Here is a 144,179-nt window from a genome sequence, read left to right as displayed (position 1 = left end):
ATATTATTTCACTCAGACTTGTAGTGACTCACCAAATCATTTATGACCACAAATCAATAGCCTTTTCATGATCTTGTGAGCATTATGTCCTTGGCATGTGAACATTCTTTCGTCTGTGTTCATTGATGTTAATAATAAAAATCATGTTTATATGTATAACATAACATGTGGCTGTGGCTCTTATAGCTGCCTGTTCAGACTCAATGGGATACAAAAATGTATATGCTTTCTTTGGGATCTAACCTTAATTAGGCACATATAACATCTCCAGGAAAAAATGCAGATTTTTCTCTCCCCTGCTGTGTTCCCCATGTGTTTTCCCTTCACTTGGCCAAGGTTCCCATAGACTAGAAGACGACTTAAGAGACAAGCTATGACCTTTGCTAGATCTCTGATTTGTCAGCATTGGCTTTTGCATTTTCTTATGTTCACCACCAAGGGGCGTTGTTTACACAGTTGTTCCAAAATTCTACCAGGGTGGGGATGGGCATTTATAAGCTTCCTGCCCAGCTTACATCACCAGCTAGTTCGGACTGGAGTGAAAGGTGTTGGGTGTTGGCTAGGTAAGCTGTTAGTGAGCTGGCTTGATTTATACAGGAACCCAGCCCTGTTAGGGGCCTGGGCAATGACAATTTATTTTATACTTTTAGAGAATAAACGTGCTGCTTCAGTCCATTGGTGAAAACAATGGGCAGTTGATTCTTTGCATTTGTTTGTATCAACCACGACTTTTTTTGTAATTGGAGCTCTATTTGTATGCTATTTTTAAGTCCAATGAACAAAATGTAATTACAGACTATGAGGGTGGAATACAATTGTAAGGGTTTAGGTATCTTTCCATATAGGAAATCTTGAGACTGGGAGTCTGGACACTTGGGTTCTAGGACTTGCTTTGCCATTCACTAATTATAAGTCCTAAAAGTCCTCATCTATAAAATGAGGGAGTAGAACTGTTATCCAGATTCTGTTCACTTCTAATGTTCTGTGCTTTTACCACAGTATTTTATTTGCAAGTGTAACTGTACCTGTGAAGAAGTAAAACTCCTATAGCATCAAATGTACTCAGTTCTAGTACTTTGGGGGACCTACATTTCAGACACCCCCCCCTTTCAAAGAAATGTAGAAAGTCTCTTCTTTATATTTTGAACATTTCCAAATATTGTGTCATTACTAAATCAGGAGAGGGATTAAATGAGCTCCTTCTCCTTTATCTTGTTTCATTTTTACTGGTTAAGGTTGGGGAAGGCACTGAATGGAAACAAACTAAGCTGATCTGAAGGCTGAGCAGGGCTCGCCTAGCCTGGGAGGACTGGTCTAAATTGGAAGATAATCACCTTTGGCACCTTCTGAGTTAGTCCTGATAAGTTAGTCCTGATAACCCAGGTACTGGCAGCCCACTCAAAGGGGTGGTCACTGGCTTCTCACCAAGGGTCTAGGTACAAAAGCAAACTAGGAGGTTTTTGCCCTATTCCATCATCCCCTTAAAAATTATCCCTTTGTCCTTGCCCCAGAAAGACACTCAGCTTCTGACTATTAGTGTGCAGAGCTGCTTACATGTTAAAATATTTCACAAATTGTATTAAGCTCCTGGGCTCAAGCATCTTAGTATATTTTAATTTTAAAGAGGAGCTTTTACTCCAGGAGGATTTCTATCAACCAACCACCAGTCTAAAGTCTTAAGTGACAACTTGGTTTATCTGGCATGAGTGTGTATGTGCACTTGTATGTTTGAGGGTGGGGAAAGAGTGTGGTGGAGGGAGATCCGGAAAAGATAAGTGCATGGCTTAGCCCAGCTCTCGGGTGGGGGGTTTGTATTTCCCGGAAGGAACCGGAAAATAGATTTTTTTCCAAAAAATATGTCTTTATTGATTTCAGAGAGAGGAAGGGAGAGGGAGAGAGAAATAGAAACATCAGTGAGAGAGAAACATCAACTGGCTGCCTCCTGCACGCCCCCTACTGAGGATCGAGCCTGCAACCCAGACAAGTGCCCTGACCTGGAATTGAACTGTGACCTCCTGGTTCGTGGGAATGAAGCTCAACCAACTGAGCCACACCGGCAGGCGGAAAATAGATTCCGATGGGACATCCTGGGATGTGGAGCCCCTGCAAGGCCCACCCTATGGAAAGCCTAGGTCCAGACACTAGCCAGGGAGATAATGGACAATCCCCAAATCCAGAGGGCTAAGGAGAATGGAAGCCAAGGTAGCAGAGCCAACAGTGTGGAGCTGGGAAGGGTTCATATGTTTTGATGCTTATATTTTATATTTTATTTTATTTTTTTGTTAATCCTCACCGAGGATATTTTTTCCACTGATTTTCCTAAGAGAGAGTGGAAAAGAGGGAGGGGGGGAAGGGAGAGAGAGAGAAACATCAATGTGAGAGAGACACATTGACTGGTTGCGTCCCACATGGGCCCTGACTGGACCAGGGATCGAGCCTGCAGCCGAGGCACGTGCCCTTGACCAAGAATCAAACCCGAGACCCTTCAGTCTGAGGGCTGATGCTCTAATCACTGAGCCAAACTGGCCAGGGCTTGATGCTTTTATTTTTAAAAGCAGTGCTGAAATAAGCTGGGAGAAAGCTGGCCAGTTCCTTGTCCTGGGCAGATGGGAACAGCAGTGGGTTGAAGTGGCTTAAAGAACCAGAATCAAAGCAGATAGTAATACTCTGTCCCACTGTCTCCATAATCACACTCACTTATTGAATTAGGTGGCTCCCAATTTTGATCAGAATATATTGTCATTGTCCTTTTTAGTATATCGAATTGGAGATGTGGAGGTATTTTTACTTTTAACAAGAATGGCACATCAGGTACTCATCCCTTTAATCTGTTAGGTAAAATACTTGAAATTAGCAATGCAATTGCAAACCATTCCCCACCAAATACCAGTTCCTTCCTTACTAGGGAACATGGGCTGTCACATGGCTCTAGGAATATCTGCTCTACCTTGGGTTTACAATCCAGTTCTAGAAACATTAGCTGATAACCATAGTTATTACCACAGTTAATAACTTCTAAGACACACTTAAAAAGTATTTTAACATCCCTGAATTTGGGGTACATCTTGAAATGGTTGGCATGTTATAGTATAATTGTCAGTGGGTCCCCTCCCCCTTTCTTAATGTTTCATAAAATAATGATGTATTTTAAAATCAGTGGAGTTTTAGATTTGATGAAATGTGGTATGTGCTAGGCTGGGGATGTGAGGATAAAAGGATTTATGAATAAGACAGGTCTCTGACCTCAATGACCTTACTTATGTGACTAACTGAAAGAACATGGTAAATGCTATACTAGCAGTGCTAATACAAAGTGCTGTGGGAGCACATAGGAGGATCAGTTAATTCTGCCTGTGGGGTTGGGAAGGACCTCATAAAGGAGGTGACATTTGAGCTGAACCTTGAAGGATAAGAAGAATTTTTCCAGGCCACGATGGGGGCAGGGGTGGGGGCATTTCTGGAATGTGAATGTGGAAGGTCTATTTGGCTTCAAAGAGGCCTCGAACAGCAATGTATTAGAACACTGGGATGCTACATTTTGCTGACTTTTAAAGCCCCATTTGAGGTTCTACTCTGAAAATTACTGTGATTCCAACTTTTTGCTCATTTGCATGTAGACTAGAGAATGAAGTTCTCATGACATAAAGACCAAGTTCCAGATAACGAACTGCAGGAAAAAAAATTTTTGGGTGCCACTGTACCTTTGGCTGCCATCATTTTTGTTTTGGAAACAAAAGGCCTAAGAGATTTTGGTCATAATATCCAGTTAAGTCCATGATGAGCGCTCAAGTTTCAAAGAGATGTATAAAAGATAAATACCACAGTTGCTCCTCTCTCCAGGAAAACACAGTATAACAGAGATTAAGTGCACAAACTTCGATTATCCACTTCCTAGCCATGTGATTTTGAGCAAGTTGCATAAATTCCCAGTAGCTTGGTTCCCTCATTTTGTAGGATGGAATTAATAAATACTGTTGTTGAGAGAATAAGATGAGATCACATATAGTCAGTAAATGTCACCATTGTTGTCAGCATCACCACCATTATTATTATTATTATTACATAGCTGACAAGGGGAAATAGATCAAGTCCATCTGTCTCCTCCCAGCTATTACTCTCAGCAAACTCCACACAGACAGGGTGGGGCAAAAGTAGGTTTACAGTTATTGGTTTGGAAAATAGTACAATAATTAATAAATAACAATACAAGAATAATGTTTCACATACTTACAACTGTAAACCTACATTTGTCCTACCTTGTATTGTCCCTCAAATTGTGTTCTCTGGAGAGGATATGCTAAACTCACACTGAATGGTTTCAGTGATGTGTGCTATGTTCGGAAAGGTAAAACAAGTTGCAGGGAGATTATTTTATTAGTATATGAAGCCTTAGGCCAAAGTAATGAATTTGTCATGATGGGCTTTCTGGCCTCAAGGCAGATCCTGTAAAGGGCATTTTCTTGGGTCAGAGCCTACCCAGCCCCCCTCCAATCGGGTCTGTGTAAGGCTGGCCCCTGGCCCTGGCAGGCCGAATACCAGAAGGGGATAGAAAGCCCTGCTCTAGTGCTCCAGTGGGAAAAAGCTCATCTAGGAAGAGGGAATGGAGACAAGAGAGGCCAGTAAGCTACTGAGGCCACTAGAGGGCAGTAGCTAAGGGTGAGCGTGACCTAGATGGATTCTGAAGGAAGAAGATGCTATCAGTTGCAGCCCAAGACCAGCTTCAGAGGTAAGGGCTGTAGTTAATCCCACTAACAACACTCTTCTAAGTTTCTTCTCTGGAAGAGAGGGCCGAAGGAATCCAGAAGGAGAGGTACAGGGGATGGACAGTGGTAGACACAAAGATGCACCACCCAGGTCTCCCTCAAGGAAGGATTTGCTGCCCAACAGAAGAAAGTGAGGTCAGTAGAGAGTCTCCAGCTGTCAGTTCTTGCAGAGTCTGCCTTATCTGCGGACAGCCACTCTGTCCCAGATTGTACCCTTCCAGAGTCACTGATAGACAGTACTCCAGAGCTCCCTGCCCGATTGATGAGGCTTTATCAGGTTTCCATGGCAATTTGACTTCTCTCTCTGCTCAATCCTACTTCCTCTCCTTTTCTTTCAGAGGTGTTGATCTGTAATAAACTTCTGGTACCCCAAACTCCATCTCAGTGTCTTCTACCAGTAAACCCAGCTGGGCAAACTCCACATCTCACTTTTTCTAGTACACCATCCTGCCCTGGTACAAACACAGGAACTGGAGCACTTTGCCCTCAACAATTTCTTTATAGACATAGCTTGATATATACCCAAAAGAAAAGATTTCAAATAATTAATGTTTTATGGGGTAAAAGTCTTTATGCTACATGCAAATGTATTTTTGTACTCATTAAAACCACATAAAAATATATTATGCATTTTAAAAGTTTGATTACCTCAAAACCAGAAATGCCTTCCAGGCTATTTGTTGATATAAGACACATATATGAACGTGAAAAGCAGCTCTCCAGATTTTCTTCAATCTTATTATATGAAGGGGAGTTGTTATTTTGTAAAATCTTGACTAAATTTGTAAATTTAAAAAAACATTTTGTCTTGTTGAAGATATTTTCTTTCATACAGAGATCGTGAAATAGTGTTTTTCAAGAATCATTTCAGTTATGGATAAAGTTACAATATTATTCCTTTATTGTAACTTTGAGAGACTTACCAGGGTGTCAAGGAAAGAACAAGAGTGAAATATACAGGGTGGGCCAAAAGTGGATTTACAGTTGTGAGTATGGGAACAGAAATTATTCTTGTATTATTATTTATTAATTATTATATTATTTTCCATATGAACAACTGTAAATCTTCTTTTGCCTCATATATATATGTATATGTATATGTATATATGTATATATATGTATATATGTATATATATATGTATATATAATAAAGCATATTTAGCACTTTCTAAACATCAAGGGGGCTCACAGCATGTTTTTCCCTTAAAAGGAGTGAGCTTTCAATGAAAACACCTTAGGTGACAAAGATTCCAAGGGGAACTATTGTTTTAAATGTGATAAATACTTTTGAATTATTAAAAAAAAATAAAAAATAAACAGACCCCCAAAGCCACAATGAGTGTTAATCAAAGAATCCTGGGTATTGATTAACTTGATTCCATCAGTGCTGGAACTTGCTTTAGAGAGCTGTCAACTGGGCTTCATATTTCAATTGTTTTTGTTTAGGTTACTATCACAGTCAAGTTTATTGTTACAGGGAGAGGATGCCCTGTCCTTCAAGGAGACCTAATAACCCACCATCAGAAGACATGAACACTTTATGGTCTCTCCAATAATGAGCTGCATCTTCACTGCTCATCTCAGCCATTTAAGAGATGGCTAACTCCAGTAGAGTCCAGATTGCAGTAATAAACCAGTTTGTCTTTGAGAAATTTAAATAACCTTCCTTCATGGTGATTGAACATTTGGCTCATTAATTTTAGCACTAAAGGTGGTCTGATATAATGGAACAAGCATCATATGTGGAGTTGGACAGTCTTGGTTTGAATCCCAGATTCACCATTCACTAGCTGTGTGATACTGAATAAGTCATTTAATATTTCTGAGCCTCAGTTTCCTCATCTGATGAGGAAATACTTGTATTTTTGTGCAGATTACATCAGATGTCATATGTGGAAGTGTGTGACACATAGTAAAGTTTTGTAGCTAGGCTTTAACCAATAGTCCGAATTCAGTCTAGGATACTAGTGATATAAGGTATGTCTCCTATCATGGTCTGGAATATAGTACATGACAACACCTACTGTGGACTCAACAGGCATGGGCTGAAAGGCAAAAGAAATGCTTCAAGTATACCCCAGAAAACATTCTCAGAGAACCAGGTATGAATACATTCTCCTGCGAAATGGCAATCTGAGCCCACTGAAATGTAGCAAACATCAGAAAGCTGGGTGTGATCAATGGTGAGAGAGGTGGAGTGGGACAGACTGTGAAAAGTAGTTCTGGGTACTGAGCACGGGAGACAACACCTTGATACTCAGTATGAAAGGAGGGCACACCTACAATACAAGGTGAGCTACAGCTTCAGTGTCTTATAAGTACAAAAACAAGACAATTGACTCATTTTTGTCTTATCTGAGCAGCTGTAGTAGTGGGTCCCCCGCTGCATGACACCCTCTGCCAGGGGGAAATAGAAAATGTTATAATAGCCTCTCTTGTCTCCATTCCTTTTTCCTAGATAGACTTTTTCCCACTGGAGCACTAGAGCAGGGATTTCTATCCCCTTCTGGTATTCGGCCTGCCAGGGCCAGGGGCCAGCCTTACACCGACCTCATTGGAGAGGGGCTGGGTAGGCTCTGACCCAAGAAAATGCCCTTTACAGGATCTGCCTTGAGGCCAGAAAGCCCATCATGACAAATTCATTACTTTGGCCTAAGGCTTCATATACTAATAAAATAAAAATGTCCCTGCAACTTGTTTCACCTTTCCAAACATAGCACACATCACTGAAACACATTAAGTGTGAGTTTAGCATATCCTCTCCAGAGAACACAATTTGAGGGACAATACAGGGTGGGGCAAAAGTAGAGAACAAAGACAAACTAGAAACCAGAAGCGTGTACTGGAACCCAGGAAGATGAACTGGATTCTGTATCCGTCTCTCATCTCCAGCTTTGATGATGTAGCTCTCCTGCAGGAGAAGCTGGTGTTCTCTGCCCATAGTACACACACCTGGCCCTGGTCTAGGAATTTGAGAAGCCGAAGGAGTGTTGAGGGGAGGGTGTAGCAGCAGCCGCAGACCCAGTTGTTGCCTCACACAGGTGAGGTAAGCCAGTGGATAAGTGACAATATATGTGAGCTGGAGATACACCTAGTGCCCCTGCACTGAATCTCCAACGTAGACACTGTATGTTGAACTCCTATTTCATTAAGGCCTGCCCAATCTGCAAAATAGCTCACAGGTAAAGGAATTCCCGGAAATGTAGTTCAGTCTAAGCACATTTTCCATTACAAACCTACTGCAGTTCCCCAGTAAGTCACTGGAAGTGATGGTAATTGAAATCCCTCTTGCTTTTACCTTTTGATTCCCAGATTATGTATTCTTTCGACTGAGAACACAGTGTTGTATACAATTCTTTGATTTGGTGCATACACTTCACCCTGGAAGATGGCACTCCTTTCTCAGAGTATTGCCTATTTGCCTAAATTTTTGAATGATATTTTTGCTGGTTAAAGAATTTGTGCTTGATCCCCACCCCCCCTTTAAGCATTTTAAAGATGTGGCTTCACTGTTTTCTCATGCGCAATGTTCCTTTACACATAATGTTTTTCCTAGCTGCTGTTATTGGTTTTAAATAAGTTGATTATGACATGCCTTGATGTTGTTTTCTTCATGTTTCTTGTATTTGGGATCCATTGAGCTTCTTGGATCTGTGGGTCTTATAGACCTGTTTCTTGGTTATAGCTATATCTTTAAATATTTCTCTCTCCCTAATATCTCTCACTGAAGCTATGCTTTCAGCTGCCTATCACAATGTTCCATCAGACCAGCAATTTCTAGATGGTGTGGTATGGAGTATGACCAGTGGGTCTCTCTCTTAAAGTCCTCCAGAAGTTTTTTTTATATATTTGGGTGCTCCTATTTTGAGTGCATATATTTAGCAGGGTTACATCCTCTTGTTCTATTGATCCTTTTAGTATTATGTAGTGACCTTTCTTGTCTCTTGTTATGGCCTTCATTTTGAACTCTTTTTTGTCAGATATGAGTATTGCTACCCCAGTTTTGTTTGTTTTTTGTTTTTTTCATTTCCATTTGCATGGAAAATTTGTTTCCATCCCTTCGCTTTCATCCTCTGTGTGTCCTTTTTTCTGAGGTGGGTCTCTTGTAGACAGCATATATATGGGTCACGTTTTCTTATCCACTCAGCTACCCTATGTCTTTTGATTGGAGTATTTAAGCCATTTACATTTAAGATTATTATTGATAGGTACTTATTTGTTTCCATTTTTATTCTTTATGCCTGTGTTCCTCTCTCTCTCTCTCTCTCTCTCTACAACAGTCCCTTTAGCATTTCTTACAGGGTTGATTTGCTGATAATAAACTCCTTTAGACATCTTTGTCTGCAAAGCTCCCAATTTCACCTTCAATTTTGAATGATAGCCTTGCTTATAGAGTAGTCTTGGATTCAGTCCCTTGCATTTCATTACTTTGTGTACTTCATGACACTCCCTTCTGGCCTTCTGTTGAGAATTCAGCTGACAATCTAATGGGAGCTCCCTTGTAGGTAACTTTCTGTTTCTCTCTTGCTGCTTTTAAGATTCTTTCTTATCTTTAATGTTTGCCATTTTAATTATGATGTGTCTTGGTGTGGGTCTTTGAGATTCATCTTGATTGCGACCCTCTGTGTTTCCTGGACTTGTATGACTTTCTCCTTCACCAGGTTAGGGAAGTTTTCTGTAATTATTTCTTCAAACAGGTTCTCTATTCCTTGCTCAGATTCTTTACCTTCTGGTACCTGTATGATGTGGATGTTGTTATGTTTTATGTTGTCCCAAAGGTCTCTTAAACTCTCCTCCTGCTTTTTAATTTTTTTTCCAATTGCTGCTCTGAGTGGGAGTTTTTCTACCTTGTCTTCTAATTTGCTGATTTGGTCCTCAGCTGCTTCTAACCTACTGTTGATTCCTTCCAGGGTTTTTTTGTTTTGTTTTGTTTTTTTAATTTATCTTTATTGTTGAAAGTATTACAGGTGTCCCATTTTCCCCCCAATTGACCCCCTCCACCTCACTCCCACCCCCTCCCCAGGCCTTCACCCCACTATTGACTGTGTCCATGGGTTATGCATATCTGAATATAACTTCTTTGGTTAATCTCTTCCCACCCTCCACCCCCTTCCCTCTTTTCTCTGAAGTATGATCGTCTGTTGCCTGTGTCAATGTCTCTGGATCTATTTAGTTCATCAGGTTCTTTTGTTCATTAGCTTCTTCTTAAAGAAGACCCTTCAACATTTCCTGTAGTGCTGGTTTGGTGGTGATGAACTCCTTTAGCTTTTCCTTGTCTGAGAAGCTCTTTATCTGACCTTCAGTTCTAGATGACAGCTTTGCTATGTAGAGCCATCTTGGTTGTAGTTCCATGTTTTTCATCACTTTGAATATTTCTTGTCACTCCCTTCTGGCCTGCAAAGTTTCTGTTGAGAAATCAGCTGACAGTTGTATGGGTGCTCCCTTGTAGGTAGCTAATTGCATTTCTCTTGCTGCTTTTAAGATTCTCTCTTTGTGTTTAACCTTTGTCATTTTAATTATGCTGTGTCTTGCTGTGGGCCTCTTTGAGTTCCTCTACTTTGGAACCCTCTGTGCTTCCTGGACTTGTAAGTCTATTTCTTTCCCCAGGTAAGGGAAGTTTTCTGTGATTATTTTTTCAAATAGGTTTTCAATTCCTTGGTCTCTTTCTTCCCCTTCTGGCACCCCAATAATAAGAATGTTGGGCCTCATGAAGTTGTCCCAGAGGCTCCTTATACTATTTTCATATTTCTGGATTCTTTTTTCTTTTTGCTCTTCTGGTTGGGTTTTTTTTGTGGTTTTTCATGTTCCAAATTGCTGATTTGATTCTCAGCGTCCTCTACTCTGCTGTTGATTCCCTGTAAGTTATTCTTCATTTCAGTTCCTGTAGCTTTCATTTCAAATTGGTACTTTATTATGTTATCGATTTTCTCAGTTATTTCCTTAACAGTCTGCTTAAACATCCTTATAACCAAAATTCTGAACTCTGTATCTGTTAGCTTGCTTGGATTTATTTCATTTAGTTCCTCTTCTAGAGATTTCTTCTGTTCTTTCCTTTGTGACATCTTCCTTTGCCTCCCCATTTTGGCTGCTTTCAGGTGTTTGTTTTTATGTAGTAGGTAGAGCTGCTATGTCTCCTAGAATTGGTAGAGTGGCTTTGTGTAGTAGGTGTTCTGTAGGGTCCAGTGGCTCAGCCTCCCCAGTCAACTGAGCTGGGCCTTCTAGGTGCTCCCCTGTGTGGGCTGTGTGCACTGTCCTGTTGTAGTTGAGCCTTGGTTGCTATTGGCGTTACTGGGAGGAATTGACCCCCAGGCCAATCGGCTGTGAGGACCAGCTGCAACTACAGCCAGAGAGCTGCTGTGCTGGAGACACCCTTATGGATCAGGATTTACTTCAGGGGAGCTTTGCTGTTCACCAAGTATGCCCCTTGAGTGTGGCTCTCGTGGATGTGGTAGGGTTGTAATCCAGTGTGGTAGAGTCTGATCACCAGGTGCACTGTCACTGGGGCCTCCAGGGAATTGCAAAGTCAGCCTGTGCCAGTACCTTGCCCAGGGTCATCCAGCATGAGCTACACAGCAAACCGTAGCTGGCTGCTACTTGTGCTGGGCTTGGCGGTGCCCAGGAGAGGCCAAGCTATGAGCCAATGCAGGCTGCCTCTAGTGCCAGGCCCGGGGCCACTTATCATGCTGTATGGGGCCTGCTGCTGTTTGTTTGAGAGATTTTAGGAAAGTCCTAAGCATGAGTCTGGAGAGGCCACTTGCACAGAAAAGCCCCTGGAAATGGCCTGGATGAGCTGCAGGTGGTGAGGGGTGAGGCCTCCGGAATCAGGGGGCGGGGCCAAAGGTGAGTCAGGTGCTGGGGATTCAAACATGGCGCCTGCCTGCCGGCTGTGTGTGGGGAGGACTCGCCAAAGGAGCCACAGCCTCCGCCAGCCCTTCTGCCTGGGAGGAAGCCGCCCTCCGCCTCTCGCCCGGATCCCAGGCAGGTTAGTTCCCCCCGAGTGTCCCGGGTCCTTTCCGGCTGCTCCCGGCGCTGGGCTCAGAGGGAGCGTCCGGGTGAGTCTGTGCCGGGCCCTTTAGAGGAGCTGCTGGGGCTCCCGCGGCCTCCGCGACCCTCAGGGACAGTCCCCGCTGGTTTCACAGCCCGGGGTTGTGGGGACGTCTCTTCCCGGCCCTGGGCCTGCTGTGGGGCTGGGACCCCTCCCTCCTCCAGGAAACCCCTGCCGCCGAGATTCCCTCCCGGATTTCAACCACGGCACCGGGTGTGGGCCAGCAGCACGGCTTTGTGATTCAGCCCCGATCCGCCTGCGTGTGCGCCCCTCCTCCCGCTCTCGGTGCTTCTTCAGGTCCCTGGTTGTGGGGCTTCTTTTTAGCCAGATTTCAGGAGGCTCTGAGTGATGGTGGTTCTGTATTTTAGTTGTAATTTTGATGTGGTTGCGGATGGCGGCGGGCGCAGCTGTTACCTACACCGCCATCTTGTTGTTCCCCACCCCAGGGTAGTCTTTATATCAGCTCTGTCATTCTTCATTTCCAGTTGATTCTTATTTATATTTTCTATCCCTTTTTTCATGCTACTGTAGTTCTCATTAAATTTTATATATTGTCATTAAGTTGCTTGTAGTTCTTACTGAATTGTTTGAGCACCCTTATAATCATTACTTTGAATTCTTTATCTGATAAATTGCTTGACTCCATTTTATTTAGTTCCTTTTCTGGTGATTCCTCCTTTTGTTTCATTCGGGAGTTGTCCCTCTGTATTTGTTTCTGTGTATTAGATAAAACTGCCATGCCTCCCAGTCTTCGTGTGGTGGCTTTATGTAGTAAGTGTTCTGTGGGACCCAGTGGTGTGTCTCTTAGATCTCCTGATCTGGGTGCTTGAGGAATGTCCCTAGTTTGACTTATTTTGGTTCTGTTGTAGTTGGGTCTTGAATGTTGTTTTCTCATTTGTGGATGGAATCTCTTCTCAGGCTGGCTGGCTGTGAGGCTCACCCACAACCAGGCTCTTGTGCGGGTGGTGACAAAACACAACAGAACACAACACAACAAAACAAAAACATACACAGGACCCCTACAACAACAACAAAAGCTACTGCAAAAGAAGAATTAGGAAAGAGAAAAGAGAACAAGAATGATAGAAGAAAAGAAAGAAAAAATATGACAAGGAAAAAATGGGGGAGAAAGGAATAGAAAAGGGCATAGATGAAATAAAGAAAATAAGAAAATAAGGATAGAGGAAGGAAAATGGTATAAAGGAAAAGAAGAAAAAAATTGAATATGAAAATAGAGGAGAAAGCAGATAGACAAAAAATAAGGAAAAAATATGAGAAAGAAGAAAAATAGAGTAAGAAAAGAGAAAATTTAGGTATATGAAAGAAAAAATATAGACTAAAACAATGAATCAATAAAGAAGAAAGATAAAGAAGGTATAGAAAAAAGGAGGTGAGGGAAAGGGAACTAAAAGTGAAATGGCATTCATCTCAGCAGGGTTTAGTGTCTCCTGGGAGCTCCCTTTGGCTCCTACTCCTCTGATAACCAGGCTGACTGTTTTGTCTGCCAATTCTGCTCTTCCTGGGAAGTACTTAGGTGGTGACTAGTGTCAGAAACTGTCCTCCTTTGACTCTTAGCAACCTGTTTGAAGCTTCAAACTATCCACAATTTGTGTCTGTCTCTACAGGAACTGACTGCACAGGGGAGGGGCCAAGCTGCAGTCTAGGGCCTGTTTTTTAGCAGCATGGTGCCCAGGGCTGGGTCAGCAAAGTGCCCCAGGTTCACTGGGCTCTGCCTCTGCCTGCCTTCACCTGCCATCACGCTGTCAATATGAATCACTCAGAATTCTGGTTCTGAAATGGCCTTAGTTATAATCAGGAGTACAGACCTCTGGGTCTCCCGTGAGGGGGAGGTGCTGTTCAGATTTCAGAAAAAGTGGTGGGTGTGTTTCCTCATCCCAGGGCAACTCTTCTGACTGTCCCAGGATATTTCCCTGCCCTTGGCTGGGGGGAGATCCTCACATGCTCTCCAGTGGGATCAGCTGGAAACCTGGAGTTTCTATCACGTCTCATATGAGGGGGAAGCACCAGTCAGGTTCCCTGGATAGTGGGGCAGGCAGCCCCATCCCCTGTCCAGTCACTGACGCTCCCTGAGACTGTTCAAACCCCTAGGCTTGGCTTCTGCTGTCTCTCCTCTGCAAAGGTCCACATGCAGGGTGTGGCAGGCCAGGACTTCTGAGAGTGGATTGGACTGTATCATCTAGGGCGGGCCTTTTTCCTTTTCCTGAGCTGAGGCTTCTGGGAGGGGCGAGTGTCTCGCAGAAAAAATGTCCATTTGGGTTTGGAGAGGTACAAACGAAAAAGAAGCCGGGGCCCCTGCTTTTCCATGTCTGCACCCAATGCTTCCCACCCCAGCCCCTCCTTAGGCTCCTGGAGTCCGCACCGCCCGCCCTCCACCGACGCCTCGGGTAAGTAGCTACAAAGGAATATCCTGTGCTCTGTGTTCAACAAAACCCCTGAGACTTCATCTCTGACTGGCTCTGGCCTTCCTGGTGGCCAGCAGCCCTGCCGCCTTTCATGAACGAGTGTTCCCTGGGCCTTTGGTCTCGGCTCTGGTGCTCAGGGCTGTGGGGCGCAGCCTGGGTTCCAGACCTCGAGCTTCTCAGAGAAAAAACCCTCCTATAGGTGAGAGATCCCCCTTCACTCTCTGCCTGCTGCCCCTCTGGTGACCTCACCCTTCCTACCAGTCCCTAGGTGTTTTCTGTCCTTCCTTGGTATACGTCACCTCCTCAGCTGGACCTCCGTTGGTAATTACGGGTGAATGTTCCCCAGTTTAGTTTTATTTCCAGTCTGGCCCTGGGAGGAGGTGCGAGAAAGACGTGCTGGGGTTCCTTGCTCAATATAGTGTTTTAAACAGGAATATAAAGGAACTGGCTGAATTAGCCAACTGGCCTCTTTCATTCTCTTCCTACCTTCACCCCAACTTGGGAACTAACCCTCATGCATACCCCAATTCTAAACTCTCATGTTCTCCCACAGTGATAACACTCGTGGCACATGGGGTTAGGTAGATGGGTCAGGGTTTGGAACTCACGGAAGACCAGGATTTACACTAACTATGGACCAAATGTCCCCGTGGATGTTTTGGACAGAACCAAATTCTTGACTCTTGGATAAAATGAGAATTTTTCTGTTAAGTTTTCTATACTACCTAAATGCAAGTGATTATAATAATACCATGGTCCTTAGGGTTCATAGTAGGAGCATTATAATTTGGATCTTTGGGTCGTTTAGTAATTATAACCCAGCTGATAAAAGAAGACTTTTACCAAATCTCACACAATGTTAAAAAAGCAGTTTCATAAACATAGCAAATTATTGCTCCCCTTTTTATTTATTTCATTTTAAAGCTATAGGATTGAAGAATGTTTTAAAATTCTAGTAAAACAAAGTGAAATGCTTTCTGCTAAGCAGCTTCCTCCTAGACACATCTGTGTGTCTGAGGCAGCAGTGACTATAGTTTACAATGAACCAGTCATGACAAGTCACCATGATCTGTATCAGGCCAGGCCCTCTTCCCTTGACTCACATGGAATCTGAAAGTTAAAAACTTGTATTGTACATATTACAAAATACTAGAAAAACAAGACCTTCACCCTATAGTTAATTTTTTAGGCTTTTCTATTTTTCTGATTATAAAAGTAATACATATTCATTGTGGAAAATCTACAAAATGGAACATGCCCTTTTACCCACCAATTCCATTTCTAGGAATCTATTTTTGCACATGGGCTCAATAATTTGTGATTTCCATGGATGCTTACTATAGCATTGTTTGTAACAGTAAAACACTGGAAACGACAGAAATGTCCATCAAAAGGGACATAGTTTAATTACAGTATCTCCATGCTGTGAAACCTATGCAGTAGCTTTAAAAATGACATTAATCTATATGAACTGACATGGAATGGTTCCTGGTGCATATATTTGTTTAAAACTAATTGGATCTTTATCAAAATTGGACATTGTTTATCCTGTTGAAGAGGTTGAGTTTTGATTGCTTTAGCCAAAACACATTATCTTAACCCAGAACCAAAGAGTTTGGAGTAAGAGAAAGCAAAGAGTAAACAAAGTCCCTCTTTGTGAATGGTAGGTATTTTCTCTTTATCAGTATAGCTTCCATTTTCTGCTTTCTTTTTTTATGGATGGAAGGTGTTCTATTTTTTTTTTTTTTTTTTTTTATCAAAGTAACACAAGCATAAGGTTAAATATCTGAAAGAGTACAAGCTTTTTTTCTTCTTCTTTTTTTAGAGTTTTTTTATCTTTATTGTTGAGAATATTACAGATGTCCCCTTTTTATCCCCCCTGATCCCGTCCACCCCACATCCATCCCACCCCCAGGCTTTCCCTACATCAATGTCTGTGTCCATGGGTTATGCTTATAAACATGTAAGTTCTTTGATTAATCTCTCCCCACCCACTCCCCCCTCCTGACCCACACCCCCCTCCCCACCATCCTCTGAGATCCCTCAGTCTGTTCCATGCTTCTATCTCTCTGGATCCACTTTGTTCATCAGTTTATTTTTATTATATTCCACATATAAGTGAGGTCATGTGGTACTTGTCTTTCTCTGACTGGCTTATTTCACTTAGCATAATACTCTCCAATTCTATCCATGCTGTCCCAAAGGGTAAAAGATCCTTCCTCTTTACAGCTACATAGTATTCCATGGTGTAAATGTGCCACAGCATTTTATCCGGAGTACAAGCTTTCAAAGATTTGCAATAGTCCTCTGCCCCACTCTTCTCAATTTTCAGACATACTTCCTAGAAGTAACCATTTTAAACCATTTCTCTTTTTTTTTTAAATTTTTTTTTTAAATATATCTTTATTGATTTCAGAGAGAGGAAGGGAGAGGGAGAGAGAGAGATAGAAACATCAATGATGAGAGAGTCATTGATCGAGCCCGCAACCCGGGCATGTTCCCTGACCGGGAATCGAACCCCAGGCGCCTGGATCCTAGGTCGACGCTCAACTGCTGAGCCACGCCCGGCCGGGCACCATTATTCTTTTTAATTCTTCTGGTGGTTACCCACTTAATTCTAAACAGCACACACATGGTTTAAAAACCGAAAACCTACCAAAAACGCTTTTAATGCAAAACATCAGTCTTCTGATACATCCCCTCTATTTATACTCCTTCAGAGTAATCAATTTCTTGCCCTTTTTCCTATTTTATTTAATAATTTAATAAGGTAATAAATGGTTCAAAAATCAGACATACACAAAAGATATATATTAACAAGTTTCACTCCCTCTCCCCTTCCACCCCATTTCTATGTTTTTCAGTGTTTATGAAATATATTTTCTCTCCTCCTTTGTTACATGAAAGTATCATATTCTAAACACTGTCCTTCACATTGATTCTTAATATTTAACAACATATCTTTTCATATCACTACATAGAAAACTTCCTTGTTTTTTCACCCCTGCATAATATTCCATTGGGTAGATGCACCATAATTTATTTAACCATGCCCTTACTGATGGACGTTTGATTGTTTTCAGATTTAATTGATGTAGAATGTTTTGCCACTTACTGAAAAAAAATTGCTTTTGGGAAGATATAAAGGGAGGAAGGAATTCCTAGGCAGAAGTTAACCAGAAGTCTTTTATACCTGAGCACAATCTAAGATTTCTCCCATTAACCTTTTCAAGAGTATTTTGAGATCCATGGGGAAGGTAGGCCCTTGCATTTGTAAGTAAACACATTTCAAAAGACTGATAATATATATTTGAAAAGTGGCATACCTTTAGAAAATAGGAGAAATAGAAACCAGGCAAAATATACTTTTAGCAAAAGACTCAAAAATATTTTTGACTGGCTTATTTCACTTAGCATAATACTCTCCAGGTCCACCCATGCTGTCCCAAAGGGTAAGCGATCCTTCTTTTTTATAGCTGCGTAGTATTCCATGGTGTGAATGTCCCACAGCTTTTTTATCTGCTCATCTACTGATGGGCACTTGGACTGTTTCTAGATCTTAGCTATTGTAAATTGTGCTGCTATGAACATAAGGGTGTATATATTCTTTTTGATTAGTGTTTCAGGATTCTTAGGATATTTTCCTAGAAGTGGGATCACTGGGTCAAATGGCAGTTCCATATTTAATATTTTGAGGAACCTCCATACCGCTTTCCATAGTGGCTGCACCAGTCTGCATTCCCACCAGCAGTGTACTAGGTGTCCTTTTCTTCCACACCCTCCCCAGCACATGCCGTTTGTTGATTTGTTGATGTAGCCATTCTGACAGATGTGAGGTGATACCTCATTGGGGTTTTAATTTGCATCTCTCTGATGATTAGTGACTTTGAACATTTTTTCATATGTCTCTTGGCCATCTGTACGTCCACTTTGGAGAAGTGCCCAGTTTTTAATTGGATCGTTTGTCTTCCTTGTGTTAAGTTGTATGAGTTCCTTATATGTTTTGGATAATAACACCTTATCAGATGTTTCATTGGAAAATATGTTCTCCCAGTCAGAGAAAGAGAGCATCACATGATCTCACTCGTATGTGGAATCTAATGAACAAAATAAACTGATGAACAAAATAGATCCAGAGACATAGAAGCATTCAACAGACTGACAAATCTTAGAGGGAAGGGGGGTGGGAGAGTGAGTGGGGAGAGATTAATCAAAGAACTTATATGCATATATGCGTAACCCATGGACACAGACAATAGCGTGGGGAAGGCCTGAGGGGGTAGATGTGGGGTGGAGGGCAATAGTGTGGGATCACTAGGGGGGAAAAAGGGGATATCTGGAATACTTTCAATAATAAAGATAAATTAGATATTTATATATTGTATATATTCATATATATTTATGCATGTATTTATATATTTATAGCAAGAGCAGTCAGAAGAACCAAGGGGAGTATATTAGTGACTTTGTACAAAGGTTTAAAATCTTCATTCAAGATCAAGATTATTTTGTTTGTTGGGTTTTTAAAATTAAGTATTGGATTATGGAGGATGCCTTCTTTTTCAAAAGAGAACCACTTTCAAAATATTTAAATTAATCTTAATTGTATTTACTGTGATATTTCCAAATAATATTACATGTGTATTATTATTTTCTGATTTAACCATTTAAGATATTATCCATTCACCTTTCTTATTCTTGGTAAAAGTATATACTAAAAGTTTATGGCATTTGTTGTGCTAGAGCTTAAATGTAACATAAAAAAATGCTTTATCAAGGTTTTGAAGTTTCAAGGTCATTATAGTTTAGGAGCTGAGTCAAGAACACAAAAGTAATTATATTAAAAATATAATTAATTATATTTTAATGTAAGACATATATGTGTTCTTTAGCACTATTCTCTAAATGCCTCTTGCATTATACTGACTTTTCTAAATTGACTTTTTATTTTAGATCAGCTTTATGTTCACAGCAATATTGACCAGTAGGTACAGAAGTTTCCCATACACCTCCTACCCCCCCACATGCATATCCTCTCCCATTATTCACCTTTCCCACAACAGTGGTGTATTTCTTTTCTTTTATCCTCACCCGAGGATATTTTTTTCCATTGCTTTTCGGGGAGAGAGAGAGGAGCATCGATGTGAGAGACACATCGATTGGTTGCCTCGCGCTCACACGCCAACCGGGGCCAGGGACTGAGCCTGTAACTGAGGTACAGGCCCTTGGCTGGAACTGCACCTGACACCCTTCCGTCCTCGGGCAGACACTGTAACCACTGAGCAAAACCGGCTAGGGCTTTTTTTCTTTTTATAATTTATAAACCTACATTGATGCATCATAATTACCCAAAGATCATAGTTTATATTACAGCTCACTCTTGATATTGTATATTCTATGGGTTTGGATAAATGTATAATGACAAGTAGTTGCATTGCCCTAAAAATCTTCTGTGTTCTGCCTATTCATCACTTTCCCGTTAACCCTTGGCAACCATTGATCTTTTTACTGTCTCCATAGTTTTGCTTTTTCCAGAATACTATATTGTGGGTAACCTTTTTGGGTTGGCTTCTTTCTTATTACTTAGTAATACGCATTAAAGCTTCCTCCACATCTTTTCATGGCTTGATAGCTCATTTCTTTTTAGCAGTGCGTAATAGTCCATTTCCCCGATGACATATATGGAGCATCTTTTTATATGCTTATTTGCCATTTTTAGATCCTCTTTGTTAAGGTGTCTGTTAAGGTCCTTGGCCCATTTGTTAATTTCGTTGTTTTATTTTTCTTAATGTTGATATTTAGGAGTTCTTTGTATATTTTGGATAATGACCCTTAATCAGAATGTATCTCTTTTTCAGTAGTTTCTTTTTTTTTAATCCTCACCCGAGGCTATTTTTCCCATTGCTTTTCAGAGAGAGTGGAAGGGAGAGAGAGAGGGCGGGGGGGGGGGAGAGAAACATCGATGTGAGAGAAATTGATTGGTTGTCTCTCACACGCACCCCGACCAGGCCCGGGGATCAAGCCTGCAACCGAGGTACGTACCCGTGGCTTGAACCTGAGACCCTTTAGTCCTTGGCCGACACTCTAACCACTGGGCCAAGCAATCCAGTGTCTATTGATAAATGAAGGAACAAAATGTGGTATATCCATTTATAAAAGGAATGAAGTACTGATACATGCCACAACATAGATGAACCTTGAAAACATGATGTTAAGTCAAAGAAGCCAGACACAAAGGCCACACACATATTGGTAATTCCATTCATTTGAATGCCCAGGACAGGCAAATCCATAGAGACAGAAAGTAAATTAGAGCTCATGGTTGCATGACCTTGTGACTATACTAAAATGCACTAAATTTTACACTTTAAAATGGCATGTGAATTGTATGTTGAAAAGGAAAAGGGGAAGAAAGGGAAAAGGAGGATTAAACTACCACTACTAAGCAAATGAAATTGCTGATGTTGTCACAGATTCTCCTAAGATGCCAATTATTTTCTCTATTAAGGGAAGGAATGGGCTCCTGTTAAAGCCAACATCTAATTGGAAATGGCTGTGCTCCAGGACCCTGCGGGACAAATTTTAATAACACTCCTCTAATAATTACTCGACTAATTTCTCCAGAAATGTGTACAGTATGTTTTGCTTTCCCCAACAATTTCTGTTAAAAGCACAGTGGTGTTTTCTGTTTCATGTTTTATCCAAAAGTTAGATGTATGGGTTGTTCTGGAAAGTTTTCCTCTTCAGCTGGGCTATAGTCATGCCACTGAGCTGATCATGTCTTTGATCCAAAGCTAAATCCCACCCAGGTTGCTGGCGTATGAAAGAGGATTAATGCTGTGTCATGAAGTGACATGCTCTGATTTGGAATTTAAATCCCATAGGTTTGTGATTATGGCATTTGTTTTTACACTCAAATGGGAGAATATAAATACTTAAGTTTGTGTGTAATGATTTTGCCAACCAGTTGCCTAGCGAAAAGTTCTTCCTTCACTTGTTTATTTTTAATGCTGCAGGGCTTCTGGCCAATTCAGTAACAATTATCCCACATTGTCATCTTGTCCTCTGAGAGAATTCTGCAATAGTAGATTCTGAACAAATGTGTACTGGATAAGTAAATGAATGATGTGCTTTTCTTGTTATTTTTTTCTTGGAGGGCATAGAATCATAAACAAATGCTTCATATTGTGATACAGCCACTAAAAAATTAGGTTCACCATCAATTAAATGAGAAGTCAGATGCCAGGAAGCAGATAGACAGTTGTAGGATGGGATCTTTTATGAATATGCATTATCTTTGTTCTCAACCAAGAGCATGGTACCTAGGAGTTCAGAAAAAAGACAAGCCATCCTGTCCGGTGTGGCTCAGTTGGTTGAGCACTGTCCCATGCACCAGGAGGTCACCGGTTCGATTCCCGGTCAGAGCACATGCCCGGGTTGTGGCCTTGGTCTCTGGTAGGGGGCATGTAGAAGGCAACCGATCGCTGTTTCTCTCTCATCAATGTTTCTCTATCTCTTCCTCTCCCTTCCTCTCTCTGAAATCAATAAAAACATGTTTTTAAAAAAAGGACAGGCAAGAGTGAGGGCTAGGCCATAAGAGAAGGGGTCTTCCTATGCTCATTCTCTTTAGTTCCTTCTCCAAACAATTGACCTCCCTTAACTTCAATTGCTGAATGAAGCCTTCATACTGGCTTGGAGTGTGGTTTCTTAACCCTCAAAGATTGGGTTTGTTGAGGCTAAGCTAAAATTTACTGCATTCTGTTGCCCCTTGTGGATGCACAGGGGAAATACAGCACACATCTCCTGATAAACTGATAGAAGGAACATCTTCATTATGGGAGATGAAATAATCAGAGGTCGAAGAGCCTTAGCAACTGTAGTAGTCACTAAGTAAGGCCAGGATCTATGTTAAGATTTTGGAAGTTGCTTTGATTGCTTGCTTGCAGATGATAGTGTTCAACCCACTGGGGCCTTTGCCCTGGCTATTTTGTCTTACTCTGTTTCCTAGGCAATTTGTCAGCCCTATTTTTCTTCCTTTCTTTGGAAGTGTACCGAAAGGCCTGTAAACTCTAACCTGAACACCATCCTCACTTGGACAACAGTGCCTGCCCCTGGTAATTACTCAGGGAATTACTGGGCTAACCAAGCAGTCTTTGTACAAGTTCAAATTTCTTTCTTGCTGCAGTCTTCCTGGTGTCTAAATTTCTCACCTGAATTTGGAACCGTGCATGGATTTTTATCTTTTACTGCACAGTATAATTTGGTCCCAGACCCCCACCACTAAAAGCTCAGATGTAAGTGATCCTTATCTTTCAGGTCTAGCCTACATCTAGGCCTACTTCCCATCAAGCTTTTTTGTGTGTGTCTTGTTTCTGCCAAAAGTGGGTTCTAAGCATTGGGGTCACATCGTTTCCATGCTGGCTGGCATACAACTATCAATATAGGAATTATTCAAAAAAGGAATGGATTAGGGGATGGTAGACACAGTCCCAACACCTTTCCTCCCTCTGTCTCTATAGAACAGTTATCCCCATACTTCCAACTGGTGAAGCCACTATACCTAACAGTAATGATAAAAATAATAATAGTTAGCATTTATTGAATGGGCATTAGGGGCTAGGCATCTGACATACAGCCCCATGAGTCTGACTTTAATGTTGAAAGATGTGAAGCTCAAGAGAATACAGTAATTGTGCAGGATCACACAGCTAGCTTGTGGCAGAGTGGAGATTCAAAACTGGTTCTGTCTGTCTTCAAGGCCTGTGTTCCTTTAACCAAAGCACACTGCCTCATTCTTGTTAGAAAATCATGGGCTTTTGGTGCTATAGTCAGAAAGAGGTGAACTGGATAGGTGAAAAATGATGTAATTTGACCCTTAGAATAAACATTTTATTTACTTTTACTATCCTTCCTGTGACTATGATCAACTGTCAACTCCAACTATAAAGACCGAGGAAACATGTCCCACCTAAAACTATATCTGTGTAGTATTTATAGGGAAGTATATTTTTATACTAATCCAAATCACAGAAAATAATAAAACATGGCTTCCCTTCTCTCCCTATTCTGTCTTTGATTTTATCTTTATTAGAATTTCAAAGGCAATTTTTCCCACAAATTCTCTTTTGAAGTAAAACCTACGTACTATATAAAGTCCACAAATCTTACATGTGCAGCTCAGTGAGTTTTCACAAAGTGAACATACCCATTTAATCAGCCCTCCAATCAAAATAAAGAACATGACCAATATCCCAGAAGCCTGCCTCATGCCCACTCCATTCACTAACTGACTTTCAATAATTATGATTCTGACTTCAATTATTATTAATTTGCCTGTTTATATAAATGGAACCAGTGAGTATACTCCTTTGTGTTGGGCCTTCTTTGTTTCAACATCATATCTGTGAAACAAATTCACGTTGTTTGCAGCATAACTTAAAAAACACACACATATATATGTAAATATATATGTGTATGTATATGTGTGTATATATATAATTATTGTGTATAAATATACTATAATATATTTATGTATTTAACAGTTGATGGACATTTGGGTGATTTCCAGTTTGGAGCTGTTCTGAATAATGCTGCTATGAACATTCTTTGGTGTCTTTTGGTAGATATATGTCCTTACTTCTCTTAGATATATATTTAGGACTGGTGTTGCTAGGTCATAGGACACACATGTCTTCAGCTTGGTAGATAATGCTAAATACTTTTCAAAAGTGGTTGTACCAATTTTTATGACAATAAGCAGAGTATAAGAGTTATTCCATATACTTGCCAACACTTGCTTTTAAATTTTAGATTTTCTGATAGATATGTTATATTGCCGCATTGTGGTTTTAATTAGAGAAAGAATATGTTAAGCGCCTTGCTGGCACTGGAGGGACTGCCCCTCTCAGGGTTAGCTAATCCCTAGAAATAGTATACAACTCACCTGGGAGTTGGCTGACTGGATATACTGAGTTTCTGGTCAAGTGGAGCTTTTACAGGGACAAAAAAGTTATCTAAATTTTGATTTGCTGACGTGGCACCCCTGACAGGAGTGGCTCCACCTTGAGCCTAGAAAGTTATTTCAACAACAGGCAAAAGGAAAAAAATCACCATAGCAACTGATTCAGAAAAGGCATTTGACAAAATTCTAAACCCATTCATTGTCTTAGCTCAGGCTGCTGTAACAAAATACCATTAAACTTAAACAACAGAAATTTATTTCTCACAGTTTAGGAGGCTAGGAAGTGTAAGACCAAGGTGCCAGCTAAACAGATTCCTGGTGAGGAACTTTTTCCTGGCTTGCAGGTGGCTATCTTTTCTCTGTATCCTTACTTGGTGGAGAGAGAGATCTCATGTCTCTTCCTCTTCTGTAAGGGCATTAATTCCATCATGATGGGCCCACTCCTATCACTTAATCTAACTCTAATTACCTCCCAAAAATCACTTGCAAATACCATGAAATTGAAGATTAGGGCCTCAACATATAAATTTTGGAGGGACACAAACATTCAGTCCATAACACTCATGATAAACACTCTCACCCAACTCAGAATAGAGGGGAACCTCCTCAACTTGATAAAGATCATCTACACAAAAAACCTACAGCTAACATCATACTTAATGGTGAAAACTGTATGTTTTTCCCCAAGAACAAGAATAAGGCAGGGATGTACTCTCACTATTCTTATTCATCAAAGTACTGCAAGTCCTAGACAATACAAAAAGGCAAGAAAAAGAAATAAAAGACATACAGATTAGCAAGGAGGAAATAAAACTGTTCCTACTTGCAGATGTCATATTGTCTAATCATAAAACCCCATGGAATCTACCAGAAAGCACTGAGAAGTAATAAGGGAATCCAGCAAGGTCAAAGGTCACCAGCACACGACAAATACACAAATATTCATTGTATTTTTATATGCTAGCAATGAGCAAATGGAAACAAAAATTAAAAACAATACCATTTACAACCATCAAAGAAAATGAAATAATTAGGTATAATTCTAACAAAACATATGTAAGATCTGTGTATAAAAACTACAAGTAAGGATAGGAAAGGATGTTCAACATTATTAGTGATTAGATAAATTCAAATTGGAACCACAATGAGATGTTATTACACATCTATCAGAATGACTAAAATGAAAAATACTAATGATCAAAAATGCTGGTGAGGATGTGGAGAAACTGGATCTCTCATACGTTGCTGTGTGAATCTAAAATGGTACATTCTGGAAAATAATTTGTCAGTTTCTTATCAAATTAAACATACACTTACCATACAACTCCGCAATTGTACTCCTAGCATTTATCCCAGAGAAATGAGAATTTATGTTCACACAAAAACCTGAATGGGAATGTGCATAGGGGCTTTATTCACAATCTCTAAAAACTGGAAATAACCCAGAAGACCCTCAATGGGTGAGGGGTTAAACAATTTGGTGTATTCACACCATGGAATACTACTCAGCAATATAAAGGTAGGAGGTTTGCATATACGCAGCTTGGATGAATCTCAAGGATATTATGTTGAGTGAAAAAAATCCAATCTCAAAAAGGTTATATACTGTATGATTCAATGTATTTAACAATTTCAAAATGACAAAATTGTAAAGATGGAGAACAGATTAGTGCAGTGTTTCTGGACCTTTTTTTCATTATTACCCCTCAAGAAGGCTTTTTATATTTTTTTTTTCTAATCCCCCCCCCAATTAAATACTAAGGAATAAGGTTTTATCAGGTAGGGTTGAGCTTTGGAAGGCCACAGTCATTGCACTGTCTAAGATTCTTTTTCAGGGACCAGGGAACATGTTGGAAGGGATAGGAGAGGAAGTCACACTTCTCTGAAGATACATTTCTGTAGACTTTTTACTTCTGAAATCCTGCCAATGTTCTACATTTTCAAAGATAAAATTGAATCAACAGGATGGGGGAAGAAACCTAAAACTGAAAGCAAATAGAAACAGATGAACACAACTGCATGTCAAGTGAGTAACACAACCACGCCGAAAATAACTCTTGAACACAGCACTTGCTCTATAGATCCTCAGATTAGGGATAAAAAGAACTGCATACAAATCTTCAATCCTTTTAAATAGGTTTGTTTTATATAGTAGTATGAGTGCAGCAATTCTGAAATACTGTTTTATGTATACTGAAGTAAATGAATTAATGTTGTTGGAAACCAGGCTTCTCGCTGGAAGTAGGGAGATAAAATTATAAAATGGGTGAAAGCAAGAAGGAACTTTTCTGTTTTCATGTTACACATTGATACACATTCTGGGAAGTCCTAACTAAAATATCAAATATTTTAAAATTATAATACTTGCTATAACTTTCTGTTGAAGAGAAATTCAACATGAGATTTATTTATTTATTTATTTATTTAGTATTTTGGAGTTTTATTCAGAGTGGTTTTTTCACTAATGGAGCAATAGATTGTCACTACTAGGCTGAATGTCTCCTTCAGGAGATAAAGGATAACAGCTCTGGGGCAATAAATGGCCCAGAGTCAGCCATGCTGTGTTTGAGTCCTGGAACTAACTGCCTTTTCTTGTTGTAATACCTTGGGCAAATCACTGAAATACTTTAAATATCACTTTCCTCATCTGTAAGATCTGGATAATATTGTCTATTCATAGGATTGTTATGAAGATCAACTGAGAAGGGGTGTTAACACTCTTTTGTAAATAGTGAGGTGTTATACAAGTATATCAGAGGGTATTACATATTTTGTGGCACAGACCTCAAAGAAAACAGGTGAAAATGGTTCTACTATACTTTGACTTGATTTTATAAGCTATGATTTTGTTAATTACTGCATGCCAATAGAATTCTCAGTAGATATTCAAAAATAGATTATGAGGTATCAATTTAGTTCATGAACTGTAAAGTGCTTTTGCCACCTACTATGGTATGTGTCCTTTGTTTAACCTTTCCCTGAGCAGCCTGTTGAAAATGAATGATCTTTTGGTAAGAAAATAATTACTGCGAGAAAAAAACATCCCTCAAGCTAAATCTACAAAGATTTTTGTTGGCCAGTCGGAAAGCAAATTACTTACAAATGAAAATGAGTTTAGCCATATCAGCATAAAATTTTTTTCTGGCTCCAGAACATCCATTAGCATCTATATATAAGAAATATATATGTCTCATTATAAATCACATACAGTATATTTTGCCACAATAATAATTTAAAAAAAAACCAAGAAGCCCTACTTCCCTACTTGTCAAGGAGCCCTTGTCAAAAGACTTGCTGAAGTCTGGAGGCCCTTTGTCTACATTTTATATTGAACCAGTTTGGTAATCTAATCCAACCTGCCTAAATTATAGTATCAGAAAGAAGTGAAGTTAGTTTGATGTTTATATAGATATATACATATATACATAAACATACATTCCAGTTGGTCCTTCCAAATATTCAAAAAAATGTCCCTTAATAATCCTTGCTAGAATTAATCATTGTATTAATATCAAGTTATTTTTAAGAGATCTACCTTCTTCTCTCTTGAGGGAAAACTCTATAGTATATGAAGCACCACACACATAACACTTATCCAAATCCTTACCTTGAACATTAGCTATATATTTATTTTACACATGGGAAAAACTGAGGCTCTGAGAATTATTTATGTGACCTAACCAAGGCCTCAGTGTAAATGTCAGAGCCAGAATTCATCACAATGTTGTCTAGTTCTAATGTCCACCTTTATTCCTCTGAGCTCTTTTGCCTACTTCCACTCCTGGAGAACATCTTTTTCCCCCCAACAGTTCCTTAATTGGAGAAGAAAGCAGCTCCATAACAAATGAAGAGTTATTCCTTTAGTATGTCATTCCTCCAAGTGCATCATCAGCCCTAAGCACCAGGTGTCTAACTTTCTTATTCTTTCTCCTCCTCTGAATATAAATTCCAAAGAGTATTTTTTGTTTCCATTTAGAGCTTCTTGCCACTCTTCATAATTAGCTATGACACCTCTTATGTGTTTTTCCTTGCACATGTGTCCTGTTTTCATTCATTCATTCAATCAGGAAACATGAACTGAGTACCAGATGGGCTAAGCACTGAGAGGATGGTGGCAAACATGATGGGCACAGTTCTTGTCCTTGTGGAGCTTATAGTCTAGGGAGAAAGACAGTTGAGAGGGCATTTGCACTGTGAAAAGTGCTATAATAAAGGTAAAGCCCTGAGTTCTGTGAAAGCTCGGAGGAGAGAAACCGGACCTTAACCCAAGGAAGGATGCCCAGCGTGGCAAGCAGAAGGAGGGAAGGCAGGGAAAATCCTGCCGTGCAACGTATCTGAGATTTTGCTGCCTGCGTTTTCTTCTAGGATTTTTATGCTTTCACAACTTACATTTAAGTATTTTATCCATTTGAATTTTTTCTTGTGTATTGTGTAAGTTGGTGGTCTAGTTTTATTTATTTATTTTTTTGCATGTACCTGTCCTGTTAGCCCAACACAGTTTATTGAAGAGACTGTCTTTACTACGGGGGGGGAGGAGGGGGGAACTGAGTGAAAGGTGAAGGGATTAGCCAGAGAGCATAAATGCACACCCCACAGACAGACAACGGAGTGGTGATGGCCAGAGGGAAGGGGGTGCTGGCTGGGTGGAGGTGGGCAAAGGGTGTGGGGGTGGGGATATCTGTAATAGTATCAACAATAAAAATAAAGTTTAAAAAAAAGTGAAATCTTGTAATTTGCCACAGCATGGATGAACCTAGTGGGTATTATGTTAAGTGAATAAGTCAGTCAGCCCGGCCGGGTGTGGCTCAGCCGTGAAGCGTTGACCTAGGATCCAGGCGATCGGGGTTCAATTCCCGGTCAGGGCACAGGCCCGGGTTGCGGGCTCCATCCCCAGTCAGGGGTGCGCAGGAGGCAGCCGATCAATGACTCATCATTGATGTTTCTATCTCTCTCTCTCCCTCTCCTTTCCTCTCTCTGAAGTCAATAAAGATATATTAAAAAATAAATAAATAAAATAAAATATCAGAGTAACTTTCTTTAAAAAAAAAAGTGAGTCAGAGAAAGGGAAATACCATATGATTTCACTTATATGTGGAATCTAAAAAACAATGTAACCAAACAAATAAAACAGAAACACACTCATTGATACAGAGAACAGACTGATGGTTGCCAGAAGGGAGGGGAATTGGGGGACTGTGTGAAAAAGATGAAGAGATTGACAAGTACAGATTGGCAGTTACAAAATAGTCATGGGGATGTAAAGTACAGCATAGGAAATATAGCCCATAATATTGTAATAATTATGTATGGTGCCAGGTGGGTAATGGGAATATCAGGGGGAACACTTTGTAAAGTATATGATTGTCTAACCACTATACTGTGCACCTCAAACTAATACAAAATAATACTGAATGTAAACTATAGTTGAAAAAATTAAAATAATTTTAAAAAAGAAACACACAAAAACATTCATTCATGATTAGAAAACATACTTGTAGCAAATTACAAATAAAAAGGAACTCTCTTAACCTTATAAAGTGTATTTACAAAAAACACACCTCACATCAGCCCTGGCTGATGTGGCTTAGTTGGTTGAGAATCGTCCCATGCACCAAGAGGTCGCTGGTTCAATTCCAGTCAGGGCACATGCCCGCATTGTGGGCTAGATCCCCAGTGGGGGGCATGCAGGAGGCAGCCGATCGATGTTTCTCTCTCTCCCTCTCCCTTTCTCTCTCTCTCTAAAAATTCAGTTTAAAAAAACTGACAGCAAACATCATGCTTAAAGATGAATTATTGAAAAATTTCCACCCCCTGCTATGGCTGGGTAGCTCAGTTGGTTGGAGTGTCATCCCCATATGCCAAGGTTGTGGGTTTGATCCCTGGTCAGGGCACATGCATGAATCAACCAATGATGCATAAATGGGTGGAACAACAAATCAATGTTTCTCTCTCTCCCTCTCCCTCTCTCCTTTTCTCCACCCATCTCTAAAATCAATCAACATATTTTTTGTTAAAATGTCTCCCCTGTATCATCAAGAATGAGACAAATCTGTTATCACCACTTCTAGTCAACATCAAACATGGAGTTCAATATAATAGCACAGAAAAAAATAATAAAGAGTATATGGTAGGAAAGGAAGAAATAAAACTGTCATTATTTATAACTTCATGACTTTGCACACAAAAAATTCCAAAAGAATCTACAGAAAATGTATTAGAATTAATCAGCAATTTTGTAAAGCTACCAGAAAGTTTATATTAAAAAAATCAAATACACATCTATAAACCAGTATCAAATAAATATGAAATGAAAAATTTAAAGATACCATTTACAATAGTTTTAAATAACATCAAATAATTTGGAATAAATCTATCAAAAGATGCCCAAGAGTTTTATACTGAAAACTAGAAAATATTGAGAAAAAAATTAAAGAGACATAAAAATGGGATATACTATATTTGTGGGTTACTATACTTAATATGGTAACGATGTCTATTCTCCCCAAATTGATCCATAAACTCAATGCAGTAGCAATAAAAATCCCAATAAGTTGTTTTAGTACATTAAGAATTTGACACATTCCCCGGCTGGTATGGCTCAGTTGGTTGAGCACCGTCCCATGCACAAAGAGGTCACCGATTTGATTCCCAGTCAGGGTACATGCCCGGGTTGTGGGCTCGACCACCCAGTAGGGGGCATGCAGGAGGCAGGCAATTGCTGTTACAATATTTATATGGATATGCAAAGAATAAATAATGACCGAGATGTTTTGTGGATCTAATGAGGTTGGTCAACAAAACTTCCACAAGGAAGCAAATGATTAAGTATCTTTGTGACCTTGGCAAAAGCAGTGATTTCTTTAAAAAGACCAAAAGGCTCTAACCATGAAAAAAACAAGTTGACAACTGACTACATTACATTTAAGAAATTCTGTTTATTAAGAGACACTATTAAGAAAGTAAAAAACAAGGCCCAGTGGGAAATTATATTTGTATATTATATAACTGATGAAGGGCTTGCTTTTATCCAAGATATATACAGAATTCCTACAAATAATTAAGAAAAAGGCACACAACTCTATAGAAAAGTGGGCAAAAGACTTAAGCAGGCTTTTTCCTGTTTTACCATTGCTTTAACTACATCTCACAGATTTTGATATATTTTTATTTTAACATATTAAAAATATTTTCTAATTTACCTTTAGGTTTCTGTTTTGGCCCATGGAAATCTGTTGCTGAATTTGTAAGAGCTTTGACTGTTTTCTTATTGTTGTTATCTTTCTGGAAATGATTTCTGTTTCAATTATGTTATGGCCTGAGAAAATTTCATTTCTATCAAATTTCTTAAGTTTTGTTTTATGACCGAGGATATGGTCTAAGCAGGCCAACCTTATAAGAAATACTAAAGAGAGTTCTTCAGGATAAAAGCAAGTTACTCCAGGTGGTAATTCAAATCTACATGAAAAAACAAAGAACACCAGTAATTTTGTAACTACAAGAGACAGTAAAAACCCATATTTCATTTCCTTCTCCTCTTAATTAATTTAAAAAGCAATTGTATTTAAAAAAATGTGTAAAATTTTATTGTTGTGCCTATAACATATAAAAATGTAATATGTTTGACAGTAAGAACACAGAGGAAGTGGGTGAGATCAAGCTTTATTGGAGTAAGAAAATGATACCATATGGTTACTCAAATCCACAGGAACAAATGAAAACTAGACACTGTAACTAAGAAGGTAAATTTAACAAAGTCTATAAATATAAACTTGGTCTCTTTTTTCCCAGCATCTTTACTAGAAATACAAATATTTACAGTAATATTTATATCATTGTATGTTTGGATTTAATATTATTAAGATTGCAATACTCCCCAAATTGATCTGCAGATTGAACACCATCTTTTATCAAAATCCCAGCTGGCTTTGTTGCCAAATCTGACAAGCTGATCTTAAAATTTATATGTAAATTCAAAGGACCCAGAATAGCAAAAATAACCTTACAAAAGAAGAACAAAGTTTGAGTATTCACATTTGCTAATTTCAAAACTTACTACAAAGCTATAATAATCAAGACAGTGTGGTATTGGCATCATTACAAACATACTGATCAAGAGCATTGAGAGTCCAGAAATAAAATCCCACATTTACTGTCAATTGATTTTCAACAAGGGTACCAAGAATGGGGAAAGAATGGTATTTTCAACAAATGGTGCTGGGACAAATAGATGTCCACATGCAAAATAATGAAGTTTGAACCCCACCTCCCACCACATACAAAAATTAGCCAAAACTTGATCAAAACTTAAATCTAAGATCTAAAATATCCTCTCAACAAAAGTGTTGGACATAGAATACCTAGATTTTACTAAATAAAAACATCAGTTTTTCAGAGTTATAGGAATTAATTTCCAGCACTCCAAAAATGTACATTCACTTTGTATCGGCAAGCTACTTTTGGTAGACCAGCTGCTTACTGATCAGGTCCTTTGTGTCTATAAATTCATCATGTAGACTTATCCAAGTCTAAAATGTCTATTTGCCCTGGACATTGTGGCTCAGTTGTGAGGAATGTCAGCCCCTACACCAAAAGACTGTGGATTCCTACAGGGAAGCAACTGATCGGTGTTTCTCTTTCACATTGATGTTTCCCTCTCTCTCCCTTCCCCCTCTCTAAAAAATCAATGACCATGTCCTTGGGTGAGGATTGTAAAAATAATAAATAGATAAGATACAATGTCCATAATTTTTAAACATCATGAAGTATATTGGATGCCATCACGTTAACCCCCTTTTTCTCAGGGAAAATGGTTCAAGTGCAGAGATAACTTGAAATTGTGAAATCAAAATTGGATTCCAAATAAGTTAGAGTCTTCATAAGAATTTGAGAAAGTCTTACTTAATTTGACCGCCTTTTCGTGGTGACATTTTATTTTGGGTTCTAAAGCTGTCTGATTTCCAAAATTTGCATTAGCACTGTGTGCTGAATATGCAGATAGCAAAGTTAGACTAAATATCAGCAATCTTTTATATTTTTTACAGTTTCATTATGATCTTCGTAGAAATCAAGAAGATGGTTTGAAACTCTCCTTTTCTAATCAAAGTACCTAAAAGTTAGGAGGAACATTTTTCAGTTGCTGTGATTCAACATATCACTTGATGTACTATAGAAAGCATGATCCTTGGTAAGACCTGATAGAATCAGCTCTTCACTGTTAAAGACACATCCCCTTCTGTGCCAGGCCTAGTCCCAAATTCTTTTCAGTTTATTGTCCAGTATGTTCTGTTTTAGTTGTTTACTTCCTTAATCCAGTTATATGTGTCCTTCCATCTGTCATCGAAATAACAAGGTCATTTAGCTTTCTTTTTTTGGTGATTTCTGGGTCAGGCTGTGCTTGGTATTGTAATTATTCTCATTTTCTGTATCTGAACACTTAGAACACATAATCACAATATTCATAATGTTAAAAATTAATGTAGCACTATCTCCATACAAATCACAACAATTAATCCACAGGCAACGTTAGGGGTAGAATGTTACAAATCATGACTGCAATGCACTTAAATTGCAAACTTAAAGTCGTCCCCCACCGACTGGTGCAACAACAGATGATCTATTATAGTGAACTGCAAATCATGGTGGCCCACATCAGTGGTCAGGATTAAAGGCAGCAGCAATGACTATGGATAGATAATGTCATATCCATTGGACGCTAACAACAGCATTGTGTTCAGTCTCTATTTCTGAATCCACATTATGGGTTCGGTACCTTTTTCCCTGAGCATGAACAACTATTGCTGAAAACTGATTTCCCCCCCAATCCTGCGAAGGAGATTCCTGAGATGCAGGACTTCCAGTGCTAAAATTGGGACAGCACCAAGGAAATAAGGATAATTGGTCACCCTATTATGCCTGTGAGAGCTTTCCAGAACGCTGAAAGTGTTGTTGTTTTTAAAAGTATATCTTTATTGATTTCAGGGAGAGGAGAGAGAGGGAGAGAGAGAGATAGAAACATCAATGACGAGAGAGTCATTGATCGGCCGCCTCCTGCGCGCCCCCGACTGGGGATCGAGCCCGCAACCCGGGCCTGTGCCCTGATCGGGAATCGAACCCCGATCTCCTGGATCCTAGGTCCATGCTCAACCGCTGAGCCACACCCAGCTGGGCTGAAAGGGTTGTTTTTGACAGTTTTGTTCAGCTTTACAGTTGCTCTTGGGGGAGAATATTTGTTAACCTCCTTAATTCATCATGCTGGAAGTAAATCTCCCATACTATGTATTTTACATATTATTTTTAGTGTGTTTCTCTTACTAAATTGTAAACTCCACCAAATAGGGATTTTCATTTGTTTTGGTCACTGCTGTATCCCCTATGCTTGGCACATCATAGGGACTCAATAACTATTTTTTTAAATTTATTTTTGTTTAAAATATTACAGATGTGCCTTTTTCTCCCCAATGACCCCTTCCACCCCATCCCATCCCCCTCCCCAGTCCCTCTTCCCACCATTGTCTATGTCCTTGGGTTGTGCATATATGCATATAAATTCTTTAGTTAATCTCTCCCCCTCCCCCCACCCGCACTCCTCCATCCCTCTGACATTCGTCAGTCTCATCCATGCTTCCATGTCATTGAATCTAGTCTGTTCATTAGTTTATTAAGTTCTTTAGATTCTACATATGAGTGAGATCATGTGATGTTTGCCTTTCTCTGCCTGGCTTATTTCACTCAGCATAATGCTCTCCAGGTCCTTCCATACTGTCCCAAAGGCTACGAGATCCTTCTTTACAGCTGCGTAGTATTCCATGGTGTAAATGCCCCACAGCTTTTTATCCACTCATCTACTGATGGGCACTTGGGCTGTTTCCAGATCTTAGCTATTGTAGACTGTGCTGCTCTGAACATAGGGGTGCATATATTCTTTCTGATTGGTGATTCAGGATTCTTAGGATATATTCCTAGAAGTGGCATCACTGGGTCAAAAGGCAGCTCCATTTCTAATTTTTTGAGGAACCTCCATACTGCTTTCCACAGTGGCTGCCCCAGTCTGCATTCCCACCAGCAGTGTACTAGGGTCGCCTTTTTCCACACCCTCGCCAGCACATGTTGTTTGTTGATTTGTTGATGGAGCCATTCTGACAGGTGTGAGTTGACACCTCATTGTGGTTTTAATTTGCATCTCTCAGATGATTAGCAACATTGAGCATTTTCTCATGTGTCTCTTGGCCATTCATATGTCCTCTTTGGAGAAGTGTCTATTCAGGTCCTTTGCCCATATCTTAATTGGGCTGTTTGTCTTCCTCTTGCTGAGTGCTATGAGTTCTTTGTACACTTTGGAAATTAGCCCCTTATCAGATGCATCCTTGGCAAATATGTTTTCCCAGACTGTGGGTTTCCTTTGTATGTTGAGGCTGTTTTCTTTTGCTGTGCAGGAGCTTTTTAGCTTGATGTAGTCCCATATGTTTATTTTTTCTTTTGTTTCTCTTGCCCTAGGAGATGTATCAGTGAAAAGTCCACTACGTGGGATGTCTGTGACTTTACTGCCTATGTTTTCTTCCAGGATTTTTATAGTTTCACAACTTACATCTTAATAACTATTTTTGATGAATAGATGAATTAATCACACTTGCAGCAGTGTGGAGACTAGATTGGAGGTGGAAAAAAATGAATCACAGAGGCAAGCTAGTAGAGGGTCCAGATTAGAGATAGTAGAGATGGTGGAGATATTGAAAAGTGGGCTGATTTTAGAAATAATGAGGAAAATGGCCATGATTAATAATAGACTGAAGATGATCGGGGGGAGTGAAATAGAGGGTGGTGTCAATGATAACTTTTTGAACTTTAGCTTGCAGAACTGGGTGGATAGGGGAACCATTCAATGAGTTAGCAAACAATGGGCCAGTGACAGGTTATAGGGAGAAGACCCTGAGCTCTGTTAAGAGATAGCGACTTTGAGCCTGGCCTGTGTGACTCAGTGATTGAGTGTCGACTCATGAACAAGGCGGTCCTGGCTTGATTCCCTGTCAGGGCACATGCTCCGGTTTTGGGCCTGATCCAGCAGGGGGCTTGCAGGAGGTAGCTGATAGATGTTGATGTCGATGTTTCTCTCTCTCTCCTCCCAACCTCTCTCTCTAAAATAAAAAAATATATATATATTTTAAAAGAAAGGACAGTGAGTTTGAGATTCTTTTGAGATGACTAAGCAATTTCAAATAGGCAGTTGGATATAGGGTCCTAGAATTCAGAGGAGATATGTTGGCTAGAGACAAAAATGAGTGTTATCTCTCCCAGTGGGTGGTAAATGAAGTGATAGTGTGGATTATTACCAAGAAAGAGAGAGAGCAGGGCCTAAGATCAAGCTACAATTGTACCCTGCATACCTTCAAGTTTTTTTAATTTTTATTTTATTTTATTTTTTAAACATATCTTTATTGATTTCAGAGAGAGGAAAGGAGGGGGAGAGAGAGAGCTAGAAACATCAATGATGGGAGAGTCATTGATCGGCTGCCTAGCCCGCAACCCGGGCCTGTGCCCTGACCGGGAATCGAACCCCGATCTCCTGGATCCTAGGTCGATGCTCAACCGCTGAGCCACACCCGGCTGGGCTCAAGTTTTTATTTGTGTTAATTAAAGTACTCGATTGTCAACTGGAGCCTAAATTAGGGTTTCAAAACATAACTGTTTTAGAGATTTTGAAATGAATTTAAAAAGATTTTCAGGTTTTCTCCTACTTTTCTTTCATGTCCCATTTTTAGAGATGAGGCATGTTTCATGGTAGAGTTTGGTGTCCACTGGTTGTGCTTTTTAAAAAAATTGGTGGTAAAAAACTGGTTTACAGTGACTATGGAGGATCATGGTTCTGGTTTTTTAAGTATATATCAAGTCCTCCTGAGTCCTCAGCACTGTGCTAGGTGCTGTGGAGAACATAAGAGATATTTGCTGTGCTTACTCTTGAGAAAATTTCAAACTATTGGGAGGAAGAATTGCATGTTAAAATTGGAAGAGACCTTAAAGATCATCTAGTCTGATTTATCATGTTTTTCAGATAATAAAAGCATGGCCCAGAAAGATAAAATGACTTTTCAAGTTCAAAATGAAGAGATTGAGATCTCATTTTAGAAGCCAGAGTGTCTGATTTCTAGCCTAACCAAGCACATTACTCTTTCTCACTAAGCCATTCATTCATTCCACAAATTTCAACTGAGTGCCTACTATGTGAAGGTACTGTTCTAGGCACTCATGGTAAAGCATGCTACTTTTTCATCTGCATTTGCCTCTAGAGAGTAATAGTAAGAGTCACAATCCTCTCAGCATTCAATGAGCAGAGTTGACTGACAACTGGGTGTGGCTTCCAGCTGGACCATCCACTTTCAATTTATAATAATTTCTTCTCTTAGTGCCTGAGGGAAGAGAAAATAAGTGGTAGATTAACATATGAAGCAATTAGAGAATACTATATGGTATTCAGTATATAATTAAGTGCTAAGTTGCATTGTGTGACTAAGTGCAACAGAAAGGTACTGGAGCCAAGGCCCAGAGTACAAGACAGCAATCTTAGAGAGGAAAAAGTCTTCCAATGGTAGAAACCACTGGCTCCCTGAGCTGTTCCTTTGAGTAAGTTCAGCAAATATTTATTGGTCAGGCACTATGCTAGGTGTGCCTGGGGTATAAAAAAACACACAAAAACAAGACATGGTCTTTTCTCTGCCAGAGATCACTGTCCGTTAGGAGAGATAGAAGTACATATAATTTCAATAGACTGTAATGGTGGTAAATGATGAGAGAGGTCTGGCCAGGGTATATGAAAGGGTAAGTAAGCCCTGGCCAGGTGGCTCAGTTGGTTGGAGCGTTGTCATGTGCACAGAAAGATTGCGGGTTCAATTCTGGCCGGGGCACATACCTGGGTTGTGAGTTTGATTCCCACAGTGTACGAGAGGCAACTGATCCACGTTTCTCTCAAACATCAATGTTTCTCCCTCTCTGTCTCTGTCTCTCTCGCAACATATTTTCGGATGAGGATTGAAAGAAAGAAAGAAAGAGAGAGAGAGAGAGAGAGAGAGAGAGGGGGAGAGAGAAAGAAAGAAAGAAAGAAAGAAAGAAAGAAAGAAAGAAAGAAAGAAAGAAAGAAAGAAAGAAAGAAAGAAAGAAAGAAAGAAAGAAAGAAAGAAAGAGAAAAAAAAGGGAGGGGGGAGGGAGAGAGGGAGGGAAGGAAGGGAGGGAGGGAGGGAGGGAGGGAAGAAGAAAGAAAGAGAAAGAAAGAGAGGAAGAAAGAAAGAGGGAGGGGGAGGGGGAGGGAGGGAAGGAAGGAAGGAAGGAAGGAAGGAAGGAAGGAAGGAAGGAAGGAAGGAAGGAAGGAAGGGAGGAAGGGAGGGAGGGGGAGGGAAGGAGGGAGGAAGGGAGGGGAGGGAGGGAGGAAGGGGGAGGGAGGGAAGAAGAAAGGAAGAGAGAGAGAGAGAGAAAGAAAGAAAGAGAAAGAAAGAAAGAAAAGGAAGGAAGGAAGGAAGGAAGGAAGGAAGGAAGGAAGGAAGGAAGGAAGGAAGGAAGGAAGGGAGGGAGGGAGGGAGGGAGAAAGAGAGAGAGAAAGAGAGAGAGGAAGGAAGGAAGGAAGGAAGGAAGGAAGGGAGGGAGGGAGGGAGGGAGGGAGGGAGGGAGGGAGGGAGGGAGGGAGGGAGGGAGGGAGGGAGGGAAAGGGTAAGGAAAGCTTCTGGGAATCTAAGAGCTGACACCTGAACGGAATCTTGAAGGCCTCTAGGACCTAGCTAGTCCAAAAAGAGTTGTAAACGGAGTTTTAGGAAACAAGAGCAGCATGAATAAGGAAACAAAGGCTCTATCCCACTTATCAGAAAAACTGGAAACAATTAATAGCTACTGTTAAGTGGAATAAATGTCAAATCATGTGTTGTACACCTGAAACTAGTACCATATTATATGTTAACTATACTAAAATAATAAAGAGAAGAAAAAATATAATTTCTGCCCTTAAGGAACTTAGAATTTGGGACAAGAAGAAAAAAAAAACAAAACACAATAACAACAACAAACCCTTAAAAAGGTTACTTCTATCATCCTCAGTTTCAGATGAGGAAACAACGGCACTGAGGTCAATCTGAAACCAGGATTTGTGTCTGGGCCATTTCGTTTTTGCCTTCCAGTATAGATTGTATCTCATTGTAAGTATGAGCTCCCAACAAATCTTATCTCTGTGTAATTCCTCTAGTTTTTAGACATTATGATAACATTTGAGATTAGTGTAGATCTGTCTGATCGTGTTATTTAACCAACAGCCCAAAGGAACAAAGATGCTCAAGATTACCCAGCGGCAATGCCTGTGACAAGCAAGTGTCTTCACTGAAATACGCGTCTAAGAATGATATTGATCAAAATAAAGTCTCTCAAGCACTCAGATGTTACTGATAAAATGCCCAAGTGATAAGAGTTTTTCGTTTTTTCTTGTTTTCAGCTTCACGGCTGCAGGTTAGTAGTTCTCAAACTTTGCTGTATATCACAGTCTTACCTGGGGAGCTTATTAAAAAATATAGTTGGGACATTTGTAATACTTTCAACAATAAAATAAAATTAAAAAAAAAAAAATATATATATATATATATATATACACACACATATATATAGTTGCTGGGCCCCATTCACATGTATGCCAGAATGACTGTGGTAGGGCTCAGATTGCTGTTTTATTAACAACTTCATGAAATGATTTCCTTCTATTCCAGTGCCCCTTCTCCCATTCTTCCTTACATTCCCTTCCCCATTTCCAGGGCCTTTAAATGTATATTGAGTAGCTACTACAGGCCAGGCACAGAGCTCTGTGGGCTGGGTTTACAGCTGTGAACAGGACAAAACAAAGCCCCTGCCCTGAGGAGAGAGACAATAAACACATAAACAAGTGAATAAGAGACATAGAGATAAAGAGCTTGACTTAATGGGGTCAAAACAAATGTAGACTTGACACAAGGTTCTTCCCCTTCCTAGCTGTGTGACCTTGGGCAAGTTACTTAATTGCTCAATAGTCTTTCTTCCTCTGTAAAAACCAGACTAATGATACTCCCTACCTCTTGGGGCTGTTGTAAAGATTGAATAAGATACTTAGCAGGGTGCCTGGTGCATTGTCCAAAGTCGGTTACCTCTTATTATTTGGCAAGCATCAGCACGATAAAGTTTAATTACTTCGCCAATATTGCCATCGATATTGAGTTCAGTTTCTGTTTTTATTCAACATTCAACAAACAACATTTTAGAGATGTCCATGCATTTCCCCAGCCTCACTTATATGTTTCCTGGGCAGATCCTGTACCATACCCACCTTCAAATTGCTGAACAAGGGAGAGACACCACCAGCAAAGTCCACCAAGGCAGTTAGGTATCCGAGTAGCTCCAGACGCTGGACAGAATTAAGAATTTTATGAAACCTAACCAATACCGTAAGTGGAAATTAAAAAATAAACAACAACCACAGAAACTAAGTAGAAGAGCATAGGGGCCAAATGCTGGGAGCCAACATTAGCAGGTAGATCTGTCAAATGATATGTCAGTTAACGGATACACAAAAAAAATCTGTCCTTCATAGTTACTGGGGCAAGAACATTCATTTGTACTCCAAAACAAATTTGGGAAGGATATTAATCTCATTTGACTGATATGTAAACTAAGGCTCAGAGAATTCAAATGAATAGCCCAAGGTCACTCCGCTAGTTAGTGGAAGGTCAGTGAGTCAAATCCAGGTCTTCTGACTCTTGTACAGTATATCACACAAATCAATAGAATTTTAAAGTAAAGAATAAGAAATATAAAATGTATCCAATATACAAAATTTGCAAATGGAGTTCTGTTTAAGTGCCATTTGGAGCACTTGCTTTGCACTAGTCACAGTTGTAATTTTATATTTGTTTATGTGATTACTTGATTAAGGTCTGCCCCCACTGCTACACCAAGACCACCATGACCATTTTCACCTAACACATAATAAGTGATCAAAATGTACTTGATGAGTGAATAAATGACCCGCTGGTGTTGATTACAGCCAGAAGGGAGGTCATAGGCATGTGGGTGGATTTAGCCTTTGCTTTAAGCAGGAGCAGGAATGTCAGCGGCATTTTACTCAGGAACACTGAAGATGGGAAAAGCAATTACTCTTAAGTTGCTGAAGAGGATGAATTTGCTTGTGCAGAACTTAGTCATTTAAGCTCAAGGACAGGCTGATCTAAGCAGAGCAGATGCAGTTGCTAAGCACTTGTCTACAGGTTACAATGAAGTCAAGAGATTGTATCAATTCTACAGAAAAGGATGGAGGGCAGCTTCTTAATGTGTGGTCCTCAACAGTCTGCATCAGAATAGCTGGGCAGTTGAAGAAGGCAGATTTCTGGGCCCAGACCTTCAGAATGGGAGCGGGGTGGCATACAAAAATATGTCTGTTTAACAAGCTCCTCAAGTAATTCTCACTTCCACAGTTTAAGAACTCCTGGGGTGGAATAACAATAGACCATCACAGGGTCTAAGACTCCTCTAGGTCAAAGCCAGCATTATAACATGAGAAGGGAAACCTACAAAAGCCACTGAAATAGCAACCAGAGAGCCAGAGTTAGAGTCCTTGTTATGAACTGAGGTAGGTTGAAGTTTAAGAGTAAGTACACAGTCAAAAAGTGTTCAACGTAACAGAGATGTCAAGAATGAGGGTGGAGACAAGTTGTGAAGATGGAATCCAGATTTTGTGGGGCCTGGACCTGTCCTGCAAGACCCAACTCAAAACATGTCCTCTCTAGGGATGTATTTCCTCCTCCTCTGGACAGAGTTCATCAATCTTTGTGGCACATAATTGTATTATAGCATCTTACCTATTGTCCTGAAATTCTGTTTTCTTCCTCATTAGAAATCCCTGATTTTCTTCCTCACACTGAGAATTCATTGAAGGCAGGAACTGTGTCTTATTGCTTTTCAAAACCCCGATGTCTGGCATACAGAAAATATCTGCCAAAGCCTGCCGAATGAGTGATTGGAGAGCGATTGGAAGCAAAGAACACAGTCTGGCAGTGAAGGTAGAGGAATCCTATGTGTTTAAAGGCCAGGCAATTGATGCTGCTGGAGCAGCAAACAATTAGGAAATCAGTTCTTCCAGAGCACAGAAAAGATGTGATTAAAACCACAGTTTTAGCTTTAAAAAGTAGAAGGACAGTTCTTTCTCTGAGTCTTGAAGGAAGCAAAAAAAAGGATGGGTGTACAAAATATAGCTTAGCTCAGATGGCCCTACTCTAAATAAGTCAGGAAGTTAAGGCCTTTGCTGAGAATGAGGTACAAAAAGTGGGATCTAGAGCTGCAAGAAAAAGACTGGAAGAATGTTGGTAGGAGTGTACTGGTGGATCCATAAGAGATTAAGAGATCATTTGCTATATCCTCAGGCATTGTTAAGGGCCTGTTATCACAATCTGACTCCTTTCTGTAGCCCTTGAAATAACAGGCTACATCTATCAGTCGTGCTAATTGGAACTGGGTACCAGACTTGGGGCCTGGAACTAAAAGGAGTCACTCTTCTCTTCCTCTTCTGAACTCCCAGCACAGAGCCCCGGCACTTCCTTTCCAACTTTTAAGGCACTTGCTGCAGTCCATCTCCTATAATTGCTACTGTATTTGTCCTTTCCCTGTTCTACTGTAAAGAGGTGAGGGCAAAGGCTGTGTCTTATTCACTGTTGTGTTCTACCTTAGCATAGTGCTTTGTACATAATAAGCAGAGGATGTCTACACCAGGCACACCTCTAAGATAGCATTTATCACATCACACTATATTTGTTTTTCAGTCTCCTTTTATAGATCATGAGCTCAGGGTCAGGAATTGAGTCAATCTATGTGTCTTTTGTGTTTGGAAATTAGAAGTTTTGCAGATGTTTACTGAATCAAATTTTGTTGAAATGAATGCATGGATGATAGAATGAATAAAAGACAGCAAAATGTGGGGATGTGGGGAGAAATCTAAAAAAATGACAGTGCATAGGCACTACATTTTGTCACTAACACAATCATCAGTCTCATTTTGACATCATCAAGTGTGTAAAGCTGGTGGAAAATGATACTGAGGGACCTGTTTTCAAATATACTGTAAATGTTTGGAATATACATTCTGGGTCTTCGTAATGTAAATCTCGAGCCACTCCCTTTCATGGTACAGAGCCTGGGTGAAAGGACTAACAGTCCCATGCAGCTAAATGAGTTATTTATCTGCTTGTATGGGATACAACGTTACACCAACATGGTTACTGTTTTCTTGAGGATTACAATTTAAGGTTAACATTGCAGAGGAAAACATCAAGAATGGAACAGCACTGGATCAAAACAATGGAAATCTACCCCCTCCCCCACCCCCCTTTCAGGAAAGGTAGCTACTTCAAGGACATCTTTAAATTTTCATCTGTTAGGGCTTTTTTCTCTTAAACCACAGGCTTGCACTCGTGAGCCAAGTAGAAAATAATAAAAGCTGACCCTTATATAGGGCATACTATATGCCCAAGTATTATTCTATATAATTTACATATATTAACTCATCTCTCTTAACAACCCTAGGAGATCTGGACGTGTTGAAACTGAGGGAGAGAGAGGTAATGCACCATGCTCAAGGTCATAGAGCTAGAAATGGGGGAGCTGGGATTCAAACCCAAGCATTCTAGCTTCATACAGCAAAAAGGAAAGTGTTCGTTTAGGTGTCTGGTTTACCTGTATGAGTTATAAAGAAAAGCACTCATCTTTTCTGATTATGATAATCTCAGCATTTATAGAGGGCCTGTTATATGCCAGGGACGCTAATACACACTTGCATTATTTCATTTTTTCCTCACAATAAACCCGGTAGATACCATTTCATCCCCATTTTAAAGACAAAAAATTAAGGTACAGAGATGCACATGATTCGCCTAAGGACTGAAATTGAGGTAGACTGACTCCACTAAGAGCGTCTCAGTCTTTCCTGGCAGTAAAATGAGAGAACGGAAGACCTCAAAATGATGCCACGAGAGTACAATGAAATAATGGATGTGAAAAGGCCTCGGTGAACAAGTGCAAGGGATAAGGCCTACCCACATGAATCACTGTTGCAAACTGGTTCCCCAGGGCCCCCATCCAACGGCTTCTAGTCCCAACCCTGCCGCTTCCTCGCCCAACCCACAGCTACAGCTTTGATTCTCTTTCTCTATCTCGTCGAATCCTGCCCGCAAACACTTGGCTGAGCGACCGACCGGAGAATAGAAGGTACGCGCGCGAGCAGGAGGCGGGGCCTGTCGCCCAGCTCCGAACTGGGGGCGGGTCTGCTCATGCGCCGTGGCCCTGCGGCTTCAGCGGTCCCTTGGCTGCAGCCAATCAGGAGCCGCGGCGCGTTCGGGCGTCTCACGCCCTGTGAGTCGTTGCGTGCGAGGGGGGGCGACGTAAGGGCACTCCGCGAGCCCGTCTCCTCGAATGAAAGGAAACAACCTCCGGCGACAGAGCCCCGCTCTCAGGCGCTGCCGACAACCGAGACAGACTTCTTTCTCTTTCCCCTCACTGGCGCTTCTCCCCTGCCGTTCGCCTCTCGGCCCTGCCGGTGAGTCCCCACAGAACCCCGGGGCCCCCCATTCTCTGCCTGGCGGGAGAGGACAAGGAGGATGGCGGTTGCCAGGCCGCCGCCCCTGCCCGTTGTTTAGGGGGACTCTCGGTGGTCTCGCTTTATTGTCGGGGACCCTAGAAGCGCCGCTCATTGAAGGCGCTTGGCTAAGAGGCTGCTAAGAAAAGTGCGTTAGAGGAGCTGAGGGAGAGGTGAGGCTTAAGCGTAGACTTCGGGGGAGGGGGCGCAACATTTAGGGAGGACAAAATACTGGGAATATTTAGTCTTTGCCATTGCTTAGTACATATTTGGGAAGGAGGGAGGCTCCCAGTTTGGGAAGAGTAAGAGGAAGAATTGTGAGGATGGCAAGAGGGTTAGCCTTCCAGAAAGAGGAAAAAGTCCGGGGTGGGGGGAATTAGGGGTAAAACAGAGATGAAACGAAGACTTAGAGGGCGAACTCCTAGGGGAGGAGGGCTCAAGAAAGTGGTAGGATGATATTTTTCGGGATTCCAGAGGATTGGAAAAGGACAATTTGGGGACCCTGACTTGACGACCGAAAGGAACCTGCTAAAGTGCTTTAGAGGAAGATAGTTTTGCGAGTTTATCTAGCGCTATATTAGCGGGAGATCTCGGAGTCTAGTGTGTACTGAATAAATAACGGAGAGGATCCTGTACGTTATGTGTACTATCCTTTATTATATGGACGAACAGCACGGCATTCTTTTGAAATGTGTTCGTTTCGATATTGAGTGGAAGTTGAAAAATCCTTCCTTTTCATCGGCTTACGGACTTAATATCAGGTCTTATTCATACAGATCAAATTCTTGCTCTACCCTTCGGTTTGAAACAACTGGAAAATTCCTTCAGTTTCCTTTTGAATAACCGCAAAAAGCAATGCGAAGCATGTAATATCGTGCAACCAAATTCAGGTGCCCTTCCGGTTCATTTCTTATTCGTCTATTTCTCTTCACTGTAACTTTCCTGACATAAATACTGCTTCTTTGGGGATCACATTGATATATTTTGAATCTGTATATTTCAACTTGCTCGCGTGTAGAATCGTTTGATCTTCCGGAACTGCAGTTTTTGTTTTGTTTTTTGTGAAAATGGTCTTTCAGATACCAGGCATTGAATGAGCTCGAGTTAGCTCTTGAATGCTCTCCTTGATGTTTCAGCTTATTTCTACCTTGGTGCTTCACAGCATCTTGGAAAATCAGAAATGCATTGATTGCTTCAGCTTAACTAATCGGGCTTTTATATTTTTCAGACATTTAAATTGTTTTCCACCGTTGTTATCTTTGTCTGTTTATTTCTGCTTTATAACATTGCTTATAATGTTATGGAAACCGTTTCATTGTTCGGTGAATGCATCAAACTTTGATCTTTGCATGCCCTGAAAAACATTTTAGACTAAAATTAAAATGCCATGTAGCTGCGTGGGTTATTATGAACCCCTTAATATTGGTCCTTGCAATGCCCTTATTCTCCTTACCTAGATACCACAAATGTGACAGCATTTAGATAAAAATCTGTATTTTTATGATAAAGACATTTTTGCTAGAACTCATTGTTTCCATGATGTTTTCCACTTCATGTTTTAGAAGGAGGCTGTAAAAAATTAGCAAGATGTGCACAGATGCATTATTTGAATTTTAGTGGAAAAATCCATTCAGTCATTGCACATTGGGGAAAGTTTTTTTTATTGGTTTTGTGCACATTTGTGTGTTTCTGTTCACTTTACAAATTATATTTTAACTAATTACAGAAAAAATACACTAAAATATTTTTGAATGCAAAATAAAATGTATCTTTTTCTTTTGGATTTTGGGGTCTTTGATAGCTAGAAAAGCAGGTTCTCAAAATTATGATGAGAAATTTACCTGTTTATAAATTGAAAGAGGCAGAATTCAATATGGATACAATTCGGGGGGTAACATTTTCAGAATTAATTTCAAGAATAAAAAGTGATTTTCTAATTTAGGAATTTTCTTTATCTTAAGCTGATTTTATAGCCTATGCTAGCTAGCAATGAATAGAAATTACACATTAAAGATGCCTGTACAAATTAGATTCACAATGTGCCATCCTTTCAACTGGCCAAGGATGAGCGGGACAAATGCTGAATGTATTACAGTGGTTTCATAGTGCCTGCTATTGCGTAGTAGTAAAGAAAACTAATTTAGAACACAAATAGCAAATTTTGGTGCTATTTATGAATTTTGGTGTTTTGCATAGTTAATTCTAAAGATTTTGGCAGCTATATTCTTGATAAAGCAACTGAACACATATTTGCCTGAGCAAATGCAAACACACTTCCCCTTTTGTTTCTTTTGTTTCTTTGTTATGTTCTTTTTTCCCTTTAATCCTAAAAGTATTTGCTGCCTATTTTCAATCAGTTTCACGGTTTATACCCAGTGCTGTGAATACAGTTCCATCCTGTCCCATTTGGAAGACTGAGGTATTTAAAATTGTACATAGCATTCAAAGTTTGTTAAACCCATCAACAGAGACCGTCAGGGCCTTTGAAGTTTTGTTAAAAAGAAAAATCTAGATATAAATTGATAAGAACTGTTTCTTTGTGGCTTCACTTTACATTTTGATTATCTGCATTTTTATATTGCCAAGTGCTAAATGGTTTGTAGCTACTACGTTGCTGGCATCCAGTTTTTACTCTTCTTGGTGAATAGGTGCTTTCTCAGAAAGCTACAATATAGTGTTAGTGAGTCTATTTTTTTAAACATAGTATTATGAAAATGTTAAAATATATTTAAAATTGGAAAAAATAGTAAATTTTAAGACACAAACTTGAGGTTTTATTAATTGTGATTTATTTGTGACAACCTGGTTCCTGAACTGCTTAGTTCTGTTGATTTGGAAAAACTACACAAATCAAATAACTGATTTTACATTTGTTTAATATTTCTGAAGAATCTGTTGAGCTTGATGACCTAAATCTGAAACCTTATATGCTAGAGCTTTTCTTCCCTTTTTTGTTTGACTATCTTACCTATAATTACACTTTGACTGAATTTAAGACTCATTCAGAAATATTTTCCTACCTTTATACAATATTACTAATTTAAGTGGGAAAGTTACTGTATTTAGAACGCTACTGTTAGTTTGTAACTTTAATAAGCAGACTTTTGGAGTAAATCTGAGTCAGATAATACAGTTGTTCTTATAAATGATTGGTTCCTAAAATTTGTGTTTTTGAATAGACTGTTACAAGTCTAATCTTTTCTTTACTTGAAAATGGAATACAATAGCAAAATTAATTTGTTAAAGACTTGGACATGATTTTTTTAAACTTGAAAATAAGTTTAAAAATAATTATTCCAAAGTCATCATTAAGTAAATTTATTTCTCTTTCTTTGGAATTGTGCAGTTATAGAATTCTGTTGGTTTTGGGTATTGTGTAGTTTTCTTAGTATTTTTTGCTCTTTTCTTAGATATATAATTTTTTGGTTCCTTAAAGGGACACCTAGCTATACATTAAAAATATTTTGCATTATGTAACATGATGAATTTAATAACATTGTCCATTTTTTACTTATCTATGAAGAAACAGTTCTAATTATTTCACATATCCCCTAAGTTGGGAGCAGTTTGATTTTTCTCACTTACTTCATTGTTATACATAAATACATAATTTTTCATTATGGAGGCATCTTAAATTTTAATATTGATTTGTCAACACTTAAAAGCCATTTAAAAAGCATATATTAAAACTTAACTCAGATATTAAACAACTTACATGACTGTGTAAACTGATTTTAAACGAAACTAACCATTTTGTCACCCTTCTTATTCTCTGTAGCATTTCTTGAGGCTTATAAAGTGGCATTCTAAAGGCAATTTAAAAATCATGTCAAGCTCTGTTGAACAGAAAAAAGGGCCTACAAGACAACGCAAGTGTGGCTTTTGTAAGTCAAATCGAGACAAGGAATGTGGACAGTTACTAATATCTGAAAACCAGAAGGTGGCAGCACACCATAAGTGCATGGTAAGTATACCAGCAGCAACTGAGAGACCTGAAACTAGAAGAATCTTAACAATGACTAGTCCTGAATTCTAAGAAGAAAAATTCAGTTAAATTTTTAAGAAATGGTTTTTCACTAACACTATGCCATTTTTACAAGAATATTTCCTTTTAAATTTAACATCTTGTTCACTGTTTCACTGTAATTTCTTTATATATGAACCTTAATTTTTTTAAAATGTAATTTATAGCTCTTTTCATCTGCTTTGGTATCATCACACTCTGATAATGAAAGTCTTGGTGGATTTTCTATTGAAGATGTCCAAAAGGAAATTAAAAGAGGCACGAAGCTGGTAAGTTGGGATTTCTGCTTCTTGAGACTAAAACTTATTTTAAACTCATCAGGGAAGAAATTGCTTATTTTAGAGTGTATTACCTTATTAACTGAATATAATTTTAAATTGCAGCCTTTTTTTTTCCTCCCTAAACCAGCAAATTCCAAGGCTGGGTTTAATTTACTTATCATTCAACAAAAAAGGAATGAATCACTTGAAACTATATAATATTATTAACCAGTGTCACCGGAATACATTTCTTTTAAATATGTCTTTATTGATTTTAGAGAGAGGAAGGGAGAGGGAGAGATAGAAGCATCACTGATGAGAGAGTCATGGATCGGCTGCCTCCTGCACGCCTCCGACTGGGGATTGAGCCCGCAACCCGGGCATGTGCCCTGACCGGGAATCGAACCTCAATCTCCTCAACTGCTGAGCCACTCCGGCCGGGCTCACCCCAATAAATTTAATTAAAAATAGCAAATGCAAAAAAGGAGTGAATCAATATTTATATTACTCAAAATTTTTTCTTTTCAAAAATAATTAAAATCTTCTTGAAGGTGTTGTTGACTTAGAAAATAAGCAGTTTGCTTAATTTGAGTGTATCATGTGTTAAAGTCTTCATTTATTTTTGCCAAAATAAGATTTTATTTTGAAAGTCATTTGAAAGACACTGAGACTCAACAGATGTAGATTCCAAATTCATATTCTGTGCAACCCCCACCAGTGGTCTCTGTCATGCCAAAAAGTTGCTTTCTTTGATAATTTCTATTTTTAGCTTCCTGGAGAAGAGACCTTTTCCCATAAGCCATCTTCATTTTTTCTTTTTTTTGTAGAGTAGAGCTTTATTTCCAGGAAATAGTGTATTTGTTGGAGATGGGTTAAATTTAATTAAATTTTGATGTGTTTTTATCTTCCATCATAAAGTAATTGTCATTACAAATGAAGATGACAGTACCCTTTCAACAAAAAAATGTTAGCAGTTGCTGAGCAAAGTATTGTATTGTGATTCAGGTATATAACACAGCATTAATGACTTTGGGTAACATGGTGAGTTTTACAGTTTTTCTGAAGCTATGCTATAGTAATGTTCCTATAGCTGTCTTCACTACCAGTAACCAGATTGTCAAGATACTGTATTGCCCTTTTGGGAAAGTAGTGTCATCTCAGTTAATATTTATGATACATTATTGTTTACATTGAAATTGTTTCTTTTCATTTGGTTATTTTTCTCCTTTGAGCTCTTTATTGAAATTACATCTGTAAATTTACCTCCAGGAGCTTCACTATGAAGCGTTTCATTATTTTAAAGATGGATTTGACAGAACAGATATCTGTGTTCGTAGGAACTAAAAGTAATCTCATTTCACAAAGAATCTGATGGGAGGAAGGCTATCATTTTGATGATCAGAAATAATTTATTTTGAAAAGCAGTCTTCTAGTATTAGAAAAAACAGTACGAAGAAGTTCAGGGACAACATTAGAAATTTGCTTTAAGGTAAATAGTCTCAAACCCTAGAATCAGTATTGGCACAAATGGGAATTTAGAAGTCAGACTGCTTTTGTTGTAATGAGATCTTCACTGAAAATATTTATCTTCCCCACCCCCAAAACAGTAGATACCAATAGAGTGCTCCATGTTTAATGTGATTTTGATTTGTTTAAATGTGGCTTTAGATTTCATGTTACTGAGGCTTGCTGACTTGAGAACCATAACAGCATGTTTTTATTTCCTTACCCTTAAAAACAAATTCAGATGCAAAGAAAGAACACTATTTACTTGACATGGGTTGTACTATAAGCCTTATCACCCCATTATTTATTCCTTGGCACTATGAATATGCCTGGAAAGTGCTTCTATATCCTACTTGTGAGAGTTTTTGTTACTTGACATATTGCTCTAGTCAGAACAGGAGCAGTTTTGGTCCCTAATGTTACAGTGTTATTAACAAACGCAGTGCCTAGTTTTAAATGAAGCAGTATCATACATTTGGCAGTATTGCTAAATTCAGTGGAGATTTAATCTATTTGGACTTAATGTGAAGAAAGCATCAGAATTTTGTACAGGTTTCACTATTGTACGTTGGTTTGATTAATTTTTAATGGTATAGTGTAGGGAGTTGATTCCCCCCCCTCAAGTGTAATGAGTTACACATAGCAACTTGTTCCTTGATCTAGGGAGTGGAACAATATTGGAGGTGAAGACCACAAACTATATTAACAGTCTTGGATTTGTACCCCAGCTTTGTCACTTACTAGCTGGGTGACCCTGGGAAAATTATTTACTTCTCTATGTCACGATTTCTTCCCCTGCCAAAAGGAGATAATGACAGTAATTGCTTCACAGGGATATTGTGAGAATTAAAAGAGAGAGCCTGGTGCCTGTCATGTGGTTAAGACTTGATAAATGGTAGCCACCATTCTAGGTGTTATTTGTAAATAATAAGATACTGCTAATATTAGCATAGGCTAATGGAAAGCATGCTGGGCTGGGAAGTCATGGAGCCTGTTTTTTGTTGTTGTTTTGTGTGTGTGTTCTTTGAATCCTCACTGGAGGATATTTTTTCCATTGGTTTTTTAGAGAGAGAGGAAGGAAGGAAGGGAGGGGGAGAGAGGGGAAGGGAGAGAAACATTGATGTGAGAGACACATCAATTGGTTGCCTCCCGCATGTGCCCCAACAGGGGATGGGATCAAACCTGCAACTCAGGTATGTGCTCTTGACTGGGAATCAAACCCGAGACCCAACACTCTAACCACTGAGCCACGCCAGCCCACACTCTAACCACTGAGCCATGCCAGCGAGGGCATGGAGCCTGTTTTTTAAATAACTCTGCCACTGACACATTATGTAACTTTAGACAGGTCATTAACTTATTTGTCTTTTCGCCAGCAGTAAACAGATAATGCTGTGTCACTGCTTACTAAACAGTGATGTTGCATGACAAAAAGTGCTATAAAATATACAAAGAGTTACCTTAGGAAAAGCATGTTGAAGCCGTGTTGAGGCTGTGGGCATCTGGCCCACAGCCAGAATAGTGGCAGAAAGAGAACTTTTGAGCCTGGATGTATAATTTTGCTCCTTCCCATTCTCCCAAAATGTCAGAATTTAAATAACTTGCATAGCGGATAGGACTAGAGTAGCATTTATGTTTAACATTGAAATAATTTTGAAGTTTCCTTTTAGCCTTTAGTTTTGCTCCTTCCATTATATCATTTTTAGATGAAGTACATACGATCAAGTAACCAAAATAATCAAATTTTAGTTTTCGTCTTTACTTTTCCCTGTGTAGATTTGTCTAAGTAATAAAAGAGCCATAAATCAAATAGGAAGGGAGAGAAAAGTGAAGAGCTTCATGCAGGTAGATAAGCTACATATAAACTAGATAATCAGCTTTCCTAATTGAGTTTTTAAAGCATTTTGTCTTGTGAGCCTGTTTGTCCTGGCTCCTGTTTATCTAGATTTCTAGGTGAAAAGTAGGTCATTGAAAGTAATCGAAAACAGGAGTGCTGGTCCTTGGTGTTGGCTCCAGAGGTGCTCACTTGCCCCAAAGAAAAGTATAGAGAGAAGAGGCTGGGGCTTGATGTGAAAGTGTATATAGGTGGCCAGATGGGTCAGTCTCGAGAGGATGGGAGGTTGCAGTAGAGCGGGAGGTACGGGTGTGTGGTTTCTATGTTCTTACTGCCATAGGCAAATTTCCAAGGTTTTCATGTCAGCCACAAGGATCAGGGGGGAGGAAAAGCCATTCCAGAAGAACATATTCATCTCTTTTTACACCACCTTTAAGTATATAGCACCAAGGTGGACCAGGAGAAATTTGGCAGAGTACTAAGGTTTTTATAATATGAGGCTCTGTTTTTGCAGTTAAGAAAGATATATATTTTTCCAGAATGGTTTCCAGTTCCTGTTGAAGCCATATGGAGACACCACATCTGCACCACCTACTCTTATTCTCCAACCATCTAGCCAAGAAATGCAAATTTCCAAGTAAAATTATGAGTTACCACTATTTTCATTTTGTTTAAGGAGACACTTGAAAGGAGTATATTTCAAGAACTTACTCTTTCTGGATGCCATTGGTGGTGAGATCATTAAGAGTATCTACATCGGATAGGTACTGTTCTAATTGGTACCAGTGTCAGATAGGTCACAGACTCTTAAGAACAGAAGGAATCCAAAAGGCCATTTCAGCCTGGCCAGGCGGGGCTCAGCGGTTGAGTGTCGGCCTAGGATCCAGGAGATCGGTGTTCGATTCCCGGTCAGGGCACATGCCTGGGTTGTGGGCTCGATCCCCAGTCGGGGGCATGCAGGAGGCAGCCGATCAATGACTCTCTCATCATTGATGTTTCAACTCTCTCCCTCTCCCTTCCTCTCTCTGAAATCAATAAAGATTAAAAAAAAAAAAAAAAAGCCATTTCATTCATCTTCCTTACCTCTAGGCATGATTACCTACAAACCATCCAACATAATATTTTTGTCCCATTCTTAAATATATCAAGAAATTGTGATTCTACCCAAGCATTCTGAAACAGGACTAGTGTATTATATAACAGTTCAGAAATTCATCCTTCTGTATAACTCAAGTATCTTGCTTAATTTAAAGTCATTTATTCTAGGTCTGTCTTTTTCCATTCAAGGAATGGTTTTTTCATATATCTCATGACTATCCTCAGGTCACTCCTAAACTTTCCCCTTTTCAAACTAAATTTTACTCACATATATTAAGAAATCCCCTGGCCCTGGCCAGGTTTGCTTAGTGGTTAGAGTGTTGGCTCATAGATGGAAGGGTCACAGTTGCAGGCTTGGTTGGAGCATGTGCGGGAGGCAACCAGCAGATGAATCACATTGATGTTTTTCCCCCCACCCCACTCTTTCTAAAAAAAAAAAAAATCAGTGGAAAAAAATATCCTCAGGTGAAGATTAATAAAAAAGAAATCCTCTGAATATTTTTCCTGCTTTTTTCAATAGTAGAAATAGCTAACATTTATTGAACACTTAAACCGTGTTAGGGACTGGGATATGTACTTTAAGTACATGATCTTGTTTATCGTACTTTGAGGTAGGAAGGTATTTATTTTCACTTTACAGATAAGGAAGCTGAGGCTTACAGAAGTTAAGTAACCTGGCTGTGGTTATTATAGTGAGTATGTGGCAGAGATAGAATTTGAGTCCAGGGCCAGTTAACTGCAAAGTCAGAATTCTTTTTTTTTTTTTAATGTTTTTAATGATTTTTTTTTTTTTTTTTAGAGAGAGGAAGGAAGAGGGAGAGAGAAACATCAATGAGAGAGAAACACTGATTGGCCACCTCCCAAACCAGGGATTGAGCCTGAAACCCAGGCATGTGCCCTGACCCGGCAATCAAACCGGTGACCTCCTGGTGCATAGGATGATGCTCAGATTAATTCTTAATCATTAGATTATTTTAGACTGCCTTTTAAGCTACCTAACCAAAAATGACATTTAAAAATGTCATGATTACTGCTTAGTAGTTTTCTAACAGAGATGGATATGGTACTTCTTTTAGTATATAATCAGACTCCTGTTAATATATTGTTATTAGCATTATTTTGCTGTTTTTAGGGTGAAAATCCTGTATACATACTATATAAGAATATTCTGATTCTGTGTTACCCTCAAGATATTTTTTGTTGCCTCTGAAAATAAAAAGACCAATTACATAGTCTTTACTTTGTTATTTACTGAGTACCAGTGGAGTGCTTGGCACCCCAGAGAAAAAGGATTTCTGATTTTGATGGTTTATCGGGCATGCCACAAATCTACATATATGACAATTGTAGTATACACTTTTTAAATTCTTCTGTGGGTGAGGAGTCTTGCCAATCTAGGTAGTTAAGACTGCTCTCTAGAGATGGTAAGGTTTAAAAAAAGGGATGAGTCCAGGAAACAGATGAGCTATACTAGAATGGGTCATTGAGACTGGCAGTAGTGGATTGGAATTGAGTAATGTGGGATGATTGCAGGGTCTTTAAATATTAAACAGGAATTTCAGCTGGATAGGAGGGGATGGGGAAGGGCAGTGCATGATTTTTTCAGGTTATCTCCTGATATACAGTAGTCACTGTGGAGAATGAAATAGTGGCAGCATATTTGTCTGGTATACATAGCTGTTGTGTAGGCATCTTAAACTCAACCTGTCTAAACCAATATTCATTAACTCCCCACCCTGAAACGATTCTCTTTCTGAATCCTTTATCTTCAACTCTTTCTACTTCCACATCAGTCAGTTGGTTCTATTTCTGGGATGTCTCTGCCTTCTTTTCTTTTTTAATGGTCTCCTAAATCCAGCCTTACTCTTCCTATCCTTCCAACATACTGCTGGTAATTATTTGATCTCTGCTTTTAAAACCTAATATCACTCTCTAACCCAAAGTCTTGACTGATTACTTCCTGCATGCAAAATAATATCAGGAGGCCTCAGCATGCTCTTCAGAAGTCATATCTTAACTCACCTTTTCCATTCCTTATCCCATTCCCTCTCCTCTCAGTTTCCCAATCATCCTCTACTTGTCTCTACTGCTGCATATGTTCTGATGTTACTCATCTCCTAGCTGCCTGTCAGTTTTATGTTTTTGAGTCCTACTTAGCCTTACCTCTGTCATAGAGTTTAACACATTATGCATTGTATTTGTTACATGTGCTCAAGCCTTTCTTCTTCCCTCTACTGTGAACTCTGGGGGAGTAGAGACTGTATTCTGTTTGCCTAGCATAGGCTTAAGTGAGGATAATGCATAGAAAACACTTGGCACGGTGCTTGATGTCTCAGTTGAGCTCAATAGTGTTTAATAAATAAGTGGGCACTCATTCATTGTTGGTTGAGTTTGAAGGAGAGAAGAGCTTCAGTTGGATAATAGTATGAAGCCTCAATAGTGAGCTAGGTATAAGTTGACCGGGGAAGTAATGGTATAGCCTAAAATTCCTGTTTTGGTTAATCTGTGGTTTAGTGTTGTTTGCAGCTCCAGCAGTTTGAAAAGAAAAGGAGAGAAATCTAGAGGGAAAAATCAGGTTGGTTATTTCTTCAGGATGGTAGAGAGCTATATATGCCTCAAACAGGAGTTTTTTTGTTTCTTTAGCTTTCACTCACCCAATATGGTGTTATTTTTGTTTACATAGGCATCATATTTGTCAAGGCCTCCATCTACAGTCTAAAATTCATGTACCTGGCCATTTGTTGGATACTTAATTGAGTATCTACTTTGTACCATGCACAAATGGAAACACTTTGGGTGCAACCATGAGTAAATATAGTTTAGCTTTAGAAGTATCTAAAGAATGCCACCAGAGAGCTGGGAAAGAGGGCCATTATTAATTCTACCTGAGAAGGCAGAGGCTTCATAGAAAGTGACATTCGAAATGTGTTACACTGGGAAAGTGATGCTGTAGAAATCAAAAGGGGAAGAGTTCCAAGGAGGAGGAAGTGGTTAAAGTATTAAGTAAGTATTAAATGCCAGTGCTATTTAAAGTAGAGCGTGTGGAGCATGCGCAGTGCATAGAGTGCTAGCACTGCTGACGACATACAGAGGAGAAGATGTCAGGTGAATAGTAGTACTACTAACCAAGCAGTGGTACCTAACCAACTATGAAATCAGAAAGGGGAGATGGGGGATTACAGACAGGTATCTTTTGAAAAAGGTTCCCAAGTGGTATTTACTTAAATTAATTAATTAATTAATTATTGTTTTTTAAAACCCATGTTTATTGATTTTAGAGAGAGGAAGGGGAAGAAAGAGGGAGAGAGACAGAAACATCAATGATGACAGGGTCATTGGTTGGCTCCCTCCTGCACGCCCTGTGCTGGGGACGAGCCTGAAACCTGGGCGTGTGCCCTGACCAGGAATCGAACCTCGATCTCCTAGATCCTAGGTCGATGCTCAACTGCTGAGGCACGCCCAGCCGGGCTCCCAAGTGATTTTTAATGAACACTCTTGGTTATGGACCATTGCTTTGGGACAGGGGTTGGCAAACTTTGTGTAAAGGACCAGATAAATATTTAGGGCTTTGCCAGCCATATGGTCTCGGTCGCAGCCACAGACAATATGCAAAAAATAAGCATGTCTGTATTCTGATAAAACTTCACAAAAACAGGTGGTGGGCTGGATTGGGTTTGCAGGATTCCACCTTAAGATATTTTGGGGGTCCCGACCGGGCGTGGCTCAGCGGTTGAGCATCGACCTAGGATTCAGGCGATCAGGGTTCGATTTCCGGTCAGGGCACATGCTTGGATTGTGGTCTAGATCCCCAGTCGGAGGCATGCAGGAGGCAGTTGATCAATGACTCTCTCATCATTGATGTTTCTATCTCTCTCTCCCTCTCCTTTCCTCTCTCTGAAATCAACAAAGATATATTTTTAAAAAATTAATAAAAAAAAGATATCTTGGGGGGAAAATAGGTAAATTTTCTTCCTGAAGATGGCTTCATTGTCATCTGTGTAACTAAGTGTACATGAATCATGAATGTATTCATATAAATGATTTTTTTTTTAAAAAAAGCTCTGAGTATGATACATAGATTAATCTTAATGTGTACAGATATTTTACATCACATATATTAAAATGAACTTAGCTTTACTTTGGAAGTAATTAAGGAGAATGAATGTAGGGTCAAAGAGAAACTTCAAGCCTAATGATGGTGAAAATCAGATCTTTGACTTACTGAATCAGTTAAATTTTTTTAATATGTCTTTATTGATTTCAAAGAGAGGAAGGGAGAGGCAGAGAGAGAGAAGCATCAATGATGAGAGAGTCATTGATCGACTGTGTCCTGCATGCCCCCTACTGGGGATTGAGCCTGAAACCCCAGGCATGTGTCCTGATCGGGAATCAAACCGACCACTTGGCCACGCTGGCCGACCTTAATCAGTTAATTTTTTTAAAAAAAATTAAAATACTTATTTCTTTGCCTTCATTTAATACTTCTTTGGGAATACTGTCAATTTATTTCATTATATAATTCTTATTTATTTGTGTTAATAGAGGAGAATGCAAACCAATAATAAAAAATAGCCCATGTCTGGTTTTGGTGGGTTGTCTCGGTACTTACTCTTGCATGAGTGTGTATTTGGTGTTCTTCACAGATGAAATATAGCAACAGCATGACAGTTTAGAGTACCTTCAGCATGAAAGACCTAAACCTGAGAAGAGCCTAAATCTAATGATCTGAGCTCAGAAAAAATCTGTCTGAATCTTTCAGATGAAAATAGAAATTTCAAAGGCTCCAATAAGGCAATTTATACTCCTTGTCAATGATGATTCATAAATTTGGATGGAGTTAAGTATGTGGTATTCAGAGCAAGGTCAGGAGACTAGGTTAAGTAAGAACTTGGGAGGCTTGGTTTATTTCCCTCAAATTTCCAAAAGACTTTTGGAATGATTTATTCAGTAACTGCTTAGATTTAGTCTGTTACTCTAGTAAAATAAGTAATTTTTAGTGGCTCTCTTTTTTGGAAGTACTTGGAATTTAAGGTCCTAATCTATCAGGTCTGTCACTTTTCAATGATTTTTGACAGCTTTCAGATTTTATTTTTGCTTTCTAGCTTTACATTTAGACTTAATTATGATATAGACTGTTATTAACAATATTATATTAAGTTTGTAGCTATAATGATAAACCTGAAATGGTTGTAAGATCATGTTCAACCCTCCCATGAAATGGTATTATTTTAGTTTTCTATGTTGGATCTGTGAGGTGTTACTGGAAGTCAATGAACCTGGAGTTAAGAGCATTGTTTAGGCAGCTCTGAAAACTTACCCCAACTGCACTGTCTTGCTTTTATTAAAAACAAACACCAGTGTAAGGTTTAACTGCTCTCATTTTTTGTCTTTTCTCCTATAAAAATATCCTAAGTACCCTGTTTACAACTCCAAGTACTTTTGGTGTTTTTTTTCCTTTGCCTTCAGACTCAAGAACATTCTCCAAACATTTGTAACCATTTTCTTAGAGCAGCTGTCTTGAGAGTAGTAAGTACTTGGCTCTGAGAATTTATATCTATACACTATGGTCAGTTACTGATATGTGTAGCAGATACACAGCAATTAAGCTGGGAAAAGCTAAGTCTTAGAGAGCCTGCTCTCCCTTGGCTCTATCCAGCCATCAGATTTCAGCTTTTCCCCAAGAACCTTCTCTTTTTCCCTATCCTAGAAGATGTCAATCTTATTTTAGTTTTACCTTAAATCTATCTGTGGTCTTAGTTGAGTTTTCCTTGAGATTCTCCCAGAGCTACTGTGAAGGCTGTATTTTCCCTTTTATTCCTTAAGACTTCTTCCTTTTGCAAACTGAATATCAGCCCTGGCCTGGTTCAGTTGACTGAGGAGCAGGTATGTCCCAGCCTCTGACTCCTGTGGGACTTGAGCTAAGTCATGGTCGTTTCAGTTTCTGTTGTCTCCTCTCATGTGTGACTTAGTTCCTCTTTCATCAGTGGGTCAGCTCCTTGAGACTCTGCTTATGTGGCACAACTTAAACCTTAACATAGTACAGCTTCTCAGACAACAGAAAGGTGGTCAGCGGGGTTGGGGAGGTCGGGGAACAGGGAGATGTTGGTCAAGGGCTACAAAGTTGCAATTGTGTGGGATAAATAAGTCTAAAGGTTCGGTGCAGAGCATGATGACTATACTTAATAATACTATATTGTATACTGGAAATTTGCTGAGAGGAGATTTCTGGTTCTCTCACCACATGCACCAAAAAATGGTAACTGTATAAAGAAATGGACATATTTATTAGCTTGACTGTAGTCATCATTTCACTATGTATATGTGTATTAAAATATGTTGTACACCTTAAATATATGTAATTTTATTTAAAAATATAGATTCTAACCATACTATAAAGGTGACATGCAAACATCTGAAATAGAATGGGGCCTTTTCTTCCACTCTTCCCATTTGGGAAGAAGTAATTGATTACTGAGGTTTCTAGGTCTACCAGAGAGCAAACTGAATAGAGATGTTAAAGTAAAAGAAAAATTATCAACCAAGAAATTTTTACCTAAAATCAAGAGCTTGAAATCAGGATACAAGCAGGGTAAGCTAAGGATTGACATACCCATACCAGGGACAGGAAATTAGCCTTCAGCAATATTAGATATGTGGGACAGACCTTTTCTCAGGGGGCAGGGGTCTACCATTGTTCTTGAAAAACATGCATCTCTCAGGTTAACTTTCCCTTTCCCACATTTTAAAAAAATTTTTATTTTTGTTTAAAATATTACAGATGTCCCTTTTTCTCCCCAATGACCCGTTCCACCCTGTTCCTTCCCCCTCCCCAGCCCCTCTCCCCACCATTGTCCGTGTCCTTGGGTTGTGCATATATGCATATAAATTCTTTGGTTACTCTCTCCCCCTCCACCCACCCGCCCTCCTCCATCCCTCTGACATTCATCAGTCTCATCTATGCTTCCATGTCATTTGAGAGAGCCGTGGGTAAAGTGCAAGCAGGACATTAAATAGCAGCTGATAGTCATTCTGCTGAGGGCCCGGTAGGGACTGTGACAAATTGGAGGGAAAATGTTTTGTGTAAAGCAGAATACAGGATAACATTACTCAGGTCCAATGAACTGCTGCCTTGCTGTGGTGGTGGGGGTCCCATTTTCCTATTATTCCACCTTTTTCCAGAGAAGTCTTTTTTTGTATTTTCCATAACATTCCACCTATCTGGTTTCCCAACATCTTTAATTTTTCTTTTTATCTCTTCTTTATTCTCTACCTTGTTTGACAGAGCTAATCTTTTGCCCCAAATATGCTCACCTCTACTCATTCTGTGCCCCTTTAACAGGATTGTTCTTCTCAATTTCACCTTTCCAAGTCTTAGATCAGACTGTTTAAATATTTGTAGATATACCTGAAGATAATTATATTAAATCTGCAGGTATTAGAAACATGAATAAGAAAAAAATGTGCCTTAAGTTATTAAAATCTTCAGTAACAGAGTAAGCTTAAAATCAACTATTTTGTAAGATACAGTGTTAGTCTTCCAAAAAACTCAGTCGAGAAGCAATTGATGGATGAAATCTAACATTTATAAAGATAATCAGCCATACATGGAAGTAAAATGGTAAGAGCCAAAATGAATGCTGTATCTTAAGTCCCATAGGAGTTCAGGGGAAAAAATTATTTCAGAGGTTGAAATATAGCATAGTAGACTTAAAGGTTAACAGTTATATTCCCATTTTGTATTCAGGGGTACACAAATATTTCAATTTTATATTTAGTTTTATTATGGATAATTTTTGCTATTTTGTTAGTACCTTGCTAGAATTTCATATACAAGAAGGTATTTCTGCTTGTATATGAATGTTGTATAAAATAGATCCTGTAGCCCAGCTGGCGTGGCTCATCGGTTGAGCATCGACCTATGATCCAGGAGATCGAGGTTCAATTCCCAGTCAGGGCACATGCCCGCGTTTCAGGGTCAATCCCCAGTAGGCGGAGTGCAGGAGGCAGCGGATCAGGGACTCTCTCATCATTGATGTCCCCCTCCCCCTCCCCCACCCTCCCCCTCCCCTCCCCCTCCCTGAAATCAATAAAGACATTTTTAAAAAATAAAATAGATCTTGTAAATTCTAATTGAGAAAAATTCCTGTTCCTGACCTGGAAAAGAATTTTTACTCTCTGAAAACATTTTTATTGGTATGTCTTCTTATTTTCTTCCTTGAGAGAAATTGACAAAAGTGAGAATCTTTTTCTCAGTTAAAAAAAGTATCTGTCCTAAATTGCAATAGTTAACTGGCTGTACTTTGAGCAGATTTTAACTTATAACCTGCCAAAACATATTTTGATACATTTTAGACATTTGATTTCCTTCTCATTCTCAATAAACTGAGAGATGGGTATTGAAAACATTTGCTAGAGTATTCCCAATGTTCTTAAACAATTTTTGTATATAAAAATATTTTTGACCATTGTAGGAAAATCAGAAAACAAAGGAAATTATGAAGAAAACCAATAACCCCCAATAGCCACTCAGCATTTTGCTATATTTACTTCCACCTACTTTCAAAGAATATGTATTACAGTTGGGATCATAATTCACATAGTTTTGTATCCTGCTTCATTTTTCACTTAACATTATACATAAACCTTTTCCCATGCCATTAAAATTTCTTTGAAAAGAGTGGCTATAGAATATTCCTACATATGGGTGTGCTATAATTTATTTAAACATTTTTCAATTGTTTTCTATAGGTGGTTTTGCATTTCAGGCTATTCTAAGTAATTCTGAAATGAACATTATTTTATATAAATTGTCTCAGTCTGATTTTTTTCTAAGACTAGATTTATAGAATTAAAGTGACTGGATCAGAGAATTTAAACTTTTTAAAAGCTCTTTGATAAATAAGGCAAGTTACTGTGCAGGGAGCGTGTACCAATTCCAAGGAGCATTTGAAAATGCTCATCTCATTGTATCTTTGCCAGTGTTGAGGATTTTTCCCAGTACAGTATTTTTAATAGTACCCATCCTTTCATTTTTGCTTGCTAATTGAATTTAATAATTTTTTTCAAAATGTACTTATGCAAAACCCATTTTAGATGTAATTTCAAGATGAACTACTTGCAGTAGAGTTTTTAATGAAGTGGGATAATGTTCAATTCGTTAAGTTAAAAAAAAACAGGCTGCAAAATGGTACATACAGAATTACATGGCAAATACTTTCACATAAACATTGTAACACTTTCAGGGAGTCTCTGCTTGGTGAGTATGAGTGATTTAAAAATTTTTTTTGTGCTCTTTTGTATTTTCCAAAATTTCTGTAATAAGTCTGTGTTTTGATTAGAAATGTAATTTACTAAAATAATAGAATCTCATAATTAAGTTGCAGTACAAACGTTCCACCTTCTCAAGAATTTATAAGCCACCTAAAAGTACTTAACAGCTTTCCCTGCTTGGTAATTTGGCATAGTATTTCTTTTTACAGTAATACTTTGAAGTTTTTATATTTATTTAAGGAAGTGGAGTATTTCACTAGTATTAATAATCGACACCGGCCCTCATGTTTTCTTGGAAGTACCTGTATTGAGAATATTTTTGTTTCTGACTTATATATGAGTATTTTTTGAATCGTAGCTTGAAAAAGAGGTTAAGTGGCTTGCTTAGAGAAATATAAGAAATTTTATTGGGATTTATATTAGCCTCTTGGTAAAACAAAATTACTTAAGGGCCAAGTAATCCAAAATTAGGATGGTAAGTGTTCTTTATGTTAGAATGAATAAAGAGGAATAAGAAGAGTTTTGAGTGAGGTATCTAGCATTCTAAAAACCATGAGCAGTTTTTAAGATTTACGTTATTATGAGTTTATTTTGGCATGGCATTTATGGCTTAGGAGATAGCCTCATTAAAAGTCCACTCAGCACAGTATATACTGTGATATGTAAATCGGACCACCAACAATCATTGTTATGTATTTGTTATTTTTTTAAAAGAATTTTTCCTAAATTTAGATCATGAGCTAGTTAAACTATGAATTATTCAATGAAGTCATAAGGTAAGGTATATTAAAATATGTTGAAAGAATCTGTTCTTTTATCTATTTGTCTGAATTCATAATGCAAGAGGTAAGTAACAGATTAAATTAAAACAGATGAGCATATTTTCACAATCAACTTGACATCACAAAATCTTTTTAGAGCTTGAGGTATTTAGAAATCTACTTAATTCTTTCATTCTCTTTCCTTCCTTCACTTAAAATTGATTTTACCAGGTTCCCAAATAGTATGTGAGGGTTTTATTCCTGAAGATTCTCATTGATTATGTGGAAAATGAAGGAAAATTTTTTCTGGTATGAGGCATTTTCCCCAGTTATACATTTCTAGGAAGATCTGGATTGTGCAAAGGTCTAAGTTCTGTACAGTTTACATCCATGATGTACAACATTCCAAGTTTTCTCTTGACCACAGTGAAACAATAGGCATTAAGAATATTCCATTGATTTTGTTATTGTTTAACATGGGAAAAAATAACCCCAGTAGAATTGTATTGAATTACTTTATGGCAAGAACACAAGAAAAATAGCTTTATTAAGTTACAAAACTTTTCATTAACCAATTTGTTTTCCTTGACAGAGATTAATACGCCTCTAACCTGATATCACTCCCTTAGCCAATAATATTATTTTGTTGTTTTGCTGTAGATGTGTTCTTTGTGCCATTGTCCTGGAGCAACAATTGGTTGTGATGTGAAAACATGTCACAGGACGTACCACTACCACTGTGCATTGCATGATAAAGCTCAAATACGAGAAAAACCTTCACAAGGAATTTACATGTAATTATTCAACTTCTCTTTAATTTTTTTTTTAACAGTCATACTTTCTTCAGCCTTCTGTAAAAAATTTCCCATTTCAAAACATTTCATCATAATTGTAAAGAGTGTTTTTGGTAAAGAATTTAATGCTTAGAGAAATGGCATAGAAAGTTTAATAATAAGGTTTTTGGAATCCAGCTTGTGATTTGGGTGAAGTGTACCACTCATTTTCTTAATTTGAAAAGTGGGTTTAGTTTGTTTACTTGATAATTTTTAATTTCTTCATTTTCTATAGGGTTTATTGCCGGAAACACAAGAAAACTGCACATAACTCTGAAGGTACGTCATTCAACCAATTTTCAATTTCAAGAAGAAATTTGAGTAAAGTATGAGTGAGTTATACAATATTAATTTTTACCATAAGATGTATCTCAATATTTGAATACATTTGGAAGAACTAAGAAAAGCATTAGGATGAACAAATGTACAATAGTAAAAAAGTCTGAACTTTTAGGAAAACTTTTATCTCAGAGTTCTTGTAAAGAGTTAATCAGCAATATATTTATCTTTAGGAAGAAATGATGCTAATGGTTAGGCATTTCTGTGTTTATGTAAGTGTGTTAGTAGATTATAAAGTTAATAATTAGCCTACTGTCTGATACAGAAATGTGAACTGGGGACACTAGTACATTTTGTCATTACCAGGCTTTCTGTTAAATTTTTATTCACATTGTAGTACTTTTTTAAATAAAAAGTGTTCATGAGGCAATCAATTAAAAAACATAAACCTAAAATTATTTTATAATTTATTTTCGCTTAAATTTATGCAAAACTGGGTTAGTCATGTTTATATATAGTTAGCCAAGTTGTACTTGGTCTTTAAAAGGTATGGGAAAGTTCTCAAATTGAATTCTGACTTGTTTTAAACCTTTTCAGACAGGTGGTTTTGATACTTTTACTAGCAATATAAAAAGGCTTAGATTTAATCTGAGATTTCTCTATCCTTCCATTTAGATTAAGGATCTTTAAAGTTTTTTTAGCTTCCTAGAACGTGCTGCTTAGAATTAGAATGGTTTGAGCCTGTTGTTTTAGGAAGTTGTTTCTTTTATAAAGAATTACCTAAATATCAGTGTTAGCGTATTAAAATTTGTGGCCCATTTTGACCTCTTAGAACTGGATTTTCTAATACAAAATAGCATTATTTCTACTTTGGACTCCAGATTAGTCCAAATACTTTAAAAATGATGGTTAAAATACCGTCTTTAGCAAAAACTTATTAAGATAAACAGATTGGATAAATAATAATAACAGATGGTTTTGGTTTTTCAAAAATATCTATTGCCCGGCCGGGCGTGGCTCAGCGGTGAGGGTCGACCTAGGATCCAGGCGATCGGGGTTCGATTTCCGGTCAGGGCACATGCCCGGGTTGCGGGCTGTAGCCGATCAATGACTCTCCCATTGATGTTTCTCTCTCTCTCTCTCTCTCCCCCTCTCCTTTCCTCTCTCTGAAATCAATAAAGATATTTTTAAAAAAATAAAAAAAATAAAAATATATCTATTGATTTCAGAGAGAGGAAGGGAGAGGAAGAGAGAGAGAGAAAGAAACATCAATGATGAGAGAGTCATTGATCGGCTGCCTCCTGCATGCCCCCCACTAGGGATCAAGCCCACAACCTGGGCATGTGTCCTGACCAGGAATCGAACCACTATCTCCTGGATCCTAGGTGGATTCAATCGCTGAGCCACACCGATTGGACAAGAACAGACTGTTTTTGAAGTGCTAAAGTGCAACTGATAAACCTTTATAGTGGTTTTTTTTTCAGTTTTCTTCCTTAATTCTAGAATTGAATTGAAAAACCTTTTGTGAAAAGTTAAGAGTAAGCTTTCCCACCTTCCATTACTTCAGATTTTAACAGTGTATTATTTGATTCTCTTTAAGATTGTGGTGACCATGTAGGGCAAGCCAAGGATTGAGATGTATGACCCGACGAATACAAGTATATGAACATACTGAGGCAGGATATTTGAGGATGGCAGCAATGATTTAAACATCTCCACTTTTATTCTCTAGATTTCTGAGGCCGGTAGTACCATCTAGTGGTAGAGAGAAGTCACTGCAGACTATGTAAAGAATAATTTTGACTACCTTTTTGCTTTGAGAAACTTATTAATGAGAACTATCTAAATACATACTTTTCTTTTTTTAAAAAAATATATCTTTATTGATTTCAGAGAGAGGAAGGGATAAGGAGAGAGAGACTTGAAACATCAATGATGAGAGTCATCATTGATCGGTTGCTTCCTGCACACCCCTTACTGGGTATTGAGCCCGCAACCCAGGCATGTGCCCTGACTGGGAGTCAAACCACGATCTCCTGGATCCTGGGTCGATTCTCAACCGCTGAGCCACGCCTGGCCGGGCTAAATGCATACTTTGCAAGGTGACTTTTCTTTTACTGCAACTGGCAGGATTCCTATAATTCAAATTTGTGATACAATTGATTTAAATGTTGAGTTTCGTGTATACTTGTGTAGCACATTGTGTTTATATACCTATTCTAGAACTTGAAGTATAATTTAAAAGTATTACAGAGTTCATATTTATTGAATTTTGACTTTTATAACATTCATCTAGCTTGAATTTGTTATTGAATTTATTGTATTTATTTGATTTTGTCAGAAGCAGAACTTCCAATTATTTCATTGTTCTAATGGGAAACATATGTTCTACTTTATGATTGTATATTTATGATGGGGGTTTATAGGATTGTATTTTAGGGACTGTCTTTGTTTGAAAATTGTACTGCACTAGCCTGTACAGCAAAGAGGAATTGATACTTGTGGCATTTGCTTCAGCATTTGCCATTTGTGGCTCAATACCTACTTCGCTAATACTTAAAATGATAAATACTATATAATTCAGTCTGTCATGTTAGTTTGACATAACATGGACTGTGTTCTGAAATATTGAGTTTGAGAATCACTTTACTATCTCCATAGTTTTGACTTTTCCAGAATATCATATAGTTAGAATTGTATAGTATATGGCCTTTTCAGATTGTAGTCTTTCACTTAGTTGGCCTTTTTTGGGGTGGTTAGTTGATAGATAACTACTTATGAGAATAGGTCCTATAGGCTAGAAGAGATTGAAGGTACAGGAAGGAGGATTCATTGCACAAGCAGAACAATTGTCGTGTAATAGGAGGATATTTCCACTGTAATAGGAGTTAAGGAAGAGGATAGGTGGTTCCTGTCTGTCTTTTTTCTCTATGAGGGAGAATGTGGGGAGAAGCATGAGGGTTGCAAGTTGAAGGAGAGAGGTTTCAAAGAATAGTTGTGAAGACCAGGAGAGGAAGTTTGCCTAGAGAGATGTAAGGTTTCTAGACTGTTGAGGGTCCAGTTGAGGTTGATAACCATGAATTTACGGAGTGATATTATCAGTCAGGTTGTGTGACTTTCTTCCGGCAATTCAGGATCCTGGGTGTAGCATAGAGAAAGTGGCTAGATGGTTAATTGAGAATTGTGATTTTGCCAAGTGGGCTCAACAAAGAAGTAAGGGGGTAAGGGAACTTAGGATATTTGCAAAAAAGAAATCTAAGATAGGGATGTGAAGGCAAGAAAAGAAGAAAAACAGGAAAGAATTATAGCCTGGAGGTCTTGATAAAGTTGAACAATGAGAATGAATGAAAGTACTTGGGAAAGATCATTTGTGATAGTTATTTTAGAGTAGAACCATTTTGGGTGATTATAAGGCTTGTGATTATAAGGATTGAGCAGTTGATGGATATTATTGAAGATCAAGAAATTGACTGACTAGGTGTTGCTTGGATTGTCCATTTGTACACTTGGAATCACCCAGGATGATGATGGCAGGGATTGGGATGGAGAAAAGGGCTGTGAGTTGTGTGCTAAGGAAAGTCTAATTGGTGAGGTAGAAGGATTGGGAGTTGGTAATTGTTAGCAACGAGAAGGGGAAGATAGCATAGCCTGTGGACCAGCAGAATTGTCATCATCGTCGTTACTATTACTCCTTAAAAACTCTGCCTACCTTTATTGCCACTCATCATTTCATGTGCTCCTCCTTGGAAGATAATAGAATTTAAATTGTATTTGTGATTTAACTTGGAAAATTTTAGTAATGTATTCATATTGTGCTCTTTACTAGATCTGACTGCCATATTCTTTCACTGATTCACCAGATTTATTGACTACCTATGTGCAAAGTGCTGTGCTAGGCATTATTTGCGCTCATCTTTGATTTAGCACACTTCACAAACTTTCATTATAAGATGTTTCAAACATATGCAAGAGTGTGTTTGAAACAAAGCCCATCACCCAGGTTTAGCAGTCATCAGCTCATGGCCAATGTCGTTTCTCTATACTATACTCCCCCCCCACTTCCTCCACCTGTGTTATTTTGAATTAAATACCAGCCATCATATTTCATTTTAGCATACTTAATCAAGAATAATATATTTTTGATCTGTTATGTGTTTATATATGTATATATTTTCATATGTATAAAAGAAATAATTTATCTGATACCTTTACTGAAAGAGCAGAATGCAGCATTTACTAGTGATGTGGAGCATGCAGAGCGAATGCACATCACATTTCCTCTAGAGAAGGCAGGGCAGGTAATCTCCAGTCTTCCTTTTGTAGCAGCTCTGAAGACTCAAAGCAGAATCTTAATGTTTGGCCTTCCCCCCCCCTTTTTCTTAAAAAAAAAAAAAAAAATCCACCAAACATTTATTGAATGCCTGTTCGGTGTGGGCACATTAGGGAATTTAGAAAAGTGGTCCCAGTGAACAAAGAGCTTACAGTCTACTCAAGGTATGACAAGAGTAATAATTAACAATTGAATAGAATTTCATAGTTTACAAAGCACTTTTCACAAACATCTTAAAGCAGCCTCTTCAGGAAGTTGTTAATCATTATTGCTGTTTGATATACTAAAAGGCTTTGCCTTGAGAATGTTAAGTAACTTTACTAAGTTAAGACCTAGTAAGTGGCAGTTTTCAGACTTTCTGTCCAGACTTTCATACTCTTAATTGATGTGAGAATTTAGGATGGGGAAGGAAATGTAGCTTAAACCAGGAAGGTAGAAGGTGAGCAAAACTGATTAGGAAGGAGAAATGAATCGGTAAAGGGACAGATAGGACTTTATAATACTAGGAGGAGAGTTGGTTTCCTGGTAAATTGGTCACTCCTGTGCCTCATAGAGGCAATCAGAAAGGTAACCTGGCCATTCTAAAGTGACAGACATTCTGGGACCTGTGCTCATAAAGGTTGGGAGCAATTGGTGTGGCACAGAAGGACAAGCTTCTTTTGTCACCTACCTTATCGGCCTGGATTTTTAGAATTTGCAGCTGTGAATGCAAGGGTCAGGTTTTGTTTTCATTGCATTCGTCTGTCTGAATAGATATAGGAACAGTGTACAAAAATCAGTAATACTAGAGTATACACTGTAAGTAAGTTTTCCTCCTATCCTTGCCCTTGCATCTCAGTTTCCAAATTCCTTTGCTAAAAGCAGCCACTATATCAGATTCTTATGCGTCCTTCTGGAGCAATTCTGTGCATACATAAGCGTGTGTAATTATTCTTTTTCTAACTTGAAATGTGTATTTCCATGATAATAGGTATTACCATTTTAAAAGCATCTAGTAACTCACATATATATTTGTCCCAGCTCTGTCACCCCCTAGCTTTGTGACCTTGGGCAAAATTATTTAACCTTTCTGAATTTATTTCCTTACCTATAAAATGGGAGATGAGGATGGGGATTGATACAACCTCATGGGGCTGTTGTGAGGCCCAAATGAGATAAAGCATATAAACTGCATAGCATATCTGGTGTAGTCACAACTTCGAAAACTCAAATGTTAGCTTCCTTTTGAGTATTTCCAATTCATACCTTAAGTGGAAAAGGGCAAGACACAGAACAGGATGCTTAGAATGCCATTTGTTTGTATATCCTTTTAAAAACACATTTGCATACCCAGAGAAAATAGTAGCTGACATTTATTGATAGCATCCTATGTGCCAGGCACTGTTCTGAATGAAGTACTTTACATGCATTACTAACTCAATTCAGGAACCCTCTGAGGTAGGTCTCACGTCCAGTGACACAGTCTATGACAGACACAGGATTCAAAACCAGGCTCTCAACCCTTGAGATTGAGAAAAGAAGCAGTTAACAGTGGTTATCTTAAGAGGGAGGGAAGAGAGCATGTAAGAAGAAAGGGAAGCAAGAAAGCCAGGGTGTCAGCTGGGAGTGCAGAGCAGGTGGGACTGGGAAGGTGGAAAGGAAGACTTTTCACTTCTTTTATTCAGATCTTTTATAATTAAAGAAAATATTTTTTTAAATGTTGAAACATTTTTGCAGTTTTGATTTGGGAAAAGAAAACCAATAAGTAACCACAAAATATTTAAACAAAGGTTCTATGACTAGCTTTGTACTCACATTTTCATGTGCATTTTCAGTTATTTTGTGTAGACTTTTTTTTTTTTTTTGCTCTGTTCTCACCGGAGGATATTTTTTCCATTGATTTTTTTTTTTTTTTTTTTTTTTAAGAGAGAGTGGAAGGGTGGAGAGAGGAGGGGAGAGAGAGGGAGGAAAGAAAGGAAGGAGGGAGAAACATCGGTGTGAGGGAGACACATCAGTTCGTTGCCTCCTGATGCTCACCTGGGCCCAGAATCAAACCTGCAACCCAGGTACATGTTCTTGACCAGGAATCAAACCTGCGACCCTTCAGTGCATGGGCCTGTGCTCTAACCACTGAGCCACACAGGCCAGGGCTCAATTATTTTTTAGGATAAGTTCCCAAAAGTAAGATCATTAGGTCAAAGGGTTCAATCTTTTTAAGGTTCCCATACTTCTTTCTAGAAAGATTGTGGTAGATTATATTCCCATCAGCAGTGAGTGACTTTATCCCGTCCTTTCATCACATTGGATGTTATAAATTCTTTTAATTACAAAGGTGGTACATTGCCCATTGTTTTAAAAAATTAGATTAACCAAAGAACATGCATATTTGCATAATCCAAGGACACAGACAATAGTGTAATGAAGGCCTGGGGTGGGGCTGTAGCCAGTGGAGGGGGGCAAAGAGGGAAAAATGGGGGACATCTGTAATACTCTGAACAATAAAAGTAAATTTAAAAAATAAACGAAATTAAAATAGTACAATAATACTATTAAAATTAAAGTAGTTTAAGAAGCACTTACTTCACCCTCAGATCACATTCTCTAGGAGTAACTAGTAATAACAATTTGGTGTATATCTTCCCAGAGCCTTTTTTACGTACAATCTTACACACACACATATGTATGTATACACACACACGCACATATACATATATATGTATATGCATACTTTAAAAAAAAAAGCAGTGGCATCATAGTATGTATAATAATGTTATACAACTTGCTTTTGCCATTCTCTGATGTATCGCAGACATCCTTTCCCGTCAGTGCACACAGGTAGAACACATTTTTAAAAAAATATGTTTTTATTGATTTTAGACAGAGGAAGAGAGAGGGAGAGATAGAAACATAAATGCCTCAACATTGATTGGCTACCTCCTGCACACCCCCTGCTGGGGATTGAGCCTGCAAGCCAAGCATGCGCCCTGACCAGGAATCAAACTGGGACCTCCTGGTGCTCTGGTCGACGCTCAACTGCTGAGCCACACTGGCCAGGCAGAACTCATTCTTTTGAAAACAGTTATGCCCCCTAAAATAAATAGAAGTGCAGTTTAAGGATTTCTCTATTAACAAAAATCATATCTATTTTTCACAAATACCTATAAAACTGCATTGATCTTCCTTACACATATGTCCTTATGTATGTATACAAGTGATTCTGTAGAATAGAGTCCTAGAAATGGGGATGCCAGGTGAAAGGGTTTGTGCGTTTAACATTAAGCACTGTCACATGTACCCAATTTATGCTCCCACCAACAGTGTATGAGAGTATCCAGTTCCCCACACCTCTGTTGGATATTATCAGTCTTTAATTTTTGCCTATCTGGTTATCTCATTTAATTTCCATTTCTCTTATCACTAGTAAGGTTGGGCTTCTGCTAGTTTTTCTTAGTCATTTATAGTTCTTCTGTGAATCGCCAGTTCCTATCCTTTTCTCATGTTTCTCCTGAAGCTTGTCTTTTTAAAGTTGATTTGTAGTGTTCTCTGTAATGGAGATATTAATCTTCTGTCGCTAAATGCAAATGACTTCCCAGTTTATCTTTTATCTTTTCATTTGGCTTATGGTGTTTGTGCCGCACAAAAGTATAGTCAGATCTCTCATTCTTTTTCTTTATGACTTCTTAGGTATCCCAACCACAAGATTATAAAAAATATTCTCCTTAATTTTCTTCTGTTATGATTAGATTTTTTAATCCATCTCTAATTTTTCATATGGTATGACGAATGAATCTCAATTTTTTCTAAATGAATAGCCAACTGTGCCATCATGTCTTTCCTCTGCTCATTTGAAAATATATATTTTTTATTGATTTTCAGAGAGAGGAAAGGAGAGGGAGAGATAGAAACATCAATGATGAGAATCATCAGTTGGCTGCCTCCTCTACTCCCTCTACTGGAGATTGAGCCCGAAACCTGGGCATGTGCCCTGATCCCGGGAATCAAACCAGCAACCCCTTGGTGCACAGGATGACGCTCAATCTACTGATTGACACTGGCTGGGCTCTACTCATTTGAAATGCCACCATTATCATACTCTGGAACCTCATATATATATATATAGGGCCTATTTTCTTTCTCTTTTTATAAAATTTGTTTTACTTCTTACTTCAGTATATTTGGTAAGGCTTAATGGGGGTCTAAAAAGACCATAAGAATGGAAGGAGAGAGTGCTTGAAAGTGTAGATTTTTCAAATGCAACTTCATTGAGTCAATTTTCAGTCTTTCTCTTCTGCTGATATATCTATTCTTGTGCCAGTGTTGTAACTGCTGCTGCTTTAAAGTATATTTTGGCCCTGGCTGGTGTGGTTCAGTTGGTTGCAGCATCGTCTCACACCCCAAAAGGTGGCGGGTTTGATTCCCAGTCAGGGCACATATCCAGGTTGTGGATTTGATCCCATGTCAGGTACCCCTCTCTAAAATTAAAAAAATAGTATATTTTGATCTTTTTATAAAAAGATATTCTCATATATTGTACTTTTATTCTTCCAGAAAACCATGGAATCAACTTTTAGGTTTCACATTTTTGGAGTTTTGTTCAATTAGATCAGTGAGAACTGATATCATTCTCATGTTGGTCCTGTTCATGCAGAAGCATGGTCTACCTGAACATTTTTGTGGGGTTACTTTTATATTTTTATTTTTAACACATTTTTGTTGGGTTTATTGTAGCTTTTTATAACTATTTTAAGTCTGCTCTTTTGATAGGTGAAAATGATATGTCACTTAATTTACACTTCTTTGGTTCTAGAATAGTCAGACTTTCTAAAAGCATGTTTACTTATATTCTGTGAATTATTTATATTTTTGATCCATTTTTCTGTTGGAGTCTTAATCTTTATGAGCTTATATCATAAGGATACTAATCCTTTGTAATAGGTACAGCAAGATATTTTTCAGCTGCCTTGTAATTTTAACATTTTTTTTTTACTTTCACAAGTTTGAAAGTTTGATATAGTTAAATCGATCAGCTTTTTGTGATTTTTTTTCTTTTTCTTTTTACTATTGCTGTTATAATGTCCTCTAAAATTTTATACTGAATGATTCCATATTTAGGACAAATAAATATGCCATGTGGAAAACTAATCATGTTGGCCTGATAATGGAATCAGTTAAGTAATTTCTTTATAGATGTTTAATAATATAGTGTTATTATAGTGTTAGTGATTATCTTCTTTGTAAATAACAATGTTATGTATATTGATTGAAACATTTGTTTATGATTTTTTGTATTAAGAGTTTAATTTTTGGCAAGTTTAAGTAATTCTAACGGCTTTAATGAAATTCTGTGTATTAACATTGTCAGTTTAAATGTTTAAAGTAGATAGTGTGTTCTGATATAAAACTTGCTATATGGTTAAGGTCAGAAGATATCTTTAATTGACTTGTGTGTTGTCACAAGGAGATTTATTCACATGAATTTGTCTTATTGCCTGTAAAACACTATCCACTACCTTTGACCTTTCCCCCTTGTTCCTTCCCTCAAATCCTACAATAGTTACCTGAAGTTGCATTGATATAAATTTTTATTAACTGTTTTACAAACAGTGTAAGGTTCTCAGTTCCTAAAGTTTACATATTTAGTTACACTAATTGAATTACCTTTTTCTTTTTTTAATTCTCATCCAAGGATATGGTTTTTTCGATTGATTTTTAGAGAGAGAGGAAGGAAGAGAGATGGAAAGAAACATCGATGTGAGAGGGAAACATCGATTGGTTGCCTCCGAAATGCACCCCAACCGAGGATCAAACCCTCAGCCTGTGTATGTGTGCTGATCAGGAATTGAAACCCCCACCTTTTGGTGTACAGGGCAGCACTCCAGCCAACTGAGCCACCAAGCAGAGTGAATTACAGCCCCCCCTTTTAAATCATAATGAATGTGCTTCTATTTGTAAAATAAAACTTTAAATATATTTATTAGGAAAGATCACAGGAGCCAATTTGCTTTCTCATTGAGAAATTAGTCCCTGGAATTATAATCAATAACTTATGGTACAAGAAGAAACAAAGAAGATATTAGAGCTATGCCTAAAACTTTCTGTAGTTTCACCCTAAGTCAAATGAACATTTGTGGGTTTTTTTTTTCTTTTTGAGCACTAGCTACATTGTCTTATATACAGTAGGCCCTCAGTAAGTAAAATATTTGTAGTGAATAACTAAGACTTTTAAAAAATATATATCTTTATTAATTTCAGAGATAGGAAGGAAGAGGGGGAGAGAGAGATAGAAACATCAATGATGAGAGAGTCATTGATTGGCTGCCTCCTGCACGCCCCCTGCTGGGGATGGAGCCCAAAACCTGGGCATGTGCCCTGACCGGGAATCTAACCCCGATCGCCTGGATCCTAGGTCCACGCTCAACCTCTGAGCCACACCCGGGCGGGCTGTAGTGAATAACTAAATGAAACAGCTTCCACTAATGGTAGAACTTCTTTTCAAATTGCTGGGAAATGCAGTTCTAAAATGGCTACATAAATTTTGTTTAATCCATTAAAGTATGTACTGCTAACCTGCAATATAGCTTTTCTACCACTTATGTTAGAAATTCCTTTTATATTTAATATTTGTTTAATTACTTGATCAGTTAGTTCATTTGTAGAGGTCTTCCTTGTTGAATTTGATCATTTCATTTTCATGGTAGTTTACAGAACTGTCTAGAGTAGTACTGTCCAGTAGGCTTTTCTGCAATAGAAACATTCTATGTCTGTGATGTCCATTATCTTGCCACATGTGACTAATAAGCATTTGAAATGTGGTCAGGGCAATTGAGAAACTGAAGGTTTAATTTTACTTAATTATAAATGACTTAGCTTTTAAAAAGTCTCATGTTCCTTGGGGCTCCTGTGTTAGACAGCGCAGGTAAACCTACAGTATGTTCATTTAGTTTTCTGAGTTGTCCTAAGTTCATTTTCTAGGTAAGTGTTCTGATTTCACCAACAGTATGAGGTAAAACTCTGAAACCTACAGTAAAAAAAAAAAAAAAAAATACAAGTGCTAATTCTAAAAAATTAACTTATTACAGTTTAGAAATGTTTACTGAATTATGTGTACAGTCAAGATCACAAAACTCATTTTTATATAGAATTCTAAATTCAATGGACATAATTTTTCAATGATTATAATAAAAGTATTTTTATTTAATTTTTTTGCACTTATACGAAATGTTAGGTTGCTTTATTGAACATACCACAGAAAATTCCTTCTTGTTTCTGAAGGCAATTTTATTCTAAGGAGAAACCGCTGATCTAAAGACCCATGAACTAATGCTCAGTTTAAGATTGGTTCATGTAAAGCTTTTGTTTATTTTTAAGCAGCTGATTTAGAAGAAAGTCTTAATGAACATGAACTGGAGCCCTCGTCACCAAAAAATAAAAAGAAAAGTCGCAAAGGAAGGCCACGAAAAACTAATGTTAAAGGACTGACAGAAGATACCAGGTCCACATCCTCCCATGGAACAGATGAAATGGAAAGTAGTTCCTATGTAAGTAGGAAAATGTTGTATTCTTACTTTTTGTTGCACTGTGAATATTTCATTTAAACTGTGTTTCTAGGTAAAATTAATCATTTGAAATGTTGACTAAGCTTGACCAATGTTGACTAATAAAATATTTTCATGGATTTTTTGAACATTTTTTTTCCTCTTTTACATTTGCAGAGAGATAGGTCTCCACACAGAAGCAGCCCTAATGACACCAGGCCTAAATGTGGATTTTGTCATGTAGGAGAGGAAGAAAACGAAGCAAGAGGAAAACTTCATATATTTAATGCCAAGAAGGCAGCTGCACATTATAAGTGTATGGTAAGCATGGTTCATTTTATGTGCTTTTAAACCCAAGTTTGTTTTTTTAATATTTTTTTTAATTGATTTCAGAGAGAGGAAGGTAGAGGGAGAGAGAGAAACATCAATGATGAGAATCATTGATCAGCTGCCTCCTGCACGCCCCCTACTGGGGATCGAGCTTGCAACCTGGGCATGTGCCTTGACCGGGCATTGAACCCGGACCTCCTGGATCCTAGGTCGATGATCAACCACTGAGCCACACTGGCCAAGCTAAACCCAAATTTTTTGAAAAGAGTTTAGATAGTAACCAAATATGGTACTCCCCCCAACCACATTAGTATTTTATAATTATGAATAGTATATCCTACAATTCCAAATCTTAATAAACTTTAGATTTTAAAAAATATAGCGTTTATAATTTAGTAGGATTTAATTAATTCTAATTATACTTACCATATTCCGGATAATCTATAATTAAAACTGCAAAACTTTCAGCCCTGGCTGGTGTGGCTCAGTTGTTTGGGTGGCATCCCGTGCTCCAAAAGGTTGCTGGTTTGATTCCCCATCAGGGCATATGCCTCGGGTGTGGGCTCAATCCCCGGTAAGGGACATGCAGGAGGCTGCCAATTGATGTTTCTCTCTCTCCCTCCCCCTTCCTTTCCTCTCTCTCTAAAAATCAATTAAAAATCTTTAAAAAACAAACTGTAAAACTTTCAACTTTATAAACTTGTCATGGAAGATATATTTGCGTCCTTAGATATAGGTCTGACATAACATAAACGTTTTTGAATTAGATTGTGTTGAATTTCTCATCCCATTTATGATTAAGTTTTAAATATATATTATTTATACCAGAGGTTCTTAACCAGAGATGCATATTAGATTTACCTGGGGAGCTTTTTCCAAGATATGTACCCCTAGAGTAGATCCTAAACATGTCTCATTTGGGGGAAAGAAATCCCTAGGTAATACTGATCTGCATCTATGGATGAAATTTGCCAATTGAAATAATTTTTAAAAATCTTGTGGAAATGTAAAACAGTTGAGATGACAGCATGACACTGTTGAAATCTACATTGTTTAATGAAGTATTTAATCTTGGCTCCGCACTGGCAACATTAGTTTTATTTCATTCTCTTTATTTTGGGTTATATTTCAATCAGACATGGGAATATATTAAAAATATCTGAATCAGTACTTGATTGTTAAGGAAAAGTCCTCTTTCTCAGGATACTGAGGTAATGTAACACATTTGTTATTATGTTTAGTCTTTTTCTCAAAAGGATTCTGAATATTAAATGTTCTTGCATCTTTTCTTCTCTAGTTATTTTCTTCTGGCACAGTCCAGCTCACAACAACATCAAGAGCAGAATTTGGAGATTTTGATATTAAAACTGTTCTTCAGGAGATTAAGCGAGGAAAGAGAATGGTCTGTGGTTTTATATTTATGCTATGCGACGTTTCTCTTCTGACTTTCTGCTTTAAATATAGAACGCATCTCAAATTTATTCAGCCATCAAAAAAATTAATGTAAAGTAGTTCCTATGTTAAAGCACAGCATCTGTTTGACTGACTTGTAGTATTAATAAAGGGTGCTGATGTTACTGAAACTTATCCCTCTTTCTATGTATCTTCATTACTTAAGAGAATTATACTGAGATTTACATTTCAGGGTATTTGAGAGTCTTTTAATAAAAAAAGAAGATGTGAATGGAATGTAACTTATTTTTTTTTTTAAATACGTCTTTATTGATTTCAGAGAAAGGAAAGGAGAGAGAGAGAAACATCAATGATGAGAGTTATTGATCGGCTGTCTCCTGCACGCCCCTACTGGGGTCAAGCCCACAACCCAGGCATGTGCCCTGACCAGGAGTTGAACTGTGATCTCCCAGGTCATAGGTTGATACTCAACCACTGAGCCATGCTGGCCAGGCTGGAATGCTTCTTATTAAGCTTAAAATATTAATATTGTTTAAGTTCCCCTAAAGAAAAATTCCAAAACCTCAAGAGAGCATTGAGAACCTCCCCATGATGTTATTCATTCTTTTTTTCAAATAAAAGGAACAGTTTTTTCAGAGCCTTCTGTTTAGTTAAAGTTCACATACACAGTTATGTTTCTTAAAATGTTTATCAAAGCTTTAAAGTTTTTTTTAAATGTGCCTAAGTCTCATGTTTTTGAGCATACTGAATTACTAATAAATAGCTTTAAGTAATATCGGCATCTTTTCATCATTCCTTTACAGTTTATGAATATTATAAAATGTCAATGGAATGCAAACTCTTTTCTTTAAGACAGCAATTACTTCTAGAAATGACTTTAATTTTTGAAAATTTTTAATTGTGAAAATTTTCAAATATGTCAAAATTAGAAAGACTAGTAACACACGTCTATCCATCACCTTGACTCATCAGTTATCAAGAATTTGCGGCACTCGTTTCATCCATGCCTTTTAATCTTGTTGCTTGAAGTATTTCAAAGCAGAGCTGAGACTTGATATCATTTCACCTCTACATATTTCAGTATGTATCTCTTAAAAGTTGGACATTTTCTTACCTAACCACAGTGTCACTATACTTTATAAATTAACAATGAGTCCTCAGTGTCATTTAATACCCAGTTTGTATTTGTATTCCCCGAGTTGTCTCAAAATTATCTTTTTAAAGTTCATTTGTGTGAATCAGAACCCAGAGGAGGCCCATACATTACATGTGGTTGTTATATGTTACTTAGTGAGCCAGGGCACGCCCTCTTCCCTGTCTTTGTTGTTTCTGGTTTTGTTTTGTGTATGCCATTGACTTGTTGAAGAAAATTAATTGATTGTCCTGTAGACTTTCCCATGTTTTTATTTGTCTGTTTGCTTTTTCATGATGCCATTTAACTTGTGCCTCTATTCGCCAGATTCTCTTTTAAAGTGAAGTTAGATGTAAAGTCTTGATTAGATTCAGTTTCAACATTTTGGGGGGTAAGAATGCTTTACAGGTGGGACTATATCATCCATATTTTATTATATCAGACAACTCATAATGTCTGATCCTTGAATTCAGGTGGTGAGTCTGATCCTCCACTTTGAAATTGCTCTTCAGCCTTTCATCTAGTGGTTTCAGACATTGATGATCTTTGTTCGAATCCATTAGAAATGACCAGTTCTTTGTGGAACTGCACTTTTGAAGGTGTGAAGATTGTAGATGTTCTTTGTTCCATTTAAATCCATTTCAGTTTATTGATGATTACACTTTTAAAAATGAAACTCCTTTAAAACACAATGTATAGACTAAAAAAGGGGGTAAAAATCACTTCATCATATCACACAGAGAAATGTTGTGTCATATAGCCTAAGTCCAAATAGGAGACTGGGATAACAATTCAGTTCTTTTGATCACCTTATTTACCTCTGCACTGTTGAATATTAGGGTAAGCACTAACCTAGCATTTCCCGAAGTGTGCTTCAAGGGAAATTAGTCCAAGATGCTTCCCCAGCCCTCCAAAAAATAAAAGGGCATCTGCAATTCAATAAACTTGGGAACTGTTTACTATACCCTCCTTCTTGGAGAAAACGTGAGAAGTTCTTCCATCGAGCAATCTGTTTAAAACGAGCATTTCTCAAACTTCTTTGGCTATGAGACCCTTTTGTCAGTAGCCACCTTTTAATCTCGAACATTCTTGAGGCAAAGCTGATCTAGGCCAGATTGAGGTCTTGAAAAAATTTCAGCCCCTTCAGTTTCCCTTTGACCTTTTTTACCTACTTGGCAGCAATCCCTCTGGGGGGGGGGGGGGGGGTTGCTTCCCTGTCGTTTCATTCTATAATAGGAGAGCAAATAGGGAAGAAGCTGACTACTAAAATATAGAATATCATTCTTTTTGTGTTTGACAGTATTAAGAAGTGTCTAATTTTTGTTTATATGTCAAATCTCTAACAGGGGATGACTTAATATTAGAAAATCTATCAGTATGGTTTAAATTGCTGCATTATTTAATATATTGCTATATAATAAGTTCAGTGCATTATTTTTCAATAGAATTGGCTGTATTCTTTGTAAGCTGGAATGTTTGGCTGAAATATGACTAAAATAGAAAAAATGTGATCGCATAAACTTTGAAATAGTGCTTATGATTATCCTCTCTCTTCCCTTAAACAGAAATGTACACTTTGCAGTCAGCCCGGTGCTACTATTGGATGTGAAATAAAAGCCTGTGTTAAAACTTACCATTACCACTGTGGAGTACAAGACAAAGCTAAATACATTGAAAATATGTCACGAGGAATTTACAAGTAAGAGAACAATTGTCCATTTTCCTAAACTTGTCAGTAAGTAACTGCCCTTAAATCAATGACATTACTTTACTTGATCACTATTTTATGTGATATTTAGCAAAGTATAGAATACTGAGGACTGTATGTAAGAAATGAGTACTACAAATAGCATTTTCTTCTGACTACACACCCCTGGATTATCATTCATTCAACCAGTATTTATTGTGCTTACTATGTGCCAGGCATTGTAGTCTAGTGGGAGAGACATATTAATTAAATGGCCACATAACTTAAGTATACAATTACAAACTACATAAGTGCTATAAAGGATACATTACCAAGCACTGTGAGAACATATTAACAAGGAGGTCCTAACCTAGTCCACAGTGGGAGAGTGTTTAGGAATTTCCTTAAGGAAATAGTGCTTGGGAATGTGTTGTAGGCAGAGAGTGGGACAGAAGCAAGGGTACAAATCGGGAGGTGAGTTAGGCTACTGCTGAGGGTCCAGGTGCCAATTGCTGGGAGCTTAGAATAGGATAAGGTTACGGAGATAGAAGTCAAAAGATACTCATGGAAGAATGATGAAAGAGTAAACTTCCAAGGTTTGAGATTACATGTTGCCCTCTTTTTTATGGGTCTTCCACTGTGCTGCATTGGGCTAGTGCTATCAATGTATATCTATAATGGATCCATTTATTTAATTGAATGGCGAATAATTGGTAGGGATCCCTGAATTTTTTATTTGCCTGTGCAAATTATAAAGCACTTCATTACTCACATTCTCAGTAAGCAATGAACTAGTGACTAAGGATCTACTCTTGTGTATAAAGCAGTTTACATAAACAGTCACCCTGACATTTCAGTTTCTGCATGAGGTACTAATGCTGTATTCAGAAGGTGCAAAACCTTGTTTAATAATAAAAGCACACATATTATTTTCAAGTGAGTTCTATAAAGCCTTTAAGGAACAGATAGTTCAGTGTCTGTCCAGCATACAGCAAAAGATGGAGAAAGCCTCTTGGTTCATTCTGTGGCACCAAAACTGACAAAGATAGTATTTAAAACAAAAACCATAAACCAATCTCATTTTATAAATACATATTCCAAAATCTTAAATTATTATAAAATCAAATCAAGTGCTGTATTCTAACAATTTAAAGACTGTTCAAAATTAGGCAATATATTAATGTCATCCATTATAATTAATAAAGAAAAATCCTATCACCTCCTAGTGGATGGTGAAAAGACATTTGATACCATTTAACATCCATGAATTTTAGTTCTTGGTAAGGTAGGATTCTTAATAGAGTGTTTATGAGAAAAAACAGCAAATAGCCTATTTAGTGTTAAAGGGACAATGGTCCCTAACCAGGGCTGAGCCTCAGAATCACCTGGAGGTGGATAGGCCCTCTTTAGAAATGTTCTTTGCTAGGCCGACGTCACTCAGTGGTTGAGCATCGAGCTATGATCCAGGGCTCAATCCCTGTAGGGGGCGTGCAGGAGGCAGCCAATCAGTGACTCTCTCATCATGGATATTTCTATCTCCTCTCTCTCCCCCTTCCTCTCTCTGAAATCAAAGATATATTTAAAAAAGGAAAAAAAGCCACTCTTTGTCTGGGCGCCACCCTCAGAGATTTAAATTCAGTAGGTAGAGGCCCAAACCATGTATTTTGATGACTCCCCAGTTGATTCTCATGCTCATCTCTAATTGAGAAACACTCTGCTAACATACTTCCATTCAGATCAGGAACAAGACAAGGTGCCAACTACCAATGTTGCTTTCAGTGTTCTTCTGGAGGGTTAAGCCAGTGTAACAAGAATAGGAAGAAAAATGTATAATAAATATTATGAAGGAAAAATGTCAGTGTTATTGATACCATTATCTACCAAGAAAAGCCAAAGGAATCAGCTCTGAATTTACTAAACTTAATAATTACTCAGTAAGTTGATGCATATGAGATTAATTTTTTAAAACAATTGCAGTAATAACTAGTTAGAAATAGAAAAGAAAAATGTTCACCTCTCACCCCACACACATACATACACTAAGGGTGAACCTTTACTTTAAAAAAAAAAATAGCATTTTACACAGGACCCAAATGAATGACAAAGTATATTACGTTTCCTGATGGAAAGATTCAACATTGAAAGATGCCTTTTCTCCCCAAATGAATGTATACATTTAACACAATTAAATGAAGTCCAAATTTTGGACAATTTTGTTTAGAAGAGTAAATGTGGTATTATTTTTTTATTAGTAATGATTAAGTTACCTTATATAGCAGGGAGAAAATAGAAGCTTAAACAAGATAGAACTTGGTTTTTCTCCTAAAAGATATTCCGAGAAAAGAAGTCCAGATGTGGTAGGCAGCTTTTCAGTGTCATTGGGGATGCAGATTACCTTCTTTCTGCTCTCCCATCTTTGTGGCCTCCTTCCATGGGAAGTAGGAAGAAGCAGGAACAAAGAAAAATGGAAGAACAAAGTGGCTTTTCCTCCAGCCGAATCCATCTTTAATCAGCCTTGGAGGTTTTACACACACACTTGTGCTCAGCATCTGATTTGTCAGAATTTAGTCACATGTCCAAGGGAGGCTGGGAAATGTACTCTTTTTTTAGTTTTTATTTGTTTATTATTTTTTTATTGTTCAAAATATTACAGATATCCCTTGTTCTCCCCATTGACCCCTTCCTCCCCCCCCCCCCCCCGGAAATGTACTCTTAGTGGGCACATGGCTACCCAAATAAAATCTGGTTTAGTACTATGGGGGGAGGGGTAGAAAAGAGATATTGAGGTAGTATCACATGCAGCCAAGAAAATTTTTAATGCAGTTGAAAGGAGAAATCTATTAGATATCAAACCAGTCATGTGGTAATTAAAATAGTATGGTACTAGCATAGTGACTTAAGATCACAAGAAACAGATCCATGTCTTTGTTGTTATCTTATAAATAATTATGGTAGCATTCTGTATCTGTGGAGCTGGGATGAATTATTCAGTACCTAATACCTATACAATTGGCTCTCCATTTAGAAAACAGAATTTGGATCCTTATCTTAGACTGTACCCCCCAAACAGATTCTAGATGGATTAAAAATCTCAATCATAAAAAAACTGAATAGGAAATACAGGAGAATTTTTCTCTAATCAAGTATAGAAGGTCTTTGTAAACATGCTAGGAAACTCAAAATTTTTATTTGACTACATTAAAATTAGACTGCATAAAGAGAATTCCAAATCATTAAGAAAAACACAACCCCATTAAAAATGGGCAAAGGAAATGAACAGGCAATTTATAGAAGAAATAGCCATGGGTTGGTTGTAAGCATGTGAAAAACTGTTCAACCTTATTAGTAATGAAGGAAATGCAAATTAAAACAAGATCTTAGCTATTTTTGCCTATCACATGGGCAAATGTTAGTAGGATTCATATTATCTAATGTTAGGTTCTAGCGACACAGGCATTCTCATTGGATGTTCAGGTAGGACGTAAATTGGTACAGCTTTTTACGAGAGCAATTTATCCCTGGAGACCAAACCTTGAAATAATGCATTTGCTACTAGTCTATTTGTAGGGATTTATCTCAGGGAAGTGAGCAGACGATAGTACAAGGATGTATGTGCAAGAAGTGTCATTGTATTACTGTTAATGATTGCTGCTATATCCACTAGGGCATCTTAGAATTAACTATTGTAAGGACTGACCAGATTACCATAGATGGCATCAGTCTACTCAAGACAGGAACTGCAGGTTGGCAGCAGGGCAGCATCATGTATTCCTCTTCTGTGGGCGTCCTTGCAGGAGTCAGCGTAGCAGCACAGCTCAGGTCCAGCAAGGCACGATCCACGTGGAGCGGGCTTGGGACCCACCCTGCCTTAAAAGCCTCATAGCCCATCAGAGCCAGTGCCTCTTACAAGTTATACAGGCATAGGTAATTTTCAGGTTATACCACAAAGAGGACCAAGGATAGCTTCTTATCAGAATATTTATAATTCTCCCAATCAAGATAGAGTCTACCAATTTGAGGGTAACATAGCTCAGTAAAATAGTTAACACACCCATTTTTCAAAGTTGCCTGTGGAACAGAGCCAGAGAGTTAACCAAAGGTGAAATTCTCACGTAGAATGGGAAAAGATTTTTGTTAAACTTTTACCAACAATAGCAAAATAAACCAGAATGTTCATCAGGAGACTTAATAAATTGTAGTTCATGCATGCAGCAGTTAAGTAATGACTTAGATCCATGTGTGGAGTTGTGAAGAGGTATTTCTGTGATAGAATGAGGTGGGAAATAAGTTGTACACGTGTACAAGATATATGTATATTTTCATATACATAAAAAAATTTCTAGGAACATATTCAGTAAACAATTGTTACCTCTCGTTTGTTGCATGTCAACGGAGGCGAAGAGGCAATTTTATATTCTCAATACTGTGGTGTTTGGATAGTTTTATGAGTAGTATACTATTATTTAAAGTAGCCATTACTATTTTAAAGTAACCGGCCCATTTTAAACATCTAAAATCAGATATATGCAGTAGTAGTGTATTTAAATTTAAATTTTACGTGTTTTTATTATAATAGTTACCATTTTTATCTTGGGGAAAAATGGAAAATATAGATAAGGAAAAAGCACTGAATGTCAACTTTGATTCTGTCACCAGAGATAACAATTTTAAATCTCGGAATACTTTCTTCAGACATTTGTGTGATTGTATATATGTATATTTATAAAAACAAGATTTTATTCTATATACTGTTTTATAATCTGTTTTCCACTTGCTATCCCCAAGACATTTTTTCGTGACATTAGTTTTACATCACCATTTTTTTAAAAAATATATCTTTATTGATTTCAGAGAGAGGAAAGGAGAGAGAGAGAGAGAGAGAGAAACATCAATGATGAGAGAGTCATTGATCGAGCCCGCAACCCGGGCATGTGCCCTGACCAGGAATCGAACCCTGATCGCTTGGATCTTAGGTCAACACTCAACCGCTGAGCCACGCCCGGCTGGGCAACATCACCATTTTACAGATTGCATGATATTCCATTGCATGGGTGTATCAGATTGTTTAATCAGTTCCTTTCTGAGACATCTAGGTGGTTTTTACTTTTAACTATTAGAAAACCATGTTGCAGAGACCATCTCTAAACAAAAATATTTTCGCTGGGATCCATGATGATTTGAACGGCTCTTTATTTTTTCACTTGAATTTGTTTCTAAAATCTGCTTATAATGTGGATTCCGGATTATTTTATCAGAGACCATTGAGTTCAAATGATAGTCCATATGCATAGTAGTTTAGTAGGGAAAGAAGGATAAAGAAATACAAAATACAAGGAGGAATATTTTTGAATGAAGTGGCTTCATTCTATATGTGGCTTTTTTTACTGGCCTTTTCTGGATCCTGAATATATTCATATTTAAAGAGCAAGGGAAGATTATATATTGATTGTTTTATCCTGTTTTATTATCTTTATTATATTTTTAAGCTATTTAAATACGTATTTTTTAAATGCCAATCTCCCACCTTAAAAAAAGTAAGTTCTGTGACAGCAGTGATCTTCTTTGTCCAGTCAACACCTGTGGCCTTGATGTCTAGATTGGTGAAGGACATGTAATGGGCCTGTGGAAAAATAATTCCATAAAAAGATTAAAATTTGTTTGAATAACAAAGGGCTTATCCTTTTAGATAAAATTCTCATAAAAAATTCAAAAATATACAAAAAATGGGATAATATAACAACTCCCCATCTCAACAGGTACTAAGTTATTGCCATAGTTGTTTCATCTATTTTTTTCTTCCTAGGGTACATTAAAGCAGAATCCTAGATTTCATCATTTTATCGCTACCTATTTCAGTAGAAGTTGCATGATATCCCTACATCTCTTAAAAAAATGGGTGTTCCTTACCTAATCACTATGCTATTATCATACTTTTTAAAATAAGTTTTTTGCATCATCTCATATTCAGGCCATATTTCTTCAGTTGTCTTGAAAATGTAGTCTTAGACTTGGTTTGCTCAATCTCGATACATGCAAAGTCTCTACGTTGCATTTGATGGATGTGTGTCTTGAGTCTCTCTTAATTACAAAAATCACTCCATCTTACCTTTTACCCCTATTTGTTGAAGAACCTCAATAAGTTGTCCTCTAAAAAAAAGTCTTACATTCTAGATTTTTCTTTCTACTTTTTCATGAGGCCATTACCTCATTTCTCTACCCCTCCATATTTCCCATAAATTGTAAGTTGGTTCAAAGGTTTAATTATATTCAGATTATATTTTTGGGAAGATACTTCATAGCTGCACAGTGTAGGAATCTCACTCTTGATAGTTGAACTCATGATTAAAAAAAGACGTGATTCCCAATGTGCAGTGTTTGAAGAGTACAAATTCTCTATAGTTCTTTGAAAATTATTGAAAATATTTTGAGAATAAAAAAGTAATAAGCAAAACTGGGTCAGAAGTCAGTTGTTACTATCATCCTTCCCCCATCCCCATGCCTGCCTTTTATTCTATGCACAAGTTAGAAACTTCTCATGTTAAAGTCATTTGTGGCTGGTTAATTCCTATATGATCCTCTTTTATCCATTGCTGACCACAAGAGGGCATCCACTGAACATTTTTTAAGAATTGCTCTATCTTGTCATCTTGTATCTTTTGCTCTATCTTGTCATCTTGTGTATACAGTCATGTACCATCTAACGATAGGAATATCTTCTGAGAAATGGGTGGCTGGGCCATTTCATCATCGTGCGAACATTATAGGATGCACTTCTCCAAACCTAGATGGTATAGTCTGCTACACACCTGGGCTATGTGGTATAGCCTTGTGTTCCTAGGCTACAAACCTGTACAACATGTTACTCCACAAAACAACACAAGATTAAATCAAGCACAAGAGAAAATGATGCAATCAAGAGACACTGGAAACAGATGTATGAGGCTGCTGCCTGCATAACAGCGTACTATTTTACATCGAACTTCCTTTTAATAAGTGGAAAGAGTACACTCTAAATTAACAATAAAAAGTATAGTTAAAAAAAAAAAAGTATTGTATAGCAAATACAAACACCAGTAACGTAGTCCTTTATTATTACCATTATCAAGTGTTAGGTACTGTACATAATTGTAAGTGCTATATTTTTATACAGCTGGCAGCACAGTAGGTTTGTTTACATCAGTATCACCGCGAACACTTGAGGAATGGGTTGTGTTATGATGTTATGGTGGCTATGATGTCACTAGGCGATAGGAATTTTTCAGCTACATTATAATCTTACGGGAACACTTTCCTATATGTGGTCTGTCATAGACCTAAACATTGGTATGCAGCACATGGTTGTAATTTACCTAAAACTGAGCTCAGATCAGCCCACCCTTTGATTATGGTGGGGGTGGTTAGCAATTAAAAAAAATACATTGGTATGTATACATTAAAGTGGCCTAAACCCTGGTCCAAAATTGCCTGTGTGGCTATTTTCATAAAGAACAATGAACTTCATTTATACTGTGTATATGTCCAAATAAAAGATTGTTGGAGCTATATGATGTCAAAGTATCACTCCAGAGATGATTTGCTAATTTTAAAGGGGAAAACCTGTCTACAATGGACAAATCTGGCTGTCACCACCACCTTAACCAAATGATCAAACAGCACTACTAAAATGGAGCGTTCTGAAATTACATGCCTCCTGAAGTATGCAGGATCACCTACAAAGTATCCTGGACTAACAAAAAAAAATAAGTTGAACCTAAAGCTAACCAAGCCCTTGGACTTTATTTTAAGTTTATAGGAAATATGGTGTGAGAGAGAGCCAAATAAAACAGTACTACAGTTAGACAAATCCAGAATGTGGTATAGCTGACAAGGTATCTAATCTAACTCTTCCGAAAAGGGTACGGGGGGAAAAATTTGGAAGAACCAGTCTAGATTAAGAGAGACATAGTCAAATGTAGTTCTTGGAAAACTGTCAGGTGATTCATAAAGTTGTTCTAATGAAGGCCAGGACACTAATGATGAAAAGGCATTTGAAGAGTTTGAATAAAAGTGTTGCATGAAATCTTGAGCAGAAAGCAATTATATATATATATATATAATATAATTTCCTGAAATGTGCCTTTAAATAATGTTTTATATCAAAAACTTTGTTTTTAATTTCATTGGGCAAAATGAGGAATTGCTTTATATTTGGGTGTATGTGATAACTTTCATCCCAAACCAAAGGTTTTATTTCAGATAGACTTTAAATATCTCATTCATAGAGTACTTTCCTATCTTTTAGACAGAAATGGAGCTGCATGTAACTAACTGTGGAATGTTTTTAAGTGTGAATGAGGAAAAAATGTAGTCTTATGAACAGTAACAAAACATTTTGGGATTTTTGTCTTTCATTATTGTAGACTATATTGTAAAAATCATAGTGGAAATGATGAGAGAGATGAAGAAGATGAGGAACGAGAGAGTAAAAGCCGGGGAAAATTAGAAATTGATCAGCAACGACTAACTCAGCAGCAACTTAATGGAAACTAGGTATGAAAGTTAATTATATCGGATCTGTTGTCAGAATATAATACACATTGGTAAAAACATGTTGAAGTAATGGTGTGCAGTATGATTTTTTTAATGCTATTATGTTTAGTTGAGCATGTTACTAGAATGCTGAGGATTGTGTGAGCTTGCATAGTTTTTTAAACTAGTGGATTTTGTAACAGTAAAAACAAGCTATCTACTTTATCAATAAATGTAGTTGTAATGTCAAATCAGTAAGATATCCTCGCTTCTCAATAACATTATATTTATTGTGTTCCCCTCAAGCATCATATTTTACATTTTCTTATCATCTTTTAAACAGGTTCATGGGACAGAGTTAGAAAACTGGGAATGAATAAGACATCCATAACTACTATTCTTTTTTCACTGTTTTCTAAAATCAAAAAGGGTTGTAACTTTTTACTGCCCAACTCTTAGATCCTTCATTGAACTGCCTAAAAACATCTTGTTTGTTCTGTGAGCCTTCTTCACTAGATGGCAGAGTTTGACATGTTGATATTACATAGCCGTAGTTTTCAGTTTCTGGGAAGCAATTGAAACACTATTAACCCTGTGTATAGTGTCAACAGTTAAAGCAGGTATTGAAATGAAGTAAGCTATATTTCTGGACTGAACAAAGTTCTGTTTCGAGTGTCTAAGTTTGTTCAGTGGATTCATACTCAAGGGAAAGCATAAGCAAATTTCACTTTACAGTGCAAACACGCCTCTGGTTGCAACACATGGGAATTTGTGAATTATTTTTTCACACTCAAGTAATGGAGGCTAGAAATGAAGAGAACTTTATTTTTCTCTTGGCTTTGACAGCAACTGCTAAAAATTTCTTCCAAGAAGTGTGCTAAAGCATTTCATTTGGTTCCTGTTAAAGTCGTTCTCACTGACCTACATGGACTCAGGCGGCTGGTGATTGTCAGCTATGAGGTCCAGTGCTTATGCCAAAATTCTCTTGACAGTAAACCTCTTCTTTTTTTCGTGTTATACAAAGAGCTTCTAGCAAAATGATTGGATCCTTTCAAGTTTGAACTAACATTTGGCAACAGCAAAGCAAACCTCTTTAAGATTGAAAGGGTTACCACTCACTAAGGACTTTAGCCACCATGTCTGAAACCCGTTCCTCTCAAGTGCCGTGTTGTGTGGAATGCTTCCGATATTGGCCCAAAGTATGTAAGGAGGTCTCATGTGCTCTAGGAGTAAAGAACAGTCTGCATAAAACAGTATTTATTTTTAATTTTGTGACCACTATTTTAGAAACTTTATTTAATATTTTTTAAATGTTTTCATGCAGTGCTTTGCTGATCTATTAAATTGGCTTTTGTGCCCTGCTTTCCCTCTGGTGGGGCTCGCTGTTTTATGGATCATCAGGATTGTTTCTCAAAGCCTAAGAATCCAGCCTTTTAGAAAGGATTCTCACACTGGCATTTCTAGCTAGTGATATTTTCTTCCATTTATCTTCTGAAGCACATTTGTATATTTCTTCATGGCAAAACCAAAAAACTTCAGTTGTGGTCTGCCTGATACTACCATAGCACCTCATTATCAAGGGTAGGGATTCTGATTTCTGAGTGATTAGTTAACCTACCACATTAAAGCAAATTTGCAAACCAGAAAAATCATGTTAACATGACTGTACATCAAGATGTTTTGTATCTTATGGAAAAGCATTTTTAAGATGTAACAGGTGGAAAATTACACTGTGCTTAATGAGTGATTTTTTTAACTGTTAGTCCCTTAAAGACACATTTGTCAAGTGTGTATTCACACATTTACTTAAATCAAGGGACTCGATGATTGCTTTATTTTAACTATTTTTTATTATTTTTAGATGTAAACTAGCTTTAGTAGTGGGTTGCTCTCCCTATATGTTTTTCTCTTCTTGCTCTAAATATGCCGTTGGGTTTTTGTGTGTGTGTGTGATGAATTTTCAAAATTCACCATGACTTGAAGTGCAACGACAGATCTAGATGTTTGTTTACCAAGCTATGTGACTTTTCCCAAAGGATCTGTACTTTATTTCCTTAACAGCAGCTTGAAACCCGTCATTTTAAATCTTTGAATCACTGTGTCTAGATCATTTTTACATCGTATACCATCAGTTTACCGGTGAAATGACAGAGCACCCTCATTTTTGGACAACTACTGTAATGATGTTTTTAGGAAAAATGGAAGGTGCCAGGGGTAATAATGGCCAGTCAATAATCATGTAATGGGCTTCGAATACTATAGCTGTCGGTTGATGGATTTGTTATGTAATCCAGTGTATGATTTTGTATGGGTTTGTTCAACCCTTCCTCTGCCACTAGCAACCAGAATAGCACTTTACCTTTTGGTTGGCTAGGTAAGTGGCTGGCTACCTATTTTTCTCACTGTGGTGTGATTGGCTATATAGTCTTTCATTAAAAATTGAAATGTAAATTGAAGTCACATGAAAAATCACCTTTGGTTGTAAACCTCCGATATTTTGATTTTTGTATCCATGTTTGTCACATGCTGAGTAAAAGTGCCTTACAATGTAAAAATTGTACAGTACTTATGTTCCCAAGTAGCATCATCATCTTCTGGGTAGTAATTACATTGTGGTATGAATATTTAGAAAAATGGACCTCAGCAGTGTATTTACTGTTCATCTCTTAAGTCCTTAACTGTAGTTTTAATAAGCATGACATTATTTGATAAGTATATAACATGTACATCATTTCAAAAATACTGCCATGACTGTGTTTTACGCATATTTTAGCTTGAAAAATTGAAGCATCTTTTATTTTTCCCTTTTCTCTTTTTTCCCAATTTTTGTTTTCTTTTTGTTATTGATATTCAACAGTGTAATCTTTGCAAGCGTATATTGAAGATTATTCTGGAGCATTTATTGCCTTACCAGAAATGTTAGTAAGAAATGTTCTTTAGAGTAGAAAGATAGACTTGAGTTTCTATACTTTAATAAGAGCTTTGTTCCTGGGGGGAGGGGGGGGAGGTGAATTTTACTTTCATCTCAATTTATTAAAAACCCACAGCTGATACATTTTATTTCAAAAGTTAGCAATTTTAGATTTTCAGATAGTACTTGCTCAGGAGTACATGCTACTCTAGATATTAAGAGAATAACAAGCTATATAGATCTACTGTTGAATCAGAATCTATGTACTTGAACAAATGTGTGAATCTTAAATATCTCAAAGCAAAAGAAGTGTTCTTCCAGAATGTTGCTTTTTTAAAAAGCACTCAAGTTAGACCAAGGTATACAGTTTTGTTCTAACAGACATTTAGGTTAATTGTAAAGATAAGGAATGCATTATGGGTCAAAGTCAAACATTCCTCTCTTGTTATGTATATTTTGTTCCTGTTATATTGGCTTTATTTTCAAAATTGTAGTTTGTAGCATTAGTTTCCTTTTATTGGTATTGCATATACTATTCATTCAATAAATGAGTTATGACTTTCATGTTTGTATGCATGTGTTTTTTGTGAGCGGATATAATGAAGCTTATTTGTAACAGCAATAGTATTGTGTTCCTTTTAGTCTTGCTTTATTTCATGGTAAAATGCCTAGTTTGTTTAATAACTTGTTGCTAAACAAGCATGAGAGAGAGAAAAATGTGAATTTGAGTTTAGTTCCAAGTTTCACAACATAAACGGTTTTTATCATGGAGAGACAGCAATCTTTCAAGTACAACAGAACCCCATTACATCTTGGTTCTCTTATTATTATATTATTCAGATACCTATGGCCTAAATCATGTCATCTAAAACTTAGTTAAAAGGTGATTTTGAAAATTAACCAAAACTCCTAGTATAGTTAATCTGATTGGTAATAAGGGTGCAGGATTAATATTTGTCATGAAGGGATTTCATCTTATAGATTTAAATTTACTCCCTTTACCATGGACAGCTTGCTTCTAGTACAGTGCTTATATATTGAGGTGGCCATATCCAGGGCAGAAATCAAAGTTTTAATTAGTGGAATATGCTCATTCCATACACACAATTCCTAACCTGCCTTCAAGCTATAGGTTGATTAATGGTGGAACTATTTGATGGTGTGCTTTCCTGCAAATGTTACCTAATAGTGCTTGATGTGTGTGTGTAAAATCCATTATTTAGTTTCATTTTAATTACCACTATAAAATTATAGAGAAAGAATTTATGTGTTTGTTTTTTTTTTTGGTTTTTTTTTTTTTAGTTAATTGAAACTATTGACAGCTCTTTTTTTGTGTGTGTGGTTTTTTTGTTGTTTTTTTTGGGGGGCGGGGTTTGGTGTTTTTTGCTTTGTCTTGGTTTTCAGCTGCAGTCATCAGCAATTGCTGAGGACATTCCAAAGCATAAACCTGGTAGAATTTCCCTAGGAAATTCTATGGCCAGCAAATGGCCAGTCCATCTTTGTAAGAGAAAACCTCAATCCATCTTTTTTTTAAAAAATGTTTTATTTACTTTTAGAGAGAGAAAGAAATGGAGAGGGAGAGAGGAGAAAAACATCAATGAGAGACATCTATTGGCTGCCTCCTGCATGCCCCCTATTGGGGATCCAGCCCCCAACCCAGGCATGTACCCTGACCAGGAATCAAAACCAATGACCTCTCGGTGCATGGGTCAAAGCTCAACCAGCTGAGCCACCCCTGCCAGGGCTCAAGCCATCTTATATTTATATATTAGAGTCCTCACTTATGGAGACACAGTGCTGCTTTATCTATCAACTCGTGTGACATAATTTTGCCTTGTTAAGATAATGACATAACGACTTTAAGGACGTAAGGAAAAATTTTATTCTTGACTTTTATTCAGAAGATGAAAACTACAAAATACCAGTTACTAAGAAAGTTAATGATGGCATTTTACAGTGTTACACTGTAACAGACAAGTTCTGCATATGGTCAGAATACTGAAGTCAAATCAGTCAGTGAGACCTGGGTCCTTGTCAAAAGATAGGAGATCCATAAACTTTCAAATTACACCTTTGTCTGTGCCTCTCTGGGACCGTAAATGTGTTTTTATGTTGGAGGTGGGGGCAGTGGCAGGGAGACAGGGAAGATGCAGCTGGGCAAAATGGGACCTGAGAGAGCAGATATTCCAGGGAGTGTTAGGTACTTGGAGATAGAAATAAGCTGTAGTTTAATATGGACACTGAATTTTGAGATGTTGAGTTTTTACAACAAAAGGGTAAGGTTTTTCTGTTTATGAGTATTTTTAAAATCAGCTATTTACAGAATTTTTTATTTATAAAATTCATATATAGTCATAAAAATAAATGAAGTACTGATGCCTGCTACAACATGGGTGAGCCTTGGGAATATGCTAAGGAGCCCAGGCACAAAGGGTCACATATTGCATGGTTCCATCTATATGAAATGTCCAGAATAGGCAAGTCCATGACAGAATGCAGATTAGTAGTTTCCAGGGGCTATGGCAGGGGGGCGGAGGGGGGGAACGACGACCACAACACTGGGATGAGAAGTGACTGTCAACAGGTATGGAGTTTTTTTTTAGGGTGATGAAAACATCTTGAATTAGATAGTGGTGATAGTTATACAACTTCGTGAATATGCTAAAAGCCACAAATTATACGCTTTAAAAGGGTGAATTCTACCTCAATTTAAAAAAAGTAATATGTGTTCATTGTATAAACTTAAAATATATGAAGATATATAAAGCAAAATATGAAAATTTCCCTTCTCCACAAGCCTACTCCCCAGTATTTGATGTGGAGCCTTCTAAGTGCTTGTGTAAATATGTAACTTAAACATTTTTTTATTATAAATAGGAGCATGCTGAACCTACAATCCTGCACCTTGTCTTCTTCACTTGAACAGCACAACTAGATTTCTCACATTCTGTTTAGCAGCTCATGATATCACAGTATATGGATGAACTGGAATCGTTCTCTGTCTCACCTATATCTTCATGTTCTTATGCAAGTAATTTCTTAGGCTAAAGTTCCAGAAGTAAAGAGTATGTATGTACACTTAAAGTTTTGATCCAAAAAAATTGTGGGTTGAGTGGAGGTGGGCAAAGGCAAGGGTTGGGGGGCATTGGCGACATCTGTAATAGTGTAAACAATAAAAAATAAAGTTTAAAAAAAGTTCATCTATAGAGATTAAGCTTCCCCACTCCAAAGGACTGCTTTTGAATGAAAAGAGGTACGGTACCTTTAAAAAAAATCATACACATTTTTAGTAAATTCACTGAGGTTTTGATTTTGATATAAAGACCATATAGAATATATCTCAAAGTGGGCTATTATTTTTGAGAAACTGGACATTATATTTCATGTGTGAAAACGTTAAGTCAAAAGGTTTTGTTTCATATGTATTATTTTTTTTAAGATTTTTTATTGATTTTTAGAAGGAGAGGAAGGGAGAGGGAGAGAAACATCGATGTGAGCTAATCTGCCTCCTGCACGCCTCCGACTGGGGATCGAGCTGCAACCTGGGCATGTGCTCTCATCTCGAAAGGAACTGGTAACCTTTTGGTGTAGGTTCCAGCCCTGGTCGGGGCACAAGAAACAACCAACAAATGCATAAATTAATGGAACAACAAATCAGTGTTTCTTCCTCCCCTCCTTTCCTTTCTCTAAAATCAATAAATAACATTTTAAAAGAAAGAGTTACAAGCAACAGTTACCTCCATGTCTGAAAGTAAATTGTTGGCAAAATTACACAAATACTCAATTACATTGGTCAGTCAACATGATAGTTTCTAAATAAAGAATAAATTGAATGTAGTCAAAGGTGAATTGATACAACATGGAAATTAGTTTTTTTCCTAATTCTCAAAATCACCTTTGGTGCTAATTAGGTATTAATAACATTAGCCTAAAAGATTTGTCAGATGTATAAAATTACAAAAATAATTTTTTATGTTGCACCAGTAACAGCCTTTAATCATGTTTTGTATCACTTTTTTCATATGTTTATGGAATAATTATGTCTTTAAAGGAGGGGCAGCAAAGCAGGATGACTACATGAGAGTTCTTTACCTTCAAACTGCAGGGCTCTTGGAGACTGCTGGTATTTTCATTTCAGTGGTTAGTGAGACCATTTAACACACAGGCTTATTTTCCAACGGTCCTGATCCTTAAGCCCAATATGCTTATGTTCTATATTTAGTATTGATTTAGTATTACCAGAAGCAATAATTCTTTGGACCCTGGTCTCATGTTCTCTGTTAGAGAGCAAGCACAAAAGATAAGCAATTTCTTGAAAGTTTGCAGATCAGAGAGCTGGAATTTTGGCATTATCTTCAAATACAGCTGTCTTTCCGGACCTCCCTTAAAGAGATGTTCTTAAGCATTTCAACTTATCCCATGCGCCCAAAGAGCTTAGGGAGGCTTTCCAGGATGCTGGGGGTGGGGCGGGGGCACAGGGAGAGGGTTTAAAGAAAACATGCTGCTTAGGCAGATTTCTTTCCCTTGAGAAGAGGCGAGGTAGGAGAGAGAAGATTTAGGCAGCCTTTATAGCACTTAGTAACTGGAGTCACTCCATTCCATGCAACTTGGAAATGCAGCCAACTTTGTAGGCCACTTCCTGGAAATATTGACACCGAACTTGGAACATTCACACCTTTATTCTTTCTTTCCTTTCATGCCCCTCCCACCCTCGGAAACTCTCTTACCTTAATTTCCCTTATTTGTACCACTCTTTTCAAGATCACTCCTTTCTTGACTCTTCTCCTTACCCTGATGTAAATAAATATTCCACAGTGTTCTCGTGTTTGCCATCTGGTATTCTCACTTGTCACCACTACTGCTACAGCTGTCACGTGTATGTCCTACTTACAGCCCCAATCGTATCCACAGTCTGCTCTACCCACTGATGCTCTACCCTTAACCTCAACTATTCCCCTGGACATTTTTCCCAAACTGCTGGCTACTCAAGCATGTGTCTCAAACTAAATTGTCCTGACCTGAATTTTATCTATTTGTTAATGACACCATCATCAGTAGGGCTGTAGTTGGATAGTCCCAAACAGAGATCTGCTTGGATCTCTGCATTTACTTGCTGAGTTCCTCAGAATCTGTTATTCTGTCTTTTGGATCCATTCCTCTCTATTCTTAATACTGATACATTAGTTTGGGCTCTACTGTTTGATGTGCTTTTTAACTTTTTGCCCAGATTCCTAACTTCCTGCACTTTGTACCCATGTTTATCAGACTCTTAATTCCTTTATTGGACAATTCTTTTTTGTAATGTTTTTATTGATTTCAGAGAGAGGAAGAGAGAGAGGGAGAGAAACATCAGTGATAAAAGAGAGGCACCAATTGGCCGCCCCCTGCGTGCCCTCTGCTGGGGACCGAGCCCGAAACCCGGGCCTGTGCCCTGACCGGGAATCGAACCCTGACCTCCTGGTTCATAGGTCAACACTCAACCACTGAGCCACGCCAGCCGGGCTATTGGGCAATTCTTGGCCTTGCTTTCTTAACCACTGAGTTTGGGTAACATGGTTAATCACCTCCATTACCTCTTTTTAAAATTTTTTTTTTTAATCCTCACCCAAGGATATTTTTTCCATTGCTTTCAGAGAGAGTAAAGGGGGGCCAGAGAGAGAAACATTGGTGTGAGAGACATGGATTGGGTGCTTCCCATAAGCACCCCCACTGGGGCCTGGGATCGAGCCTGCAACCAAGGTGCGTGCCCCTGACCCACATTGAACCCGAGACCCTTCAGTCCACGGGCCGACACTCTAACCACTGAGCCAAGCTAGCTAGGGCAAAATTTATTGTTGGAAGTATTACTGATGTCCCTTCCCCCCTATTGGCCCCTCCTCCAAGCTCCCGTGCCCTTCCCAGGCCTTCACCTCACTGATGTCTGTGCACCTCCATTACCTCTTGACACAACTGGCCTCCACTTCCCACTTCTCCCAATTCTCTCCCGCCCTCTTACCTGCCCTGTGCCCAGAGTTCACCCCACACTTACATCTGGGGAGGGTGACCTGCTAGAGGAAACCACAACAGTGCAGACCGATGCCACCACACACACTGGTGTTTAGTGTCAAGTTCTCTACATCAACCTTCAATCCTTTTTACTTGTCCTTCCCAGTATACTTAGAAACTATTAGAACATAAGGGTATGGACTCTAGACTTCGGTGCCGTGGTTCGGAATTCCATGTAAGCATGATTAAGTTACCGAACCTCTCCACTTTCGTCTCATTTTTAAAGTGCAGGTTGAGCATTGACCTAGGATCCAGGAGATCAGGGTTCGATTCCCGGTCAGGGCACAGGCCCGGGTTGCAGGCTCGATCCCCAGTCGTGCAGGAGGCAGCCGATCAATGACTCTCTCATCATTGATGTTTCTATCTCTCTCTCCCTCTCCTTTCCTCTCTCTGAAATCAATAAAGATATATAAATATATATATATATGTATATGTGTGTGTGTGTATATATATATATATATATATATATACACATACACACATTCTTGCTATGAAGGACATATAGGGGACTATTATCGAAATATAAATTTGGAATGCATATTAGATGATATTGTTGTGTCAATGTTGATTATCTGTTTTTGATAATTATACTTATATAAGAGAATATCCTTGTTCTTGGAAAATATGTACCAAAGTGTTTAGGAGTAAAGGGTGTTATGTCTGCATTTTAACTGATTCAGAGAAAAAAAAAGTGTGCATATAAAAAGAGATAAAGAAAATGAGACAAAATGCCACAAGTTGGCAAATCTTGGTGAAGGAATACAGGAGTTCTTTGTATGATTCTTGCAACTTTTCTGTAATGTTGAAATTAATTATTTTTTTAAAGATAAACACACCAACAGAAACAGCAGCTCTTACTAAGGGAGACTAAAGAAGGTCCAAACTCAGGGAACAGGAGTAAACCTTGGGGAGTCGTCAGGGTATTTCGCAAAGGCACCACACCTGGAGGAAAGAGTATAAACTATAGCCCTGGCCGGTGTGGCCTAGTGATTAGAGCGTGGGCCTGAGGACTGAAGGGTCCCGGGTTCGATTCCGGTCAAGGGCATGTATCTCGGTTGCAGGCTCGATCCCAGGGCCCTGTGGGAAGCAGCCAATCGATGTGTCTCTCACACAGATGTTTCCCTCCCTCCCTCCCTCCCTCCCTCCCTCCCTCCCTCCCTCCCTCCCTCCCTCCCTCCTTCTCTCTCTCCCTTCCTCTCTCTCTAGAAAGCAATGGAAAAAAATATCCTCGGGTGAGGATTTAAAGAAAAAAAAAAAGAGCATAAACTATATTTGGATCGGGTGGCCTAGACAGAACTCTCATTCCCCATTCAGGAATTGGGGGCTTGGGAATCAGGGTGATTCCCAACCTTTCCACTGAAGTGCACCCCAAGCAGGACAGTGGCCTTTTGTGCTGTTTTCACCCCTCAGCTGCCACTATCTTGTTTTGTTTGTATCTCATGTCCTCATCTATGGTAGGTTCCCTTTTCACTTTGTTACAGTAACGGTTTTCTTACAGGATGCATAGGTGACAAATGTCTAAAAAGAAATAATACTAAGATGATCATTCTTATACATAAAGCTTTCTGCCCTTGTCTGATTATACCAAGATAAATATCTAAACAGAAATTCCCGTCAAAGTTTTGTGCACATTTTTTAAAGTCCATTAATTCATGCTGTTAGGTGCCCTGCAGAAACTTCTTAACATGAATACATTGCCCAGCCTCGAGAATTATCAGGCAATTTTCCCTACCTATGCCTCTCCCATACACCATGGCTTATTTTGAAGCAAGTCCAAAACATCATATCATTTCATATATATGAGAAAGACATCTGCCCAGTCGCATGGCTCAGTGGTTGAGCATCGGCCCATGAACCAGGAGATTCCCGGTCAGGGCACAGGCCCGGGTTGCAGGCCTGACCCCCAGTAGGGGGTGTGCAGGAGGCAGCCGATCAATGACTCATTATTGATGTTTCTGTCTCCCTCTCCCTCTCCCCTCCTTTCTGAAATCAACAAAAGCATATTTTTTTCTTAAAAAAAGAAAAGTTTATAAAATACAATCACAATAAAGGCGTACCTCAGAGATATTAAGGGTTTGGCTACCGACCACCACAATAAAGCAAATACCACAATAAAGCAAGTCACATGAAGTTCTTGGTTTCCCATTGCATATAAAAGCTATGTTTACACTATACTGTAGTCTATTAAGTGTGCAAAAGCATGATGTCCAAAAAGAATTTGCATACCTTAATTTTAAATACATTATTTCTAAAAATGCTAACCATCATCTGAGCCTGTAGTGAGTCATAATCCTTTTACTGGTGTTGGGTCTTGCCTGGATGTTGATGGCTGCTGACTCATCACCATAACAAATATAATATTAATGGAAAAGTTTGAAATATTGTGAGAATTACCAAAATACAACACAGAGACATGAAGTAAGCAAATACTGTTGGAAAAATGGGGCCAATAGACTTGCAGGGTTGCCACAAATCTTCAGTTGGTCAAAAATGCAGTTTAAGTGTTTGCTATTCCTATCGAAATTTGCACAGATTTCGGAGCAGGAGGGAGAAGCAAAGACAAGTTCTTGAGGTTTGAAATCATCTTAAGGTCAAAACTTATAAATAATTGCTCTCCCTATATTATATGTGCTACAGACCTGTATTCTAGGCAATTCTAGTAGACTGTATAAAATCAGATGCTCATTAATCTACTTTTATACTAATGTAAACTCCCCAGAGACATTTAACAATATTAGGAGTTACAATGGAAAATAATAGAGATAAAATACAATTGCTAAATAATTATCACAAGCATTTGTCAGACAGTATGCCTTTAAAAAGTCCACACACAAAGTTGAGTAGAAACATTTCTATATATTTGTGCAAATTTCAGAGTTTTACCTGGATTCATCTAAACAAATTATGATGAAATATCTTCCAGTGCAGACGAGTTACTGAAAAAGCAATTGCTCAGGCAACAAATTCATTAATTGATTTAAATTTCCAACGATGGTGGAAATTAGGCAGTGTTAATTATGTAGTAACAAAGTAATTATTAGCATTATATATTCATGCTGATAATATTCCTCTAAAGTAGTTTCCTGTATCAGGGAAGTGTTCCCAAAGAAAATCCTGTGATACCTCATTTTCACTGGTAGCTATTTCATGTAGCCTGTGGGTCTAGGTATGGTAGATGCTTTTGGTACCCTGCGTAGGTCCCTTTACCAGCTGTGCACGCATACCACATTTGCTTCCAGTGCAGCTTATACCTGCCACCTCTGGTTTCTTGCCCTTGACTGCTGGGATCCTGGGAGGCTACACTCCCCCTCTCACCATGTTGCCAATGATACCAGGAACAAGGAACACAACTGTTCTGTCTCAAGGCAGGACTACTGCAGTTCTTTCCCCTTGTGGGTCAGGCCAGGGCTAGATTTAACTTGAGACCACATCCTTGCGCAAGCTCTCTCCCTTTCCCTATCCTGCTTCATTTTCTTCCTTGCAGGTGTTTCTTTAAGAGCACCCCCTCCACAAATCAGATCGTTGAAATGACCTACCAGTAAGGGAAAGAGTTATACTTTTGGTTTAGAAATTTAGGTTTAGGTTGGCAGTCCACTGGTAATGAACTTGGAGCAAATGTGTATATCCCAGTGGCCTTGATACAGCCTACTAAACTGAGGGTTGAAGTGGAGCAAAAAAGAAAGGAAGAGGGTTTTGTCTATTCCTTTTAGAAAATAGAACATTAAGCCCTGGCTGGTGTGGCTCAGTTGGTTGGGCGTCATCCTGTGCACTGAAAGGTTGCCGGTTCAATTTTCGGTCAGGGCACACACCCAGGTTATGGGCTAGATCCCTGGTGGGGGGCATGCGGGAGGCAGTGAATCCATGTTTCATTCTCACATCAATGTTTCTCTCCCTTTCTTTCTAAAAGTCAATAAAATATATTTTAAAAAAGAAAATAGAACATTAAAAACAATTCCTATAAGATTCTAAGACAACTGCAACTAGGTTTACTCAATCCTGTTGCATTTTCCACTTAGAGTAGCAGTTCATTTTCATGGAGTCATCTGCCTTTGGGCTAAAATAGTCCTGGAAATCCTGAGTCTTAGGTGCATTGGAACAGCCTATTGGTTTTATGCACCTGGTAATATCAGCTCACACCAGGAAGCCTGCCTCTACTAGAGTCCTTCCTACTGAGGCTCTGAGGCTGCTCTTTGTCATTCCTTCCAGAAGACCCATTCTAGCCCAAAGCTGTCCTACAAAGCTTTCTATAGTGACGGAAGTGTTCTGTGTGTGCAATGTCTAATACAGTAGTCATTAGCTACAAGTGGCTATTGAGTATTTGCAATGTGGCTAGTAGGACCGAAGAACAAAATTTTTTATTTAATTTTAATTATTGTAAACTTAGATTTAAATGGCCACACGTGGTTAGTGGCTATTATATTGGACAGCACAACTCTATCTAATTCATAGCATGGACCTTTAGGCAAGTGTGAAGGGAGAGCAGAGACCACCTGTTGAAAGACCAAATGGTTCTGTTTCATTTATTATAGTAACCAAAATGATCAGAGTGGAGGTAAGTTGAACACCTTATTAGGAAATAGTACACAAGTGTATGGACCTACCTGTAACTATTTACTTGGTGTATGATAACCCTGAGGCAAGAACATACTATGAGCAAAGAAGGCCTTGTTCAATCATCAGGATGTTAAAATCTGTACAGTGTGTGCTATAATCTCTATCAAGCAGCAGAGCTATTTTCAACTCAACAATAAAATCTTTAGAAGTCATGTTGTTAACAGTCACCTTGTTAGCCCTTACACAGGAACATGAACATGTCACTACCCTGCTTGAAAAGATATATAATATCCTAGAGTCATACTTGACCTATGCAAAATTAACCTAAAGGAACTTGAGCTCCTTGTCTTTGACTTACAACTTTCCCAATATTGTGAGCCTGAACTGTAAGACAGTTTCCTGTTGAGCTCGTTAAAAATATATGAAACATACCTATCATGCGTCATTATTTCTAACACACACCCTTCCCTCACCCCTCTTGTGTGTGATGTCAGGAGATGTGGGAGCAAGGCTTTGATGCCAGTGGCCATCTGGAAGAGGACTACATATGATTTAGGTTTAAGATACCTTGTTTTATTTGGGACCTGATCCTAGAAAAGAGCAACGTTATTAGAAATGTCATGTCAGCACACAGGTAACTGAGAATCCCAAGTAGCCACTGCCTTAGCTATATCACTAACCAGAGTACAAATGCTTTCTGAAAACCACAACAGAAGGTGACATAACCTTAGGGGTTTTAACTTCTCTAGAAGCGAGGAATTCTTAACCTTTCTGTTTTATTTGCTGATTTTTCTACAGTTATATATGGTAGAAACTGTCAAATGCAACATAAGCAGGAAAGTTAGCAGACCTTTTTGATAGTACACATTTATTTACGTTGGGCGAGGCAACACTTCTGCTTTCTGTGTAGAAAATAAGTATTACCTCACATTGAGAACAAACTGTGCTCAATAGTTTTCTATGAGCTACTAATTCTGTTACACATAAAGTTCTCTTTTCAAAACAGAATTAATTTACTATACCTCAACATATATATACACATTTCAATATTTAAATATACAAATTTAAACATACAAAGACATACTAAATAATGATGGGATTATTTAAATTTAAATTTTTATTTTTAAATCTTAAGTACTCTTTAAAAGCTTATAAGACACTGTTGCTTTTTACCATTATGAATTAAATGTTATAGCCTAGTGCCCAGAGCTTGGTTTCTAATACCATTTACCAATGAAAGGAACCAAGGCCGTTTGGGAAAATGGCAGATTCCAAGGCCATGGCAGGGAAAGTACAAGATGAGCCTAAAGTATCGTGTTGTGCCAAAAATTAACAAAGTGCGCAAAGAATGACGGTGTGTGTAGGTGTGTGTGTGATAAAAAAGACACAAGAGCCAGTCCCAATAGCCAAATCTGGGGCAATTTGAGCAACCAAGTAATAACTGCTACTAATGTTTCATTATCTAGGATAACATTGGAATCCCTGAGTCCATGATGATGTAAATAATTTCATAAAGATGAATGGGGAGAAGGGAAAGGTCTTCATTACAGTGGCTTTTCAATTAATAAATTAAGAAGGAATGTTGTTAACAGAAAATTGACATTAGACAAACACCCCAGTAAGTTATTTCAGGCGAGAATCATCAATGGATGCTAAAATTAGTGGGTGAATGTTTGATGAACAGAATATTTACATAGTCTCAAAGTATCATTCCTCATAATCTTTATTAATTACAAAGGGAAAAAGCTTATCTTTATAGTGAAGAAACATGGCAGATGCTGCTTTAACTAATTCAAATTAATATCAATAATGAGACAAATTGATAGCATGTGTCTCCTAATATTAAGCACTGTGAAGGACACACCATCACTACCGTTGGTCTTTCTGGCCCAAAATGGAATGCCCGAAATTTAATGACCTCAGACAAACAAAAATTCAGGGAAATTCTACAGAATAACTGGTCAGTGCCCTTCAAAAATGTCAAAGTCATGACAAAGACTGAGGAATTGTTCCAGAATGAAGGAGCTTTAAGGGACTGCGACATGTACTCCTGGATGGGACTCTTGTCCAGGAAAAGAACATTATTGAGACTATTTGTGAAATATAAGTAAGGGTCCTGTATTATTTAATACTGTTACATCAGTGTTAATTTCCTGATTTTGATCATTAAACCAGGTGTAGTTATATTGAATTTTCACACTGGGGAAAGGTGTACTGAAAACTTTGAGAGTGAAAGTAAGAAGAAATAGGGAAGTAGAAGAATCAGGAGACTGGTGTCCTAGAAGCCAAAGAAATAGATTAGAGAACAAAGTAATAAATAGTATCAAATGTAATACAAAGGACAGTCATATAAGGCCCCAAATAGTGTCCACTGGATTTGGCAACATAGCGGTCAATGGTGTTCTTTGTGAGAGCTGTTTGGTGCAACGGTGGGTACAGAAGAAAGGCTGCAATGAATTTGCTGAGGATTACATTTCAGTGATAAAACGGATACAGCAAGTACGGACGGACTCCTGCTCACCCCTGGGCCTGGAGGGGAGGAGACGGTGTAGATGCAGATAGAAAGAGAATTGACGTGTTTCATGCCCGATTCCTTCCACCTCTTCATAAGTTAATTACTTGAGTCTTTCTAGAGTGAGAATGATGGGGTTGAATGGGGCAAATGTTCAGAACATTACTGAAGGGAATAAGGAGACATTTACCAAGACCTGTAAAGGATTATAGAAGGGCATTTAGTGCGCAGTTAAGGTTGGAAACTGTGAGTCTACAGAGGAACCGAACTCCATGGCTGTGGCACTTTTCTCCAGCAGCACTCTGGAGCCTAGTAGGGATAGACAGGGCAGGCTGTGGGTGTGAGCAGGATTAGATGGGTACAAACGACCTCCCGAAGTTTGTGAGAGAGTGGTTAGGGTGGGATCCAAACTGAACTAGGAGTTAAGGGAAGCTGGGAGAGGGTGATAGACTGAAGAACTGGAGGTCTCCCATGAGTCTGAAGCAGGATTATCCTAAGCAGGGTGGCCAAAGAGAACTGGAGAGGAAGAAAATTGTGGTCAGAGGTTGGGATACTACAGTTTAAGAGCTGCCATCGGCAGCGTTGGAAAACATCCCCACCCCAGCCCTATACCATTGTAGGGGGACTATACACTCCATTCCACTTGGCCCAGCTCAGTCCCAATTTATGCCTGCCTGTTTTCCTGGCATCTTAGCCAATTTAGCATTTGTCCCAGATTTCTCACTTTCCCACAAAGTGTAAGTATTAATAGTTGAATCGAAATAAGCCAGGACGGGTCTGTTGAACCATCACTTTTTAATTCCTGCTTCTACCTTGCTCTCCTCTACTAGCTTGTGAGATGCACATACAGAGAACCAAGTTCTCTCTTTAACACAGAGTTAAACCTAACCGACAACCAGAAATAACCCTTCTCCTTTTTCCAAATCTTTTCCGTTACAATATAACTAATATGTGCCTCTCAAGGACAGCATGCTGGGCGTTCACTGATGAAGCAAGTGCACTCAGACTGGGAATTAGAGACAATGGGCTTATTCTTGTCCTGGGTGGGGGAGGGGAGGAGTATTCACCATTGTGTCCCTTGCTGGACACTGGGTCTGCCAGTTGGGACTGCCCATGTCAAAGTCTACAAGATACATGAAGGTGCCAGGCCATCAGTTGCTAGGCCATTGGATGTAGGAAATTATGTAAATTTACATGCATGTAAAATATATTCAGGAAATAGAGGCTGAGGAGTCCTGCCATAGAACATACAGCAAGTAGTCTGAATATTCTTTCTTTTTAAGTGTTCACTGCCCTAGATTGTTTATTATTCCATCTAAGACCTTCAAAAATTGATAGTATTCTCAGTAACCACATGGACTCTAAATACATAGAACCAGCCAACTTTGTTCAAGGAATGGGAAATACATTAATTCAGTGGGAAATAATATACTTATACACTTGTCCTTAGATTTCTTTTTAAATAGCTATTTCACCTTTAACAAGCTGTTTATTCTTTTTTTTTTTTTTCTGCTTTAATAGTCTGAATATTCTTGGTACAGTGGTTATATCATTCATTATATGGTGCAAATCTACAACCCTTTGTATTATTTTATATATATTTTAATTTTATTGATTTTGAGAGAGAGGAACAGAGAGAGACAAAGACAAAGAAACATTGATCAGCCGCCTCCCACATGCGCCCAGACTGGAGATGAACCGGTAACCTGAGTATGTGCCTTGACCAGAAATCGAATCTGCACCTTTTGGTGCACAGGATGACACTACAACCAGCTGAGGCCAGGGCAACAACCCTTTATTTAAAAAAAAAAAAAAAATTGCACCCATCCTTTCAACATGTAAGTTCAAAAAGTGAAGTGCATAATTAATGAAAAATTAAACACCGAATTTGTAACTCAAGAAAATTGATCATGGGAGATTAACCAAAGAAGTTATATGCATATGTGCATAACCCATGGATATGGACAATGACAGTGTGAAGGCCTGGGGAGGGGGTGGGAGCGAGGTGCAGGGGGTCAATTGGGGGGGGAAAGGGACACCTGTAGTGCTTTCAATAATAAAGATAAATTAAAAAACAACAAAGAAAATTGATCATGAATGTGTAACATGAACTAAACATTTGTTGACATATATCATGCACATGCATGGGGACATTGATATCACTGACCTCACGAAAACCAGAAGACATAAATCTGTGGAGACAGCATCAGCATCTACCTCAAAGGTTTGTATTTAAAGAAGACTGTGCCAAAAGATGATGATTTAAATATATATATATCTTTATTGATTTCAGAGAGAGGAAGGGAGAGAGAGAGAGAGAGAGAAACATCAATGATGAGAGTCACTGATCGGCTGCCTCCTGAACGCCCCTACTGGGGATAGAGCCCACAACCTGGGCATGTGCTCTGACTAGGAATCGAACCCCAATCTCCTGGATCATAGATCAATGCTCAACCTCTGAGCCACGCCAGCTGGGCCCAAGGATGATGATTTAACAAGGTGCAAGTGTGGAGAGGGAGAGTGATTGATTTTAAGGAATTGGCTCACTCGATTGTGGTTTGGCAAGTCCACAATCTGATGGGGTAGGCTGACAGGCTGGAGAATCAGGGAGAGTTGCAGTTAGTCCAAAGGCAGTCTTCTGGCAGAATTCCTTCTTGCTCAGGGGAGGTCAGTCTTTGTTCTACTCAGGCCTTCAAATGATTGGATGAGGCCCACCCTCATTATGACAAGTAATTTGCTTTACTCAGAAGTCCACTGATTTAAATATTGATCTCATCCAAAAAACACCTTCGCAGAAACATCCAGAATAATGCTTGATCAAATATATGGGCACCATGGCCCGCCCAAGTTGACATAAAATTAAGCATCACATTAGTTAATTCCAATAATGGTTCAATGTTTTTATCCAATTCAAGAAATTGGATAAAAGTAAAGCTTATGGAAATTTATTCTGATGGAGGTGAAACATCTGACATTATTGAGAAAGCTACTGTAAATTCAGTTTTAAAATTCAACATTTAGAATAAGTATTTTTGTGGTGATAATTTTTTTCATGGAAGTACAGATTTTGGTGAAGCACAGCCCCAGTGTAAAAACAAGGTTCTTGTTCCTACCATATGCAGAAACACGTGAATAGAAATACACTCGGAATTGGTTGTGGTGCACATATAATTAATTCCCCTTGTGTCCGAACAAGTAAACTATGAAATTGTTTCTAGATAGGCAGGAGTGAAGAAAGGGAATTTTGGGTTGTACTCACGCTTTCCTTATTTCTTCCTGCAAGCACATGTTCCAGTAAAGAACAATGGCATACTTACCATATTTGACAACCAGAATAGATAATTTTTAAACAAAAAGTGACAAAATTAAATGACAAAATTATTTTGTCTTTATGACAAATTTTTCTGTAATAATTAGCAACAACCATTATTGTCTTGATTTTTGTCTTTAGTTTTAAAACAATTAGAAATTTTAAAGAATACATTTCAATTTTATTTTATTTTTTAAACTAGCGTATTGATTTTTAGAGAGGAAGGGAAAAGGAGAGAGAAACATCCATGTGAGGGTGCAACATCCATCAGCTGCCTCCTGCATGTACCCTACCAGGGATCAAGCCCCAAACCTGGGAATGTGCCATGACTGGGAATGAAACCAGCAAACTTTCAGTGCTCGGGACAATGCCCAACCAACTGAGCCACACTGGCCACGGCTACATTTGAATTTTAAATATATTTAGTAAAATATTTCATATATGAACCAGATTTTTACTTACCAAACAAAGGTATTATGTCTTGCCCTGCCCCATGTGGGTCAGTGGTTAGAGCGTCAGCCTGTGCCCTGAAGGGCCTCAGGTCTGATTCCCGGTCAAGGGCATGCACCTGGGTTGCAGGTTCAATCCCCAGCCCCAGTCGGGGTGAGCGAGGGCGGCAACCAATCCATGTGTGTCTCTCACACTCTCCCTCTCTCTCCCCTTCCCTCTCTCCCTTCCACTGTGTCTAAGGAAAAAAAATCAATGGAAAAAATATCCTCAGGTGAGGAGTAACAAACAAAAACAATTATTATGTCTTGCAGGTTGCACTCTCTTTGCTGTTTTAAATTTTAAACAAATAAAAGCCCCAAGTTGTCACACAGTATGACAGGATTGAAATAATAGTACCCTTTCTTTGTCTTTACAACCATAGGGCTATCCGTCTTTATTTCAAATCTTTTAAAATACAGAAGTAGCCCAGCCGGGTGTGGCTCAGCGGTTGAGGGTTGGCCTAGGATCCAGGCGATCGGGGTTCGATTCCCGGTCAGGGGACGCGCCCGGGTTGCTGGCTCGATCCCCAGTCGGGGGTGTGCAGGAGGCAGCCGATCAATGACAACTCTCTAATCATTGATGTTTCTATCTTTCTCTCCCTCTCCCTTCCTCTCTCTGAAATCAATAAAGATATATTTAAAAAATAAAAATAAAATAAAATACAGAAGTATGCGGTACCACAGGGGTAAGAGAAAGAAACTGCAAGCCAGAAGCAAGGTTCTGAAGTGCTGGGTACCTAATTTAGTAACAAATGTGGGTAGCTGAGTCCGCATGTGACAGGCCGAATGTATAACTGAAAGTTCTCTGAATTAATTTCAGTGGAACACACGTTTCTTAGAAGGACAATAAAAATGTGCTGATAAGAACTTCAAAGTCTATTGCCAATAGAAACGCATTCATCTGTTGAATGAAAGATATGTAAAACAAGTTTATAGCAGCACTATTTGTAATAACCCAAACCTGGAAACTACCCACATATCCATCAACGGGGGATTGGATAAGAAGTCTTAGAGGCCAGAAGGATAAATAGAGTGGAAGAACTAAGGCAAAAATATGGGACACATAACATTGGTATTATCATTTATTGAAGCAAGCACCATGCTAGGCACTTTTGCATTCTTTTGTTTAAGCCTCACCTGCGATGGAGATATTATCCTCATTTGACATATGAGGAAACTGAGGCATGTAGAGGTTAAGGATCCTGTCCAAAGTAATAAGTCTACTTAGTGATGAACTCAGAATTTGAACTCAGATCTGAGTTCAAAACCCAAATGTAACTTTTCCATTATAGGCTGTTGCTTCTCCATGATACATAGGGAAGGCAGAGAAACTAAGAAAGTATGGAGTTCACACATTCATACATGCTAAAATGAATAACAGCTACTATTTCTGGAGCACGTATTGTGTGGCAAGTACTATGCTAGGTGCTTTACATCAATGGCTTTACATAAATGGTGCTTTACATAAATGGCTTGACAGCAAAAATTATTATTCTCATTTTTTAGATGAAGAGACTGAGGCTCAGAGAAGTTCAACGACTTTCTCAGTTTCATGTCTCCTATCATCCCATATCCCTTAGTGGCCTTAATCTCCATTAAATCGCCACCAACTATGTGCTCAGCACTGTGGTGGGTGCTGGAGCTGTACAGATGAGTACATTAGGAATGGAACAATTGTTATTTGCTTACCTGACATTTGAGCATAGGGGAAGATTTTTTTCCCAATTCCATATAGGAAATTGTGGAGGCAAAAATAAAGATCAGTAATAGTGATAGTTCCCATTTATTGACTGCGCATTGTCCTAAGTGCTGTACCATAAAAATTGTTTTAAAAAGGTGCTGTACAACATATATTGTAATCAACAGCCAAAATGGATTCATTTTTGCTAAGCCACACCACCAAAAGAAAACTTAATAACACGATTTCAGTTTCAGCCTCTCTCAGAAATGACATTTTAAACCAATCAGTCTGGAAATTCCTGGTGACTAGGTAGGTAAACTGCCTGATTAGACCTCCCGCCTTCCCCTAAGTGGTGGAGACCTTGCCTGAAATAATCTATTCCTAACTTCTTAGCCCTGTGCTCTTTCTGCCTATAAAAACTTCCATTCTGTAAACTCATTGGAGTGCCCTCCTAGTTGCTGATGCTGCCTGACTCACGAGTTACTTTTTTGGGGGAAAGTCTGTCAGTTTAATTCCTTGCTAATTTTCTTTTTTAATTGAATTTATTGGGGTGACATTAGTTAATAAAATTATGCAGGTTTCAGGGGTACATTATCTGTTTAATGAACAAAATAAACAAAATAGAAAGAGACTCATAGAAACAGAGTACAGACTCACAACTGTCAGAGGGGAGGGGGGTTGCAGGGCTGGGTCAAAAAGGAGAAGAGATTAAGCAAAAAACCAAAGAAACACCCCGCAAACCCACAAAAAACCCACCTCATAGACGGACAACAGTGGGGTGATTACCAGAGGAAAAGGGGTGGGGGTGGGGCGAGGTAGGAGAGGGTAAAGGGGGGATAAGTGGTGATGGAAGAAAAGTCACTTCATAAAGGCAATTAGATCTTCACATTTACTTAGTTGAATATTTTTCAACGATATATACATATATACACACATATATACACATATACACGCATATCATGTCCTTCACCCCTCACAAGGATCCTATTAATACCCTCATTTTACTGAGAGAAAATACAGCCTTAGAGAGTCTGATTTGCACAGGGACACAGGGCAGTTAAGTGTACCCCGATCTGGTTGACTCCAGGGCTCTAGGGCTCAACTCTGACAAGCAGTTAAAGATTTTTGTGAGAACTGGGCCACAACTCAGGAAAATGGAGTCCGCAATGCAGTCCGAAGTGTTGGCAAGGGGACGCCGGGCAAGTGGAACCACGTGGTGACTGAAACCTGAAGAGCTGGCACCGGTTAGGCTAGGGCCACTAGGAAGAAAGGCGGCCGGCGAGGGTTTGGAAATCGAGGAGCCGCCTGCACGCGAGACCGAGGGAGAGGGGGTTACAAGCTGAACGGAACCGCCCCCGCTTCCTCCGCGAGAAAAGTCCGGGGCTGCCGCGTGAACTCGAAAAGCCGCAGACACAGGCGCGCAGGGGACGCGGGCCGGCCGTGTGGGCGGAACCTCGGGGGCGGGGCCGGGCCGGGCGCGGGGGCGGGGCCGGGGGGCGGAACTCGTACCTCAGCTCGAGCCGCGGCGACTAAGGCTGAGGAGAGCGCTCGGCGAAGCGCTCCGCTCTCCCGCAGGCACCGCCTCCTCCTGCGCCTCCGTCCCCTAGTCGGTGCTGCGCCCGCTTCTTCCTTCTCAGGCTGCCCTTCGCCGGCGCGCTTGCCGGCTCCGTTATGGCGACTCGCAGCCCCAGCGTCGTGGTGAGCAGCTTGGCCCCGGCCCGGAGCGGCGGCGGCCGGCCCTTGAGGCGCGGGGCCTGCAGTGCCGGCTTGGGCAGGGGTGGCCCGGGCTGGGGTGGCCCGGAACGGGGGGGGGGGGGTGGCCGCAGCTCCCGGGGTTCAGCTTTACGTCACACGGGCGGTGGGGACGGAATGGGGAGGCTGGGGTGCGGGCATCCTCTGCAGAGTCCCGGGGAAGCGTGTGGGACTAGAGGTGCGGCGGGTGGGGGGTTGCGGGGGGTGGGGAGTAGCGCGGGGTGGGGGGGGTTGGCCGGTTGGCGGACTTGTGCCGACTGCCAGTGTGCTGGGGGGAGGGGCGTGGGCCAATTCGGGAGTGATCACGAGAGGTGAGGGACAGGCCCTCCTCTGTACATTTGGGGGATGGAAGTGATGGCCTCCCGGTACCTGGCACGGAAACGACCACATGGGAGGACACGTGGGGACTGGTGTTTTCATTTAGTTCAGCAAATATCATGAATATCTGTGCCTCACTGGCTCCCCACCGGACCTTTGGTAGCGGTAACCATGCTTACATTTTTACACAGGAAGGAAATAATGAAATGATATTAGGGGATTTTGCCGGCATAGGGGTGGCAGACCTGGAATTCAGATATGCTTGAAACCGTTTCCCACGCTCTTTGATCCTGCGAGGGACAAAAAAATGTGAATCTGGTCCTTATCTTCAAAGACATTTATTCCTCAACCAGCCTCTCATATTGTCTCCCGTCTCATTGGCTCCTTTTCTTATTTCTAGAACAAGACATACTGTTCTCCTTTTCCTCCACCTTTCTGATCATACTTGCTAACATAGCCAACCCCTTCCAACATTTAAATGCCTTAGCCTGCATCATCATCATCATCATATTTATTTTTTAAGCAGTTTCCTGATTACCTGTTGATTGTCTCCTACTAAAAGAAACTTTATAAGGGCAGGAATCACCACTGTAACCCCAGTTCATAGTACAGTGTTTGGCATATAAGAAATTCTCAGTAATGGCTTGTTGAATGAATAAATTAAAGAATTATTTTAAAAAGTTTTTATTGATTTTTAGAGAGAGAGGAAGGGAGAAGAGAGAGAGACAAACATCGGGGTGAGAGCAAAACATCAATCAACTGCTTCCTGCACTAGCCCCAACAGGACTGAACTGCAACCTAGGCTTGTGCCCTGACCAGGAGTCCAACCAGTGACCTTTTGGCAACATTTTGGTGGCCAGGACGTGGCCCAAGGGAGCCACACCCACTAGGGCAATAAATAAAATAGCCACTTGATCCCTAAAAAGAAAGGATTCTATTTCTTACTAGCCATTGTGACTTAAGGTAAAGAGCAGTGTCCTCAATGGAATCTGGCCTGGAATTCTGTTGTGTGGCCTTGGGCAACTTCCTTCACTTTTTTGGGCGTAAGTGTTATAGGGGAGGAAAAATATTTTTCCTTCTACCTCCTAAATTTTTCTGGCTGGACTAATAATCAAATTAACATGAGACAGATTAGCTGAAGAAAGTAGCCAGATTTATTATGTATGTACATACAGGGGTTCCATAATAGTTGAGGCTTATATGTGATCTTGAGCTAAGGAGAAGGGGAGAGTTGTGGTTTGGGACTTCAGAGTAGGGTCGCAATTTGCAGGGAGATGGAAAAGTAAATGTTTGGTAAGTAAATGTTTGCTGGGCCATCTTTAACAATGGGACACAGAAGCACTGATCAAAGGGGCTTTGCTAGGCTCCCTGTCTATTACACTTAATTCATATTAAACTATAGTTATCTATGATGATTGCTCCCCTCTGTCTAAATTCTTTTAGGTAGTTCTGGGGAAGGTCAAAGGTTTTTCCTGAGTCTTTTGTTTCTTGAAAATAACCAGTTTAAAATAATATCCCCTGCCCGGCCGGGCGTGGCTCAGCGGTTGAGCGTCAACCTGGGATCCAGGCGATCGGGGTTCGATTCCTGGTCAGGGCACATGCCGGGGTTGTGGGCTCGATCAATGACTCTCTCATCATTGATGTTTCTATCTCTTTTTCTCCCTCTCCTTTCCTCTCCCTGAAATCAATAAAGATATATTAAAAAAAAAAAAAAAAAAAATCCCAAAAGGTATATTTTGGGATGGCAAACTCTACTTCCCCTCTGTGTCCTTAGATATAACTGAATTGTTAGCTACCTCATAGTATTATTGAAAAGATTATAAGATGGGTTATGGGAATCAACAACTTTTGTGTAGTCTCTGACTGGGGATAGTAATAATAGCTACTATTGTGTTTACCTACATAGGCCTACCCTCAAAACAACCCTGTAACAGTAATATGATTATTACCATTTTACAGAGGAGGAATCTTTGAAGCCTCAGAGAACTTTAGTAATTTAACTTCAACAAAACATACCCACATCACACAGTTATTAAGAGGAGCTCAAGCCTGGCCGGTGTTGCTCAGTGGTTGAGCGTAGACCCAGGAAACAAGTGGTCATTGACCAGATTGTGGGCTGGATCCCCAGTAGGGAGGGTGTAGGAGGCAGCCGATGGATGATTCTCTCTCATTGATGTTTTGTTTCTGTCTCTATCCCTCTCCTTTCCTCTCTCTCTAAAAATCAAAAAAAACAATTTTTTTTTAAAACTCAAATTCAAACTAAGTCTAAGAGCCCATGTACTTAAATGTTATGTTTGTAGTAGGTACTCAGAAAATGGTGGGGGCTGTTTTTATTCAGTTACTGAGGAAGTTAGATGCTTTTAGCTTTGGGGTGTGATGCCTACCCCAGCATAAGGTGAATTATTATTGTTAGAACTGGCTTGTGTTAGCTTTGTTTTGCTTTTGGTTTGCAAATTCGTGTTCTTTTTTTTTATTTCCTTCCCAGAAATTGTGTGTTAGCAATAACGAAAACTTAAGTAGTGCTTACTATGTATTGGTTACAGTTCCAAGCCCTTTATGTATATTAACTAGTTTGATATTTAGAAAATAATTTATGGGGCTCAGAGAGGTTGGGTTAACTTGCCCAAGATCCCCCAGCAATGCTAGGATATGAATCTAAGTTATCTGGCCCCAGAGTCTGCTCTTAACATCTCCACTTTTAAGTTAGTGACAATTGTGGATAATTATTTAGCATTGCTATGTCTTAGGCATTGAGGTAAATATTTGTTTTGTTAATCCTCACCTCAGGATATTTTTTCCATTGATTTTAGAGAGAGTGGAAGGGAGGGGTGAGGGGGAGAGAGAGAAACATCGATATGAGAGAGCCACATTAACTGGTTGCCTCCCACATGCGCCCCAGCCCAGGTGGGGGAACCTGCAACCCAAGTACATGCCCTTGACTGGGAATTGAACCCATGACCCTTTGGTGCGCAGGCCGATGCTCAAACCATTGGGCCACACCAATCAGGGCAGAGGTAAATATTTTGCAGACATTATTGAGTGTAACTGTCCCAAAGTTACATAATAGGTACCTTATGAGGTAGATAAACACTAGTATGACCTTGGAGGCACAAATTGGTGAAGTGACTTGCCCAACTTCACTTAGATGAAATTGCCCCCCCCCCCCCATATGCCTGATATAACCTATGCTGCTTGTAACTATCATTAAACTGCCAGGGTAGATTTGGACATACTTGAACGAAGAACAAGCTTCTGGAGTTTTGAAAATTAATGTGAAACATCAAATATGCATTATGTGGATATTATATCTTCTAAATTTCAGGTTGGTAGTGCTAGAAATGCAGTCCTGTACTAACCAGATTTAAATCTTACCCCACCAATAATTTTCACACAATTGATAAAATAGTGCATTGTTTTGGTCCACAACCCTAACATTTTTTTTTTTTTTTAAATAGAAGAGGGCAGAGAGAGAGAGAGAGAAACATTGGTCGTTTGCCTTCCATATGCGCCCCAACTGGGGATTGAACCTGCAACCCAGGTATGTGCCCTGACTGGGAATTGAACCCACAGCCTTTTTTTGGTGTATGGGATGATGCTCCAACCAACTGAGCCACCTGCCAGGGCTGCCCTATCATTTTTATAGTAGGGTTTAGACAATAGTGTAGACCAAAATTATTCTTTGTGGAGCAGATCACTTGGAGGGTTTCATTCTGCACGTACACTATAGATCCATCTTAATTGTTTTCCATTGTTTTTATCTGAGTATTGCAGAAAGTCCATTGCGAGGAGGTGGGGAAAAAGACAAAAGGACCAACCACATTAGCAGAGAAGAGGGGCCTTGGACTTTTCTGTAGTTCATTAGGCAGTTACTGGGCCATGTCATTTTCTCCCGTGTGAAGAGATGCTAAAGATGAACTAGCGTACTCTTCCTTTCTGTAATTTTATATTGTGTGGATTCAGTAAATTTACATGTTCTGAAATTATTGACCACCATAGTTAATATCAATATTTTCTTATCAGTGGTGACAAAATTGCTAGCATTTAGAATAATTTGCTACTAATAAGAATTCAAACAGATACTTCAAATTACTATGGAACTACTATCTTCAACACTGTGCTTCTGATAACTGATAGGTATATATATTTTTGTCCAAAATGAATATGCTTATTATTCTACTGTGCACACTAAGAAAAGGAAAGATCATAGTGTTGGATAAATTCATGTCCTTGCACTTATAGTAGTTATGAGCCCACTTACCTAGGAGCAGCTAATAATTTATCCTTGGATTGAATAGACAAGAATGCTGATTTTAATTCTGTAATCCTTACATTATTGTAAACCTTTTAATTCTTTAACTGTTAGAAGGGTAGAAGGGAGGGCAAGCAAGTTATATATGTAATTTATTTGTAAGACTCTTATAAAATTGGAAGATGAATATACTACTAGCTTATGTTATTTTCACATTTAGGAATATGTGTATCAGTAATTCATAATTTTGGTTTTATGATATCCTAAATTATCACAGATTATCTTAAGGGGATGACATATTATCTGCTTTGGTGTTTTTCAAGAATTTTAAAGTATCTGAATATAGAAGGTAAAAATATAAAAATATGCCACCTAGCAATTTCTGCCCATTCTAGCAGCTTGGAAATGTTGGTTACTAGGAAAAAAATAAAATAAAATCTGTTTTATTTATTATTGTACATATTTTAATTCATATAGCTCATTTTAAGACTCACTTCCTCACTTCTATTTAGTCTTGTTTGGACCCATGAGTATTGTCATTTTTTTAACATAAAGAGACTTAAGCAATCCTAGTCACATGATAAATTGACGTTGTGTTGTCTTAGCGTGAGTTTAATTCCTTGCTTACTGTAATTTTATATAATATATCTTTGTAATTAGAAATTTTATATATAAACCACAAACATTTTCACATACAAAAACCGTTATAGCTATGACACACATAATTATTAAGAATGTGTGATGTCAGTTTTCCTGGAAAGTAAAATCATTTCCGTGATTTATGATAGTAAAAGTATTGACTTTGATTTTAGACAAAAGGTAGATATTAATGTTATATTTTTCAGTCTTTCATATTAATAAAAGTACCTGTCTAGATTTTATCATTAGCGTGTATTACAGGTAGGCTAGGATTTGAGAGCTATGTTCTAAAGCTCTGAAGAGATGCATTCAGATTTCTGAAATGTCTGGGTAAACGGTAACTAAAGGCTATTAACCTATCCTTTGATTTCCAGTTCAGCCAGAAATGGCAATAATGGGAAAGGTAGATCTGGAAAGAAACCACATTTTCATTTGTCACCACTTGTGGCACCTCTAGAGCTCTCTCCCCAAATATTTTGGGGTTGGGTCCTCCCCAAAGCCATCAGGACCTTCTTAGTGATCTCTAATCATTTTATGGACTGGAATGCTTGTTTCTCGCCCAAAATGTCTTGAAGCCCTAACATCCCCAATGTGATGGTATTTGGAGATGGGGCCTTTGGTAGGTAATTAGGATTAGATAAGGTCATGAGGTTGGGGCCCTTGTCTTTTTTAAAAAAAAGAGAGCTCCCTCCCCCATTCCCACCCTCTACTAGGAGAAGGTAGCCCCCAAGGTGAAAGGTAGCCACTTACAATCAAGAAAAGAGGCTTCAGAATGAAACCTACTTTGTTGGCACCTTGATCTTGGACTTCCCAGCCTCCAAAACTGAGAAATAAATTACTGTTGTGTAAGCCACCCAGTCTATAGTATTTTGTTATGGCAGCCCAAGCAGACTAATACAATTCTTTTGGAAGGTGTCAGTAATAGCTACATGCTTAGACATGTAACGCCAAGTCACAAATAATAAAACAGATGTGACTTACATTCATGTAGAAAGTCGATACTGCTATTGCCTAGGTGACTTAGAAGGCTGTGTTAATTCAGTGTCAGAGATATGCCAGTCTACTTGACTCAATTTACAACCTAGGCAAGAGAATATAATGACTACTTGGAGCTTGGTATTTCTTTAGGAAGGAGTCACTAGTGTTGCATGACCTTGGGTTCCAGTTTTATCTTTAGTGTACATATAACTGCTTTTGATAATCAAAAGTTTGTGGGCTTGTCAAATTAGATTTGGGTACAATTTATAAACTTTACTGTGCCATATAGTTAGTCCCATGTATATATGTAGGCCTTTTCTACTACATTGCAAGCTCTTTTTTTTTTTTTTTTTAATATCTTTATTGATTTCAGAAAGAGGAAAGGAGAGGGAGAGAGAGAGAGATAGAAACATCAATGATGAGAGAGTCATTGATCGAGCCCGCAACCCGGGCATGTGCCCTGACCGGGAATCGAACCCCGATCGCCTGGATCCCAGGTCGACGCTCAACCGCTGAGCCACGCCCGGCCGGGCTGCAAGCTCTTTGAGTACTATAAATTCATAATCTTTGTATTCCCCTACAAAATATTGCACAGTGCCTTAATCAGAGTGGATGCTGAATGCATTTTGATGTAATTGAATATATTGAAATCCTTTCCTGTCAAAGCAGCCACTAGATTGTTAACTACTCTAATATGGATTAGTAATTAGAAATTTTATGTATTTGATGGGGTTAATTAATATCAGATATGGGACAAATAAAGGCTAGTAAGATTAAAGAGCACCAAGTATATTTCTATCTAGCTCTTGTAGAGATTGAGGTTATTGGGCCTGTTTAATATGAAGCTTTGGTGTCTGGGATGATTAGAACAAGTTCCTGTGTGTTGTTGGATTGTATCTTATTTATGTTATTCTCTTTGGTTCAGGTGCAAGTGAGGCATCTGAGTGAGTTTGAGTGCCCCTTAAACTCCCACAATACTTAGCAGTTTAACGCTCTATCTTATGATTATTCATGTACATGTCATGTCTTTTACTACAGTGTACGCTCTTTGAGGGTAGCTGTGTGAATGTTTACCTAATTCTCTCTAGTAATATCTAGTAGATATTAACATGTTTTTTTTATGCTTGATCTAACAAATCAATCCTTTGACATTAAATGTGATATACAGGGTGTCCCAAAAATGTATACACACACTTCGAATGATTATAAAGGCAGTGTTTATTAAAATATATTTCATTTTCATTTAACAGCTATCAGCTGTTAAAACATGTATACATTTTTTGGGACACCCTGTATAAATTTAATAGTTGATTGAAAATAAAAAAATTTTGAATTGGAAATTAATTTGATGTGTTGACAAAGATAAAACTCCTATTTTGGGGTATATCTATGCTGATCTGTCTGTATTAGATTCATGTCTGGGATGAACTCTGGGCAGAATTCACATTGGCTTTGATTGAGACAAACGGGACTCTGGAAGTTCTTAGGCTGTTTGCAAAACCTGAAGTCAGGCACTGAGTCATTTTCACAGGAGCAGTAGTCTTTACAAGTGTTGCATATTTCAGGCTCTGGGTGGGTCCTGGTTTATGCTTGTGGCAGAAGCAGTGAGTAACTGAGACTAAGGGGTAAGCTTCAGGGAAGCCATTTTGGCACTCTGGATCTTCTGGATTTTAAAGCACCATGAAATGGTGCATTTTCATTCATGTCAGGTGTACCGGATACATTCTGATGAGTCTGAAATGAATGTTTATCCTTTCATCTGTAGGGTCTAGCAAGTTCTTTCTTCTTATCCCAAAACTTGAACTAAATTTCAGTTTATAAAATTTATAAAAATAGTACTTGCTGTTATAAAGTACCCTTGAAACACTCCTGTAGGTGACAGAAATGTCCCATTTCCATTATTTTTGTAGTGAATGTTTTCAAATAAGCATGATATATTTCCACTATGAGGATCTGGCATAATCTTTTCTCCCCCCAAATAGAATTTTTTTCTGCTTATGAAAATAATACATGTTTGTTTAAAAACAAGTCAATATTGACTTCCAAACTCCCTCAGACCAGATGCTGAGCCAGCGCCTGTGCTGCTGCCGGACCATGCCCATGGACATGACCTGGGTTACCCACCTGAATCGCAGCCAGCTTCCTGGCCATGTGCGCAGACTGAAGCGGTGTGTAGGTACCACCAGCCTGATATCGCTGTATCTACAATTCTGCCAAAGTCTGGAGAACTCAAAACAGAGCTTTGGAGACTGAAAATGAGAAAACATGAACGTCGAATTTCTCAGAATAGAATTATGAATTCTGTGAATAATATTATAAATCTTAAATATATTTTTCAATTTACTGAAAGCCAAGCTACTTGTCCTTAAGCACCTGCCTAATATGATGCTGATTGAAAAAGAAGAGTGCTCAATGGGTGTTAACACATACATTGAGATTTAATTATGGCCTGATCAGTATTTCTTGAAAACTGCCAGAGTTCATATCATTAACTTTTGAATATGATTTGGAAGTTATTCAGTCATGAATATCATGTGAGATAGAGTATTATAATTCTGGTTTATTTCTTTGACTAAGCATTAAATATAATGGTGAGTGAGAATTATAAATCAACTATAATAAAAATGAAATTGAAAGTGAAAAAAACACGTTAGTGTAGAAAGTGATAAGTTTCCATTTCTTGTATTTGACCATTGTTCTGTGCATTCTTCCAGACCGCCCGCCCGCCCTCCCTCCCTCCCTCCCTCCCTTTTATATTTTGTATTACAGTTTTTTGTTTGTAGATTTTATTTTAATATATCTTTTAAAATTTTCTCATACTTTTTATATATACATGTATAAAAACACACTGCCAAAAATGACTTATAAGAAAGACTCTTGTAGCCCGGCTGGCATGGCTCAGTGGTTGAGCATTGACCTAGGATCTAGGAGATCGTGATTCAATTCCCGGTCAGGGCACATGCCCAGGTTTCGGGCTTGATCCCCAGCAGGGGGCATGCAGGTGGCAGCTGATCAATGTCTCTCTCATCATTGATGTTTTTCTCTCTCCCTTCCTCTCTCTGAAATAAATAACGATATATTAAAAAAAGACTTGTATTTTTAAAAATATATATATTGATTTCAAAGAGAGGAAAGGAGAAGGAGAGAGAGAGATAGAAACATCAGTGACGAGAGAGTCACTGATCAGCTGCCTCCTGCACGTCCCCACTTGGGGATCGAGCCTGCAACGCGGGCATGTGCCCTGACTGGGAATCGAACACCGATCACCTGGATCCTAGGTCGACACTCAACCTCGGAGCCACGTCCGGCCGGGAAGACTTGTCATTTTTAAAAAAGCTATATATATACTAACTGAAAAAAATTTGGACTATATGGTGCAAGGAACTATGTAAAATCTCTGTTACTCCCTTCCCCAAGATAATAGTTTTCATGATTTCGTTATATATTTTCTGTGTGTATAGGTGCATATATAATATTTATAAAACTGTAATCATTGTGCATTTTACCACTGCAGGTACCACATCATTAATGTTATTAAATATTTTGTATGCCAGGGACTGGCATACCAAAACAGCCAATATATGGTCCTACTCAAACCATTTTGGAGTTTCTACTATAAAGGCACCTCATGGGTGGATGATAGCAGTTTCATACTTCTAGGACTTTGGGTTTTTAAGAAATCACTTAACTTTTTAAATTTTCTTTCCTATTGTGAGATGAGGGGGTATTTGTATTTGGGATGGGGCATCAGCATTTTTTCTTTGTTCTGAGTGATACTGTATCTTAATTTGATAGATTGCAGTGTATTAAGGTTATTTTGAACTAAACTTCCAAACATACTTAAAAGTGGGGAGAATAATGAGTCCCTGTATACTCATCACCCATGTTTAAAATATTATCAAGATTTGCCACATTTGTCTTAGCTCTTGAAGGTTTTTCTTTTTAACGGACTAAAGGAAATTTCATATTATGTCATTTTTACTTCTACATTTTTTTAAAAGACATCTGGTCTTCATTTTTGGACTTCTTTACACTGAGGAGGATCATGGTTTACGATGTAGAGGCCATTTAGTTTCGTCAATCTACAGAATTTCTTATAATAGGAATCCCTCACACTTAGAATAGAACCTTGCTTTCCAAAGTCTCCTTGAGGTGTTCAGATATTTACTCTCTATCCCCCTGAGAGAGACTTTCTGAGGGAAATTACTTGAAAGAGGTGTTTTCTGTTTTTTCTTTTTTTTTTCTTTTTCCCCCTCAGTCCAATTTGCCTATTGTTTTTTGTTTTTTTTTTAATATATCTTTATCGATTTCAGAGAGAGGAATCGAGAGAGAGAGCTAGAGATAGAAACATCAGTGATGGGCGAGTCATTGATAGGCTGCCTCCTGCATGCCCCTCACTGGGAACTGAGCTTACAACCCGGGCATCTCCTGGATCATAGGTCGATGCTCAGCCACTGAGCCAAGCCTACTGGGTGAAAGAGAGATTTTCAGTAGAAAATCATAGAGTAGGTATATATTTTACCCAAGGAGGGTAACAGCATCCCATTACTGCCCAAAGCAGTGCTTCTGTTCCTCTTATTAAGCCCCTTGGCCTTCATTTCTTCTCTTTGCTTTGCCTTCTCTTCTGGCTTCTGTTTATCTTTATCTTTATTATTATTATTATTATTATTATTTTATTTTATTTTTAAAAAATATATCTTTATTGATTTCAGAGAGAGGAAAGGAGAGGGAGAGAGAGAGATAGAAACATCAATGATGAGAGAGTCATTGATCGGCTGCAGCCCGCAACGCGGGCATGTGCCCTGACTGGGAATCGAACCCCGATCGCCTGGATCCTAGGTCGACACTCAACCACTGAGCCACACCCGGCCGGGTCTATTATTATTATTTTAAATATATCTTTATTGACTTCAGAGAGAGGAAAGGAGAGGGAGAGAGATAGATAGAAACATCAGTGATGGGAGAGTCGTTGATCGGCTGCTTCCTGCATGCCCCTAACTGGGGATCGAGCCTGCAACCCGGGCATGTGCCCTGACTGGGAATCAAACCCTGATCACCGGGATCCTAGGTCGATGCTCAACCGCTGAGCCACGCCCAGCCGGTCTTCTGTTTATCTTTAGTCATTCCCTAGCTGGGCATGTTTTTTGAAAATGTTATTAGTCTGGTAAAGTCATTGATGAGCCAGCATTTACTTTCCACCTACCGTCCTGATACCCATTGGCCAAGGGCCTGGTACCTTCCCAAGACCAGTTATGTCTCTCATCTTCCTTCAGGTCTTCTACCTTCCTGCCCCTATCATTCCTGACCTTCCTTATTTCTCCCATTAACACCTGCACTGAGTTCCATTGTCCAGGACTCTGATAGGTAGTTGGCTATTCTAGGCAGTTTTGTTTTTGTTTTTGTTTTTTAGCAAAGTTGTTAATCTACAATCTTAACTATTCACCTTTAAAACATAGTGTTGATTTCTGGTATAATTTTAATACCAGAAAGTTACTGAAAGTTCTTGGTATCTGGTATCTAAATTTCTCTGATCGGCTAAAGTTTTTAACATATAAATCCAATCAAGTGTTTATACCCTGTAATGCTCTCATTAAAACAGCCATATTTCTTTTTCAGATTAGTGATGATGAACCAGGTTATGACCTAGATTTATTTTGTATACCTAATCATTACGCTGAGGATTTGGAAAAGGTGTTTATTCCTCATGGACTCATTATGGACAGGTTAGTAAGATCTTAAATTGAAGTTTTTGTCTTATATTAATTTCAGGTGTCAGCAACTGTTTTAAGTAGTTGATATTTGACCATAAACTAGACCAGCTCATCAAAGAACAGATGTTTTTTTTGTTTTTTATTTTTTATTTTAAAAGCCTTCTTTATAAAAAAGGCAGGCAGGGCTTACTAATTACCCAGCATAAGTCATGGTATACTGGGAATCTGTAGGGAGTAGAATAAAGTAAACATTGAAAGGAGATTGGAAGAATGAACTTTAGTCACAGTCTTTGATTTCTCAACCCTGAACCAGGGTAATGGGCTGGGACTGAATCACATGAACGCAACATGAAGCTTGAGATTTTCCCCTTAAGTAAATCACAGTGAAAAACTTTATTTGGTATTTAAATACTTGCCTTGTGTATCAGGTTATTTTGGTTTTGATTTTTAAATTATAATATCAGTACACGTGTATTGTGAAATTCTAACTGTAGAGGCTGTAAATAAGAGTAGAGTTCTCTCCTCTCAGCCTGCAGTGCATATTTCCAACCTCCCTGTGGGCTATGCACATATAGTATATGCAAATGTATACATATGTTTTAACACATGGGTGTGTACTATCATAAAGGTCTAAAATTTATTGGACATTTAAAAAAATATATCTATTGATTTCAGAGAGAGGAAAGGAGAGGGAGAGAGAGAGAGGAACATTAATGATGAGAGAGTCATTGATTGGCTGCCTCCTGCATGCCCCCAACCGGGGATCGAGCCCGGAACCTGGGCATGTGCCCTGACCGGGAATCGAATCCCAATCACCTGGATCCTAGGTCGACGCTCAACCACTGAGCCACGCCTGGCCGGGCTATTGGACATTTTTTCATATTAGTATATCCGGAGCTGACCTGTATATTTTAAAGGTTGTATATAGCATTCCATTTTCTGGCTGTGCCATAATTTAACCAGTCCCCTGTTGATGGACATGCAAGATTTCTCCATTGTTTTGCTTTTATAGATCATACTAGAAGGAAACATCCTTTTATACATATTTGGGCACTTGCTCAACTTTATCCACATGGAAATCCTGGGTCAAGTGGAAGGTGTTTATTGGATGTTTTGAAACTGCCAAATTATCCTTCAGAAAGTTATGTTAATTTATATTCCCAGTGATATATGAGAGTACTGTTTTCCTCACATTTTCTTCTAATATTGTATATTGTCAGAGAAATTTCATTTAATCAGAATTTGCCAGTCAGGTGAAAATGGTATCTTATTTTATTTTTTATTTTTTTAAATATACCTTTATTGATTTCAGAGAGAGGAAAGGAAAGGGAGAGAGAGAGAGAGAGAGATCAATGATGAGAGAGTCATTGATCGAGCCTGCAACCTGGGCATGTGCCCTGACCAGGAATCGAACCCTGATCACCTGGATCCTAGGTCGACGCTCAACCGCTGAGCCACGCCCAGCCAGGCGGTATCTTATTTTAAATTGCATTAAAAAAATTATTATAAATGTTATAGTGAACCTGGCCTTTGAAGGTTTTTGAAGTTTTTGTCTTTGCCTTATGAAGCAAGGATATACTTCATGGGGGCAAAGGATGTATTTTGTGGAGGTTAATGCTTAAGGGGTGTTCGTTATAAAGTTTAAGTGTATTTCTATTATAATATAAATTACTTTCTATTAAATTCCTAATTTTATTTCTGTAGGACTGAACGTCTTGCTCGAGACGTGATGAAGGAGATGGGAGGCCATCACATTGTAGCCCTCTGTGTTCTCAAGGGGGGCTATAAATTCTTTGCTGACCTGCTGGATTACATCAAAGCACTGAACAGAAATAGTGATAGATCCATTCCTATGACTGTAGATTTTATCAGACTGAAGAGCTACTGTGTAAGTATATTTACGATATATGCTTATTCAATAAAAAATAAAAATAAGACATGGCAACTCTAGGTTTTCATGTATGCTTTTAAAGTTTTGCAAACTATACTTACATGTTCATTTCACTTGGTTACAGTGAGATTTTTCTAATATATTCACCAGTACATTATATTTAAGTGGATATCGTCTTTTTCAGACTATTCACCTTAGAGGTTATATACTTAAATGGTTTTAAATTTTTTTTTTTTTTTTTTTTGAGTTTTAAAAACCTTTTTAAGAATTGCTGTTGGGACTTGGGTGATACTTTTTTGACTGTATTTACTGGTGGCAGATATCTTCTCTGGAGCTAGATTGGTTTGCAGGGAAGTCGAAAGGCATTTGGAACTAGGTCTGATAAGTAAGGTAGGTCAACAATTATTTCCTAAAAAGCACATACGGAGCGAGCGAGAGCATTGGCACATTGAAGAAACCACTTTTGATTCACAGTTACTACGCCAGTGGTACACGATCTCAAATGCTTCAGAATATTGACACTGGATGAACCAAAATTAGTCAGATCTTTACACATGAATTTCATCATTCACAATTTTTTTGATCATGTGAAAGTTTGATTTTTATTACTTCATACTATTGCTTTGTTTCTGGTTGCATGTTGGCAGTGTAGATCCTGTGAGTTACTGTTTTCCTTAAAAATGGGATTTCTCCAAGCTTCTTCAAAGGTTAGAATAAATGCCCAGTCTTCGCTTTCATGAATCAGTATCGTAGTACATCTTTGTAGAAAATCAGCTTATGTTTACATTTTCATTGAGAATAACACCACTTACCTACATTTAACTTTCAACCTTCATTCTCTCCGTTAATCATCTATTTGACTCAAGTTGTTGACCTTTTTCACATTTTCATCAGTCCAGTGGGTGATTAGATAACCACTTAAGTACTATAGACATTTTCCCTATCCCACTAAAACCCTTAATGCTCACATATCATGACATTACTTTGTATTTATAAGCTCCTTTTAACTTGTCAGCGTCTTCTCTGAATTAAAGACTTGTTTAAATATAAAATTTGGAATTTTGCTCAACAGAAGTTATTTATTTCTTTTGTTAGTTTACACTCAGATTTAATTTTAGGCAGTATAGCTGCCAACAGTATAGCTGCCCAGTTTTTATTTTATTTTATTTTTTGAAAGCTGCCCAGTTTTTAATATATTGTTGCTTAGAGTCAAAACATGTGCTTAAGGTCCATGGTATGATTTCTCTTTGATCTTCTTAAGCACCCCACCCACACACACATAAAAATTAATCTTGCTGCTTTATGACTGATACTTCATTCCTCTGGGAATTTGGGCAGAACGTTCTTTCTTTGAAAAGAAAACTCGTAAAACCAAGTGAGGGGACTTTAATATTTTCTTTTAAAAAGTATTTTATAGCTGTAAGAGCAATTTGAAGCAAAGGAACACTTTGACATTTTAATTTCATTTTCTACTTTTAGTTTTTTCTCTCATTTGTTTTAGATCTTAGGATTATTAAGCTGAACTTCTCAACTGATTAAAAAAAGGAAATTTTAAACATAAGCAAATCAAATTTTAAGGTTAATTTCACTTAGAGGAAAGTAATATCTGTTCTGTTTTATGTGAAATTCTGTGTAGATTTACTGCTAAGCAATAGAAAGTAAGAATACCATCCATATATTTTAATTTTTCAGTTTGTCGTGGAAGAGATTCACACGTCCATCTAAAAAACCCAGGCAACTTAATTTGATAAAGTTGTAAAATGGAAATTTAAAATTGTTTGCAGTATCAGTAACATTGATGCTAGTATAGTTTTACATGCTGATCTTGACCAGCTTGAAATAGTGAATTAAACATTGACTGATCTGTACTAATCCTAAAGAAATGCTCAATGAACTATTTATTAAATATTCCTAGAATATATAAAGAGCCATAACAATGTCAATACACCCCATCTATTTTTCTTCAAAATAAAAGTTGCATTTTTCTGATTAAAAAACATATTTATTATAAAAACATACAACCACAAAAGTTGTAAAGGAATTAAGTCACCCTAAATTCCACTACCATTTTTATTTCTAATATTTTAAGTAATTTTTTCTTTGAATACACACACGTATATTATAATTTACCTACTTTTATCAAAGAAGCTAGGCAGGATTTTCTTTGCTTAGCACCTAGATGGGAAATTGACTGGGGATTCCAAATACCGTATTTCATTAATTATAAGATACCACTCATTTTAAGATTTACCACTATTTTTTGTACTAAGGAAAAAGACACTCAATTATGGTAGTAAGTTCTAATCAATTGTAATATGTTGATTTCTGAGGTATGAAAATGTGAATGTGCATCTTAGAACAATGAAATGTTAGTACAATATATTCAATGCCCTTTACTATCCCTAAAGCTTTGTGATTTTCAGAAAAATTAAACAGTTGATAAGTATGCAAATGTATTTTCTCTATTTTGAGTTCAAATTTTGTAGTATTTTTTTTTACTAAAATAATTTAATAAAAATAATGAAGCCTTAGGAGGAAAATTCGTCAGACTTTTTTGTGGGAATATTTTTGTGTGAGCCTTAAGCAAAGGAAAAATTTGCCTGATTTTTGAGTTATGTGTTATTATCTCCGTGTACATTTGAGACAATGATGTGTGGAGGGATTAAGTGCTATGCCCAAGATTGTGCAGGTCTTTGATTTGAACTGAAGCCTTTAACCCTGTGCAGAACTCAAGTCTTATTTGGGAAAACTTTTAACTGACTTGGATCCTCTAATATGGGCTTTCTATTATTTCTTCCTTCCCTGTTAGTCATAGTTTTGCATGCAAACAAAATTCATTTTGCCAATTACGGAATATCCCCCTCAGTTGCATTCAGGGTTTATAAAGCTATAACTTTCGTCTTGATCTTAGAAGTTGCTTGATTAGTAGCTTGATTAGGCTATCTGTTTACTTTATTGTGTCAAATATGCAAATTACTTTATAGTAGTTTGTAATAAGGTGGCTATTTGAGTGAGCTTGTTAAAGAAAATGCTTTGCCTGGCCGGATGTGGCTCAGTGGTTGAGCATCGCGACCTAGGATCCAGGAGATCATGGTTCTATTCCTGGTCAGGGCACATGTCTGGGTTGTGGGCTCGATCCCCAGTCCGGGGCCTGTAGGAGGCAGCCGATGAATGACTCTCTCTCATCATTGATGTTTCTATCTCTCTCTCTCCCTCTCCCTTCCTCTCTCTAAATCAATAGAGATATATTAAAAAGAAAATGCAGAAAATATTGCTATAGTTCCTTTTATTTTCAAGTATTTGATAGCATCGGTTTCTTTATTAATTTATTTTTAAAATGTATCTTTATTGTTGAAAGTATTACAGATGTCCCCTTTTTTACGATAGTTTCTTAGAGTGCCTCTTAGAAGAGGTCAGTAGCTTTCAGTCTGACAGTTTTCTCTATATTTAGTCAGTTGCTTTGAGGTATGCTTTTTTCTCCAGAACAGTTGACGTTAAATACAAGTATACCTCTTTGAATTTGACATTAGATAATATAAAGCTTACCTTCTATAAATCTATGCCTATTTATATGTATATAAAGCTAGTGAAGTGATTTATATCTTTCTTCTACTTTTTGAATTTAGACCATAGACACGGGTGGAGGAAAGAATTTGTTTAGTTTAAATTGGCAGGAGTGGGTGTATATACAATCCGTGGTATAAGGAAACTAATAGAACCAGGGTCAAAAGTCCACTTTCTAGCCCTTCCCTGTGGATTTTCACTTTGTTGTAGTTCTTGTTGGGCAACTGAGGTTTTGCATAAGCATCTCATTCTTAGAACATAAAGGCAGTGTTCATTTGGTCCTGTGAAACCACAGATTTTGTCAAAAAAAAGTTAAGGAATTAGATTAATTCACTTAGCAAACACGTATTGATCATCTGTTGTATTTAAGGTACTATCTTAGGCCATGTTAAGTAGTTCTATTGAACACGTTTATTTTATCAGATCCTAGTCCCAAATCAGATATTGAATGAAAAGCATAAAGATAGGATGCAATAATTTCTGAAGGTTTGAAAATGGTGTACTTGAAAATACCCGGTAGTACTAACTCTTCAAACTTTTCTAGTGTTATGTATGCTAAATGGTATCTTTGATATGATTAGAGCAGTACTAACCAATAGAACTTTCTGTGATGATAGAAATAGTCTATATCCGTGCTGTCTAATACAGAGCTACTAGCCACATGTGGCTGTTGAGCACTTGAAATATATCTTGTACGACAGAGGAACTGAATTTTTAATTTTATTTAACTTTAAATAATTGCCACATGTGCTTAGTGGCTACTGTATTGAATAGTGCAGGATTAGATGATCTATAAGCGCCCTGCTACATCAGCATATTTTTAAACTTCTAATAGCTTTTTATTTTATTTTTTTATTATTTTAAAAAAATATATCTTTATTGATTTCAGAAAGAGGAAACGAGAGGGGGAGAGAGAGATAGAAACATCAATGATGAGAGAGTCATTGATCGAGCCCGCAACCTGGGCATGTACCCTGACCGGGAATTGAACCCCAGGTGCCTGGATCCTAGGTTGACGCTCAACCGCTGAGCCACGCCCGGCCGGGCTCTAATAGCTTTTTAAAGAAATGTGTTATTTTGAAAGAACTCATAAAATGCAGGTAAATAAATTAACTTATTATCTGGGCATATATCCTTCCAGACTCACTGTTTTTTGCATATCATTTTAGAAAATTGGGTATCTGCCATTTTTCATTTGAGGTTCAGTATATCTCTAAAAGCATATGATTCTAATATTCTCACTTTTGTTGATGTTCGATCAGGGTATAGGAAAACAGTTAAAGGATGGGGGATGGTTGAGATTATATGAAGAGAAAACATAATTGAGTGTGGTGGACTTGAGGCCCAGCTGGATGTAGAGGGAATGACTTTCCCCCAATAACTTTATTCTAGGGTCCTGAAAAAATGATGTGAAGTTCACTGGAAAAAGCAAGCTCTGCATAGTGCTAAGCCACTAAATGCTAAGCCCAGACTTTCTCCCTTACTAATAATCCTAGTCTTGCCCTCTTGGGACCCCAGCCTTGGTGATTGGTCTCTCTGCATCTTCTCCTTATGGTCTCAACCTATTTGTTCCATCAATTCTTTTGCCAGCCTATTCATTATGTGTTTTTACACAGCTTTCTTTCTTTTCCTATACCAAGCTGCAGCTCTTGTTACTACTTAGAGGTTTACAGAATTTCTAGTGATAGACAAATAGAAATAAACACAGTTCCTTTGTATTTCCTTTCTCATTTTTTCACCTGGACTCAAGAAAGGTAGACAAAGTGGAAACACAGGTGCTAAGGGTATGTATTTGTAGACCCAAATTGCTTCTCTGAGAATTTTATGTAGTTGACAGTGACACTCTGAGTTTAGGACAGATTGGGCTCTCTGGCTGCAAGGAATGAGGAGGTGGAATGATAGAGAAGAAGGAAAAGCAACATGTGGCAGGGGAGGGGGTCTCTCCCATCCACTGTTCCAGTCCCATTATCTCAAGATGAGGCACATAAGGATTACTCAGTAATGTAATGAAGCAGGGATACAGTGGGAAACTTGTTCCAGACAGGAAGGGAGGGAGAGAGGTAAATTCTCCTGGTGAGACAATTCATCCATGGATGTTATTTATATGTAATTTGGACACCTATTACTTGTATTCTAGCACATTGGACTGAAACATTTTTCTTAAATGAATCTTTATTAGCCTCTGTTTAAAAGATGGCTGTGTTTCCATGAAAAAAGCCTCAGAAGAGACTTGATTTAAGCTAAAAACCTTAGGGCAAACAGGAATATGGAGATTTGGGTGCTAGTGGAGCAGCAGTGTCTTGAATACTTAGAATTCCCTTGTCCCTTACCCTGTCACTAGAGCCTTTAAATCATAGGGATTTTTTTTATGCCTCCATGATTTTTAGTTCTCAGATCTTTACTCCTTTTCTCTGTAAAAGGATCAATTGAAGTTGGACTGTAATACCAAATTTCTACAGAAGATGTCACTGTTTAACTTGATTTACAGTGTAAATCATTTAGCATGAGTCACTCATTGAACCATTCAAGTTTTGTACAATATTTTGCTATTAATCAGTTCTCTGTATTTGAAACGCTGGGTTTTAAATTATTTAGCATAAAGGATGTGTATAACTTTCTTAAGATGAGAAGTAATATGCAAGATTTTTTTATATCAGAAGTCATACATCTTCTGTTTAGTTTGCAACACTGAACAGTATTGGCCTGTTGGTGTTTTTCTAGAATAACACGCCATTAAAAAATGGACATGTAGATAGAAGCATATGACAAAAATAGAAGTAAATAAACGTAAAAAGTCTTCTTATCCCCATTTTCACTATTTATATATAATTGCTGTTATAAACTTTTAAAAAATGCTGTACAAAAAATGGTTTCATAGGCAACACATTGCTCTACTACTTGGTGTTTTAAATGATCATCGTTCCATGTCAGATTGGATAGATTATCAGATTCTTTTCAGTAGGTGCATGGTATTACTTTGTGTGGATGGACTTAATTTTAATAGTTCCCTATTAATAGACATGTTGGGTTTCTCCAGTATTTTTTTTTGGTAAACAGTTGATACAGTGAATATCCTTGTATGTACCTTGCATACTGTGAGTGTTTTTGTAGCTAGCATCGATTCCTGGAAGTGGGATTGCTGGAGCAAAATGGCATGCATGTTTACAATTTTAATAGGTATTGCCATATTGTTTTCAAAAGAATTTGTACCCATATAAATTGGTACTCTCACCAACAAGAGTACTTTTTTTTCTTTCACTTTTGCCAACATATATCATCAGGGTTAAGTTTGCCAGTGTGAATGGGTGAACAGTAGAACACATTGTTTTAGTATTTGTGTCTCAGATATCATTTTATATGTTATGGCCTTCTTTTCTGTGAATGGCCTATTTGTGTTGTCTATTTTCCTTTTGAGTTCTTATTCTTGGAATATTTGTTACAGATCTTTTGTTTCAGTTTGGGTTCATGTCATGCCTAGAGTTTTACCCTTTCGAAGAATGTGAAAATTTTCTTCCATTCTGCTTATGGCTTTATTTTTTACATTTAGATTTTAATCCATCTGGAATTAATTTTTGTGTATGCTGTGAGGTAGGGATCATACTTTACTTTTTTCCCAAGTGGATAACTAGTTGATCAGACACCATTTATTGAATAATTAATCTTCTATTTACTGACTTGAAATACCATCTTTATCATATACTAAATCCTCATATATTTCTGGATCTGTTTCTGGGCTCTGTTTTGTTCCTTGGTTGCTTTGTCTATTACTGTGCCGGTACAGCACCATTGTAATTGCTGTAGCTTTGATATGGTTTGCTCTCTGGTAGAGCAAGTCCAAGCTCTTTTGTTCACCTGCTCTTTCACCTTAGGTTTCTGTCTTGAATCCAGCGCAGCCAAATTATGATCATTATCACCACCCACTATAGTGGGTATGCAGAATTCTCCTTTGAAACTCTGTAAGAGTTTCTACCGGATTCTGTGATATCAGAAAACTGGGAGCCTAAGAGGTATGCCTTAAAAGACTGCTGATCGGACTTCATTTCCCAGACTTGGCTGAAGATGAACTGGACCTGGGCTAGACTTTTCAGAGAAATATCTTTGGGGTTGAGTATGATATAGACCAGACCCTTTAGCTTGCTTGACTCATGGGAATGTTCCAGGGCCAGAACCAGACACCTGCCATGCTAATAACTTTCCTCATGGTTCAGAAATTACTGTGATTGAAGATGGGTCATTGCTCTAATACTGCCCACTTGAAAGTGGGTGCACCATATTTTTAGGATCCTTGAAGCATCAAGTCAGTAATGGTCAATTAGAACTTTTTAATTTTTACTAATCTCTAATTGAAAGTTATCTAGTCACTCATTTCTAGAAACATAATTCTTATAATGTGTTCATTTAGAATATCATAATGCTGTGACATTAGATAGCTAACTTCTTAAATCTTCTAGTTTCCACTTGATAATATGAAATATATATATGTGTGTATGCATATTATTTACATCTTTTTTTTACTAGAATGACCAATCAACTGGGGACATCAAAGTAATTGGTGGAGATGATCTCTCAACTTTAACTGGAAAGGTATGTATCTTCAAGGAGAAGAAAAGAGCCCTTTATACAAAGAGTCAGTTAGTAACACTGCACTGTCAATCAGTCACTAGGAGGCAGTTTACCTAGTTATTTATGCACATAGGTGTCTTTCTTTAGGTCATATATTATATACCAAAGAGGCAGCACTTATGGACTTTTAAATTTAAAAGTCCATATTATATTGCCAAGTACTGCAATCTGCCTCTGTGGGGATCTAATTTGGGATCCTTAAAATATATATAAGGGAGAAAGACAGTTTTTAAAAAAAATAGATTCACAAATAATTTCTTTTTATCTATTTATTTAAAATTGATTTGAGAGAGAGGGAAAAGGGGTAGAGAGAGAGAAAAAAAAAAAGAGAAAGAAACATTGATTTGTTGTTCCACTTATCTATGCATTCATTGGGTGATTCTTATATGTGTCCTGACTGGGGATCAAACCCTCGACCTTGGAATATCGGGATGACGCTCTAACCAACTGAGCTATTGAGCCAGGGCACACATAGTTTCTTAAAAGATAGAGGAGCAGTATCATATAGTGGCTGAAAGTGAATTCTGGAGCTGGACAGCTTTGGTTTAAAGCCTGGCTCAGTACTTCCTAACATGTGATGTTGGACAGTTTATTTAACCTCTCTATCTTCCATATGTAAGGTGGGGATGGCAATCACCTCATAGAAATAAGAAGATTAAGGGAAATAATGTAGAGTTCTTACAACAGTTTTTGGAGTTAGAATACTCAGTAAATGCAAATATACTATTATTTTGAGAAATCTCAAAAAGAGTTTTGTTTTTTTAAAACATCAAAATTCTTGCAGTATAGAAAATTGGCTGAACTATTAGAGATAATAAGATGTTTGAATATTTTTCTTTTGATACATGAAATGATTATTGAGTAACCAATAATAGATAATCGAATACTACTTTTTTTTAAGCTGCCATTTATTTTTTACTTATAAACTCTGTGCCAAATATAAAAGTTTCACAGCAATTCCATGAGGTGGGTATTATTATCCCCATTTCACAGATCAGGAAAGTAAGACTCAGCAAGGTTGAAGGACTTATTCAGAGTCACGCTGCCAGTAAAGTGGTAGAGCTTGTTTTTGAGTCTAGGCCTGTCAGACTCCAAAGCACTTTTCTTCCTCTGGCGTTTTACGCTTTAATGTTCACAGAGTATTTGACTGAGTATCTATAAGGAAACTTTAACCTACAGCACTTGTGTCAAATTCTGTGGTCCCATATCAGAGTTGTGCTAAACTAATGTCCTCTTCAACATCTTTGGAAAACTTTTAAAGGAGAAATTATAATCTGTTGATCCTTTCCCCTCCCTGTCTGTCCTCTGCACCACTGCCAGACTGTCCTCCCTCCCTGTCAGCATTCTTTTCCATATTTTGAAGTCATTTGAAGCCCTTACTTCTGCAGTCAGTTCTTAGTGCTGGAAGGGACCTAGCCTTCACCTTCTGTGATTTTATTTGATTTTGCTGTTCCCACTTAATGGCTCTGTCCCACTATGTAGCTCTGTGATCTTAAAAGATTTGTTTCTAAAATAACTTTCTTTTCATGATAGTCACAGTAAAACACATTTATTGAGGAAAAAAATCAAGACATAAATTGAAATTATTTCTTGGTTGGTTAGATTATGGGTTATTTAGACAGTCTATTTTAGTTTATCTTTTTGGGACACTATGTGTGTGCAGATATGTATGTTTATTAATATTCCTCCCCCTTTTGCAGTTAGTGAATTAGAATGTGTGAAAACACCTCTTCAAATATCTATCTACTACTTGACTATTTTTGTGACTTTAGGCAAGTCATTGATCTCTGAGCTTCATTTTTTTTTCATTTAATAAGTAAGGATGTAGCTATTTGACATAAAATAAGCTCTGAATAATGGTAGCAATTCTCATTCTTTTATTTTTTAAGACAGTATTGATGTCTCTGGCCTTTATTTGTATAAAATGTCTCATCCCCGTAAAAGTCTATGATTATGACTTAATCAAGGTTATGTAGCTACTTAGTATTAGAGCCAAAACTAGAATCCAGTTTCTCTGTCTCCTAATTCAGTGATGTTTTCAAACTGTAACTTCATCCTATGGTGCTCATCGCTGCAGCAATGAGCCACAGGTACTGATAGGAAAATGATATCCTTCAGATGTCTAGCTAGGGTAGGGTAAATCTTGAGAAAGAACCACATAGTAGGTGGTGAAACAATTATTGGTCTGTTAATTATTAGATTCAATTTTACTAAAGATTTAAATTGAAGTATCTTTTGAAAGATAAATTTGTCGTGATATGAAGAGAGGAGTAAATTATATATGAACTGTGGTAGTAATATTATATATATTGTAAAGTATATGCAAAATAATAGGTTATACAAAGTGAGGTTTTAAAAACGTTCTAATATTTCTTTCTGGCAACCCAGTGGATCTTGTGTGCCCTACTTTGGTAACCACTGACTTAGAAGAATATATAGAACATGAAAATTCTTATGCTACACATATGTGCCAGAGAAATGAGAACTAAAATAAACAATACAGTATGGATCTTATGACAATGATTATAACCAGTATTGTGAAATGCTACTTTATTCCTATAACCAACATAAGAACAAATAGGACTCTTCTCTACCTTGGAGGTAGTTTCATGGTATTTTCTCTAAAGGATTCTTCCAGCTATAAAATTCTGAGAGTTAGAAATTGGGGTGAAGTTTTATGGTGGGAGGAAGCAAAGATTGGTATCTTTTTATAGTTTAGTCTAAGAATGTGAACACATCCAGAAAATGCAGAACAATTTCAGTCTAATGAGTAAATGGGTTTTGAATTGGATTCCATATGGTAAGTTAAATGCATGATTTTGCAGTTATTTTCTAAATTATAGTTCTTGAATTTTAGAGTCAAAGACACATACTCATTCAAGTCCCTTATTTTACACATAGGAAACTGAGGCTCAGAGAAATTTTATGACTTGCCCAAGATTAGATCTCTGTTTAAGTAATAAAAACTTTTTAAAAATGAACATATGGGTCGAATTTTATTTTTAAAAATTCCATTGCAGTGAAAATTTCATATTAAAGAGTTCCAAATCCCAACAGATGGAATTTGTTATGATGTGATTTGAGTTATAATTAGAAACACTGTCTGATTCATTGTACTGATTTTCATTTCTCTTTTTCTTCTAGAATGTCTTGATTGTTGAAGTAAGTTCTACATACTTTTAATATAGTGTTTATGATTTTCTAACTTAGTATGCACTGTCCTAAAGGTAAGCTAGGGAAAGAAATTCCTTTTCATCAATTTTAATGGTGGACTTGTGTTATGAGAGAATGAGATTGTTTTTTTGTCAAAAATACTTTGTAATTTATTTGTACTGGGTAATGGAAAGTTTTGGTATATTTCTTACCCCTCCTTTTGGCTTGAATTTTTTTTCTTTCTTTTAAAGTTAATGTATATTAGCCCTGGCCCTTGTGACTCAGTTGCTTGAGCATCGTCCCATGCACCTAAAGGTAGCCAGTTTGGTTCCTGATCGGGGCACATCTCAGGTTTCAGGCTCAATCCCCAGTAGGGGACTGCAGGAAGCAGATAATCGATGTTTCTTTGTCCCTCTCCCTTGATCTCTCTCTCTAAAAAAAATAAAGTTAAATGTATATTACTCACATGCATGTTTTTAATGCTATTGCATATATGTATCCATATACAAATACACACACACACACACACATATATTGATTTTTAGAGAGAGATCAAGGGAGAGGGAGAGGAGAAACATTGATGTGAGAAGGAAACACCGATCTGCTGCCTCCTGGCATGCGCCCTACCGTGGATTTAGTCGGAAACCCAGGCATGTGCCCTGACTGGGAATTGAACTGGCAACCTTTCGGTGCATGGGACAGCGCCCAACCAACTGAGCCACACTGGCCAGGGCTACAAAAAATATTTTGATTTAAAAATTTATATAGTGCCACACTATACATATTATCTCTTACAACTTGTTATTTTCACTCAAAATTGTTTTTGAGGTTATTCATGTTGACACATACAGAGTCACTTGGCCATAAAATGCCACATAGCATTGCAGTGTATGAATCAACCAATTTATGCCCTGCAAATAGCTTGTAGGGCTAAAAAGATTGCTTACAGTTTTTCCTACTGCAACAGGGCTGCTGAGAGCGTCCTTTTCACGTCCCAACTCACATTTGTGTAAGTTCCTTCTAGATACAGACACTTAAAGTAGAATGGGTTGTAGAATTTGTACATTTTCAATGATACTGTTATTGCCAAATTACTTATAAAAGTGGTGTATGCTTTATATTCCCACCAATGGAATGAATTTTCATTCTTTTATGTAAAATGGTTTAAGGCTTAAGAGCAACAGTAAACCTGAATTAATTTTTGTTGTTGTTTTTAAGGCTTTTAGAAACTTTAGCTTATAGATTAAAAATAAACAAATGATACTCTTTTCAGAGGTTTTGTGTACATGAATATCCCTGGGAATGAGTTGCTTTCTTAGAATGTAGATTAATTAATTCCACTTGAGATTGATTCATTTTTTCTGAAGTAGCACTGCCTAATAAATTACCACAAATTTAGCAGCTTTAAGCAACACACATTTATTATCTCAGTTTCCTTGAGTTAGGAGTCTGAGTAGAGGCTGGCTAGGTCCTCTGTTTCGGGGTCTCATCATGCTGAATCAAGGCTGGGGCTCCTATCTCACCTGTGGCTTATGGGCCTTTTCCAAGTTCATTCAGGTTGTTGGCAGAATTTAGTTCCTGTGGTTGCAAGACTGAGGGCCACATTTTCTTGCTGGCTGCCGAGTAGGAGTTGCTCTCAGCTCCTAAAGGCCATCATGTTGTATCACATGGTCCTCTCACATGACAATTGACTTCTTCAAAACCAGCAGGAGAATCTCTCTCCAGTCTGTTACAATTATCTTGCACAGTATAACCTAATCACAGGAGTGACCGACCGTCCCATTATTTCACAGTTCCCTCTTCACACTCAGTAGGAGGGAATTATTCCTGGTGTCTATACCTGTGGACAGGAGTGTCTTGGAGGTCATCAGAATTCTTTCTGCTACAGCCCAGAAATCTGCATTTTTCACTAGTCTCCAGCCCTGATGTTTCTGATGATTCACAGACCTCACTTTGTGAAGCCCTGCTTTCTACCATTTGTAGAGAGTATTTTCATTGAAGAGCATTAAGGTTATGGTTTAAGAAATATTTTCCCAATTAGAGATGGGTTTGTTTTCTGTAATGTCCTACTTTTGACTAACTAAGATTAACTTTCACATAAAGACAGTTTATATAGTAAAACCTTATTAATTTGGATACTTTTACGATGGTATAAAGCAGAGTTTTGGAAAGTGTGGTCTCTTAACCACCTGCATCTGAGAGTTAGGGGAGAGAGCATCCCAAACTTGAATTTATGAAAAAAATCTAAAATACCTTTTATAATGGAAGACAGCATCATAATTCTCTAATAAAACATGCATTTACATATTTGCATATATATTTATTTAAATTAGTTGTTATTAACCTCTTGGTGCCTACAAAATCCAGTCCTGAGGACTGGCATTCCTACTGCTTGCTCAGAGCCAGATGATTTACAGATTCTAGAATATCTAGTGTATGAATTGTAGCAAGAATTACTGCACTGAAAAAAATTGGCATTATTCCAGTTAAACATGAGATTTAGATATTTTGTGTTTATATAATGAATTTAAAGTTAAGATGGTTTTATTTACCATTTAAATGTCTTTTTTTAAGGATATAATTGACACTGGCAAAACAATGCAAACCTTGCTTTCCTTGGTCAAGCAGCATAATCCGAAGATGGTCAAGGTTGCAAGGTAAATATATATAACATTTTATCATAGGGTGTTTTCATGTAAAAGAGGATTAAGGAATTGCTCTTGTGTAAGGGTGAATATTCTCATTGGTCATTTTATCTTCAAAAAGCAATGTAATCTCAAACTCAGTATCCTTTGTAAATAATCGTGTATTTCTCTGATGACTAATGATCTTGAGCTCCCTTTCATCTGCTTGTTGACTATTTGTATATCTTCTCTGGAGTAGTTATCCATTTAAAGTATGGAGATTGCTTGAAAAATGAGTTACAATCATGCCTTACAGATGGAGCTTTATTGAACATTCAGATCTATAGGGATGTAAAGTGCCAAGTTCTGCTGAACTCTTAGTACACTGGCACTGAGTTTGCTGATATCTTTTCTGGTGTTCCTGAGTTGAGTGCAGTTAAAGGGATGGGTTTTGCTGTGAGTGGTTTGTTTTTTTCTTTCAAAATGGAAATTGAGTCCAGGCATATCCTCTGTTTAATTACTGGAAGAGAATCATGAAGAACTTGATTAGATGATCCTTTGGAGGCTAAGGCTTAGGTTAGTGATTCTCATTCAGCTGCACATTGGAATTACCTGAGAGTTAAAAAAAATACACAACCTCTGTCTGTGTCCCATGCCCAGGGATTCTGATGTCATTGGTCAGGGGTGCAGCCTGGGTAGTTGAGGATTTTTTTTCTTTCTCTTTTTTAAGTTTTCAGGTGATTCTCATGTGCAGCTAAGGTTGAGAATCACTTTAGGTCCTTTCTAGCTCTTTAAATATATTTATCTAGGAAGGTATGAAATCATAAGTTTTATTGGGACTGCCTTTAACACACAAGCAAGGCTTTCAAAGCACCATCTACAGCTTTTTTTAATGGCTAAAAAATTTCAGCAGGCAGCACTTGAGTTACGAAATTCGCTTTTGTTCGAGTTGACTCATCCTACCTGCAGTTTTTGCTCTCAAAAGTAAATACTAGCTCCTTTAGCATGCTAGTTACTTTTTAACCTAAAGTTCCTCTTTGTAAGCAAACTATTCAAAGTCTGGAAAGGTGATGCTTATGTCTCCTACACCCTTTGTGGTTTAGGGATTGTATTTCCAGGGATTTTGAACTGAGCTCTTATCTTTGCTCATTGCCACTCCCCACCCATTTATCTTCCTGATTAGCTGTCCTTCGATGGGTGCGTGGGTAGGTGGGGTGCAGTTCTCAGAACAGTCCATCATGTTCCAGGTGGAGATCAGTCAAGGGCCTCATCTGTAGTGTGAACTCATTGCTATCCCTGCCCAGTGATCCCTGTGATTTATTTAGCTCTCTGTTTCATGGTCTTTCTTTGACCATGGTACACTGAATTCTGATGAAACCATGTTTCAGAACATCGATGTTCTCTTTTGTAATGCCCTGTAGTGTCTATACATGTCACATGTCACATTTTTTAAATTAACAGCTTACTGGTAAAAAGGACCCCTCGAAGCGTTGGATATAGACCAGACTGTAAGTGAATTACTTTTTGTTAATCATTTAACAATCTTTAACCCAAACAAGTTTTATAAATGAAATGGTTTATTTAGAGTTAGAGAATATTTGTAGAGAAGGCTCATTTGATTTGAAAGTGATGTTTTCTGGCCCTGGCCAGGTAGCTCAGTTGGTTGGAGCATTGTCCGGATGCTCCAAGGTTGCAGGTTTAGTCTCCAGTCAGGGCACATACAGAGGTCAGCCAATGAATGCATAATAACTGGAATAATGGCTAGATGTTTCTCTCTTTCTTTTTCTTCCTCTTCATCTCTTTTTCTTTCAAATCAATAAATAAAATTTTAAAATATTTTTAAAAAGAAAGTGATATTTTCTGTATCTAAATGATGAATTATGATTCCTTTTAGTTGTTGGATTTGAAATTCCAGACAAGTTTGTTGTAGGATATGCCCTTGACTATAATGAATACTTCAGGGATTTGAACGTAAGTAAAACTTCTTTTTCTCACTCTCAGTTTTCAGAACCCATATAAATTTACGAAAGAGAATTGTTTTCTCTTCCCAGCACCTCATAATTTGAACAGACTGATGGTTCCCATTAGTCACATAAAGCTGTAGTCAAGTAAAGACGTCCTTAGAGCTGGAACTTGGCCAGACGAGGGTGACATTTCTTGCTGACTGAAATAGTTGAACAGCTTTAATATACAGTAACTGTCCCATTATTATTTCAGATGATAGATGTGGTCCTAAGTAAGAAATAAATGAACTATTTGAGGTCTTTTAATTCACTCTTCTTCGAATATCTGCCTCCTACTCTGGAGGCAGGAGTCCTGAGATTGCATTTATGAGCATAGGTGAGGAAGATTAGGAAGACTACACAAACCTCTGTTTGTTTAGTAAAGAGTCCGGCAGCATAATACTATTAGTATAAGATATGCAAATTGCTGTTCATGCCTTTCAATTTTGAATACACTTTTCTAATGTGAATTTCTGGATTTTTATTTTTTAGCATGTTTGTGTTATTAGTGAAACTGGAAAAGCAAAATACAAAGCCTAAGATGAGAGTTCAAGTTGAGTTTGGAAACATCTGGAGTCCTATTGAAATCACCAGTGAGATTATCAAATGTTCTAGTTCTGTGGCCAGCTGCTTAGTAGAGCTTATTGCATGTATCTTCTAAGAATCTTATCTGTTTTGTATTTTAAAAATGTCAGTTGCTGCATTCCTGAACTCTTTATTTGCACTATAAGCCTAGAGACTATCAGTTCCCGTTGGGTGGATTGTTATTTGACTTGTGAATGAGAAAATCTCTTAAACCACACCACTATCGAATGAAAATATTGAAATTGTATCTGTAAGAAACATTTAAAGAGAAGATATATTAGTTTTTAATTGGTATTTTAAGTTTTATATATTCAGGAAAGTACAGAAGGGATGGAATATTGTTAATTATAACGATGTATGTTTAGAAAAGTAAAAAGCAGTCAGGTTTTGTATCAATGACAGCATATAAGAGATATTGTTATATCAGATAAACCATATGTCCTAGAATTGTACAAGTAGTGTTTCAGTATTACTAACTGTATTTTCCCTCTTGTTCAGATTATTTTTGGTGAATCTTTGTCAACAGTTTCTTTTAGATACAAATCAATAAATTCCAGACTAACATTACCACTTTTTGAATTCATCAATGTAAAAATCCTTAAAATAAAGGCTGTCTCTTTAAAAGAAACTATGCATACCTATCATTTCTCTACAAATTAACCTAGTGTAGTTTTCTTTTGGTTATCTTTTCCTTGTCTGTTAAGTTTTAGTAGCTAGTTTAATTGTAATCTTTACCAAGCATGGTGAATAATGATTATCTGGTAGAATGGATAGGTGGAACTAGCAGAATTCTTACCTGCTTCATTAAATTTCAGACAAATGGTATACCTTATTACATTTTACTATGCTAAAATAACACGACTTTCTCTTGGAATTCTGTTGGAAGTTGTTTAGATTGGAGTCTTATCTGCGTCACAACAATTTGTTTCCAGACATGTACTATTACCTTCTTTGTGTAGATAATACTTGATTCACTGAAGAACAACAACAACACCTTTTGTTTTCT

General features: G+C 38.1%; 3 protein-coding genes across 4 annotated transcripts in view; all 3 read left to right on the top strand.

The window, feature by feature from the left end:
- CCDC160 (coiled-coil domain containing 160) overlaps positions 1-274 on the top strand; it is an 8,524-nt gene extending 8,250 nt beyond the window's left edge. Inside the window, exon 3 of the mRNA XM_087829283.1 lies at positions 1-274. This exon is cut by the window's left edge and continues 1,219 nt beyond it. The gene's annotated coding sequence lies outside the window, so the exon portion shown is untranslated.
- Positions 275-44,668: 44,394 nt separating this feature from the next.
- PHF6 (PHD finger protein 6) lies at positions 44,669-93,057 on the top strand. Of its 2 annotated transcripts, XM_016198008.2 has the most exons (11): positions 44,669-44,764; positions 48,582-48,767; positions 48,995-49,096; positions 64,217-64,350; positions 64,625-64,668; positions 76,346-76,515; positions 76,690-76,833; positions 78,140-78,244; positions 80,953-81,086; positions 89,474-89,603; positions 89,926-93,057. In XM_016198008.2, the coding sequence occupies exons 2-10, from the start codon at positions 48,630-48,632 to the stop codon at positions 89,601-89,603; spliced, it is 1,101 nt and encodes a 366-aa protein (XP_016053494.1). In that variant the 5' UTR covers positions 44,669-44,764; positions 48,582-48,629; the 3' UTR covers positions 89,926-93,057. The 2 variants fall into 2 exon arrangements, with proteins under 2 accessions (XP_016053494.1, XP_087669453.1); XM_087813327.1 differs by having other exon boundaries at positions 44,670-44,764; positions 76,349-76,515; positions 89,474-93,057.
- Positions 93,058-112,652: 19,595 nt separating this feature from the next.
- HPRT1 (hypoxanthine phosphoribosyltransferase 1) lies at positions 112,653-143,801 on the top strand. Its single transcript, XM_087813489.1, has 9 exons — positions 112,653-112,781; positions 124,636-124,742; positions 126,435-126,618; positions 134,704-134,769; positions 137,953-137,970; positions 140,536-140,618; positions 142,047-142,093; positions 142,480-142,556; positions 143,081-143,801. The coding sequence occupies exons 1-9, from the start codon at positions 112,755-112,757 to the stop codon at positions 143,126-143,128; spliced, it is 657 nt and encodes a 218-aa protein (XP_087669615.1). The 5' UTR covers positions 112,653-112,754; the 3' UTR covers positions 143,129-143,801.
- Positions 143,802-144,179: the final 378 nt, after the last annotated feature.

This window comes from Miniopterus natalensis, chromosome X, assembly GCF_054644295.1.
Source record: "Miniopterus natalensis isolate mMinNat1 chromosome X, mMinNat1.hap1, whole genome shotgun sequence".
In the NCBI taxonomy this organism is placed as follows: Eukaryota; Metazoa; Chordata; class Mammalia; order Chiroptera; family Miniopteridae; genus Miniopterus; species Miniopterus natalensis.
Note: the sequence above shows the minus strand (reverse complement) of the source record. Positions and strands in the feature narration are given on the sequence as shown.

Excerpts from the sequence above, each read along its gene's own strand:
- HPRT1 (XM_087813489.1), top strand. The coding sequence starts at position 112,755 with ATGGCGACTCGCAGCCCCAGCGTCGTG. Across the intron at positions 124,743-126,434 it reads CATGGACTCATTATGGACAG|GACTGAACGTCTTGCTCGAG; the intron begins GTTAGTAAGATC and ends TTATTTCTGTAG. Across the intron at positions 142,094-142,479 it reads CGTTGGATATAGACCAGACT|TTGTTGGATTTGAAATTCCA; the intron begins GTAAGTGAATTA and ends GATTCCTTTTAG.
- PHF6 (XM_016198008.2), top strand. The coding sequence starts at position 48,630 with ATGTCAAGCTCTGTTGAACAGAAAAAAGGGCCTACAAGACAACGCAAG. Across the intron at positions 64,351-64,624 it reads CCTTCACAAGGAATTTACAT|GGTTTATTGCCGGAAACACA; the intron begins GTAATTATTCAA and ends CATTTTCTATAG. Across the intron at positions 64,669-76,345 it reads AACTGCACATAACTCTGAAG|CAGCTGATTTAGAAGAAAGT; the intron begins GTACGTCATTCA and ends TTTATTTTTAAG.